This window comes from Macaca fascicularis, chromosome 17, assembly GCF_037993035.2.
Source record: "Macaca fascicularis isolate 582-1 chromosome 17, T2T-MFA8v1.1".
Lineage (NCBI taxonomy): Eukaryota > Metazoa > Chordata > Mammalia > Primates > Cercopithecidae > Macaca > Macaca fascicularis.
Genome location: NC_088391.1, coordinates 840,637 through 984,815, shown reverse-complemented (window position 1 = coordinate 984,815; position 144,179 = coordinate 840,637). Strand labels below are relative to the sequence as shown.

Below are 144,179 nucleotides of genomic sequence, written 5' to 3'. Positions count from 1 at the left end.
AAAAAAATAAAAATAAAAAAATTAGCCAAGTGTGATGGCGCATGCCTATGGTACCAGTGACTCAGGAGGCTGAGGTGGGAGGATCACTTGAGCCAGGGAGATAGAGGCTGCAGTGAGCTGTGATTGTGCCACTGCACTCCAGCCCTGACCACAAAGTGAGACCCTGTCTCTAAAATCAAAAAAAAACAAGCTGGGCGCAGTGGCTCACGCCTGTAATCCCGGCACTTTGGGAGGCCAAGGCGGGCATATCACTTAAGGTCAGGAGTTCAAGACCAGCCTGGCCAATGAAAGCCCCATCTCTATTAAACACAAAATTTAGCCAGGCATGGTGGTGCGTGCCTGTAATCCCAGCTACTCGGGAGGTTGAGGCAGGAGAATGGCGTAAACCCGGGAGGTGGAGCTTGCAGTGAGCTGAGATCCGGCCACTGCACTCTAGCCTGGGCGACAGAGCAAGACTCCATCTCAAAAAAAAAAAAAAAAAAAAAAATCATTCTCCAAAGTTCAGAAGTCTTCTAAATCTGGAAGGTAAATGGTACAAATTTCAAGTTTGATGGATGTAAATAATAATGACCTATAGAACATAACCGAATTAGATAATCCTATATGCTTTATACTATTGTTTATACTGTTATTCTACAAAAACGTGTGATCAATTTACGTAGAGACCGGGCCAGGCGTGGTGGCTCATACCTGTACTCCTTGCACTTTGGGAGGCCGAGGCGGGCGGATCACTAGGTCAGGAGATCAAGACCATCCTGGCTAACACGGTGAAATCCCATCTCTACTAAAAATACAAAAAATTAGCTGGGTGTGGTGGTGGGTGCCTGTAGTCCCAGCTACTCGGGAGGCTGAGGCAGTAGAATGGCGTGAACCTGGGAGGCGGAGTTTGCAGTGAGCCAGGATTGCACCACTGAACTCCAGCCTGGGCGACAGAGTGACACTCCGTCTCAAAAAAGAAAAAAAAAAAAGAAAAAAAATTTATGTAGAGACCCCTCGTGGAGTTTACTGACTTTTCAAGCTTCAGTTTCAAACATTTGATATGTGCAAAATAGTGTTCAATACATACATTGAACATAAGCCAGCTCAATATCTTTTTGTTGGTTTAACGTGGAATCAACAAATAGTAGGCGCTCATATGGTTCAAGAACAGAGTAAGCCATTCCATTCCAGGGTGTTTAGCTGTTTTGTTATATTTTGGAGAGTGGGAGACATAATGCATATTTGACTTCATAGAAATTTCTCAAATATTTCTTGTTTCTAAGTGACTGCGTAGGCTCAACAGCACCTTCCTGGAAAACATAGATATAAAAAGAAATCACTAAAAGAGCACATTGCAGTTTGCAGGTGGCTTGATTAAAACAAAACAAAAAAAAAGAAAAAGAAAAAAACACCTACTTTCCTCTCCATGGAAACAGCATGCCAAAAAATTTTATGGACCCTTGAAATGAGCACACATCTCACTTGCAAAAACACAGCACCAGCTCCCTCTGCTGTTTCCTGGTTTGATTTAGAACTCAGACAAGCTACAGTACTTTCTAGACTAAAATACCATGTAGTGTTCAGGATAATTATATTCTGGATTAGGCATAGGCAAGCACATCAATAATAGTACATTCTGTGGTATATTCCAGAGTGAAGGAAATAAAATCATCAAATACATTTGCATCAGAATATTTCTGCTGCTCTCTTATTGTTTTAGTATCTCTGTTTTTGTTTCAACTACGATCATGTAACCTGTTATTGCAAAGAAATGACTTGCAATAATGTTGAAAGTAAGCCTCATCATTGATTTAATAACAATGCTTTGAGTAAGAGAGAGGAAAAAAAAAAAAAAGAAACCAATATGGCATTCAGTGCATAAGGGATAAAATGAGGTGTTGAATAAAAAGTCTTGGGCCGGGCATGGTGGCTCATGCCTGTAAATCCCAACACTTTGGGAGGCCGAGGTGGGTGGATCACCTGAGGTCAGGGGTTTGAGACCAGCCTGGCCAACATGGTGAAACCGCATCTCTACTAAAATACAAAAATTAGCTGGGCATGGTGGTGTGCGCCTATAATCCTAGCTACCGGAGAGAGAAAGATTGCAATGAGCCGAGATCGCACCATTGCACTCCAGCCTGAGCGACGAGTGAAACTCCATCTCAAAAAATAAAAAAAGTCTTAGCACGGTTCCTGGCATACAGTAAGCACTCCATAAATGTAAGCTGTAATTTTTGTATTATTGTTTTGATTTATTATTGTTATCCCAGTAGCCAGCACCATCTCTGGCACATATTAGGAACTTGTAAGTAAGTGAAGTGATCAATACATGAGGGAAGGAAGAAAGTAAAACATAACACCATACAAAATCATCCCAATTCTGTTTTTTTTTTTTTTTTTTTTTTTTTTTTGAGACGGAGTCTCGCTGTGTCGCCCAGGCTGGAGTGCAGTGGCCGGATCTCAGCTCACTGCAAGCTCTGCCTCCCGGGTTTTTACGCCATTCTCCTGCCTCAGCCTCCCGAGTAGCCGGGACTACAGGCGCCCGCCACCTCGCCCGGCTAGTTTTTTGTATTTTTTAGTAGAGACGGGGTTTCACCGTGTTAGTCAGGATGGTCTCGAACTCCTGACCTCGTGATCCGCCCGTCTCGGCCTCCCAAAGTGCTGGGATTACAGGCTTGAGCCACCACGCCCGGCCCCCAATTCTGTTTTTTTAGTAGCCACAGAAAAACACTAGAAGACGGTTTTATATTTTTTCTGTATTTTCTGATACATTTTCTATTTTATTTTTTTTTTATTTTTTATTTATTTATTTATTTTTGAGACGGAGTCTCACTCTATCGCCCAGGCTGGAGTGCGGTGGCGCTATCTCAGCTCCCTGCAAGCTCCGCCTCCCGGGTTCACGCCATTCTCCTGCCTCAGCCTCCCGAGTAGCTGGGACTACAGGCGCCCGCCACCTCGCCCGGCTAGTTTTTTTGTATTTTTTAGTAGAGACGGGGTTTCACCGTGTTAGCCAGGATGGACATTTTCTATTTTAAAAATGTGTACTGCCTTTACAATCAGAAAAAGTTAACTTATTAAGTGTTTAAAAATCTGATTTTTGGGCCAGGCAAATCCTAGCACTTTGAGAGGCCAAGGCAAGCAGATTGCCTGAGCTCGGGAGTTCGAGAACAGCCTGGGCAACATGGCGAAACCACCTCTCTACTAAAAATACAAAAAATTAGCCGGGCGTGGTGGTGTGTGCCTGTAATCCCAGCTACTCAGGAGGCTGAGGCACAAGAATCACTTGAACCCAGGAGGTGGATGTTGCAGTGAGCCGAGATTGTGCCACTGCACTCCAGCCTGGGTGACAAAGTGAGACTCTGTCTAAAAAAAAAAAAAAAAAAAATCTAATTTTTAGCTGGGCACAGTGGCTCACGCCTGTAATCCCAACACTTTGGGAGGCTGAGACGGGTGGATCACAAGGTCAGGAGTTGGAGACCAGCCTCACCAATGTGGTGAAACCCTGTCTCTACTAAAAATACAAAAATTAGCCCGGCATGGTGGCGTGTGCCTGTAGTCCCAGCTACTCAGGAGGCTGAGAAAAGAGAATCGTTTGAACCCGCAAGGCGGAGGCTGCAGTGAGTCGAGATCGCCCCACTGTACTCACTCCAGCCTAGGCAACAGAGCGAGACTCTGTCTCAAAGAAAAAAAAATCTAATTTTTATACACATCCGTTAGGTACTTTTCACATCGTGTGCATTTCCATAAATCCACACAGTGTGTTTTTGCACAGACTTCTGTTTCTAGGTGTGTCTGGGGCTCCAGGATTCTCTTACAGGAGATGACTGTTCAACGTGTTTTTATATGAAAACACTAATGTTTTGTTTTATTATTTTCCCTGCATGAAAAGTAACAATCCACCGTAAACAAGGGGCATGCCTCCCGACCAAGCTGTCCTTGCTCAGGGGTAGAGAGGAACCCTTTGTGGGCAGTGGGTGATAGTGCCAAGATTGGGTTCTGGTTTTCAGGAGTTGTCTAAAGTTTAGTTCGGAAAGAAGAAGCAAATGGCACTTTCTCATGGATGAATGCAAGCCTATGGACAGAAGGCGACGAGTCAGGAATCATTGGACTGGGTCACCAAAAGCCTGGGTCCTGATCCAGGATGCTTGTCCCCAAAGGGACCCCACATCCTTGATTAAGAAGAAAGAGTGACACCACTGTGAGGCGCAACAGTCAAGGATGGGGGACAGAGGGGGTCTTTGAATCTGAAGCTCACCAGGGGCTGACTGTCCAGCTTTGATGTGAGCAAGAGCCCCTGTGAAGAGCTGCCCAGGCTAGTTCCTTCCACAGTGACTCAAAGACAGGAGTGCCTGATCTGCCACCGACTGGCTGGGAGACTGAGATCTATCGCAGGCCAACTAGTGCATGTGACCCAGGGCCAGGTAAATCCCCAAAAGATCCCTGGCAAGCTGGGGGATGATCTCCTACCCCTTTGCTTGAGCAGGCTGGAGGCCAGGAGCTGAGACTCCCCATTCCCCATTTCTGTTTACCTTCTCCCCAGCTGGAAACAAAGGACAAGAATTTGGGAGTGACAGGCATGTGGCCACACACTCAAATGCACTTGTTTATACCTGTTTGTTTACTGTTTGAGCAGATTCTTGCTTTGCAATAACTAAGCTTATCTCCTTGTCTTAAGGAAATTCTTAAGAATGTTATTATAATGTAGTAAAATTTAAATGTGTCTTGAATGATGAAGCACTAACTAATGTGTTATACTACTCTAAATGTAGAAATGCACATTTACAAGTAAGACTATTACCCTCTCCCGGCATTTTCATCTTAACATTCAGTCTGGTGGCAACACTCAAAAACTTCATAAAAGATCACAGTCTAGCACTTAAGTTCTACAGATAATGTTGAAATCTTGCACAAGATTTAGGAATCTCAGGCAATGACATGCCATAACATTGCTATTAGGAAACGTGTAATATACTCTTCTGTTACTATCAGTGGAAAGTCAAAAAAACAAACAAACCCTACTGATAAGTTAAGGAATTTTAGAGCTGCAAGTGACCTTCGAAATCCTACAGCCTCACCCATTTTTGCCTTCTTATAATCATGACGTAAAATATCACACTTTCACTGTAGAAAATTTGGAAATATATAGAAGATGTTTAAAATTAGGAAGAAAAGGCAGGGTGCGGTGGCTCACGCCTATAATCCCAACACTTTCGGAGGCTGAGGTGGGCGGATCATGAGGTCAAGAGATCGAGACCATCCTGGTCAACATGGTGAAACCCTGTCTCTACTAAAAATACAAAAAATTAGCTGGGCATGGTGGTGAATGCCACTGCACTCCAGCCTAGCGACAGAGTGAGACTCAGTCTCAAAACAAACAAACAAACAAACAAACAAAAATCAGGAAGGAAAAAGTCACCCAAAATTGTATCACCTAGAAGAGACCGCCATTTTTTAACACTTTGCCATATTTCCTTTCAGACATGTAAAATTTTTGATATATTTATTTTTTTCTTTTCCTTGCTACAAAAAATTGAGATCATACAGTTTGTATTCTTCACCTTTACTTAACATTATATAGTGATAATTTTGCTTTTTATTAAAAACTTTTTGAATATGGAATTTTTATTGATTACATTTAAATTGTTTCTGTAGAAATTGTTGCCAAATTATGTTCCAGCCAGGTGCAGTGGCTCACATCTGTAATCCCAGTACTTTGGGAGGCCGAGGTGGGTGGATCACTTGAAGTCAGGAGTTCAAGACCAGCCTGGCCAACATGGTGAAACCCTGTCTCTACTAAAAACACAAAAAATTAGCTGGGCATAGTGGCGCACGCCTGTAATCCCAGCTACTCAGGAGGCTGAGGCAGGAGAATCACTTGAACCTGGGAGGCAGAGGTTGCAGTAAGCAGAGCTCTCACCACTGCACTCTAGCCTAGGCAACAGAGGGAGACTCCATCTCAAAAAACAAAACCAAACAAAAAAAAACACAAAAAATTGTGTTCCAGAAAAGTTATAACCATTTTTATCAGCAACATGAGAGTGTCTATTTCAGTGTAACCTTTCTAGAATCAGAGTATTACTTTTCTTTTTTTTCTGAGACAGAATCTGGCTCTGTTGCCCAGGCTGGAATGCAGTGGCGCAATCTTGGCTCACTGCAAGCTCCACCTCCCAGGTTCAAGCAGTTCTCTGTCTCAGCGTCCTAAGTAGCTGGGATTACAGGCGCCCACCACCACGCCCAGCTAATTTTTTGTATTTTTAGTAGAGATAGGGCTTCACCATCTTGGCCAGGCCGGTCTTGAACTCCTGACCTCAGGATCCACCGGCCTCGGCCTCCCAAAGTGCTGGGATTACAGGTGTGAGCCATCACGCCTGGCCGAGTATTAATATTTTTAATAATGGTAATAGGTAAGAGAAAATAATATTATTTTAGGAAACAATTCTAAAGCTTCGTTTTCAGGAGACTGAGATTTTAGAAGCTACTACTTTAATTCTTATGACATAGAGCCCGATTAGGCACAAAATAAGTGTTAATGAAAATGCTACTACTATTCTTTGAAGGCTGTTTATAGTTCGTAGATGTTGAGAATACGGTGAAATGGTAAACTATGCATAGCCTTAACTTACAGAGTTCCAGAGTTTTGGGATGAGGAGCTGGTCACCACTGGGTATCTAGAGCAACTGATTGTTTGGGCTTCTGGGACTGTTTCTGGAGGGGCCTGGATCTCAGCACACTGTGTCAGGCAGGAGAGGAAAAAAACGTATCTGTTTGCTCCTAAGCTCATGGGTCGAAGATTTGCCCCACAGGCTTCAATTTCGCTGCACTTACTTTTCTCTGACTTACTTTGGGTTTCTCAAGTGTAGGGGTCAGGGGTCCTGTGAGGTGGGTGCCGTTTGGAATGCCACATGGAGCTGGCAAGGTCCACAGACAGCTGGTCTCTGCAGTGGCAGCAGGGTGGAACAAGCGTCCAAGGGTGTCCAAAGATTTGGAGTGGTACTTAAGAGGTAAGTAGAGATAACTGGGCCTTCAATACAGAAGTTGATGGAAACACATCTGCAAGTGCCCCCGATCCAAGTCACCGCACAGCAACCCCTCCAGGGGAATGTCAAATTCTGTACCATTTTGAATGTCTGGCTGACACACTGCTCTAGTCCGGTGGTTCTAGAACTTTTTGAGCTTAGGATCCCTGTACACTCTTAAAAATTATTGAGAACTTCAGACAAATTCATGTGTGTGAAATGAAGGGGCAGAAAGGAGGTATATCTATATATCTATATCTATATCTATCAGTATTCATCATATTAAAAATTAAAACGGAGAAAATTAAAGAATATTTATACATGGAAAAATGGCCATTATAAACCGATTACATGTTAACACAAATAATGTGTTTTGTGCAAAATAACTATATTTCCCAAAATAAAAGTTAGTGGCATCTGTGGCATTGGTTTACATTTTGCAAATCTCTTGAATATCTGGTTTAATAGCAGATACTGGAATTCTTTTTTTTTTTTTTTCTTTTTTTTTTTTAGACATTGTCTTGCTCTGTCGCCCAGGCTGGAGTGCAGTGGTGCGACCTCTGCTTCCCGGGTTCATGCGATTCTCATGCCTCAGCCTTCCGAGTAGCTGGGATTTATAGGCGGGCGCCACCACGCTCGGCTAATTTTTTGCATTTTTCATAGAGACAGGGTTTCACCATGTTGGTCAGGCTGCTCTTGAACTACTGACCTCCAGTGATCCGCCCACCTCAGCCTCCCAAAGTGCTGAGATTACAGGCATGAGCCATCGCATCCGGTCGCAGATGATGGAACTTTTATTTCTGCTTCCACATTTGACCTGTTACGATGTTTTGTTTGAAGTAGATGGAGAAAGTCCAGCGTCCCCCATTATACGATTGAAAAGGGAGACTTCGTGGTGCCCCTGAAGTCCACAAGACCACACTTGGAGAACCACTGCTCAAGTCTAAGTTGCAAGTTTCTCAATTATACGAACAATACTCTAGCAGAAACCAGTACTGTATGCGCTCAACAGACTAAATTGTTTGGAAAAGTGTTTCCTAGGAGTTGCTATAAACCAAATGACTCATTTAAACGTTTTTATTACTTTGACAAATACTTCAGCTCTGTAGCCTGTTCCTTTTTTAAACCAACTTGCCTCATTACACAGCTGTGGTCTGCACAGCTTTGGCCACCAGGTGGCTCCCACCCCCAGCCTTTTCTAGAAGGATCCATTCAGGACGCTTCATTCCTTGATGGAGCCCTAGCCGCTCAGGGAACTCAGGGAAACTTTATTTTGTTCAACATAAGAAAAGAGACAGTTGTGGGAGGCCAACGCAGGTGGATCACCTGAGGTCAGGAGTTCGAGACCAGCCTGGCCAATGTGCAAAACTCCATCTCTACCAAAAATACAAAAATTAGCCGGGCATAACGGTGGGCACCTGTAATCCCAGCTACTTGGGAGGCTGAGGCAGGAGAGTTGCTTGAACCCCGAAGGCAGAGGTTGCAGTGAGCCGAGATCATGCCACTGTACTCCAGCCTGGACGACAGAGCAAGTCTCCATCTTAAAAAAAATAAAAATAAAAAAAAGAGAGAAAAGTCAGTTGTCAGTTGGGTAAGGGGAGGATTATTTCGAGGAAAAGGGAAGTTAAGAAAGAATAGAACTGGCCCGGCGCGGTGGCTCTTGCCTGTAATCCCAGCACTTTGGGAGGCCGAGGCAGGTGGATCACAAGGTCAGGAGTTTGAGACCAGCACGGCCAAGATGGTGAAATCCCATCTTTACTAAAAATACAAAAATTAGCCGGGCATGGTGGCAGGAACATGTAATCCCAGATGCTCGGGAGGCTGAAGTAGCAGTGAGTCGAGATTGCTCCACTGCACTCCAGCCTGGGCAAAAGAGCGAGACTCCATCTCAAAAAAAAAAAAAAAAAAAAGTATATTTAACAGAGGAGGTTGTTAAAACCTAAAGGAGTTGGTCTGAATACTGGAAGAAATACTATTTGGCACCTTCACTCTCTTACCAGCTAATGTAGCTTTTTCCTTCTCTTACTGTTTTTAACTGACATGCTTAAATTGGGTATCATTATCTCTACTAAAATGATTCCCTCTCAAAGCGAGGAATTATACTAGAAGCCACGGGGGATAAACACAGAGGTGGTGGGAATGCGCCCGCCACCCCGCGAGACAGGAGGTTTGGGTGTTTTCACTCCAGCACATATTCACTGTGACACTGCTGGGTTACTTCTGTTTCCTAACCTGAGTGATCCACCCCACTTATAAGAGAGGACTGATAATCCTTAACTGCCCAGAGGCTGGTCTCCAAATCAGGTTGTCTCTGGAGTTCCTTGCCAGACTCAAAACATATGATTCTATGATTCCATTTCAGTCTGGTTGAGTTCTTTAGTTGCAAGCAACAGATACCAACTTTGGTTAATCTTGCCCAGTTTCTTTAATAAGACTTACAGGGCCCTTGGCTACCTGGGCCCTGCCTGTGTCTCCAGCCTCAAATCTCCTTCAGGCACTATGAAGCTCCAGCCATATGGCGACATACCCCACACCATGTGTGCCCCTTCTCTGGCCTCTCCTGCCTGATAGTAGGTCTCAGATAGGCATCACTTCCGCTGGGCTGCCTTCCATGACCTCCCCAGTCTGGATCGCGTCCTCTCCTGGGTGCTCCAGCAGCAGCTTCCTCCACTTCTCCATCATACCTTTGAGACTATTGTACTACAGTTTTCTAAATGCTTTCCTCTGCGGTGAGTCCCGGGCAGAAGGAAGCACGTCCGCCTTCTTCGCGGGTATCCCCAGTACACAGTACAGTGTCTGGCACTCAGCAGGTGTACAAAATATATTTAATGAAGGAGCAGAGGAAGGGAGAGAGGACATCTCTGCTTGGATAGTGCCAGTCCTATATTAGGTGTTCATTAAACATTTGCAGAACTGAACTGAGAATGCCGAGCCCTCTAACAGGATCCTCAAAACCTCGTAAAATAAACACTGATAATAATAGGATTTTGCCGAATAGAGAACTAAGTGGCAGATTCGAAATTTGAACCACAACATCCTGGATTTGACATCTTTTGTACTACTTTTGTTGAGAAAGGGGAAATACTTTCTTCACCCAGGCACCCACCGTGAGAACCAGCCTGGAGGATGCGGGCTCAGCACGTGCTAGTGGCTGGAGAGGAACCCCCGGGGGAAGGAGAAGCGGTGGAGAGACAGGGAGGACTCCGGAAAACTGCCTTCCCACAAGACCAAAGGGAGGGGAGGGAGGGGAGGGGAGGGAGGGGAGGGGAGGGAGGGGAGGGGAGGGGAGGGGGGAGGGGAGAGGAGGAGAGAGGGGGGAGGGGAGGGGGAGGGGGAGGGGAGGGAGGGGAGGGAGGGGAGGGGGAGGGGAGGGGGAGGGGAGGGGGAGGGGAGGGGGAGGGGAGGGGGAGGGGGGAGGGGAGGAGGGGAGAGGAGGGGAGGGAAGATCTGGCTGCAAGTGCAGTCGGAGAAGGTGCGAAGAGACCGGGAGTCCTCTGCGAGGCTCCGGCCCCCGGGAGGCTCGTGCACCCCGTGCTCTTGCGGTGGGACCTGGCGGTCTGCAGCTCCTGACGGGCCGGGCCGTGCCGGGGCAGCCGGGACCGGCGAAATGCCCCGGGGTTAGCGGTCCACAGAAAGGGCGACACCTGCCGGGGCTCCGGGCACCGAGCCCGCCGCACCGCAGGCTCCTGGTAACAGCGGCCCGGCCCGGGAGCGGGCGCTGTGACCGCACAGCCGGGGCCCCTGGGGAGCTCTTTGTTTTATTTCAGATTGTGGTGAAAAGGACATAACGTAAAATACCATCTCACCCATTGTTAAGTGCACAGTTCAGTGACACTGAAAGCATTCACATCGCTGTGTGGCCATGGCCACCGCCCACCTCTAGAACGCTCCATCTGCCTGCGCTGCCACTGCCACGTGTTCGACGCTAACGCCCGGTTCCCACCCGGCAGGCCGGACCACACTTCCGCTTCTGCGTCTGTGAATTCGCCTGCTCTACCTGCGGCATTGAGTGGAATCACACAGTGTTGGTACTTTTGTGACTGGCTTATTTCACTCAGCATCACGGCCTGGAGGTTCATCCACGCTGTAGCCTGTAATGGGATTTTTTTTTTTTTTTTTTTTTTTTTTTTTTTTTGAGACGGAGTCACTCTGTCGTCCAGGCTGGAGTGCAGTGACTCGATCTCGGCTCACTGCAACCTCCACCTCCCGAGTTCAAGCGATTCTCCTGCCTCAGCCTTTCAAGTAGCTGGGATTACAGACACCTGCCACCATGCCTGGCTAATTTTTGTATTTTCAGTAGAGATAGGGTTAGGCCTTGTAGGTCAGGCTAATCCTGACCTCAGGTGATCCACCCACCTCAGCCTCCCAAAGTGCTGGGATTACAGGTGTGAGCTACCATGCCCGACGATTTCCTTTTTTTTTTTTTTTTTAAACAGAGCCTCGCCCTATCACCCAGGCTGGAGTGTGCAATGGTGCGATCTTGGCTCACTGCAACATCCATGTCTTGGGTTCAAATTATTCACCTGCCTCAGCCTCCTCAGTAACTGGGATTACAGACACCTGCCACCACACCCAGCTAATTTTTGTATTTTTAGTAGAGATGGGGTTTCACCATGTTGGCCAGGCATGTCTCAAACTTCTGACCTAGTGATCCACCCACCTCAGCCTCCCAAAATCCTGGGATTACAGGGACGAGCCACTGCACGTGGCTGATTTCCTTCCTTTTTAAGGCTCTATAATATTCCACTGTGTGGATGCACCGCATTTTGTGTAATAATTCATTCCTTGGTGGACACGTGGGTTGCTTTCACCTTTTGGCTTTTGTGAATGATGCTGCAGTGAACAGGAATCTGAAGATTTGGGTTCAGAGCATAGAGGTGGCCTGTGAGTTTTATGAGGCAAATCTCTCAGCCCTGAGTTTTCTCAACTGTAAAATGAGATGTCAATATTTACTCTCTTTCAGGTTTGTGGCAGTATTTGTAAGCTGAAAAGTCTCACCTCATGTAAAACTATTACGATTTTTGTGACCAGCCATTATGACCAATGGAACATATGATTTGTGATGGTTAATTCATGGTAGAAGCAGATGTGGAGAAGTTCTCTGCAATAAAAACGAATGGCCAGTTATATCAGGTTAATACCTGAAAAGTTGAAAAGTTGTTTTCTATATTCTGTAGGCATTTAAGGAAATTTTTTATTTGCACATTAAAAAAAAGACATTTATTCAACATCGCAATCAGACTTACATTTAGCAATCAGCAGCATGGGTGCAAAAAAAAACAGCTACATTAAAACCCTTTGTTGGAACGCTTTACACTTTACACAGAACAGAAACTAAAATAACCTGTTATACAATTAGTCACAAACACAGTCCTCAAGTTTTTTGCCCATACACATGAGTATTTGTCTAAAACACGTCTTCTTTGTAGCAGCGAGGCCCTGCCACCACTGTGCTTGGCTGAGTTCACGAATCTGTTGTAACCTGTAGCTTCCCTGTCACTTCTCTCCTGCTAAGCTTTGTTTCCTTATTAAAATATTCTGCCACAGCCACAGCTAACTGCTGCTACTGGAACCGCCATAGCCACCTGAAGAGTACAATTTTTCTTGGTTTCATGGTTTGGCAAAGTATTGGCCTTCACCACAATAGGGGCCAGAGCTTCTGCCGCCCAAGTTTCCTCCCTTCATGGGTCCAAAATTTGAAGACTGATTGTTGTAATTGCCAAAATCATTGTAGCTCCCACCTCCTCCAAAATTGTTTCCATCATTACCAAAGCCATTATAACCATCCCCGCTGCCACCAGATCCACCACCACCACAGCTGCCACCAAATCCACCACAACCACTGAAGTTTCCTTCACCACCAAAGTTGTCATTCCCACCAAAACCACCTCCATGACCACCACCAAAGTTTCCAGAACTACTTCGACTTTTTGGCTGGATGAAGCACTCGCCGTCTTTTGCTTTGACAGGGCTTCCTAACTTCACAGTTGTGGACATTCACAGGATGGCATTTCTGAATGACAGTCTTATCCACGGAGTCATAGTCATCAAAGGTTATAAAGGTGAAGCCCCTTTTCCTTGCCACTGCCTCGGTCAGTCGTGATTTCGATCACTTCCAGTTCCCCACACTGTTCCAAATAATCTCTGAAGGGATGTTCCTCAGTGTCTTCTTCAATGCCACCAACAAACGTCTTTTTCACAGTTAAGTGGGCACCTGCTCTTTGAGAATCTTCTCTTGAGACAGCTCTCTTTGGTTCCACAGCTCTTCCGTCCACCTTGCATGGCCTCGCATTCGTGGCTGCATCCACCTCCTCCACAGTGGCCTATGTGACAAACCCAAAGGCCCTGGAGCGCTTGGTGTTTGGATCTCTCATGACCACGCAGTCCGGGAGCGTTCCCCGTTGCTCAAAACAGCTCCTCACGCTCTCACTGGTTGTTTCAAAGCTCAACCCTCCAAGGAGGAGCTCCCTCAGCTGTTCGGGCTCTTTAGGGGACTCTGACTTAGACATGACGGCAGGGAGAAGAGAGGCTTTAATGACGCTTCTTCGGCGGGGTCCACGGGCAGAAAGATAAAATTTTTTTGGTGGGGGGGCAGGGTTTCACTCTTATTGCCCAGGCTGGAGTGCAATGGCCATGATCTCGGCTCACCACAATCTCTGCCTCCTGTGTTCAAGCGATTCTCTTGCCTCAGCCTCCTGAGTAGCTGGGATTACAGGCATGCACCACCACGCCTGGCTAATTTTGTATTTTTAGTAGAGACGGGGTTTCTCCATATTGGTCAGCCTGGTCTTGAACTCCCAACCTCAGGTGATCCACCCGCCTTAGCCTCCCAAAGTGCTGGGATTACAGGCGTGAGCCACTGTGCCAGGCCAAATTTTTCTTTTTTAAGAGATGGTGACTTGCTATGCTGCCCAGACTGGAGTGCAGTGGTTATTCACAAGTGCAACCATAGCTTACTACAGACTTGAACTCCTGGGCTCAAGTCATCCTCCTGCCTCCGCCTCTCAACTAGCTACAGGTGCACGACACCTTACCTAGCTAAGGAACTTTTATTAAAATATTCCAGAAAAATCACTTCTCAGGTATATTCCGCTGAAGCTGCTTTACACCTTCCCCTATGTTCCCGTATTCTGAAATGTAGATCTCTTATTCTATATGACCCTTCAGAATTGTTTAAGTGAGTTAAACATTGACTTAAAAAGGATAATTGTCGTGGCTGGGTACGGTGGCTTATGCCTGTAATCCCAGTGCTTTGGGAGGCTCACTCCAGTGAGACCAGGAGTTCGAGAGCAGCCTGAGCAACTCAGTGAGATCCTGACTCTTCCAAAAAATAAAAGAGAGAAATTTGTGATGGAATTTTTTTTTTTTTTTTGAGACAGAATCTTCCTCTGTCACCAATGGTGGAGTGCAATGGCACGATCTCGGCTCACTGCAACCTCTGCCTCCTGGGTTCAAGAGATTCTCCTGCCTCAGCCTCCCAAGTAGCTGGGATTACAGGTGCACGCCACCACACCTGGCTATTTTTGTTGTTGTTGTTTGTATTTTTAGTAGAGATGAAGTTTCACCATGTTGGTCAGGCTGGTTTCGAACTCCTGACCTTGTGATCCGCCTGCCTCAGTCTCCCAAAGTGCTGGGATTACAGGCGTGAGCCACCGCGCCCGGACAGAATCTTTTTTATTGTGATAAAAAAAAAAACAACATAAAATTTACCATCTTAACCTTTTTGTTTGTTTGTTTTGTTTTGTTTTGTTTTGTTTTGTTTTGAGATGCAGTCTTGCTCTGTCGTCTAGGCTGCAGTGCAGTGGCGGGATCTCGGCTCACTGCAACCTCTGTCTCCCGGGTTCACGCCATTCTCCAGCCTCAGCCTCCAGAGTAGCAGGGACTACGGGCTCCCGCCACTACGCCCAGGCAACTTTTTATATTTTTAGTAGATAGTGGTTTCACCGTGTTAGCCAGGATGGTCTCAATCTCCTGACCTCGTGATCCACCCGCCTTGGCCTCCCAAAGTGCTGGGATTACAGGCGTGAGCCACTGCGCCCAGCCCATCTTAACCATTTTTAAGTGCACAGTTCAGTAGGCTTAGGTATATTTACATTGTTGTGCAACTAATCTCCAGAACTTTTTCATCTTGCAAAACTGAAGCTGAACCCCTTAAACAACTCCTCTTCCCCACCCTCTCCCCAGCCCCTGGTAAGCCGTCTTATTGGTTTGTTTGCTTTGAATGAAGACTGTCTGCTTTCTGTCTCTACATTTTGTCTTTTTGATTTTGACTAACTTAAGGACCTCGTATAAGTGGAATCATGTACTATTTGTGTTTTTGTGAGTGGTTTATTTCACTTAGCATAATGTCCTTCAGTTTCATCTATGTGTAGCATGAGACAGGATGTCTTTTTTTAAGTATTCCATTGCATGTATATACCACATTTTGTTTGTCCACTCATCTGTCAATGGAAATTTGGGTTGTTATCACTTCTTGGCTGTTATGAATAGTGCTGCTATAAACATAGGCATGCAAATGTGTCTTCAAGAGTATCATGGAATCCTATAACAAAAAACCTTGAGAGCTAGAATAGCCTTAGAGTCACAGTAATTTGGTCCTACTCTGTCCTTTTACAGATGAGCACACTGAGGTTGGACCAGTTATGTGACTTACCCATGGTAAAATGATTTGGTGATAAAAATCACTAACGCTTTTTCAAACATTAAAAAAAAAATTTTTTTTGAGACAGAGTTTCACACTGTCACCTGGGCTGGAGTGCAGGGGCGCAATCTCAGCCCACTGCAACCTATGCCTCCCAGGTTCAAGCGATTCTCCTTGCCTCAGCCTCCCAAGTAGCTGGGATTACAGGTGCCTGCCACCAAGCCTGGCTAATTTTTTTTGTATTTTTAGTAAAGACGGGGTTTCACCATGTTGGTCAGGCTGGTCTTGAACTCCTGACCTCGTGATCCACCCGCCTCGGCCTCCTATAGTGCTGGGATTACAGGTGTGAGCCACCGTGTCCAGTCATCACTAACACTTTAAAAGGATACAGTGAGCCAGACCCTTGGCTGAGTACATGACCTGTAGTATGTTAGTTAGCCCTCACCAATAAAACCTCTGAAATAGATACTAGTACCATCTCCATTTTAAAGATAACAAAACTGAAGTGCAAAGAGATTAAGATTATATATATATATATACACACACACACACACACATATATATATATTCGAGATAAGGTCTTGCTCTGTCGCCCGGGTTGGAGTGCAGTGGCGTGATCTTGGCTCACTGCAATCTCCGTCTCCTGGGTTCAAGTGATTCTCTGCCTCAGCCTCCCGAGTAGCTGGGATTACAGGCAAGCACCACCATGCCTGGCTAATTTTTGTATTTTTAGTAGAGACAAGGTTTCATCATGTTGGCCAGGCTGGTCTCGAACTTCTGACCTCGTGATCCACCCACCTTGGCCTCCCAAAGTGCTGGGATTACAGGAGTGAGCCACTGCACTCAGCCAACACTATATTTAATAAGGGCTGGGACCTCCTCTCTGACTCTAGGGTGGAGGAGCAATTAACATTGATTAATTCTCATTCATTTATTCAGATAACATTTCTCAAGTGCCTACCACTGCCACACTGTACTAAATCCTGGACATACATAAACAGAACTGCATGTTTGCCCCCAAAGAGCTGGCAGTGTAGGAGGAGCCACTGGCTTGTCCACAATTTCAAGGCAAGGTGATTAGTGCTGTACTAGTGTTTTGCAGGTGCTGCCACTGGGCACGCAGGAGGGGAGACTTCTGAGGGATGGATGGATGAGGAGGCTTCATCTCCAAGACAGCCCTTGAGCTGCATGTCTAAGTGCATGCAGGCGTTTTCAAGCTGAAAAGGTGGAGGGAACAGTATTTGAGGTAAAGGAAACGTATGCAAAACGTATGCAGAGAAATGGGAGTCTGAAGGATTGCTGAATTATTTTGGTAGGCTACAGCACAGGTGTGTGGGAGAGGGCAGGGGATGGAAGGGAGGGAAGCCAACTCCCTGTGGTGGGGCCTCTAAGATGTCTCAAGCACTTGGCCTATATTGTTCATTTAATTCTCACAATGCTTCTGTTATCTTCTCTCTCTCTGTCTCTTTCCCTCTCTCTCTGAGACAGGGTCTTGCTCTGTCACCTGGTGAGAGTGAAGTGGTGCGATCATAGCTCACTGCAGCCTTGAAATCCTGAGCTCAAGCAATCCTCCTGCTTCAGCCCCCTGGTAGCTGGGACCACAGGTGTGTGTCACCAGCCCAGCTAATTGTGTAATTTTTAGTATAGACAGTTATGAGGTGGGGAGGGGGTCCGGGGAGGGGGGTCTCGCCCAGGCTGGTCTTGAACTCCTGGGCTATGGCAAAAATCGTCCTGTCTCGGCCCCCCAAAGCACTGAGATTACAGGTGCCAGCTACCGAGCCTTGCCCGTTGTCTTCATTTTACATCAGGAACACCGAGCCTCCGGTTAAGAAAAACACCCAAGGTCACACAGCTTCAGACAGACTGGGAATTTGAGCTTCAGATGCCACCGAGGTGAGGCACTTGGAGCGGGATCGCTGGGCAGCAACGCGGGCCCGAGGAGTTGCGCCCTGACTTCTGAGGCACTGGAACCCCGTGGAAGGCGTCTATCAGGACTGATTTGCCCCAGTTGAGACTGTTTCCTGAAGGAATGCAAAGGAGTTCAGCTCAGGGCAACAGTCCCGAGAAAGGACACAGCTGGGCCTGCGGAGGAGGAGGCAGCTGTAGGCCCAGGAGCAAGTGCCCGCCGGCCCAGCACCCCTGCACCGTGGAGACCCCAGTGCTCCTTCCTGGGTTTCTCCTGTTGTGCCTTCTTGAAGGAGGTGAAAATAAGAGGCACCAAACAAGGACACATAGTGGTTTGCAAGCCTGCCTGAGTCCCCAGTTCCCAGTGTCCCAAGGACACCAGGGATGTGGCGGAGCTTGTGTCTGCCCCCGGGCTCCGCCTGGGTGTCCCTCCAGTTCCTGTCCTTGCTGAGCTGTGACCGGAGCCAAAGGATATATATATATTTTTTAACTCAGTGGGAAGCTGGTGGCTGCATCACATGACGGTAGTTGATTTTTTACCTGGTATTCGGGCAGATTGAAGACAAAATATGTTTATGTCCAACTAATTATTGACTTTGTGTGTCCTTCCCAAAGCAAGGTGGTGTTTATTTTGAAAAGACACTCCATGCTACTAAGAGATAAGATTTAAGATCAAAGGGTTCCCAGGGAGAAAATAAATGGCCTCAGCCTATAGGCTAAACTGCCTTTAAAATTCAGAGCCTGCTAAGCAAACACCAGCAATGAGCTTCTCTGGGCAACATGCGAGATCCCAGGAACACAGGACCAGAAGGCTGACCTTGGCCCGCGTCCCACGGCTCCCAGCGCGTGCGCTGGTTCAGGGCGAGGCCCTCCTCCTCATCTGCAGAAACCTGCCTCCGGGTCCGGAAACGCAGTCGTGGCATTTGCTCTCAGCCTCTCTGTTTTTTTGGTGGTGTGTGTGTGTGTTTTGTTTTTGTTTTTGTTTTGAGATGGAGACCTTGCTCTGTCACCCAGGCTGGAGTGCAGTGGTGCAATCTCAGCTCACTGCAAGCTCCGCCTCCCGGGTTCAAGAAATTCTCCTGCCTCAGCCTCCCAAGCAGCTGGGATTACAGGCAGCCGCCACCATGCCCGGCTAATTTTTGTTTTGTTTTTTTTTTTTTCAGTAGAAATGGGGTTTTGCCATGTTGGTCAGGCTGGTCTTGAACTCCTGACCTCAAGTGATCCACCTGCCTTTGCCTCCCAAAGTGCTGGGATTACAGGCATGATCCACCACACCTGGCCATCTTTGGACACCTGTTTACTGAGGATTGTTATTATGTATAACATAGCATTGGGCACTGTGTGATGGGAAGGGTGAGGAGAAAACAAACATCTGGAACATACAGGCCTGGCTCGAAGAGCATGGAGAGGAACCCTGAATTCAACAGAAACTATGGGTGCCTGCCATGCACTCAGCACTGGGGAGTTGATGAGAAGTAAGACACTTCAGTTAACAAAGATCACAAAACACAAACACTAGTTAGACATCAATCTTAGATCTAATATAAAAGCAAAAGCCAAAAATCTTCTAGAAGAAAACACAAGAGAATTTCTTCATCATCTTAGGGTAGGAAAAGATTTCTTAACAAGAACACAAAAGCATTCACTATAAAAGAGAAAAATGGGCCAGGTGCAGTGGCTTACGCCTGTAATCCCATCACTTTGGGAGGCCAAGGCGAGCGGATCACGTGGTCAGGAGATCCAGAGCATCCTGGCCAACATGGTGAAACCCCGTCTCTACTAAAATACAAAAAATTAGCCGAGTTTGGTGGCACACGCTTATAGTCCCAGCTACTCATGAGGTTGAGGCAGGGGAATCACTTGAACCCGGCGGGGCAGACGTTGCGGTGAGCCAAGATCGCACCATTGCACTCCAGCCTGGCGACAGAGCAAGACTCCGTCTCAAAAAAAAAATAAAAGATAAAAAAAGAGAAAAATAATAAATTGAGCTTCATCAAAATCAAAATCTTCTGCTCTTTAAAATATATCATTAAGCAAACTGGATAAAATAGTCTCAAAACATGCATCTAACGAAGAAGTTGTATTCAACTTGCATGCTGGTAATGCGACATGTTGAATGTTTCATCTTAGGCGTGATCTCATTACAGTGTCTCCCACTATACAAGGAAAGAATTTAACTTTTTTTTTTGTTTTTTTTTTGAGACAGGGAATCACCATCACCTAGGCTGGAGTGCAGTTATGTGATCACGGCTCACTGCAGCCTTGACCTCCCCAGTTCAAGCAATCCTCCCACCTTAGCCTCCCTAATAGCTGAAACCACAGGCACATCATGCCACCACACCCATTTATTTATTTATTTATTTTTTTGTAGAGACAGGGTCTCACTATGTTGCCTAGGCTGGTCTTGAATTCCTGGGCTCAAATCATCCTCCCGCTTCAGTCTCCCAAAGTGTTGGGATTAGAGGTATGAACCACCAAGCCTGGCCAACTTTAACTTTTAAAACCTCTGTCCCCAGTACTCTTGCTTGCTGTTCCCATCCTTCCATCTTCCTAATACAGTGCTGTCATAATTTGGGTGAAATCAAAAGCATTTGGTGAAGCATTCTCTCCTCTAGCCTTCATCACACCCTATGCGAATGGCTTGCCGTCTCCCAGAGGTGCACAGCTGTCATTCTGTATCACCCCCACAGCACCCCGGGATGCTTTCCTCTTCTCTTGGATACCATTTCTTGGACCTCATGTCTTCCTCCAGCTCGGTTTGTTTGCTGATTGTTATTTAGCTTTTATTTCTTTTTTGTTTTTCTTTTTTTGAGAAGGAGTTTTACTCTTGTTGCTCAGGCTGGAGTGCAATGGCGTGATCTCAGCTCACTGCAACCTCCACCTGCCGGGTTCAAGCAATTCTGCCTCAGCCTCGCGAGTAGCTAGGATTACAGGCATGCACCACCACACCTGGCTAATTTTGTATTTTTAGTAGAGACTGGGTTTCTCCACGTTGGTCAGGCTGGTCTCAAACTCCCCACCGCAGGTAATCCGCCTGCCTCAGGTGATCCGGGAGGTGGAGGTTGCAGTGAGCTGAGATCGTGCCACTGCACCCCAGCCAGGGAGACAGAGTGAGATTCTGTCTCAAAAAAAAAAAAAAAAAGCATTATCCCTGTACATGGACTTGTCACCAGTGTCATGATGGTATGTGAAATCATAAATCCTAGCACACAAACCCTGGAATAATTCTGTGAAAGCAGATCTTATAGCCAAATCCTTTCTCTTGAGTGCTCAGAGCACGAAAGTTTTCTGCTTATATCATTGGAACTGCTGTCTTTGGAGCTTTGTCTGCAAACAGCTCGGAGGAAATGAGGCCCAAGGGCTTGACAGCAATGCCTGGGAACATAGTGGGGTTGGCCAGGTGCACTTTCTCACACCTCTAATCCCAGTATTTTGGGAGGCCAAGGTGTGAGGATCACTTGAGCCTAGGAGTTCAAGACCAGCCTGGGCAACATAGTGAGACCCTGTCTTAAAAACACACACACACACACACACACACACACACACACACACACACACACAGAGTGGGGTTGACCGTGACTGCTGACAGGGGGCTCTGGGTGGTGTTGGCATCTGCAAAAGCCTCCATCGTGGTTTAGTCTCTTAGTTTGGTGGAGCACATCTCCCAATAGCTTCCTGAAAATGTTTTGAATTTCGGAATGTCTGAAAATGTCTTTATTTTACCTTCATACTTAATTAATAACTTGTCTGGATATAGAATTTTGAGTCAAAAACAATTAACTTTACACATTTTGAAGGACTTGTTTTATTGTTCTGTAGTGTCTAGAGTTGAGCTAAATATAAAGCCATTCTGATTATTGAACCCAGAAGGCTGGAGGTTGCAGTAAGCCCAGATCATGCCACTGCACTCCAGCCTGGGTGAAAGAGTGAGACTCTGTCTCAAAAAAAAAAAAAAAAAAAAAGCGAGAACATAATATGCCCCAAGAATGGTAGACAATATTTGCAAACTGTATTTCTGATAAGGCATTTATATCCAGAAAATATACAAAAACTTTTACAACTCAATAGCAAAAAACAAATAATCCAATTTTTTAAACGGGCAAAGTATTTGAAGAGACGTTTTTTTTAGAAGACATAAAAATGGCCAATAAGCACATGAAAACAGGCTCAACATCGTTAGTCTTTAGAGAAATGCAAATCAAAACCACAATGAAACATCACTTCACAACCACTAGGATGGCTATAATAAAAAAGACAGATAAGAACAAGTGTGATGGCCAGGAGCGGTGGCTCACGCCTGTAATCCCAGCACTCTGGAAGGCCAAGGCGGGCGAATCACTTGAGGTCAGGAGTTTGAGACCAGCCAGGCCAACATGGTGAAACCCCATCTCTACTAAAAATACAAAAAATTAGCTGGGCGTTGTGGTGGGTGCCTGTAATCCCAGCTATTCAGGAGGCTGAGGCAGGAGAATCACTTGAACCCGGGGGGATGGAGGTTGCAGTGAGCCGAGATCGAGCCACTACACTCCAGCCCGGGCAACAAGAGTGAAACTCTGTCTCAAAAAAAAAAGGCCAGGCGCGGTGGCTCACACCTGTAATCCCAGCACTTTGGGAGGCCGAGGTGGGTGGATCAGGAGGTCATGAGATCGAGTCCATCCTGCCTAACACGGTGAAAACCCGTCTCTACTAAAAATACAAAAAATTAGCCAGGCGTGGTGGCGGGTGCCTATAGTCCCAGCCACTCAGGAGGCTGAGGCAGGAGAATGGCATGAACCTGGGAAGTGGAGTTTGCAGTGAGCCGAGATCGCGCCACTGCACTCCAGCCTGGGTGACAGAGCAAAACTCCGTCTCAGAAAAAAAAAAAATTAGCCAGGCATGATGGCAGGCGCCTGTAATCCCAACGACTTGGAGGCTGAGGCAGGAGAATCTTTTGAACCCGGGAGGCAGAGGTTGCAATGAGCCGAGATTGTGCCACTGCACTCCAGCCTGGGCAACAGAGCGAGACTCCATCTAAAAAATAATAATAATATAAGTAAATAAACATGGTCGGAGTCACCTAAGGAAAGCCTGCAACATGAAAGAGAAAGTCTGAAACAAGCAGAAAAAACAAAGATAACAAAAAGCAATCCAGAGGAAGTACAACTTAGGAAGTAGAAGAAAAAAAAAAAAAACTTTTGAAGGAATAACTTCAGAGAAATAAAGACAAATATCGAAGACATAAAAGAAGAACAGATTGATTAGAGACCAAGAACGAGCTCTTGGGAACTAAAAAGATAATGCCTGCACCTAAAAGTTTAATATAAAACCTGAGTGAAAAAGTCAATGAAACTTTCCAAAAAGTGGAATGAAAAGAGACATGGATGATAGGATATCAACAATACCAGCGGGTCCATTGAGGAGATCAATATCCAACCTATAGGGATTGGAGAACAGCGTGGGGAAATGGTTAAAGAAGTAATGGAATAACACGTCCCAGAACTGAAGGCCACAAGTCTCTAGGTTGAAAGCTTTGAGAGTGATGAGTACGATAAATGAAAACAATCTATATCAAGGAACATCATCATGAAATGTACAATACTGGGTACACAGAAATGATCCTAACTGCTTCTAGAAAAAAAGAGTGGGGGGATCGCTCAGACAGGCTTGAGAGTCAGGACAGCATTAGACTCACACAGGAACACTGGAAGCAGGTAAGTAAAGCACTGATGACTTCAAAATGCACGGCTAGTTTTTATCCTAGAACTTTATGCCCTCTCATACTTTCAATCAAGTAGAAGAGGAACATTTTCATACAGCAAGAATTCAAAATGTTTCCAAGAGTAAATCACGAAAAAGGAAGATACAGCATTTGACAAAAATGCACTCCAATACAGAAAAGTGACAAAGAGAACTCCCAAGGTGACAGCTGTCTGTCAGGTTTGGAGAGCTGCCAGTCCAGACTGCAGGAGAAGGCGGACGGCATTTGCACCCCTGGAAAACAGCCTGCTGTTTGACAGATCCACTGTAGAAAATAGAAAGGAAAAAAACCCTGTAGTTTCAAAGAAATCAAAGCAAATGAAAGAAATAAGGTAAGCCGTGTGCGGTGGCTCACATCTGTGATCCCAGCACTTTGGGAGGCTGAGGCAGGTGGATTATCTGAGGTCAGGAGTTCGAGACCAGCCTGACGAACATGGAGAAACTCTGTCTCTACTAAAAATACAAAAAAATTAGCCAGGTGTGGTGGTGGGTGCCTGTAATCCCAGCTACTTGGGAGGCTGAGGCAGGAGGATCCCTTGAACCTGGGAAGCGGAGGTCGTGGTGAGCTGAGATCATGACATTGCACTCCAGCCTGGGCAACAGAGCAAGACATACTGTCTCAAAAAATAAATAAATAAATAAATAAATAAAAGATAAAAGAAATAAGGTAAAAAGTCCAAGAGGAAACAAATTTTGTACAAATAAGAAACAAGAAACTATAATCACAATCTATGATTTGGCTCAAAGACTACTTTAGCAGTCAATAATAATTACATTGACAATTGACTTAACTAAAAATTGTGATAGAACTACATAGGGAAATAGAACTTGGGGCAGAGAATGTAAGAGAATGACCACAATATGACCATATGGTCAGAACAGGTGGTTCCAGTAGGTACCATACGGTCAGAACAGGTGGTTCCAGTAAGTACCATACGGTCAGAACAGGTGGTTCCAGTAGGTACCATACGGTCAGAACAGGTGGTTCCAGTAGGTACCATACGGTCAGAAGCAGGTGGTTCCAGTAGGTACCATATGGTCAGAACAGGTGGTTCCAGTAGGTACCATATGGTCAGAACAGGTGGTTCCAGTAGGTACCATATGGTCAGAACAGGTGGTTCCAGTAGGTACCATATGGTCAGAACAGGTGGTTCCAGTAGGTACCATATGGTCAGAACAGGTGGTTCCAGTAGGTACCATATGGTCAGAACAGTGAGGCAGGGGACTACAGCAGTGAGGCGGCTGAGCCATGGGCAGTGCTGGACACACCTTAGGTATTGCCGACTCCGATCCCTAAGGAATGCCGTGTTCTCTCCATTGCCCAAGCGTCACATGACACAGAAAGGAGAGATGAAGACTACTTGCATGAGTCCTAGAATTCAGCAAGATGCTTGTCAGTGCAAAGGTTCATGCCAAACTTGATGACTACCCTCCCATGCCTGTGCCTGTAGCCATTACCACATGTAGCTACTGAGCATGTAAAATGTGGCAGGTGTGACTGAAGAACTGAATTTTTAATTCAATTAAGTAATTAATATTTTTGAGACGGAGTCTCACTCTGTCATCCAGGCTGGAGTGCCGTGGTGTGATCTCGGCTCACTGCAACCTTTGCCTCCCGCGTTCCAGCGATGCTCCTGCCTCAGCCTCCGGAGTAGCTGGGACTACAGACTGGAGTGCCATCACACCTGGCTAATTTTTGTATTTTTTAGTAGAGACAGGGTTTCACCATATTGGCCAGGGAGGTCTCTAACTCCTGACCTCGTGATCCACCTGCCTCGGCCTCCCAAAGTGCTGGGATTACAGGTGTGAGCCACCACGCCTGGCCTTTGTTTGTTTATTTTGAGATGGAGTCTGGCTCCGTCAGTCACCCAGGCTGGAGCGCAATCTTGGCTCACTGCAACCTCTGCCTCCCGGGTTCAAGTGATTCTCCTACCTCAGCCTCCTGAGTAGCTGGGATCACAGGCGCGTGCCACCACGCCAGGCTAATTTTTGTATTTTTAGTAGAGACGGGGCTTCACCATGTTGACCAGGCTGTTCTTAAAGTCCTGACTACAAAAGGTCCACCCACCTTGGCCTCCCAAAGTGCTGGAATTACAGACGTGAGCCACCGTGCCTGGCTTGAATTTTGAATTTTAACTTTTAATAGTTGCCATTGAAATTGAAATTGAAACCCACTTCCACTTCTAGGAAGATAGAGTGCGTGTACTGCTCCTATTTCTCCCGCTAAGTACCTAAAACTCCCGGATATTACAGAGTGCGTGTACTGCTCCTATTTCTCCCGCTAAGTACCTAAAACTCCTGGATATTACACGTAAAACTCCCGGATATTACAGAGTGCGTGTACTGCTCCTTATTTCTCCCGCTAAGTACCTAAAACTCCCGGATATTACAGAGTGCGTGTACTGCTCCTATTTCTCCCGCTAAGTACCTAAAACTCCTGGATATTACACGTAAAACTCCCGGATATTACACGTAAAACTCCCGGATATTACACGTAAAACTCCCGGATATTTCACGTAAAACTCCAGGATATTACACGTAGAACTCCTGGATATTACACGTAAAACTCCTGGATATTTCACGTAAAACTCCAGGATATTACACGTAAAACTCCAGGATATTACACCTAAAACTCCTGGATATTACACCTAAAACTCCCGGATATTACAGATAAAACTCCCGGATATTACACGTAGAACTCCCGGATATTACACCTAAAACTCCCGCATATTACACCTAAAACTCCCGGATAGTACAGATAAAACTCCCGGATATTACAGATAAAACTCCCGGATATTACACGTAAAACTCCTGGATATTTCACGTAAAACTCCAGGATATTACACGTAGAACTCCTGGATATTACACGTAAAACTCCTGGATATTTCACGTAAAACTCCAGGATATTACACGTAAAACTCCAGGATATTACACCTAAAACTCCTGGATATTACACCTAAAACTCCCGGATATTACAGATAAAACTCCCGGATATTACACCTAAAACTCCCGCATATTACACCTAAAACTCCCGCATATTACACCTAAAACTCCCGGATAGTACAGATAAAACTCCCGGATATTACAGATAAAACTCCCGGATATTACACGTAAAACTCCCGGATATTACAGATAAAACTCCCGGATATTACACGTAAAACTCCCGGATATTACACCTAAAACTCCCGGATATTACACGTAGAACTCCCGGATATTACACGTAGAACTCCCGGATATTACACGTAGAACTCCTGGATATTACAGATAAAACTCCTGGATATTACACATAACACTCCTGGATATTACACATAACACTCCTGGATATTACACATAACACTCCTGGATATTACACATAAAACTCCTGGATATTACACACAAAACGAAGGTCTCGCTGAAAGGTGGAGAGAAGGCAGACCCTTTAGGAACCTCAGTAGCTAAGGAATTACACGGTAGAGAGTTTTCCCTCTAGAACACTCTCCACCGTGTAATTTCTTTTTGCCTCAGTATCCCAGACTTGGAATAGAGAAACTGGAAAATCAGAGATAGCAACAAGCAGACAAAAAAAAAAAAAAAGTCCCCATGAAAGACTGCTTTCTCGGCCGGGCGCGGTGGCTCAAGCCTGTAATCCCAGCACTTTGGGAGGCCGAGACGGGTGGATCACGAGGTCAGGAGATCGAGACCATGCTGGCTAACACAGTGAAACCCCGTCTCTACTAAAAAATACAAAAAAACTAGCCGGGCGAGGTGGCGGGCGCCTGTAGTCCCAGCTACTCGGGAGGCTGAGGCAGGAGAATGGCCTGAACCCGGGAGGCGGAGCTTGCAGTGAGCTGAGATCCGGCCACTGCACTCCAGCAAGGGAGACAGAGTGAGACTCCGTCTCAAAAAAAAAAAAAAAAAAAGAAAGACTGCTTTCTCTAGCCAAAGGATGAGGAAAAACGTAGACTAGCCAGGCAGCTCTTGGACAATTACTACTGTACTCCAGGCAATCACCACAGAGAAAACTGTGGCTCCACCCAACCTGTGCCAGCAATGACTGAGTGAGGAGCCTAGGATTCCATCCTTGTAAGGCTGCAATAAAGCACCCCGATGTTCCTGCCTAAGTGAAGTCAGAGAACTCCCGGTAGGGAGCTGGGATTTTCCTCCCCGTTGGCTGGTGATACCTTTCCTGCCCCGTGGGGAGCCTGGACTTCTAGTCTACCAGGCAGTTATGAGATGCCCCTCCCACTCCCGGGTAGGGCAGCAGCAGAGGAGGCCTGGGAGAGTCAGGACTTCACTGACCATTGCCCAGTGGCAATGAGGCCACCCCGTGGGGTGAACACAGCACGGAAAGCAGGCACTCCCACCCTGGCTTAGCAGGAACAAGCAGCCTCCCCTGGCCCTGAACGTCCAAAGAGGCTGAGTGGGGACTTTACCTTCCTAGGGAATAATGAGGCAGCATGTCCACCTTCCCTGCCAAAGCCATGTCAACAAAAGTCAGCTACAACAAAAGATCAAAAATATCCAGGTTTCCATCAAGGATCATTCATCACACCAAGAACTAGGAAGATCTCAAAACTAAGTTAAAAAAAAAATACCCAGTAGAAGCCAACACTGAGATGACAGAGATGTTAGAATTATCTAAAATCTAAAATCAGCCATAACAGAAAGGCTTTGATAAGCAATTACAAACACTCCTGAAACAGAAGATAAAAAGCATCAGCAAAGAAACAGAAACTAGAAGGAGGAAGAAATGGAAATTTTACTTTACTTTTTTTTTTTTTTTTTTTTTGAGAAAGGGTCTCACTCTGTTGCCCAGTCTGGAGTACAGTGTTGCAATCACAGCTCATTGCAGCCTTGAACTCCTGGGCTCAAGCAATCCCTCTGTAACCGAGTACCTCAGTTTAAAAAATGTATTTTAATCACTCACTTTCTTTGTCTTCCTTCCTTCCCCTCTCACCACTTCATTCCTTCCCTCTCTACACTCCCCTCTGGCAGTGCATGCTTATCTAATTACATTCTTGCTTAAGAAGCCCCAGAGGCTAATCTCAAACAAACCAGGCATGAAGCCCCCACTGCAGAATCCTCCCAGTTAGGGGGAGTCATGACAATTAGTCCACCACCACCAGGCTGAAGTCAAGATAACGCCAATCAGACCTTTGGACAGGTGATTACCCAAGATAGCCACCAGAACAAGACACACAGGACCCCTGCACCCTGCACCATTCCCACATGTTTCCCATACCAAGTTTCCCTTTGAAAACCCAGTGGTAAATTTTAAAATGTAAGCCGGTACTTTAGAATGCTATTGCCATCTTCTTTGTTTGCTGGCTCTCCAGTTAAAACTGCTTTTCCTCCCACCTATCCCGACTCTTGTATTCTGGCTTTTTTTTTTTTTTTTTTTTTTTTTTTTTTTGGAGAGTCTTACTCTGTCGCCTAGGCTGGACTGCCGTGGTGCCATCTTGGCTCACTGCAACCTCTGCCTCCTGGGTCAAGCAATTCTCGTGCCTCAGCCTCCCAGGTAACTGGGATTACAGGTGCGCACCACCACGCCTAGCTGTTTTGTATTTTTAGTAGAGATGGGGTTTCATCATGTTGGCCAGGCTGGTCTTGAATTCTTGACCTCAAGTAATCTGCTCGCCACAGCCTCCCAAAGTACCGGGATTACTGGCATGTGCCACCACACTTGGCTTCAAAAATGGAAACTTTAGAACTAAAAGATGGCCAGGCATGGTGGCTCATGCCTGTAATTCCAGAACTTTGGGAGACTGAGGTGGGCGGATCACCTGAGGTCAGGAGTTTGAGATCAGTCTGACGAATGTGATGAAAGCCCAACTCTACTAAAAATAAAGAAATTAGCCAGTGTGGTGGCATGTGCCTGTAGTCCCAGCTACTCAGGAGGCTGATACGGGAGAATCACTTGAACCCGGGAGGTGGAGGTTGTGGTCCCAGCTACTCGGGAGGCTGAGACGGGAGAATTGCTTGAACCCGGGAGGTGGAGGTTGCGGTGAGCTGAGATCGCGCCACTGCATTGCAGCCTGGGCACCAAGAACGAAACTCCATCTCAAAAAATAAAAACAAGAAACAAAACAAAACAAAAACTAAAAAACTGAAATGAAAAGCTCAGTGAATGGGTTTAAGAGCAGAATAAAAGGGTCCGAGGAAAGAATTAGTGAACTGGAAGCTAGAACAATAGAAATTATCCAATGTAAACAACTGAGAAAAATGGAGGGGGATGTGGAGGTGGGAGAGCCCGAGCCTTAAGAATTATAACAAAAGACCTAGTATTTGTATCAGTAGAGTTGTGGAAGTAGAGTTCGAAAGGAAAGATGTGAATGAAAAAGTTCTGGATGAAATAATGCCTGAAAACTCCCCAGATTCCAAATTTGGCCATAAAAATAAACCTACAGATTCAAGAAGCTGAGTGAACCAAAAACAGTAAAAACCCAAATAAATCTAAGCCAAGAATCTCCTAATTAAACTTCTGAAAAGTAAGCAAAGAGAAAAGCTTGAAAGCAGCCAGAGAAGACACCGTATCTATCCACAGGGGAAAATCATTAGAATGGCTACAGATTCGCTTGAGAAACCACGGAGAGCAGGAGGAAGCAGCACAGCATTTTTCAAGTGCTGAAAGAAAACTATCAACCTAGAATCCTGTAGCCAGTGGAAATACCTTTCAGGAAGGGAGGGGACATGAAGACATTTTCAGGTGAAGGAAACCTAAGGGAACATCACCAATAGACCTCCCCTAAAAGAACGGCTAAAGGAGGGTCTCTAAAAAGAAAGAAAAAGACAAAAAGAAAAAGCCTTAGCACATCAGGAAGAAAAGAAAGAACATGGTAAGCAAAAATATCAGTAAATATGACAGACTTTCCTTCTCTTGAGTTTTCTGAAACGTTTGATAGTCAAAACAAAAAAATTTTAAGTGTCTGATGTGAACTGAAAAGAACAACACTGACATTTGAGTGGTTTTCACTCTGTAACAACAGCCTCCAATCACTTTGTACTTTTTAAGCATGATGATTGGGTTTTCACACTCATGTGGGATGTGTCTCCCTCAAACTGTTACATTGGCACATTACTCATCTGATGTGAACTTAGGAAAAAACTCACAATAACCCGTATGCTTTTCATCCCAGTGTCCAATAAGATTTTTCTTTTCTAAGGTGAATAAGCTCATTTTGTCCACTCAATGTAGGCTTCTGTTGGAAATGGAAAATGCTCTTGTAAAGGAAAAGCTTTTTTACTGATGGAATAAGATGTAATGGGATTAATAATACCAGCATAAGGATCACTTGAGCCCAGGAGTTCAAGACCAGCCTGGGCCACATAGGGAGACCCTGTCTCTACAAAAAATAAAAAATAAAAAAATTAGCCAGGCATGGTGGTGTGCACCTGTGTCCCAGCTACCCAGCTACTTGAGAGGCTGAGGTGGGAGGATCACTTGAGTCCAGGAGGTCAAGGCTGCAGTAAGCCATGTTCACGCTACTGCACTGCAGCCTGGGCGACAGAACAAGAACCTGTCCCAAAAAAACCCCAAAAAAATCAAAAAACCAAAAAACAAAACCACAAAAACCTAGCATAGTACTGCTTACAAATATTGACTTAATATCAAAGATCTTTTTGATTATGCTTTTTTTTTTTTCCCGAGACAGAGTCTCGCTCTGTAGCCCAGGTTGGAGTGCAATGGCACAATCTCGGCTCACTGCACCCTCTGCCTCCCAGGTTCAAGCACTTCTCCTGCCTCAGCCTCTCGAGGAGCTGGGATTACAGGCATGAGCCACCATGCCCCAGCTAATTTTTGTATTTTAATAGAGATGGGGTTTCACCATATTGGCCAGGCTGGTCTTGAACACCTGGGTTCAGGCGATCTGCCTGCGTCAGCCTCCCAAAGTGCTGCGATTAGAGGCATGAGCTGTGGCCTTCCCTACTTTTACAAGGCAATAAATTAGCCTGTTCTTTAGTGGAGTGGTCCCCAACCTTTTTGGCACCAGGGACCAGTTTCGTGGAAGACAGTTTTTCCATGGACGGGGGAGAGATGGTTTCAGGATGAAACTCTTCCACTTCAGATCATGTGTCAGACTCTCATGAGTGCACAACCTGATCCCTCATATGTGCAGTTCACAATAGGGTTCAGCTTCTATGACAACCTAATGCCACTGCTGATCTGGCAGGAGGTGGAACTCAGGCAGTAATGCTCACTCGCCCACCACTCTCCTCTTGCTGTGCAGACCCGTTCCTAACAGGCCATGGACTGGTACCAGTCAGCAGCCCAGGCGCTGGGGACCCCTGCTTTAATGGATGCTGGACTAAGACAAAGATTCCTGGATCAGAGACAAAGGACTTTATTTTTCATAGCACAGCAAGCATCATAACGCATGTTTGCATCAGTTTCCCCTTGTTCCCAAGTCCCACTGGGGCAAGGGGGAAGACCCAGATGGTTCTGCTGAGGTGTACCAAGCTTGGGGAATCTGTCTTTTTTATATCAAGCAGCAAGCAAACTTGCTCTTTGTCTTGGAGAGAGACATCATCTTACCCCTTAAAGTTGCTCCCTACAAATCCAATCCTGAGAAATGGCTCAGATAAAGAGCAGTCAGGCCTTGCCTTCTTGGCACATTCAGCAAAGTGTGCAGGAGGGAGCCGGGGAGAAACTGTTCACATCTGCACAGGGCAATGTGGCAATCAACCTTGCAAATACACCTTACTTTTCACCCAAGAGTTGCACCTCTAGGAATCTGTCCACATAATTACTTTCACATACACAAATGATGGTTATGAGGTTATTTATTCTAACATTGTTTATAATCGGAAAAGGTCAGAAACAACTATACGTCTATCCATATGGGACCGGTTGGATTATAATACCCTCACAATGGAATACTATGCAGTAAGAATAAAAAAATAAATTTCTTTCTGTGCTGCTATATAGAGTGCCAAGACATACTGCCAAGTGAAGAAAGCAAATGCAGCCGGGCGCGGTGGCTCAAGCCTGTAATCCCAGCACTTTGGGAGGCTGAGACGGGCGGATCACGAGGTCGGGAGATCAAGACCATCCTGGCTAACATGGTGAAACCCCATCTCTACTAAAAAATACAAAAAACTAGCCGGGCGAGGTGGCGGGCGCCTGTAGTCCCAGCTACTGGGGAGGCTGAGGCAGGAGAATGGCGTAAACCCAGGAGGCGGAGCTTGCAGTGAGCTGAGATCCGGCCACTGCACTCCAGCCTGGGCGGCAGAGCGAGACTCCGTCTCAAAAAAAAAAAAAAAAAAAAAAAAAAAGAAAGCAAATGCAGAAAAATATGCCTAGTATTCTCTCATTTCTGTAAGAGGCAAAAAGTATATATACATTTTTCTTGTACTGTGTACACATAAACTTTCATTCCTCTAAGAATGCTCAGTAAATTATTAATAATATCATTTGTTGTCTGTGGGGAGGTGAATTGAATGATTGGAAATGAAGGAGAGTTTTTTTGTATGTCACTTTTATATGTTTTTTTTTTTTTTGAGACAGAGTCTTGCTGTCGCCCGGGCTGGAGTGCAGTGGTGCAATCTCAGCTCACTGCAACCTCTGCCTCCCAGGTTCAAATGATTCTCCTGCCTCAGCCTCCTGCGTAGCTGGGATTACAGGTGCACACCACCATGCCCAGCTAATTTTTGTATTTTTAGTAGACATGAGGTTTCATCATGCTGGCCAGGCTGATCTTGAACTCCTGACTTCAGGTGATCTACCCACCTTGGCCTCCCAAAGTGCTGGGATTACAGGTGTGAGCCACCGTGCCTGGCCAGTATGTTTTGATTTCTAAACCATGTAACTGTACCTATTTAAAGTATACAAACTCTTTTATTTTCCAGATTTCTTAATATCATCACTCTTTATCATCTACCTATCTTCTTTGAGACAGTTTGTCTCCTTTTGCACAGGCTGGAGTGCAGCGGAACGATCTCAGCTCACTGTAACCTCTGCCTCCTGGGTTCAAGCGATTCTCCTGCCTCAGCCTCCCAAGTAGCTGGGATTACAGGCGTACACCACCCACGACCAGCTAATTTTTTTGTGTTTTTAGCAGAGACAGTTTCACCATGTTGGTCAGGCTGGTCTTGAACTCCTGACCTCAGATGACCCACCCGCCTTGGCCTCTGAAAGTGCTGGGATTACAGGCATGAGCCACTGCACCCAGTCTAATTTTTTAAGACAGAGTTTTGCTCTGTCACCCAGGCTGGAGTGCAGTGGTACAATCTCAGCTCACTGTAACCTCTGCCTCCCAAGTTCAAGCAATTCTCCCTGCCTCGGCCTCCCAAGTAGCTGGGATTACAGGTACCCACCACCCCACCCAGCTAATTTTTGTATATTTAGTTATTTAGTAGAGACAGGGTTTCACCATGTTGGCCAGGTTGGTCCTGAACTCCTGACCTCAGGTGATCTGCCAGTCTCAGCTTCCCAAAGTGCTGGGATTAGAGGCATGAGCCACCGCACCCGGCCTCATCAACCATTTAAAATGAAAGGTCAGGAGCTATAACTGTCCCCTCAGTTTAACATATTATGCTGGTGAATTAGCTCTAATTCATGATTTATTTGATCACTCACCATATTTATTTGATATCCCACTTAAGCCACTCAATAATCCTAATGAGGCATATTTTGTTCCCTTTTTACCTAAGTTGGTCACAGAACCACAGCCTGATTTGGACTCTGTGTGTCTACCCGGAAAGCCTGCTTTTCCACACCCCCAGCCATTCCTGAGACAGCCCTGTCTGTGCTGTGCAACCCTGGCTCATGTGTGTCACAGGGGAAACGTGCGGGAGTTAGAACATGCTGAGAGAGGCAAGGACTTACAAACTCCAGTAAGACATGACACCAACTACGGGATCTGGATTCAAAATTTTAATAATAAATTGTGCCAGTAGAAGCTTTTCAAAGGCAATGATATATCAATAAATAATAGTTAAACTGAGTTCCTGAGAAAGAACCTACCACATGAAAGTATGTCAGAGTGCTGTGAGTAACAACATGGCACGACTATAAAATAGCGAGAATACTGACAGTCACGACGACAGGCACAGCAGACTTCAGAGTATGCCACTCACGCAAATGTAAACCAATACACAGGAATCTTTATTTTTTTAGTTTAGACACTGATAAACTTCTAAGTGTTGTTGCCTAGATAGATACTAAGTAATGGATACATTATGCTAAGAACTTCAAGGAAAAAATGTGGAATAATATAATGAAAATTATGAAGCATCAGATTTTTTAAAAAGCAAAAAAGAATCGAACTTTTTACTCAAATATAAATCACTTTAAATAGGAATCATACTAATTTGAAATAAGGAATATTGTGTTTATGTGTGTGTGTGTGTGTGTACACACACACATACATCTATACTTCTAAGAAAATATGTATGGCTTATTTTTTTATTCCAATGTCATTTTGAAGAATCTTTGCCTTTTTACAAAGGATAGAAATATGTATTGTTTAAACCAAGTTAAGATTTGACACTTCAAAGCACACTAAAACAAACAAACAAGCAAAAACAGTGAGAGGACCGTTAGATCGCTCAGTTTCCTGATGGTAACAGAAGAAAACAGGAGTAAGAATGTTCACTGAAGCTTTCAGTGTGGGCAGTCTGTCAGTAAAAAGGTAAGTAGTAGGGTCAGAGGTATGGCATTCCACATACCAGCTCTACCAAGAATGAAAGAGCATATGGACTAGAGAAATGGACGTGTGTCCATGATTAATTAAAAATTTTTTGGCATAGCTGTATTAATCCCTTTTGATGTATATAAGTTCAGTATATGACAAATGTTTCAGTTTCCCACCCCACAAAAGAATCCAATCACACCCAAGACACACACACACACGTCACTTCTCAGTTACACATCTGCATTTCTTTAACAAAACACTAAGAGATACAATCATAGCGAAGAGGTCACCCGCACAATACGTTATCAGCACACTGTCTAGAACACCTCATTTAAAGACACTCGGTAAAAACGTATTCACAGGACCTGCTGTGAATGGCAAGATACGGTAATTTTATAATAGACAAACTCTGCTCATGCAGTACTCTCCACACACCAGACGTCGGAAATCACAGCCACGTCACCTTGCTCACACTTCCTATTATACTAGAATATGCAAAAAGCCAAAAAAAGCAGCTTTTAACATTATATCACAATGTTGAAATGTGGGAAAAAATAAAAAACAAAAACCACCGTGTGGATAAAATGGTCTCCGTGACACTGAGCAGTGTTACCTTTTTTTTTTTTTTTTTTACATTATTGCACAGAGATTTCTTATCAAACGTTCTTCAGTTTTTATGTCTTTTCCTAAATGTGAATAAGTGCTATGGATAAAATACAAATGTAGAAAATAACAGCAGCATGATTTGTCAAAGTTAATCCCTATAATTTAGTAAGAAAAAATGGATATAAACAAAATAAGTGCTCTTTCTAAACTGTACTAAATTTTCAAAAATATTGTTTTAATGCAGTGAAGGTCCTGAAAAGCCTATTGAAAGCAATGCTGAGTCCTGTTTTCAAAAGCGTCTTGTTGTTTGGGTTTTCTTGGTGAAGACCAAAATTTCAAGTGAAGTAATCGACGGACTAATTTAAAACAAAACAGCCCTCGGCTTCCTTCTTGGCTTGTTAGGGCACCGGCTCTGGGACCCTGACCTGGGAGGCAGTGAGTGGTGGGGGTGCCTGGCCCCCATCTACACGTACACAGGCTGGCAGCCTTCGGTCTGATCCACCAGATCTGAGGTTTCTAAATCTGAGTTCTCAGACTGTGAAGCTTCTGCTCCTGAAGGCTTTGGGCATCGAAAGGGGTAGCCATTGTCATCAAAGAACCGCCGGAAGGTGAATTCGTAAAATGCGTGCTCAGGGTGCTTGTTACTGGGGGAGGTGAGCGTGTCCCAGGCCTTGGCGCTACCTTCGCTGGCATCGTTCCAAGGGCTTTCTTCATCGACGGGGTCGAAATTCGAGGTGTCCATGGGGTGGCTGATGGTGGGAACGTAGGGGGCCGGCTGCTTCCGGATGTCACTGGAGAAGTCAATAGCGCTGAAGAAGGGGTGGGCCTTCAGGTCGTCGGCCCCATTCCGCCCCAGGCGGTGGTCTGCAGAGCAGCACAGCTTCGTGATGAGGTCCCTGGACTCGGGGCTCAGCTTCACCTGGGCTGGAATGTGGAGCGTGTTCTCCCAGTTTATCACCTGAGGAACAACAGAACCAACGTGTTAGGTTCTCCTCACATCTTGGGCAGTTCTGGGACAGCATGTGATGACATGACTTTCAAATAAGTGTAATTTCACAACAGGAGAGGAGTTAGAATAGACACAGAAGCAGCAGTTGTTGATCTCAGCGGCCATAAAAAGTCAGTGTCCGCCGGGCGCGGTGGCTCAAGCCTGTAATCCCAGCACTTTGGGAGGCCGAGACGGGCGGATCACGAGGTCAGGAGATCGAGACCATCCTGGCTAACACCGTGAAACCCCGTCTCTACTAAAAAATACAAAAAACCAGCCGGGCGAGGTGGCGGGCGCCTGTAGTCCCAGCTACTCGGGAGGCTGAGGCAGGAGAATGGCGTAAACCCGGGAGGTGGAGCTTGCAGTGAGCTGAGATCCGGCCACTGCACTCCAGTCCGGGCTACAGAGCAAGACTCCGTCTCAAAAAAAAAAAAAAAAAAAAGTCAGTGTCATTTCAGTTGATGGCTCACAGCCTGAGGCCAGAATGACCAGTCAAATGCAGACAAAAAGATACAGATTTTCTTCTATCACAAATACTGTTTAGCCAAAGAATGTTGTGCTTTCCATAAAAATGAAGAGAATGATGGTCTACGAGTTATTTTATTTATTTTTTTATTTTTATTTTTTTGAGATGGCGTCTCGCTCTGTCACCCAGGCTGGAGTGCAGCGGTGCGCTCTTGGCTCACCACAACCTCCGCCTCCTGGGTTCAAGCGATTCTCCTGCCTCAGCCTCCCGAGTAGCTGGGATTACAGGAGCCCGTCACCGTGCCCGGCTGACTTTTGTATTTTTAGTAGAGACAGGGTTTCACCATGTTGGCCCGGCTGGTCTCGAACTCCTGACCTCAGGTGATCAGCTAAAGTTATTTCTTTAGCTATGGCAATGGATTTCTGTCAAACCATCATGGCACTCATTCAAATACTTACTGTGGTCAAAAAACAGCCAACTAGGGTTTTGAAAAACAAAAAGGGCCGGGCGCAGTGACTCACCTGTAATCCCAGCACTTTGGGAGGCCGAGACGGGCAGATCACAAGGTCAGGAGATCGAGACCATCCTGGCTAACATGGTGAAACCCCGTCTCTACTAAAAATACAAAAAAACTAGCCGGGCGTGGTGGCGGCGCCTGTAGCCTGTAGTCCCAGCTACTCGTGAGGCTGAGGCAGGAGAATGGCGGGAACCCGGGAGGCGGAGCTTGCAGTGAGCCGAGATCATGCCATAGCACTCCAGCCTGGGTGACAGAGCAAGACTCCATCTCAGGGAAAAAAAAAAAAAAAAAAAGGAAAAAGAAACCTCATAGAGAAGAATAAAGCTGGCTGACCCCATGTGACCTTACGTGCTCCACTGCACAGACCAGCCATCTGGACGTTCAGTAAATGCGCTTGTTGTAGAGATGTGTCTACTGTGAAGACGAAACCTAGGGCACTTCTTTATTGTTTACACTTAGCGTCAGGAGGAAACAAGGCCAGCATGACTGGCTACCAGCTGGGGTGACAGGACAGTGGATAAAGCATGGAAGTTAGTGGGTGTATGGGTGGGAGGCTTGGTTTGAACCTAAGTAGTGTTTTCATAGAGCTAAAACTGTAGAGCTCCTAGAAGAAAACATAGCATGAAATCTTCGTGATGTTGAGTTTGGCAGTGATTTCTTAGACATGCCACCAAAAGCACAGGGAATAAAAGAAAAAATAAATTGGACTTCATAAAAATTTAAAACTTTTGTGCATCAAAGGACATTACTGATAGTGAAAAGGCAACAAAATGGGAGAACAGATTTCAAAGCACATATTTGAAAAGGGGTTAGTATCCAGAGAATATACAGAACTCCTACAACTCAACAACAATAACAGAACCAAATAACTTGATTTATAAAGAGTAATGGACTTGAAGAGATATTTCCAAAGATATACAAATGACCAATAAGGACATGAAAATGAATTCAATATAATTAATCACTAGGGAGATCCAACTCAAAACCACAATGAGATACCACCTTACATCCCCTAGAGTGGCTACTACTTAAAAAAAACAAAAACAGGAAAATACTTACTGAGGATGTAGGGAAACTGGAACACTCAGCCACTGCTGGTGGGAATGTAAAATGGTGCAGCCACTATGGCAAACGGTTTGGGAGTTCCTCAAAAAGTTAAACACGGAATGACCATATAATCCAGCAATCCCACTTTCTGGTTTATATCCAAAAGAACCAGAAGCAGGGACTCATACAGTGGAATATTATTCCACCTTAAAAAGGAAGCTGCAACATGGATGAACCCTGAGGACATTACACTAAGTGAAATAAACTAGACACAAAAAGACAAATACTGCATGATTCCACTTGCAAGAAGTCCCGAGGCCAGGCATGTGGCTCGCACCTGTAATCCCAACACTTTGGGAGGCTGAGGTGGGTGGATAACTTGAGGTCTGGAGTTTGAAACCAGCCTGACCAACATGATGAAACCCATCTCTACCAAAAATACAAAACTTAGCTGGTGTTGTGGCAGGCACCTGTAATCCCAGCTGCTTGAGAGGCTGAGGCGTGAGAACCCGGAAGGCAGACGTTGCAATGAGCCAAGATCGTGCCACTGCACTGCAGCCTGGGATACAGAGCAAAACTCTGTTTCAAAAAAAAAAAATAAATCGGCCGGGCGTGGTGGCTCAAGCCTGTAATCCCAGCACTCTGGGAGGCCGAGGCGGGCGGATCACGAGGTCAGGAGATCGAGACCATCCTGGCTAACACGGTGAAACCCCGTCTCTACTAAAAAAAAAATACAAAAAACTAGCCGGGCGAGGTGGCGGGCGCCTGTAGTCCCAGCTATTCGGGAGGCTGAGGCAGGAGAATGGTGTAAACCCGGGAGGCGGAGCTTGCAGTGAGCTGAGATCCGGCCACTGCACTCCAGCCCGGGCGACAGAGCGAGACTCCGTCTCAAAAAAAAAAAAAATCAGTCAGTCCTGAGCAGAGCCAAACTCACAGAGAAGCAGAAGACAGGCGAGCAGGCGCTGGAAGGGAGAGTGGGGAGTTTCTGTTTAATGGGTTTTTGGATGATTAAAACATTTGAAAATAGAGGGTGGTGATGGTTGCACAATATTGTGAAGGTACTTAATGTCACTGAATTATACACTAAAAAATAATTAAAATGGTAAATTTTATGTTATGTATATTTTACCAGAATAAAAAAATCTGAATTATCATGTGGACAATTTAGTGAGTAGCTCAGCAATTCAGTCAGGGCGTGGATAATGACAGATTCCAATTTTACTGTTCCTAGAGTGAAACTAGGCCTTACTTTAGGGTTTTTCTACTTTTCTTTTCTTTTTTTTTTGAGACAGAGTCTCGCTCTGTCGCCTGGGTTGGAGTGCAGTGGCGTGATCTTGGCTCACTGCAACCTCTGCCCCCAGGGTTCAAGTGATTCTCCTGCCTCAGCCTCCCAAGTAGCTGGGATTACAGGTGCCCGCCACCATGCCAGGCTAATTTTTTGTATTTTCAGTAGAGACGGGGTTTCACTATGTTGGCCAGGATGGTCTCGATCTCCTGACCTCATGATCTGCCTGCCTCTGCCTCCCAAAGTGCTGGGATTACAGGCGTGAGCCACCGTGCCTGGCCTTACTAGATGGTTTTTTCTAATTAAGGTTATTAATTTAGGCTCCTTGGTGATCATGGCCACTAGGACATGTGAAAACTCCTAGGACTGTGTGTCAGTTGGTATATCCACTGAAGACTGCAGATTCTCAATTCTAATTCTCAATTCAATCCTTAGTAACTCAATTCAGAAAGCAAATGGCTGTCATTTTAACACTAATAATTTAGTATCAAGTGAATGACAGATTTAACTACTTTGAATATTACGAATATGCACAACTAGCCTGACCACACAGCTGACAGTTTGCAAACAATGATATCATATCCAAATAAAGAAACGGATTTCTTTAGATGTACAGTTGACCCTTGAACAACAGTTTGAGGGTCACTCACACTAGCATTTTCTTCCACCTCTGCCACCCCTGAGACAGCAAGGCCAATGCCTCCCCTTCCTCAGCCCATTCCACATGAAGATGACAAAGATGGAGACCTTTATGATGATCCACTTTCAATTATTAAAATAGTAAACCTATTTTCTCTTCTTTACGATTTTTTTTCTTTAGAAAGAGTCTCACTCTGTCACCCAGGATGGACTACAGTGGTGTGATCTCGGCTCACTGCAACCTCCGCCTCCCAGGTTCAAGCGATTCTCCTGCCTCAGCCTCCGGAGTAGCTGGGATGACAGGTGCACACCACCATGCTGGACTAATTTTTATTATTTTTAGTAGAGGTCAGTTTTGCCATGTTGCCCAGGCTGGTCTTGAACTCCTGACCTCAGGTAATCTGCCCACCTTGGTCTTCCAAAGTGGTGGGATTATAGGCATGAGCCACTGTGCCCAGCCTATGTTCCTCCCAAAGTAGTGGGATTACAGGCACGAGCCACTGTGCCCGGCCAGCATTTTCTTTTCTCTAGCTTGCTGTATTGTAAGAATACAGGATCTAATACATATAACATACAAAATGTGTGTTCATTGACTCTATGTTACTGGTAAGGCTTCCAGTCAACAAACTATTAGTAAAGTTTTTGGGGAGTCGAAGGTTCTATGCTGATTTTTGACTGTGCAGGGGGCTGGCACCCCAACCCTCCACTGCTGAGGGGTCAACCATAGTTCCTGGAGTTCCGTGTGTTCTCTGCAGGGCAGGCGTGGGGCAGGGAGACGGTGGGTCTGCAGCACACCTTTGCTGACCCTCACTGTTCTTGCCTGGAAATATAAGGTGGCAGATGGCCAAGGATTTAACAGAATTTCAGATATTAAAATGGGCCCAATTCCACGGCTTTGCTTAACAAAATAGAAAATTTAAAAATAGATAATAATTTAAAAAGTAATGAGATTACTTTTAAAAATCCCATCATATACAACTGCCATTCCTACCCTACTCAGAATAAGAGGGCGAATGCTGACCAAAGGTTCACGGGTACATGAGAAAATCAGATGTCTGCAGCAAGCAGATGCGTGGTTCCTCTCATATTACCTTCAGCTGGGTTTCTGTGGGAGTTGGTGCCAAAAAGGGCGGCTGTCCCACCAGCATCTCGAAGAGAATCACTCCAACACTCCACCAGTCACAGAGCTGAGTGTACCCTGCAAGACAAAGTTCACTCAGTCCCTACGCAGGCACGAATTCTCCTCCGAGGCGAGTTTCGGCAGATGGACCTTTGTAAGTACCTGGATGCTAATGGGTGGGGGTGGCAGCCGTGGCCGCTTAGGTTTTCGTAATTTTAATCATTGTAATAAGAAAATACTTTTTAATTTAAAAAGATTATTTTTAGTGTTAGCAACTAGTTACTAGCCAGAATTTTATGTTCTTAAAGATCACAGACAGAGGCACCAATTAAAATAACGGAAACTGAAAACCATAAAGTACTATAACCCGTGAACAGTCAGGGGAGGGTCTGGGCAGCTTGCTGGGAGGCTTCTACATCAGTTTTGGATGAAGCTGAAGCCTATGGAGATGAGGAGGGCGTGGGCAAAACCCACCAGACAATTCACGGTAAGCCGAACGCTCCTTGTGTGAGGCCCCCACGGAGCTGGGCCTTCCTCACGGGCTCCCCGTGCTGGGTCAGGGCTGGCCTCTGGGAGGCTGTAGGCTGGGCTCCTTTACCTTTCATTTTCTCCCACTTTTCCTTCAGGGCCTCATGGCCCATCAAGCCAGGCTCGTCTTGATGTCACCTAATCCTTGCTAAGTATAAACTGGGATGTTAAGAGGTCAGCCCGGGGGTGCCTGCAGCTGCATATGCCAGGGTAGCCCCCTCAGGCCCCTCTGTTATCTCCCTGTCCCACCTCTTTCTGCCCAAGTTTGGCACCAGACGCTGCAGAAAAACCCCAAGCAATGGCTCCTTGGGAATACTGCACGCGGCAGAGGGAAGCAGACCTTCACTGGGCACCAAGGTTATTCACAACCTCTCAAGGTCATTATTGCTATGTCTGTGGTCCGAGCAGTTAAGTAACTTGCGCTGGATTACCACAGCTAGCAAAGAAAACCCAGACTTGAACTGGGTCTGGCTGGCTCCAAAGACTTTAAACAACGTGTGGCGGCAGGAGCTGCCTGTCTCTGGATTAATTACACAGAATCAGATGAACACCCACCGTCACTGTGGACCATGCAGGATCACTGAAGGAATCCTCGTCTACTGAGCCAGATGTATCTGACAGAATGGAGCATCCACCCAGGAGACAAATTTTATGAGCACTGGTCATTTGACACAACTGGCACCTGCCACTTTTGCTATGGTCTAGCAGGGAGAATGAGAGAGAAAGGACCTTCCAATGCTGTCACATAAGCACCAGCTGCGCACAGCACAACTCAGCCAGGAGCCTGGGACAGAAGTGAAAGCTAGAGCCCGGAAATGTGTGGTCTAGGCACACTGAGCAGAGGTCCCGTGGCCCTCAGAGTGGTTTCCATCATTTGACTGTGAAAATGAGGCCTGGAGTCATTTCCTTGGGTCTAGGTAGAGACTGAGGGCCAGCAGACACTGTCTAATGGTGCATGTCTTCCAACCCCCTGAAGCAAGAGCATTTCCAAGGCAGAAGGGAGGCCTGTTATGTTGCGGAAATAAGTAGTTTTCAGGCTTCCATGAGGACAAAAATATGACTGGAAGCATCAGGTCCTTGGAAAGCTAGAGCCAAGGAGACTCAGCTCACAGGTCTGAAGAGACGGAGACCTCCCGTGGGGTGGCTGGCTGTGGCGCACGTACCTTTGCGAAGGAGAACCTCGGGCGCGATGTAGTTTGGAGTCCCCACCAGTGAATGTGCCAGGCACCTCTGGTGCTGCTTCCGCGCCCTCTGCTCCAGGGTCTTCAGCCTGTCCCCACACCGACAGTTAGACACGTCGTCCCAGAGGTCGCTGGGCTCCATGCTGTCCTGCCTGACATGGCTCCCTTCACCCAGGAATCGGGGGTGGTGAAAGAAGAGAACAAAACACAAAGTGAATTTTCACTCTTCAACAACTCAACGGATCCACAGCTTAAAACAGCAAAGTCATTCCAATCAGCTCCTGCCATATCAGGATAGAGAATCCCCGCTGAGCTGCTCCATACGGGCAGCCTGCTGTCCCTAGTTCGGAGACACGTGGTGAGGTTGGCGCTAGCACCAAGGTGGAAACGACGGTGAGGAATCATGGGAAACCACGCACCGTGCTGAGCTGGCAGGAAGGCACTGCAGGCAGGAGAGGCTGGAAGAACGGTGGGGACAGCTTGTAGCCTATTGTCTTAAAAATATAGTAGGCCAGGTGCGGTGGCTCACTGCACCTGTAATCCCAGCACTTTGGGAGGCTGAGGCAGGTGGATCACCTGAGGTCGGGAGTTTGAGACCAGCCTGACAAAAATGGAGAAACCCCGTCTCTACTGAAAATACAAAATTATCCAGAGGTGGTTTTGTATTACAGTGCGTGACTGTAATCCCAGCTACTCAGGAGGCTGGAGACAGGAGAACCACTTGAACCCGGGGGGTAGAGGTTGTGGTGAGCCGAGATCATGCCATTGCGCTCCAGCCTGGGCAACAAGAGCAGAACTCTGTCTCAAAAAAAAAAAAAAAAGTAAACCTGAAATCCACTAACTTTAAAAAAAAAAATTCATATATCATTCTATTCCTTTTGGAAGGGAAGGCTGTCACACCGATTTATAAAAGAATGGAGTGACGGATAATTTCGAAATGATTAGGAGCCACTAGGATGGGATACTGAGCTGCTTGCCACGGGGTGAGTGATGTCTACACAGAGAAAATGCATGCGGCACACTCAAGACAATACCTTTCTGGTAATATTTGGAATTGTGAGTCCACCTGAACCCAGTGCAGAGGCCGAAATCTGTGAGTTTAATGTGACCATCCAGATCTATCAAAATGTTATCAGGCTTGATGTCTCGGTGGATGAAGCCCATCTTGTGGACGCTCTCAATGGCCAAAGTCAGCTCTGCGATGTAGAACCGGGCCAGGTACTCGGGAAAGACCTCCATCCGAATCAGCAGGCTCATCATGTCCCCACCAGGGATGTAGTCCATCACAAAGTACAGGCTGTCTTTGTCTTGGAAGGAGTAGTAGAGTTTGACCACCCACTCATTGTCTGCCTCGGCCAGGATGTCCCTCTCGGCCTTGACGTGGGCCACCTGATTCCGGTTCAGGACATCCTTTTTCCTTAGGGTCTTCATGGCGTACAAGGCATGAGTGTCCACCTTACAAGCAAGGCACACTTCTCCAAAGGCACCGATCCCCAGGGTTTTGATTTTGACAAACATAGACTTGTCCATCTTGGCCCTCTTAAGCCTGTTGTAATTAGACTCTTTCTGGTAGAGGATCTTCCGCATCTGTTCCTGCTCAGCTTCACAGAGTCCAGCCTGTGCAGACGGAAAGGAAGGAGGAAGAATCACATTAGAGAAGTCCCATGATAACATATGACTGGGATGGGGAAGCCCTGGAACCTAACTCGTTTTACAGAAAGGAGAACAGAGAAGAACGGGTCTCATATACTACAAAGCAAGGTGACAACTGGTTTTGTTTTGTTTTTGAGACAGTCTTGCTCTGTCACTAGGCTGGAGTGCAGTGGCACAATCTCAGCTCACTGCAGCCTCGGCCTCCCGAGTAGCTGGGACTACACGCGCCCACCATCACGCCTGGCTAATTTTTGTATTTTTAGTAGAGACAGGGTTTCATCATGCTGGCCAGGCTGGTCTTGAACTCCTGACCTCAGGTGATCTGTCCACCTCGGCCTCCCACAGTGCAGGGATTACAAGTGTGAGCCACCGTGCCTGGCCAGTTTTGTTTTTTTATATCAATATATAGACATGAATTTGGAATGAAAAATTAAGACAGGCCAGGTGTGGTGGCTCAAGTCTGTAATCCCAGCACTTTGGGAGGCCGAGACGGGCGGATCATGAGGTCAGGAGATCGAGATCACCTTGGCTAACACGGTGAAAACCCGTCCCTACTAAAAAATACAAAAAACTAGCCGGGTGAGGTGGCGGGCGCCTGTAGTCCCAGCTACTCGGGAGGCTGAGGCAGGAGAATGGCGTAGACCCGGGAGGCGGAGGTTGCAGTGAGCTGAGATCGGGCCACTGCACTCCAGCCTGGGCGACAGAGCGAGACTGTCTTTAAAAAAAAAAAAAAAAAAAAAGTTAAGACAAAAAAGAGTGTTCTTTCTCAAGGAGACTTTTGCTCTAAAAACTAAGGGAAACTTCTATTAACAAAAATCTGTGGGAAAGGGGACCACAGCAGTCCTAGAACTCCAAGAGCCATCTAATCTTTCAGCAACTTAGGGAAAATGGAAAAGCAGGAAGAAAAGTCAATGATCAGCATACAAAAATCAGTAGCACACATTAGACAGACTTGTATATGGTGAGAGACAGGGTCTAGTTTCATTCTTCTGCACGTGGATATCTGGATTTCTGTACACCAGTAACGAATACCATTTACAACAGCTATAAAAAAAATCTAGAAGCAAATTTAACCAAAAGTGAAAGAGCTCTACAAAGAAAACTACGAAACCCTGATGAAAGAAACTGAGGACACAGACAAATGAAAAAAGATCCCATGTTCACCGACAGAAAGATTTAATATTGTTAAAATGACTATACTACCCAAAGCAATCTACCAATTAAATGCAATCCCTATCAAAATACCAATGACATTTTTCACATTAATAAAAAAACAACACTAAAATTCATAGGGAGCCCAAATAGTCAAAACGATCCTGGGCAAAAAGAACAAAGTTGTTACCCGACTTCAAAATATATTACAAGCCTAGAGTAACTGAAACTGCATGGTACTGGTATACAAACAGACACATAGACCAACGGAACAGAATAGAGAACCCAGAAGTAAGTCCATGTATTTACAGCCACCTGATTTTTGACAAAGGTGCCAAGAATGTACACGGAAGAAAAGACATGCTGGGAAAACCAGACATCCATATGCAGAAAAATGAAACTAGACCCCAATCTCTCACCATATAGGAAAGTCAACTTAAAACAGATGGAAGACCTAGAAACAAGACCAGAGGCTACGAAAATATACGCCAGGACACTGGTTTGAGCAAAGATTTTTATGGATAAAATCTCAAAAGCACAGGCAAAAAACCTCAAAATAGACAAATGGGACTATATTAAGCTAAAAAGCTTCTGCATAGCAAAGGAAACAACAGAGTAAAGAGGATACCTGTGTTGAACAGGAGAAAATATTCACAAACTATTCATCTGACAAAAGACTATTATTCAGAATATACAAGGAACTCAAACAACTCAACAGCCAAAAAAAAAAAAAAATCAAATAATCCTATTAAAAAGTGAGTCAAAAGGCCGGGCGCGGTGGCTCATGCTTGTAATCCCAGCACTTTGGGAGGCTGAGGCGGGCGGATTACTTGAGGTCAGGAGTTTGAAACCAGCCTGATGAACACGGTGAAACCCCGTTTCTACTGAACATACAAAAATTAGCTGAGCATGGGGTCGCACCCCTGTAGTCCCAGCTCTCAGGAGGTTGAGGCAGGAGAACAGCTTGAACCCAGAAGGCAGAGGTTGCAGTGAGCCGAGATTTCATCACTGCACTCCAGCCTGGGTGACAGAGCGAGACTCCGTCTAAGTAAATAAATAAATAAAAAGGTCGGGCGATGTGGCTCACGCCTGTAATCCCAGCACTTTGGGAGGCCAAGGCGGGTGGATCATCTGAGGTCGGGAGTTCGAGACCAGCCTGACCTACATGGTGAAACCCTGTCTCCACTAAGAATACAAAATTAGCTGGACATGGTGGCTAATGCTAGTAATCCCAGCTGCTTGGGAGGCTGAGGCAGGAGAATCACTGGAACCTGGGAGGCAGAGGTTTCGAGATCGCGCCATTGCACTCCAGCCTGGGCAACAAAAGTGAAACTCTGTCTCAAAAAAAATAAATAAATAAACTAATTAGAAAAAAAAAAAAAAGTGAGCTAATGACCTGAATAGACACTTGTTAAAGGAAGACACACAAATGGCTAAGAGGTGCATGGAAGGGTTCTCCATTAACCATCAGGGAAATGCAAATCAAAACCACAATGAAATATAATCTCTTCCCAGTTAGAACAACTATTAACAAAAAGAAAAAAAAAGAAACTAAAAACAGAACTACCATACAATGTACCAATTCCACTACTGGGTATTTATCTAAAGTAAAGGAAATCAGTATATCAAAGGGATACCTGCACCCCATGTTTACTGCAGCACTCTGCACAATAGCAAAATATGGAATCAACTTAAGTGTCCATCAACTGATGAATGGATAAAGAAAATGTGGTCTGTGTACACCATGGGATACTATTCAGCCATAAAAAAAGAATGAAATCCTGTCATCTGGAGCAACATGAATGGAACTGGAGGTCATCATGTTAAGTGAAATAAACCAGGAACAGAAAGTTCAGTACACACGTTGTTACTGATATGTGGGAGCTAAAAGAATTAATCTCATAGAGGCAGAGAGTAGAATGATAGTTAGCAGAGGTGGGAAAGGGTGTGTGTGTGTTGAGGGGAGATGAGAGGTTAATTGATGGAAACATATAGCTGGACAGAAGGAACAAACTCTAGGGTGACTACAGTTAGTAAAAATGTATTCTGTATTTCAAAATAGCTAGAAGACAGGACTTGAAATGTTTCCAACACAGAAATGATAAGTACACCAGGCATACCTTGACTTGATCATTACATATCCTATGCATGTAACAAAATATCACATGTACCCCACAAATACACAAATACTACGTATAAATAAAAAATGAACGGCTGGGTGTGGTGGCTCATGCCTGTAATCCCAGCACTTTGGGAGGCTGAGGTGGGCAGATCACCTGAGGTCAAGAGTTTGAGACCAGCCTAACCAACATGGTGAAACCCCATCTCTACTAAAAACACAAAAAAATAGCTGGATGTGGTGGTGGGCACCTGCAATCCCAACTACTTGGGAGGCTGAGGCAGGAGAATCGCTTGAACCCAGGAGGAGGAGGTTGCAGTGAGCCAAGATTGCACCACTGCACTCCAGCCTGGGCGATAGAGCAAGGCTCAGTCTCAAAAATAAATAAAAATAAATAAATAAGCACATATAAATGAAAGGTAAATATTTAAAAAGTCAATGAATATGGGACACTGGAAAGAACACAAATCTGGTTTCTACGCTTTGGAATTACTGGCTTTGTGTGATTTAAATCTGTTACATTTTAATTTAAATAATTTCACCAATAATTACCTTCTTCAGCACTTTAGTGTCAACTAAGGTATACTTAAATCATTAGTTACTAATTAAACACTTAAAAAGAATAAATGGAATCACTACTATATTTTTCTTCCAAAATCTCACAATATCAATTTACAAAACCTTAAACTTTGTTTCTACTCATTCAAAATGTTCTATTATTAATCCGTGATGAATTTTGTTAAGTGAGTACATACCCTAAAACTCAATTTGCTAATTTACCTACAATGTAAATTGTAGATTACCTACATTACGCTGGCTACATTATGCACAGCTACCTCTGATTCTTCAGAAGAGTCAAGGGGAAAGGAGAAAGGGAGGTCACACCATTTGCAACCTCTCCAAGTTGTTGGCCCCAGAACCAGACTGCCGCCCGTTAGCCGTGTTGATGACAAGGGGTGTGCGGCCGCAACAGAAAAGGGATCGTGCGCGCTTCCTATTACCAGTGTAGGGAAGAGCCGGGAACAAACAGGAAAAACGAAGTGGGAAATTACTTTGGCCATTTCTTGCTCCAGCTGCAGCCTCCGGTTAACCTTCTGCTGGTAGGTTTTGATGACGTTCTCCACGTGCTGCTCCATGAAGAACTTAAAGGCGTATGGCGAGTAGCTCTTGATGCGTGACTCTCTCTTCTCCTCGTCTCTGCTGTTTTTGCGGACGGGGACGGGAGAAGTCTGGATCTGCTTTTTATCCTTCCCGCCTTTGTCCCCCTTGGCGCTTTTGCGGCTCTTCTCACCGCCCTCGGGCTCGCTGGGGCCCGCACGGAGGCTCTGCTCCACGCCCGCGCACAGGCTGTCCAGGTCGTACTGCTCGGACTTGCTGCGCAGCAGCAGGTGCTTCGGGTAGGGCGGAGGCGGGCACCTCCGGTCTGGGCCTCCGTACTCCACGTCCAGCGGGTAGGCGCCTGCGCCGCCCAGTGCCAGGGCGTGCTCCTCCTTGGCGTCCAGGCCCTCCGTGGCCGGGGCGGGGGCTGGGGCAGGCGCGGGCACCCAGGCGGGGTGCGAGGGCCCCACAGCCGTCTGCGGCTCCGGCCTCAGCACTCGCACGCTCTTCACCGGGTGCAGGATGTGCGCGGCCGTGACAGCCGTCACGGTGTTGGGGGCGGGCAGGGAGGGCTCGGCCTTGCCGGGTGCGCCCGGCCGCGGCTGGTGGCTGTTGAAGGAGTTGGTCCTGCTGGGCACCGGGCAGTCAGGCCGGAAGGCCACGTGCGCGCGCGGCGGCGCCTCCAGGCCCGGCTTCTGCAGGGAGTCCCGGCGGGCCAGGGTGGCAGCCGGCCACTGCTGGACGGAGGTGCTGCCCAGGTCATACAGGTCCACGTTGAGGCTGTTCCGCGAGGGAGTGAGCAGGCTCTGCGGGGGGCTGTCGCCGGCGAACACCTGGCTGCGGGAGCCCAGCACATGCAGCTGGTGGGCCGTGGGGCCGGCCTGCTTGTGGTGTGGGTGCGGCACGTAGAGCCCGGCGGTGGGGGGCGGGAAAGCGAGGCCGGCGCCTGGTGGGCCCCCCTGGCCCTTGGTGGGCAGGCTGGCGTAGCCCCCGGTCTCCGGCGGCGTCTTGCCCTGGAAGGAGGGGCTGCGCTGCACCCCGTAGCCCAGGGGCTCCCCGTGCACCAGCAGGTGCGGCCGGCCGTAGTGCGTGCCCTGCAGCGGGAAGTGTGCGCCTGCTGCCTCCACGCCGGCGCCGTAGCCCTTGGGTGGGTGCTGGTGTTGGTGCTGGTGGCCGGGCCCGTGGGGGCCGACTCCGGGGAAGAGGTAGTCCACGTACGGCCGCGGCACCTCCTCCAGCGCAGCGGGGCCGTCGGCGCCGAAGCTCGGGCCCTCGTAGGGGGCACCGCTCAGCTGGTGGTAGGACGCGAACGAATCGCTGGTTCCTTCGAAGCTGGGCCTCCGCGTCACAGGGGCTGGCATGAGCCCCTTTCCTGCCGTGGAAAACACAGGAAGACAGCATCAGAGTGGGTGTGAGCAGTGGGTTCCGGCACTTCCAGGCTGGTCCCCACTCGAGCGCTGCCCCTGGGGCTGAGGGTCTTGAACCCTGGGCCCTGAGGTGCTGCATTCTGCCCAGCACAGGGTCAGCGGACTCCCCTCTGCCCTGCCAGCAGGACCAGTCGCCCTAATGTGTTAAGAGAGTGGAGACAAGCTGGAGGCCAAAGGGCACATGGGAGGGCCAAGGGCAGAAGAGAAGACCGCGTCCGCATGCTGAGTTGCATCCTTGGCCCCTGGGGACAGCACTGGGGTCACTCTCCTGTCAGGCTAGGGAGCCATCTGCATAGCCAGCTTTGTTTTCTTTTTTTTTTTTTTTTTTTTTTTTGAGACGGATTCTCGCTGTGTCACCCAGGCTGGAGTGCAGTGGCCGGATCTCAGCTCACTGCAAGCTCCGCCTCCCGGGTTTACGCCATTCTCCTGCCTCAGCCTCCCGAGTAGCTGGGACTACAGGCGCCCGCCACCACGCCCGGCTAGTTTTTTTTTGTATTTTTAGTAGAGACGGGGTTTCACCATGTTAGCCAGGATGGTCTCGATCTCCTGACCTCGTGATCCACCCGCCTCGGCCTCCCAAAGTGCTGGGATTACAGGGTTGAGCCACCGCACCCGGCCGCCAGCTTTGTTTTCAAAACCCTATCATGCCAAATTGTGGGAAGCTGGGTTTACCCCGCACGGTTCCCCAGGCGCGGCTCCCTCACAGAAAGGGCGGACCTGTTTCCACTGTGCAGCAGCTGCTCCACTTTCTTTCACCTCTTTTCCAAATTAAAAGATTTTCTAGTTTTTTTGGTCTGTATCAAAACAAAGCAACATATGCACAACAAAAACCACACAAAACTCCTCTACAAATATCCAGACTGATTTCATCTGCTGCTACCTTAATCCTGACCTCCATTTTGAACATCTCATCTGGAACAGACACCGGAAGGAAGGACAAAGGCTCCTTTCATTTCTTTAGACCAACTGCTCCACTTGGCTGGACTTAGCAGAGGGTGCCGAAGGGTGTGCCTTGCCCACAGGAAGACCACCTCTGATACGTGGCAGTGAAGGCCCTGACAGCCTGGCACTGAGCAAGTCACAGGCAAACCAAGGCTTCACTTTCCCTGGGCTCAGAACACATCAATGAACAGACCCGCCAAAGGCAAGTGCAGAGGGAAATCAGCATGGAACATGGGCCAGGCCTCCCTTTGAGCTGTGCTCTAAGACCTCAAAACTGGAAGAGCCCTGACATGGAAGGCCAGCTGGGGACTATTTAAGGAAGTTCCTTCTCTTAAGAAGAAGATAAAAATGTGTGTCCTCTTAACAAGGGAGATACAAGTTACAAAGGTGAGATTTTCTCACCCACGACATGAAGTAGGTTTTATCCAAGGTCTTCTACAAAATCGGGAAAACTCTTGATAATTACTATGATTGTTTTTTTTTAATTTTTTTTTTTTTTTAAATAGAGACGAGGTCTCCCTCTGTTGCCCAGGCTGGTCTCCAACTCCTGCCTCCTGCCTCTGGCCTCAGCCTCTCAAAGAGTTGGGATTACACAAAACAAAACAAAACAAAAAACAAAACCAGACCAGACAGTGTTGGGATTACAGGCTTGAGCCACTGCACCTGGCCATGAATCCTTTATCACACCCCAGGGGCCTCAGGTACCATCACGGGGCCCATGTGCTCCATCTTGGGAAATTAACATTCCCCCATAGCCAGTAAAAAGCAGGGGTTTGGTGCGGTGCCTCAGGCCTTCACAGGGGATGCTGAGGGGGGCCCAGCGCTCTGCCCACACTGCCTGCCACTGAGCAGCCACTCTCGGAGGCTACAGTGTGAGAAAGCTGTGTTTTAGAATTGAGGAAAGAAGCCATCCTTGTCAAAGATCCCTCCACAGGCCCAAGAGAAAGTGAAAAGACTATTTTTATGCCCACTTTGCTGACTTTTTTGATCTTTCATAAAACAAGCACACACCTTTCCCTAGGTAGGAAGTACCAAGGTAATCTCAGACAAGGCTGGACGGGGCAAGCGCCAGGCATGTCCCATGGTTTACTACTTGGGGCTGCTCCCACCAGGGCAGGCTCTGGCCAGGCCAGGCTGGACCCCTCTGCACATGGTTTTGTGTCCTTAAGCCACAAACCATCTTTGTCCACCACGCTGCGGGCCTGGGCTCACCTGGGGAGGTCTGCTTAATGACCCGCACGATCTGCTCATTCCTCGGGTCCAGGTAGCCCATCTTGCTGATGTACTCCAGGGCAGCCTCGATGCTCCTGCTGCCCGTCTGCTTGAGAGCTCGGCCAGCCATCTCCTGGGAGGGAAGTAAGGGAGAGGTAAGTGCACGTCATCCTAAAACAAAGCCCCCAGGGACTCCCGTCCCCACTGTGCTGGGACACTTTGCCTCTGTAGCTGCTGAGAACCTGCAACGCGCTGCAGGAAACCCTCAGAATGAGTGTGGGTGGCTGTGTGCCCTGCAGGTGCCTGATGACAAAAGCCTAGCACAAGCCACACCATGGACTACTTAGCCTTACGTCAAGGACATGGGGATTTTGATGGGCCTGAAAGAGACTTAAATTCTGCTTCTCCTCAGAAAACTTTTGTGGTTGGACTGGTGAGGTCAGGATGAACCTAAAACTAGAAACGTTTAAGGGGAAGAACTGTGGGATTCAGGGAACCTGGCTTTAACCTCGGCTCACATCCAAGCTAACTCTGGGACTAGGAAACCTGTCCCCAGGGAGAGGGTGCAGCTGCGCAGGAGTCATATATTACATGCCTACTGTTTACAATGCCCTGTGGTGGCTAGAGCAGCAGAAGACTGGCCCTCAGAGGTATGGCTTGTAGAAGAAAAGACAGACACACTGGCCCAGGACAAGTCCCTCAAACTGCTTGTGGGAAGAACACAGAGACTGGTGGCCACCACAGGAGAGGGCAGGTAAAATGGGAGAGGGCCAGAGGAGAAAGCCTCCTTCCACTCAGAAGATGAGGTGGTGGCATGGCTAGCTGTTCCAGACTTTGGGCAGGTGGAGAGCCCTGGGAGAGAAAAGGCATTCCTGGCAGATGGGACAGCCAGAGCAGAAGCCTGGGGAAAGATGGGCCCATGGCAGCAGCACGCAAGGGTAGGTGGAGACGGGGGGATGGACCCACAGATGGGGGCCAGGCTCTCAGGGTTTTGCTCCTGTCTGCAGGCAGCCGAGGAAGCTTTCAAACTGGGACATGTGGCATCAGCAGGTCAGGCTGGGGGCGGCTGTGGGTGCAGAGCTGGAGGCACTCAGGTTGGGGGAGACAGAATAGGCAGGAGGGTGCAGAAGAGATGCAGCCCAGTGGGGCAGGGCAGTGAGGCTCTGATGACAGCGCCCCCTTCACCTTCAAGGACAGCTCCGCAGAGCTGTAGGCAAACAGGGAGGGTAAGCAGAGAGAAAAGAACACCATTGAGACTGGCTCTGGGACAAGGGTGAAACAGGCAAAGGCCACAAAAAGGGCTTTGGCAGGAGAAGGGAGGGCTGAGCCCTTTGAAGGTCGACGGGGAGGGTGGCCAGGCAGGAGGAAACTGAAAATGCAGAACCGGGAGCTCCGGAAAGGAGTCCATAGCTACCTAGACAGCAGAGAAGAAAGGGGTGGAGATGGCTGGGTGTGGTGGCTCACACCTGTAATTCCAGCACTTTGGGAGACCAAGGCGGGTGGATCAGGAGGTCAAGAGATGGAGACCATCCTGGCCAACATGGTGAAATTCCATCCCTACTAAAAATACAAAAATTAGCTGGGTGTGATGGTTTGCGCCTGTAGTTCCAGCTACTCGGGAGGCTGAGGCAGGAGAATCGCTTGAAACCTGGGAGGTGGAGGTTGCAGTGAGCTGAGATCACACCACTGCACTCCAGCCTGGCAACAGAGTGTGACTCCATCTACAAAAAAAAGAAAGGGGTGGAGATGCAGAAAGACCCCGGGACAGTGGGGGAGGCCGCGCAGGGCTGTTCTGCAGCAGGAAGCCTGGCCGTGGTCACAGAGCCGCTCTGCAGAGAGAGACGCAGCACTGAGTGTCCCCCACCTCTGGACAGGGCATTGTGGTGCCCATGACCTGAATCACACTCAGCTGTGTGTCTGTGGTTCCCTTAGGACAAGAAGAACCTGGCAGGACCTGAAACCATGTTACTCATGGCTGCATCTGCCCACTTAATACAGTGCCTAGAACAAATTCAGCACTTATTATCCATATATGATGGTCTAATACGGAATCAAGCTTTCCAGTCCTGGCCATACGCCAGCAGATTGGCAGGACAGAAAACACGGGCTGTAAACTGCCTGGGTTCTTAGTGATGCAGGCGTGGGATGGCAAGATGGCAGGGACAGGGACGGGGCTGCAGAGGAGCACGAGGTGGAAGGCCTGGGGAGGTGCCGCCACATGGGCAGGCCATGCTGCAGTTGAGGGACGTGAAGTGACAGATTGGAACATGGAAATAAGAACAGACCTGTCTGTGAAAGTGGTGCCTGGACTCCCAGAAAGGGCAAGTGTTTACAACCTGGCAGAGCCGCAGAGAGAAGGCAGCAGTGGTCAGAAGGGAAGCACTTCCTGGCCTCACCTGGGAAGGGAGATAAGACTCCCGCCGCCTACTTCACAGCTGTGCTATGCGATGAGATCACGTCTGTAAAGACTCAACAGCTTGGAGGAAGACACGATATAAGACCACATCTTTGTGGGATCACCCTGGAGCTTTCGGCGCCCATTAAAAAAAATGTGCCAATTGGGGCCGACTCTAACCGCAAGCCTTTCCATCAGCACTAACCGTTCAATTGCTTCGTCTGAAACGTGACCAACGCTCTGTCTCCTGCGGGGTGAATCACCAGCCTGTGCTCATTAACCCAGTACCTGCCGACTGCCAAGGAAGCGCAGCTCCAGGACAGACTAGGTCAAGCTCTCTCCCTGTTTATGGAGCACCCACTACTCAAGACGTGTGTGTCTACTGTGCATCAAATCTAGGAACTCAGAAAAATCGGCAAGGAGACCACAAGTGAAGACTCGTGTTCAACGGGAGTTTCAAGTCCTAAAAGTGAACCGCGCTCCTGAGCAGCTTGTTTATAAATAAATACCCCATGTCAGTTGAGGCTCGCCCTTGTCATCTGCCCACCAACCCTTCTTTAGCGAGTAAGTAGTTCCTATCTACACATTAACTCTCGGAAGATGCTACTGTACGTATACATACAGCTCTGTTTTAAACATTGAAGGAAATGGGAATCTACTTCCGAATCCATCAGAAATACATGACCTTGGGCCGGGCGCGGTAGCTCAAGCCTGTAATCCCAGCACTTTGGGAGGCCGAGACGGGCGGATCACAAGGTCAGGAGATCGAGACCATCCTGGCTAACACGGTGAAACCCCGTCTCTACTAAAAAATACAAAAACCTAGCCAGGCGAGGTGGCGGGCGTCTGTAGTCCCAGCTACTCGGGAGGCTGAGGCAGGAGAATGGCGTGAACCCGGGAGGCGGAGCTTGCAGTGAGCTGAGATCCGGCCACTGCACTCCAGTCTGGGCAACAAAGCGAGACTCTGTCTCAACAACAACAACAACAACAACAACAACAACAAAAAAAAAAGAAATACATGACCTCTAGGCAGAAAGCACATTGAAGGCAAGCGCACAGTCTGGGGAATGGCAAGAGGTCGGAGCCAGGACGTGGGAGAAGCGCGTCAGAGAGACGCAGCTGAAGCCCGGCCGAGGAGCTTGGCCACTCACCTTCCTTTCTTAAGAACATATGGAGACCAAGCTGGATGTGGTGGCTCACGCCTATAATCCCAGCACTTTGGGAGACTGAGGCGGGAAGACTGCTTGAGCCCAGGAGTTTGAGGCCAGACAGGGCAACACAGTAAGATCCCGTCTCTAAAAAAAAAAAAAAATAGCTGGGTGTTGGTGGCGCATGCCTGTAATCCCAGCTACTCAAGAGATTGAGGCAGGATTGCTTGAGCCCAGGAAGTAGGGCAGGCTGGGCAACAAAGTAAGAATGTGTCTCAAAAAAGAAAAAAAAAAAAAAAGAGTATTTTTAAAAAGAAGAATGTACAAAAATCATCATTTAAGGGTCCTTATCTAGAATCGTAGGTGGCTATACCCACACCCCTGAGTTCACCACTCCCCTCTGCTGCTTAGCAGCTGTGTAACCTTCAGCAAATCATTTCCTTACTTTGAGTGCCCTTTTCCTCATCTGGGAAATAAGGCTAATAGGTTGCTCTAGGGATGAAAGGAGATGTCATGTTTTGGCGTCAGCATCATTTAAAGGTTAGCTGTTACCGTTCACAAAGGTATCTTATGTGTTTCTGGGAGAAAACATAAAAACTGCAATTGTAGATTTTATGCGTGTTTGATATTTAATGGCTCTAATGTTTTACTATGTATTCTTCTTAAAATAATTATAGAAAGAAATGTAATGAGTTCTTTTCACCAAGCCTCAATAGACACCTCCAATCTCTTCCAGCTTACCTCAGGCTGCTGTGTAAACATTATCCACGTCTTACCTCAGGCTGCTGTGTAAACATTATCCACGTCTATGCATGCCAACATGTGGAAAGGCTGAGCAGCCCTGCCCCAAAGCAAGAGTGAAGCTGCAAGCCAACTGAAGGCAAGGACAGTTCAGGTATGTGCTCCAGTGTCTAGCGTGTAGAAAGAGAGCAGCAGATATTTGTTCAATGAATGAGTGACTGAATTAGACTGTGACATAGGATAGATGAAAGGAAGAAAGAGCTACAAGCAGGGAGTGAGAAGATACTGCCTGTTCCACTGGGCAGGTTGCCCTGGTGTGTAGAAGATGGAGATAAGGTACACAGCAGAGATGCACCAAGCACAGACTAAAGGGAATTTCAAATCAACATTAACAACAGCAGCAACTTCCAAGTTTTACTCCATTATCTAGTTTGCACACGTGCCATTCTTCAGGACAGAAGTTCACAAAATCTTAATGCTCTTTGAATGTGTGTGTCATGCACTTACTAATTATTTACAGAGTAATGTGGTAGGCTAACAAGACTTTGATGACTTTGTGTCACCTAGCCACGTGCAACAAGAAAATCCTACACACATTAAATTTTTCTCCTAAAACACTCAAGAAAGCTTAATTTAGGATTGCTTAATGTCTCACAGAAAAAGGATGCTAATCCTTTGAACTTGGTTACCACACCCATAAATTAAGCCTTCTCTTCTAGACAGATATCAATGCTGGAGTTGAAGCCATCATACGAGCACCAGATTTGGCACAAGATACCTGCGGTGTTCAACACTTGCTTCATCAGTGACCACTCCATGCCACCGGCTGCAAGAGTAAGATGACTCAACATGGGCAAAACCCAATCTCCTGCCTCTTAACTCACCTGTCCTCTCAGGGCTCCCAACCTTGGAAGCACCTTGACTTTGAGATTTCATTCACATCTCACATCCAGTCCAGAAGCATTTTTTTTTCTACTTACATTAGAGTGGTAGAAGATTCTTTTTTCTTTTTTTTTTTCTTTTCTTTTTTTTTTTTTTTGAGACGGAGTCTCGCTCTGTCGCCCAGCCCAGGCTGGAGTGCAGTGGCGCGATCTCGGCTCACTGCAAGCTCCGCCTCCCGGGTTCACGCCATTCTCCTGCCTCAGCCTCCCGAGTAGCTGGGACTACAGGCGCCCACAACCGCGCCCGGCTAATTTTTTTTGTATTTTTAGTAGAGACGGGGTTTCACCGTGGTCTCAATCTCCTGACCTTGTGATCCGCCCGCCTCGGCCTCCCAAAGTGCTGGGATTACAGGCGTGAGCCACCGCGCCCGGCCGAAGATTCTTTTTCTTTCCTTCTTTTTTTTTTTTTTTGAGACAGAGTCTCATTCTGTCCCCCAGGCTGGAGTGCAGTGGCTCACTGATGAAATATTGGCTCACTGAAATTTCATCTCCCAGGTTCAAGCAGTTCTCCTGCCTCAGCTTCCCTGGGATTACATGCATGCACCACCATACCTGGCTAATTTTTGTATTTTTAGTAGAGATGGGGTTTCGCCATGTTGGCCAGGCTGGTCTCGAACTCCTGACCTCAGGTGATCCGCCTGCCTCAGCTTCCCAAGGTGCTGAGATTATAGGTATGAGCCACTGCGCCTGGGCTGATAGAAGATTCTGGATACTTTGAAGGCAGAACTGCTACTATTATTCACACTCCATATCAAATTCAGCAAAACCTAACATGGCATAAACTTTATGCCTCACAGTCTGGGGAGTCACAATGGTTACAAAATAAGACTCTGACGGGCTCTTACCTGGAGCCTTTATCTGCTACCCTGTGGGCTATTCTTTTTTTTTTTTTTTTTTTTTTTTTGAGACGGAGTCTCGCTCTGTTGCCCAGGCTGGAGTGCAGTGGCACGATCTCGGCTCACTGCAAGCTCCGCCTCCCGGGTTCACGCCATTCTCCTGCCTCAGCCTCCCGAGTAGCTGGGACTACAGGCGCCCACAACCGCGCCCGGCTAATTTTTTGTATTTTTAGTAGAGACGGGGTTTCACCGTGGTCTCGATCTCCTGACCTTGTGATCCACCCGCCTTGGCCTCCCAAAGTGCTGGGATTACAGGCGTGAGCCACCGCGCCCGGCCCCTGTGGGCTATTCTTGCAGATTCCTAAATATTCAATGAAAAATTATTTTGTCAGACTTGCTGTAGAACAGAAGCTAGTAGGGCTAAATACTGTGGCACAAAGGGCGCTCCGAGGGGCCTGGCAGCCTCACCGCTTCTGGAAAGCAGTGACATGCACTGCAGTGGGCTATTTTCAGCTTGGGGTGGTGGCCCTGGACCAGACAGAAGGAATTCTTCCCACTCCATTAAAGCCGGGCTCCTCCAGAGGTTTTCTGCCTCATGGCTAAAACAAAGAGACTGGGGAGGGACTGAGAAGGGCAAGACAAACTGAGGTTTCACTGCTGCTACTGACAGCTCTTGTAAAACTCCACTTTGGGTGTGTGGATTACATGTGAATAAAGCAGTTTTGAACATCTATACCTTAGGTATCTTTCCCAAGAGATTTCTCCTCTTATATTTTGTCAACAAATTGGTGTTCACTTAAAACTGGACCTAACCACTATGAAGCCTGGAAAATGTGAGATTTGCCCATATGCTATCTGATATAGAAGGGACTGCAAAAGAGGCACTTTAACAAAATGGCGAGGTGGTTGAGGTGTGGGACACCTCACGCCCTGCCAGTATCTTGAGGCTGGTCCTCTCAATTGCAAGGACCACACCCCAGCTCCAACGCTCCCCATGGGATGATCCAGGCCTCTGTTGCAGATACATCACCATTTAATAGTCTTCTCTGCTGTCCCTCAGGGAAGCTGCCCTCACCCAGCTCTCCAGCTGCTGACCAGCTGCCAGGCAGCCCAGCATGGGCTCCTGACACACCCTCTGCTCTCCGGGCTTGGTCCCCCTCTAGCAGGCACAGGGCTTACGAGGACGAGTGGGTACTGGAAGACGTTCCTTCAATCTACCACTCAGCTCTTAGCAAGGCAGGAGCTGGGCTCACAATGTCTAAGCAGCAGAAGTATTTCACGTGCATTGCCATGTGAATGCAAGTAATTTAAATACAGTGACAATTATTATGTATGAGGGAAGGAATTTCCTATGGAGATCCTCCCCCACTTAGCCCTTCCTGGTAAGGAAGCATTTTTCAGGCCTTAACAAAACCATATCCTAAAGTTTTAACATTCCAACTATGAGGTTTGGCTGAAAAAGTAGAAACAAGCGCTCTGGCCCTATCGTGTCTGCGTGGGCCTCTGTGTCTGCCTGTCTCTGGGGCTTCCTCAGGTCACTTCCACTTCCGTCGTAGCTGACGCCTGCAATCCCAGCGCTTCGGGAGGCCGAGGCAGGATCGCTTGAGGCCAGGAATTGAAGACCAGCCTGGGCAAGACCCTCATCTTTGTAAAAAGTAAGAAAATTAGCTGGGCATGGTGGTGGGTGCCTGTAGCTCCAGCTACATGGGAGGCTGAGGCAGGAATCACTTGAACCTGGGAGGTGGAGGTTGCAGTGAACTGAGCTCATGCCACTGCACTCCAGCCTGGGAGACAGGCAAGAGAGCGTCTCAAAAATAAATTAATTAACTAATTAAGAAAAAACGAGGACTGAGGGGAGAAGAGGAAGAGGTGCCAGCTGGCTGGCAGAGGAGACTGCGCCGTCTCTGGCGGGATCCTGTGCTTCCTTGGAGGATTGCCAGCGGGCTGGTCTTCAGAAGAATCTCTGACCCAAAGGCCTAGATTTTTTGACGAGAACATAGGAGCCGAGAGGCTGGAATTTCCAAAGGGTGTTCCAACTCCACCCCCACGGACAGGCGCCTGGAAGAATGAGGCCCCTCCGGGCCCAGGGCTCCTCTACCGGCCCCACTGCGAGCCCCTCCCGCGAGCGCGGTGCTCCCGGCCCCACGACCTTGTCCACGCGGGCGAGGCGGGGCGGGGTCGACAGCCCTGGGCTGGTGGGGTAGAGGCCCATGACCTTGTCCACGCGGGGCGAGGACCGCAGCGACACTGTGCACGCGGGGTGGGGGTCCTGGCGACCTTGTCCACGCGGGGCAGGGGCCCTGGCGACCTTGCGCACGTGGAGCAGGGGCCCCGCGACATTGTCCACGACCTCGTCCACGCGAGTCAGGGGCCCGGGCGACCTTGGGCCGGCGCAGCACGTGCCATGTGCGAGCCAACTGTGACTGGAAAACAGGTGCAGGACAAATGGAAGCAGCGGCCTTTGGAGTTTAAACGTCTGTGCGCTTGAGGAAAACGAGTCGCCACCTTGCAGGGATGCAGCACAGGCTCCCGCCCCCGCAGTGGCGGCGCCGCAGCCCCCGAACCTTGGTACACCAGACCCGCGCCCGGGGGACAGCTGCTGGGCACATACAGGTATAAACACATGTCTTTTTGAAAGGAATGAATAAGTTTGGCATGTTTTGTGTTTGTTTTGTGTGTTTTTTTTTTTTTTTTTTTTGAGGCGGAGTCTCGCTCTGTGGCCCAGGCTGGAGTGAGCGGCGCCATCTTGGTTCACTGCAAGTTCCACCTCCCGGGTTCCCGCCATTCTCCTGCCTCAGCCTCCCGAGTAGCTGGGACCACAGGCGCCGCCACCACGCCCGGCTAGTTTTCTGTATTTTTTAGTAGAGACGGGGTTTCACCGTGTTAACCAGGAGGGTCTCGATCTCCTGACCTCATGATCTGCCCGTCTTGGCCTCCCAAAGTGCTGGGATTACAGGCTTGAGCCACCGCGCCCGGCCTGTTTTGTGTATTTTTAAGGGCCATGCTAATCTCTGTATCGTTCCGATTTTCCTATCTGTGCTGTGCAAGCCAGCACCTTTTTTTTTTTTTTTTTTTTTTTGACTTTTGCTCTGTCACCCAGGCTGAAGTAGAGAGGCTCGATCAGCGCTCACTGCAGCCTGGCACTGCCGGGCTTAAGCATCCTCCCATCTCAGCCCCCTGTAGTCAGCAGCCAGTACGTTCGGCTAATTTAAAAAAAATTTTTTGCCGGGCGCGGTGGCTCACGCCTGTAATCCCAGCACTTTGGGAGACCGAGGCAGGCGGATCACGAGGTCAGGAGATCGAGACCATCCTGGCTAACACAGTGAAACCCCGTCTCTACTAAAAATACAAAAAATTAGCCGGGTGCTGTGGCGGGTGCCTGTAGTCCCAGCTACTCGGGAGGCTGAGGCAGGAGAATGGCGGGAACCCGGGAGGCGGAGCTTGCAGTGAGCCGAGATCGCGCCACTGCACTCCAGCCTGGGCGACAGAGCGAGACTCCGTCTCAAAAAAAAAAAAAAAAAAAAAAAAATTTTTTTTTGTAGAGATGGGCTCTCACTGTAACCAGGCTGGTCTCAAACTCTGGAGGACAAGCCATCCTCCCACCTCAGCCTCCTAAAATGCTAGGATTACAGACATGAGCCAGGGCGCCTGGCCTTAAAATTTGTCCTAAAATGAAATGAACATGAAAAATCCTTGGCCTTGCCAATGATCACGAGACCAGCCTGGACAATGTGGCGAAACCTCATCTCTACTAAAAATACAAAAAAAAAAAAAAAAAAAAAATTAGCCAGGCGTGGCGGCACACACCTTTATAGTCCCAACTACTAGGGAGGCTGGGGCAGGAGAATGACTTGATCCTGGGAGGCAGAGGTTGCAGTAAGTCAAGATCATGCCACTGCACTACAGTGTGGGCAACAGAGCAAGTCTCCATCAAAAACAAAACAAAACAAAAAAAGAAACACTGATAAAGAGCATTTTATAACTATTGTTAGCACCAAAATAAGGTCAATAATGATAAAGATAGGCTGGGTGTGGTGGCTCATGCCTGTAATCCCAACACTTTGGGAGGCCGAGGCAGGCAGATCACAAGGTTACGAGATAGAGATCATCCTGGCTAACATAGTGAAACCCTATCTCTACTAAAAATACAAAAAATTAGCTGGGAGTGGTAGCATGCGCCTGTAGTCCCAGCTACGGGAGGCTGAGGCAGGAGAATCACTTGAACCTGGGAGGCGGAGGTTGCAATTGAGCCGAGATTGTGCCACTGTACTCCAGCCTAGGTGACAGAGCAAGACTCTGTCTCAAAAATAATAAAGTAATAATAAAGATAAATGGGCTGGTAAAACTATTCTTGGTCATGTGTAAACCAAAAATATTCAGGGGTGAATATTTATTATCAAAAGTTATTGGCCGGGCGCGGTGGCTCAAGCCTGTAATCCCAGCACTTTGGGAGGCCGAGGCGGGTGGATCACGAGGTCAGGAGATCGAGACCATCCTGGCTAACATGATGAAACCCCGTCTCTACTAAAAATACAAAAAACTAGCCGGGCGTGGTGGCGGGCGCCTGTACTCCCAGCTACTCGGAGGCTGAGGCGGGAGAATGGCGTGAACCCGGGAGGTGGAGCTTGCAGTGAGCCGATATCGTGCCACTGCACTCCAGCCTGGGCGACAGAGCGAGACTCCGTCTCAAAAAAAAAAAAAGTTATTAAATTTTTTGTATCCTGATTTAACAATTTTACTTCTTGAAATTTATCCTCAGGCTAAAATAATTCAGTTTTTAAAAAATGATTTCCATAATCATGTCTGTCAGATTTAGCTATATCGGCCCCTGAAATAGTAAAGTGTGGGATGGGAGTTAGAGGCCATGTGGCCACCACTAAACAATAATTATAATTAATATATTCCTCAGAATATACTTACCACAGCCAGAAATAATACTTCCTATAAGTAAAACTCTAACAAATCTACCACTGTTCTAGATACTGAGTATGTAGCAAAAATAGGCAAAAACAAAATAGGCAACTTTCAATAGTGTAAACAACATGAAAAAATGTTGACTGTATAAAATGTTATGTCTCTTAGTAACTATGTACACAAATCAGTTATGCCTATGAACAAGAGTTTGATTAGAACATGAAAAATTGAAGTATGACTTAATTTTACGACGAAAGAACAATAATTTCTTTTTGTTAAAGAGAGCATGACAATAAGATGCTTACACATATATCAGATTCCATTATAACAAAACTGCCTATACTATCTAGCTACATAATTGTGGACAGATCACAAAAATTCTCCAGATCAGTTGTGTCCAATAAAATGGCAAGATAAGAATATACAAGCTAATCCCAAAGTTCCTTTTATCTGTAAAATTCCAGGATTTTGAGGGATGTTTGCTAACACAAGACTTAATTTTTGTCACAGTTGAGATAGGTGAACAGAGGTGAGCACATTCCACAGAAACCTAACCAAAAATTCCCTATTAGTTTACACACACACACACACACACACACGCACACACAAGGCATGGTTTCAGGGGTCCTGGATCCTATATTTCTATTCATGTGTAACAGTGCTACCAAAAAATAGGCACTAATAATTTCTCCCATCCCTGTATGTACAGGCTGCAGCTCCCAGTACGAAGCGGAATCTACTTCCCCTCGCCTTGAATATTGGCTGGCCTGTGATTTGCTCTATCAATGGAATGAAGCACAAGCGCTTCTGTGCAAGTTCTGAGCCTCACCCTTAAGAAACCTGGCTGCTTCCACTTTCACTCCTCAGATTCCACCGTGGCTGGAGACAGATCCAGTTAACTGTGTTGCAGTTCCAACCCATGAGTGAAGCCCTCTTGGGTATTCAGCCCCAGCTAAGTTCCCAGTGGAATGAGCTACATGGAACCCCAGCAGATACCACATGGAGCAGAAGAACTGCCCAGCTGAGCACAGCCAACTCACAGAGCCATAAGAAATAATAAGCCATTATTTTGCTGGCACACACCTGTAGTCCCAGTTACTCAGGAGGCTAAAGCAGAAGAATTGCTTGAACCTGGCAGACGGAGGCTGCAGTGAGCTGAGATCGCGCCACTGCACTCCAGCCTGGGTGGCAGAGTGAGACTCTGTCTCAAAAAATAGTAATTAATAAAATAATAACAAATGTAAAAAGTCATTATTTTTAAGACACTAAAAATTCTGGGATGGTCAGTTACACAACAGGAGATAATTGATAACTGGCTCTACTTTGCTCTCTGCTAAGTATAATCTGGACAAATGCCCATCTTCTAAAACATTAATTAATTAACTTTTTTTTTTTTTTTTGAGAGAGGGTCTCACTCTTGTTGCACAAGCCGGAGTACAGTGGTGTGAAAAACAACTCACTGCAGCCTTGACTTCGCAGGCTCAGGTGATTCTCCCACTTCAGCCTCCAGAGTAGCTGGGACTACAGGTGCGCACCACCACACCCAGCTAATTTTCTGTATTTTTAAGTAGAGATGGGGTTTCGCCATGTTGCCCAGGATGGTCTGGAACTCCTGAGCTCAAGCCGTCTGCCTGTCTCAGCCTCCCAAACTGCAGGGATTAAAGGTGTGAGCCATGGTGCCTGGCTATTTTTGTTTAATTTATAATATATTTTTTAGAGACAGGGTCTTGCTCTGCCAGTCAAAGCTCACTCCAGCCTCTAACTCCTGGGCTCAAACTTCCTGCCTTAGCCTCCCAATTAGCTAGGATTACAGGTGCAGGCAATCACACCTGGCTAACTTTATTCTTTAATTTCTTTTTCATTTTTAAAGACAGAGTCCCACTATATTGCCCAGGCTGGTCTCAAACTCCTGGCCTCAAGCAAACTTCCCCACCTCAGCCTCCCAAAGTGTTGGGATTATAGGCATGAGCCACTGCAACCAGCCTATTTTATCTTAAATTCTGAATGGTTTGGTCTCCTCAGCTTTTGTCCAAATAAACTCAATTGCTGTTAAGATCATAAAGTTTTCTGAAAAGTTAAATTTTCAAATAGGTAAGATGACAACTATTAACAAAGATTTAACAAAATGCTTAGAAATAATATTTCTTCAAAAAATGAGATTGTTCCATTATTGATTGCTGGTGTGATAGTGAATTTTGAGAACCTAAATAAATACATTTTTAAAATTTTATTATCACTATTTTTGAGAGGGGTCTTGCTCTGTCACTCAGAGTTCGGGCTGGAGTGCAGTGGCCCAATCTCTGGTCACTGCAAACCCTGCCTCTTAGGTCCAAGCGATCATCCTACCTCAGCCTCCTGAGTAGCTGGGACTACAGGTACACCACCACATACAACTAATTTTTGTCTGTCTTTCTTTTTTTTTTTATTTTTTTCTTCTTTTTGAAAGACAGAGTCTTGCTCTGTTGCCAGGCTGGAGTGCAGTGGCACGATCTTGGCTCAATGCAACTTCCACCTCCTGGGCTCAAGCAGTCCTCCCACCTCAGCCTCTCAAGTAGCTGGGACTACAGGCGCCCGCCACCACGCCCGGCTAATTTTTGTATTTTTAGTAGAGATGGGGTTTCACCATGTTGGCCAGGCTGGTCTTGGATCTCCTGATTTCAAGTGATCCAGCCACCTCGGCCTCCCAAAGTGCTGGGATTACATGCGTAAGCCACTGTACCTGGCCTAATTTTTGTCTTTTTGGTAGAGACAGGGTTTCACCATGTTGCCCAAGCTGGTCTCGAACTCCTGGGCTCAAGCGATCTGTCCATCTCAGCCTCCCAAAATGCTGGGATTACAGGCATGAGCCACTACGCCTGGCCAGGAATGTCTTTTTAAATAATCATATCTTTTAAGGCTCTAAAGTAAATAATTGTTTGGGTTAATATTTGACTACAAAATTACTTTTATTAATGCTTAATGTTTAAATGCTTTTGTTCTTAAAGGGTGCTAAACTCTTAGCTATGGCTATTATTACTAGGTCAAATCTCCCTTGAGAAAAACATACTCCAACTTTAAAAAGTAGCACACAAAGACACTTTAAAATGAATATAACATACAAAAGAATATAACATTCAAAAGCACTTTAAAATGCTTCTGTAATGGTGGCCGGGCGTGGTGGCTCACACCTCACCAACCCAGCACTTTGGGAGGCTGAGGCAGGTGAATCACCTGACGTCAGGAGTTTGAGACCAGACTGACCAACATGGTGAAACCCTGTCACTAATAAAAATACAAAATTAGCCAGGCATGGTGGTGCATGCCTGTAATCCCAGCTACTTGGGAGGCTGAGGCAGGAGAATCACTTGAACCCGAGAGGCGGAGGCTGCAGTGAGCTGACATCACGCCATTGCACGCTAGCCTGGGCAACAAGAGTGAAACACTGTCTCAAATTAAAAAAAAAAAAAAGCTTCTATAATGGAAGGGAGAATCAAACTTTAACAGTATACATCCTGTTCAGTGCTAGTGTTTTGTACAGCATTGCTGGGCACTGACCAGCACACGTGTGTGTCGGCATGAACTTGCATGTGCACACAGCATGCTGTTCTGGGCGTAGGAAACCAGCACTGCAGTGGGCTTCCTGGCCCCCTGCCTCCAACCTGGCAGGCACACGTCTGCTTCAGCAGGAAGCGCTCTGCTCTAACAGCACCATGGGGCTGTTCAACAGTATCCCAAATCCAAGGGGTCTGTGAGCCAAGCCCAATATGAGATTGCACAAGAGCTTCATGAGGAAAGATTTTCTGTCTCCTTCCAAAACCTATACCAACAAGGACATTGCTGTTTTTAAGGACAACCGGTACACTAAAATTTGGTTTGTACAAGTCACCAGGAAAATAAGTAATTACGTAAAATCCACGGGAGGAGTCGTCATGCGCCAGGCCATGAGCACGACTCCAAGGGACAGAGACCAGCCCCAGCATTCTACACGCTTGGGGAAAGCAGCATAGCCAGGAAGCCTTAGCACAGAGCACAGGAATGGGATACTCCACGGGAAGGACCATGGTGGTCCCACAGAAGATGCAATTCTAGGAAAATTCTGGGAACCATCAGTCAAGAGGGCTTGGCGTCATGACTGGGTAGAGGCCCATGTTTTCCCAACACAAAAGGCAGCCCAACACTAAGTCAGAGAGACGCCCACTTTAGAAGAATGAGCTGAAGGTGGTCAGACGGAGGGCAGGGCTGGCGCTGGCGTAGGACTCAAAAGGAGGCTCAACAAACTGCCTGGTGAACAGAGAAGACTGCGCATAGAGAAACTGGAGAAAGAAGATCACCTGACCTTGACAGGGTGTAGTGTAAGCCAGAGGGATGCTGGGACCCAGAGCCGGCCTCTGGCACTCCTCCTGGGCAGGGCTCATGCTGGCCAGGGCTACACTGACCCCGGAAGAAGTGGGGCTTTCTCTGCCTTCCAAGGTAGGTTCAGGTCCAGGGTCATAAAAGGCCTTGCCAAGTTCATCTGCAAGCTTCATTGTGAACTTCCAGTGTTTTTTCTGACAGGAAGAGTGGTAAGATATGGATAAGGGCCGGGCGCGGTGGCTCACGCCTGTAATCCCAGCACTTTGGGAGGCCGAGGCGGGCGGATCACAAGGTCAGGAGATCGAGACCACGGTGAAACCCCGTCTCTACTAAAAATACAAAAAATTAGCCGGGCGCGGTTGTGGGCGCCTGTAGTCCCAGCTACTCGGGAGGCTGAGGCAGGAGAATGGCGTGAACCCGGGAGGCGGAGCTTACAGTGAGCCGAGATCGTGCCACTGCACTCCAGCCTGGGCGACAGAGCGAGACTCCGTCTCAAAAAAAAAAAAAAAAAAGATATGGATAAGACAAAGCCCTGTCTGCTGGAGCTCTAGCAGCAGAATTAAGAAAGGAAAGAGTTGGGGTTTTCATTCACACTCTTGCTGGGAACACTACCTTAGGAGGAAAAAGGTCTTCATAAAGGAAAGGAAAACCTGTAATCCCAGCGCTTTGGGAGGCCAAGGCAGGAGGATCACATGAGGCCAGGAGTTGGAGGCTGCAGTGAACTATGTGCCACTGCACTCCAGCCCCAGAATGAGACCCCTACTCTATTTAAAAAAAATAAAATAAAAAGGAGGCCAGGCCCGGTGGCTCATGCCTGTAATCCCAGTACTTTGGGAGGCCAAGGCAGGTAGATCACCTGAGGTCAGGAGTTCGAGACCAGCCTGACCAACATGGAGAAACCCCGTCTCTACTAAAAATACAAAATTAGCCAGGCGTGGTGGCGCATGTCTATAATCCCAGCTACTTGGGAGGCTGAGGCAGGAGAATTGCTTGAACCCGGGAGGCAGAGGTTGTAGTGAGCCAAGATCATACCAGTGCACTCCAGCCTGGGCAACAAGAGTGAAACTGCATTTCAAAAAAAAAAAAAAAAAAGGAAAAAGGAAAGGATTCAGTTTCTGCCTCAGCTTATAATGTGTGAGGAGGGAGGAAAAAAAAAAATCACAGCAAGCAAGGTGGTGGGCCAGAGCCTGCGAGAGGCTGGAAAAGCTGTCATTAGTGAGCAGAGAAGACGACCAGGCCCAAGACACACAGGCAGCTCTCACAGGTGGCCGCCCTCCGGCCCTGGTCTCCAGCGCCCACCGTGTACATCCCTGAAAAAAGTGAGTGGACAGCCAGCTTAGCCCTACAGAGACCTGTTGTGCCACCTAAGTTACATGCTATGATGAGACTGAGTTTATAAAGGACTAACTTGGACCATAATTGAGCATTAAAAGTTAGCCAAAAAATAAGTCAGAATCATCAGAGCTGAAGCATGAACAGCTTAAATGTGACTCTGGAAAAGCAGACGTTTTCTGTTTGGGCTCCAAGCCACTCCTGGCTCCTGAAATTAAGTAGGCTGAATATGTGTGAAGATGCTGCTCTTCACTTCCAGACGAAGGCTGCCTGGAAAATTCTGCCATTGTCTCCATCAAAAAGATCCACTTACTCGACAATGGCACATAGGCCTGCCTCACTGCACACAGCTGTCTCCGACTGTGGGACTTCAGGAGAGCAGCTGTGCATGTTTTGGGACTTTTTGAGAGTGGCTGTGCATGTTTGGGGGCTCTGGGGCTGTCCGTGCCTCCCACAGCTCGCTCTGCTGGGGACAGGCAGCCCGTGAGTGCCCAGGGAAGGGGGCATTCGGATGCAGACTGAACAGAGCTTGCTTCCCTGTGGTTATTTTTAAAATGCTGTCAAGTAGGTTGGAAGATCTGGCAAATTACAGGTTCACCCAGGAAAGAAGACAGTAATCTGCTACTTTCACAAAGTGCCCAAAAGAGTCACTGACAAGGTAATTTGGTAAAGTATACAAATATTTTAGTTATGAAGTATGGTAGCAAAAAGTGAAATTTCCTGGCTATGCAGTTTTTAGGTATTTTTCTGAAAAAGCTACAGTGTAACTTTGAAATAGATACATATTATGGGTTTAATTTTTAAGTTGTATTTCCAAAGGCTCAGAATCTCTGTAACAAGTTTCCATTTTCCAACAATGCTTTAAAATCCAACCGTTTTGTTTAAAACTTGGCTGTTACCCCACCAGTTAGAATTTCTTCTTTTAGTCTATGTTTCTGACAGTGGAATGTCAGGACATGCATCCTCCAAACTGATTATAAACCAGCAGGCTTTTTTTTTCTAAAAGCCAAAAATTGTGTCTACAGACCACAGCCTGTTTTCCAGGCACTGAGATATAAGGAGGCTGAGCCAATAATCAGGTTTCTTCCAATCAGAGCCAAAGATAAGGGAAGGAGTAGTTAGTTGTAGGGGATATATACACACATTTTGAGATGGAGTCTTGCTCTGTGGCCCCAGGATGGAGTGCAGTGGCTCAATCTTGGCTCACTGCAGCCTCCACCTCCCCGGTTCAAGCGATCCTCCTGCCTTAGCCTCCTGAGTAGCTGGAATTACAGATGCGCGTCATCACACCCAACTAATTTTTGTACTTTTAGTAGAGACAGGGTTTGCCATGTTGGCCAGGCTGGTCTCAAACTCCTGACCTCAAGTGATCCACCAGTCTCAGCCTCCCAAAGTATTGGGATTACAGGCACGAGCCACCGTGCCCTGACTTCTGTTTTAAGAGGCCCACTCTGGCTCCACCGCGGGGAGCCGGGTACAAGGGGAGAGGTGGGCGAGGAGCTGACAGGCCAGCAGGATGCCGCAGAGGTACAGTGGTACTTGCTGCTGCATCGCCAGCTACTGTGGGACAGATACTCGGGCGGGCGCTGCATCCAGGGGTGGGCGGCTCTCCCAGGACTCCTGCTGGCGTTCTCAAGAGGTGCCCCCTGCTCTCACTGGACCTCTTTGGCTCCTGCTGCTCCAGACTACAGCCTTGGGCGGGGCGGGGGGGTCTCCTCAGTGGGGAGGGGCAGCCCGCTGGGTGGTGTTGGTAGAATGACTTCAGACTGAGACACTAACAGCCAGGAGCCATGCGTGTGGTCCTTCCTTCTCACAATAACTCGATGTAGGTATTTATGTTTCACCACACCAGAAGACTGGGGCTCAGAGACGTAATCATTCCCCAAGTTCATAAAGGCAGTGGTAAAGTCTGAATTCAAAACTTAAATAGTCACAAGAAGTCCAATGTCACCAGCAATCATAGAACTTCACTGAAAAAAATAAGGGAGCATTTCACACCCATTAGATTGACAAATACTTTAAATGTCTGACAACAGCAAGTATTGGCAAAGTTAGAGAGACACTGCATTTTGATAAAACTGAGGGAAAGTGTGTAAATTGGTACAATCACACAGGAGAATATTTTGACCATATCTAGTAAAGTTAAAGATGCTGAAATCCTACAACCAAGATTCCACTTCCACCCCGTAGGTAAGTTCCCCAACTATGCAAGAGGAGACATGAAGAAGAATACTCATTGTACTTATGTCTGTAGTGGAAAACCGGAAACTATCTAAATGTCCATCACCAGGAAATCGCAAAACCCATAATGAATGAAAAAACACGTTGCCAAATCACGTTGTATAGAGTTTTAACAGTACAACAAAGGCCCAGGTTGCTCGTCCCACTGCCCAGGCTCTTTCTTCACAGTCTTGCCCCCTTGTCCTGCCAGCGATTTGGGCCAGAAACTGAGTGCATAGTCACTGTGTCTGGCAAACAGGAACTGCTCAGTCTCGTGTGGTGAGTGATGAATGAACGAACGAACAAATGAACGAATGAATGAAGAAGCAAACGTGCAAAGGCACAGCTCTTTCCTGCCTTTGCTCCCCCACGTGGTCAGCTCTTGGAAGGCAGGAGCAAGCATGCTGCCCGTCTGACTTGGAGCACTTTGCAAAGAGCTGAACAGCCATCTCTCCTGGACACCTGCTCCTCTCCTCTCCTCTCAGAAGCTTTGCAGAAACTGTTCCTGCACATTGACTCCAATTTGCTGCTGGACCATTGGTCCCAAACGATTCCTACTCTTGGGGCCCAGCAGTCATGTCTGGGAATTTATACTTATCCTAAGGGTAAGCTAAAACAATTAACAGACTGTTAAGTAAAAACACAACAACAAAAATGTAGGTAACAAACACATGTATGTGGGATTTCCAGGTCTATGTGGTGCATCAGCCACACCAAATCACTCTTATTATTTTTAATTTTTCATCATAGCTGTTATGTAACAATCACAGTATAAGAAGAAAATTCAATACCTCTTAAAATACAGAAACCAGCTGGAGGAACAGCTGCTACCTCCACATAACAGACAACAATACACCAAGTGCATGCTGTGAGCCCACAGGGCAGTGAGGATGAGGTATGGGTGGAAAAAGAGGCCTCCCTGGAGGTCTATATGAGATCACCTGGGTCCTCAGGTGTCTCCAGGCCCCCACCCCAACACCAAATCAGACTATGACACAGTGAGGGCAGACAGCACAGAAATAACACAAAAGGGCCGGGCGTGGTGGCTCATGCCTGTAATCCCTGCACTTTGGGAGGGCGAGGCGGACAGACCACCTAAGGTCAGGTGTTCAAGACCAGCCTGGCCAACATGGTGAAACCCTGTCTCTATTGAAAATACAAAAATGAGCCGAGCGTGGTGGTGTGTGCCTGTAATCCCAGCCACTCAGGAGGCTGAGGCACGAGAATCAGTTGTATCCGGGAGGCGGAGGTCGCAGTGAGCCAAGATCATACCGCTGCACTCCAGCGTAAGCCATGGAGTGAGACTCCATCAAAAAAACAAAACCTCACAAAGGAATAACACAGAGAGTTAAGTGAGCAAGGAAGTACTAAATCAACCACACTGGCTTCAACCCTCCTCCCGTGCCAACCTCCCACACACCCTGCAGATCTGAAGATCTCCTCTGGTAAAACCGAAGGGCCCCAGGGACAAGCCTCCAGACCCAGACACTGGTGGGTGCTCAGTGAAGCCTCCGGCCCTCCACCTGGTCACCCTACAGCAAAGCCCCCACTCTACAGGCCCCACCCGACAGTCCTTCCAATCAGCTTTTAGTACATCACTTCCAAACATGAACAGCCAAGAGTGCTGAACATTCAAGGAAGTTTTCCAAACAAAGCCGGAACAAACAAAAAATCAAACAGTGCATATAACATGACTGTGTTTTCATAAAATTACAGCATTAAAAAAAGCACTGTCAGAGACACTGTGAACTCTGGAAGAGCCAATCCCTCAAGGTTAATCCTGAGCAGCTAACTGGGCCTTAGTTCAAATTAGAACCAAGTGGCCATTTGCTGACTAGCAGTCACACAGGTACTTTGAATTCCTGGAAAACCCACACCTCTGCCTAACTTTGGGACTTTCACAGCTGCCTCTTCCTGTTTACCCTGCCTGAACCAATCAATACGGTGTGACCAAGCAGAGCTCAGCAAACAACCAATCAGAACTAAGCAAGTTTGACTCCTTCATTTGCATAAGTGGACCTGAGTGAGAACACGGACAGAAACTTTTTTTTTTTTTTTTTTTGAGACGGAGTCTCGCTGTGTCTCCCAGGCTGGAGTGCAGTGGCGTGATCTCGGCTCACTGCAAGCTCCGCCTCCCGAGTTCACGCCATTCTCCTGCCTCAGCCTCCCAAGTAGCTGAGACTACAGGCGCCCGCCACCACGCCCGGCTAGTTTTTTGTATTTTTAGTAGAGACGGGGTTTCACCATGTTAGCCAGGATAGTCTCGATCTCCTGACCTCGTGATCCACCCGCCTCGGCCTCCCAAAGTGCTGGGATTACAGGCTTGAGCCACCGCGCCCGGCCAGAAACTTTATAAAACACAAACACTCCTTAGATTCTCTGGCATGTACCTTCAGTTTACATTGAAGGCTGCAGCTCCCTAGTTTGCAAACTGCTCACTGGAGTAAAGTCTTTTTAAATTCCTTTCCAGAAAACTTTTGTTCACACATGTATCAACATGGTAATGGTAGCTTCCTCATAGTGGTGGTGGCATGATGATTTTTGCAGAAATGCATGCCAATTAACCATCAAATCACCTTATATCAGGACCCTTCCTACCTCCTCCCATCTCTTTCTTGGCTGCTATTTTGAAATACTTGCTTTTCCTCACTTGTCTTGAATCAAAAACTGAAACTAGCTTCTAAAGACAGTGAGTATGTATCAACTTCTAGATGAAAGTTGGGATCCATAGATCCCCTCCACCCAATCCACATGCCTTAGACCTCCGTGAAATCTGGACTCCGATACTTTGCTACAAATGACCTAGAGGTATATTTCTCATGGTAGGAAACTCTTGTCTTTAAACTGGTCGCTGTACCCACAAGTGGCAGAGCCAGTAAACTAAAAAGCAGAAAATACACTTTACAGCTCCTCAGGGCCAGCAACACTCTCTGAGAAAATGGTCATTTTGCATGGCTGAGTGACACCCTGTGACGGATGACTGAACAGTGTTCTCATCACGTGCTACTTACTGGTGGAGACTTTGCCTTGGCCTAGGAATTAAAAAAATCTATTCTGCTTCTTTCCTGACTCTGGAAAATATAGGGGCAAAACACCAGCTGGCTGTTGTAGACTTAACAGTTTCAAAACTGATGGAATGTATTAATACAGTCATGCGTTCCTTAAATATGGGGATATGTTTTGAGAAGTTCATCCTTAGGTGAATTCGTCGTTGTGTGAACACCATAGAGTGTACTCACACAAACCTAGATGCTACAGCCTACTACACACTTAGGCTAGATGGTACAGCCTATTGTTCCTGGCTACAAACCCCGTACAGTCCTCACTCAACATCGTCATTATGTTCTTGGAAACCTGCACCTTTAAGCTAAGTGATGTCTAAGAAAACCAATTTTACCACACAGAGGGAGAATGTGCAAACTCCACACAGTGGCCCTGGCCAGGAACCATTTTTTTTTTCTCATCACCGCTATAACAAAATGATCTTAAATGAAGCCACATCATTCAAACACCTGTTGCACAGCCTGAGACTGTAGTGAATACTGTAGGCAACTGCAACAGAATAGTGTTTGTGTATCTAAACATCTCTAAACATAGAAAAGATAATGTAAAAATATCATATAAAAGATTTAAAAAATGCATGTTTATACAGGACACTTAACATGAATGGAGCCTGTAGGGACTGGAGGTTGTGGTGGGTGAGTGAGTGAGTGAGTGGTGAGGGAATGCCAAGGCCTAGGACATTACTGGACACTCTACAAGGCTGGCAGCGCCCAGGGCTGTAGGTTTGTTTACACCAACATAAACCACACATGCATGTATGAGTTGGGCTATGATGTTACAGCTACAAAGTCATTAGTTAACAGGAATTTTCCAGCTCCATCACAATCTCATGGGACCATCACATACATGTGGCCCGTGGTTGCCTGAAACATCGTTATGCAGCGCACCTGACTGTATCTACCAGCTGCTTCATTCAACTGGGACCTTTTCTAGTCAAATTTTCTACCTAGTAGTGTTCCTATCTTACGATTCTTTTCTCCTAGAAAATGCTATTCATGGCTGTGTTGGATGGTAAACAAGTATAGTATAAGCTCTTTGTAGATTTTTTAAGGGAACGAGCAGAATGAGTGGAAGATGGAATGAACAGCACCAGCACAGGGCAGGAGCTGTGCGAGGAGCTGCGTGACTTGGTGAATCACGGCCCCACCACCTCCTAGGAAATAAGGGTTTCTAACCACATTTCAAAGATGAACAAACTGAGACTGAAATAGATTAGCTTTTTACCCAAAGTTACAAAGATAACATGGATGGAAGAGGAGAGGTAAGGAAGTGGGAAGAGAAAATGCTCGAAGTACTTGTTTCTATTGCAAAGCAACTAGTTAAGGTATCGAGACCTTTCCCAACTCAGTAAACTTCATGGTCTCTGCTGTAATATTTCCGTCATTCAGAGCTGGGGCTGAGGAACACCAAGCCGTGTAAGGCTCTGTTCCCAGCACTGGGATGCAGCGCTGACACAGCAGACGAACACGCCGTGCTCGCGGGCACGCCACCCTGGTGCCGGGTGTGTTCCCATAGGAAAGTTCTCGTGCGCTCGCCCATCCGCCGCGGGGACCGTGAAGCAGGCTGCCTCCCGGGTTCCCAACAGCTGCTCACCAGAGTTACAGCCTTGCATGTTCTGCCCAGTCGGACCTGACAGCTGTCCTGGCTCAGTACTTGTCCTGGCTGGATGCCTAATAAGAATCTCATTTCTTGGACTACTGTGCAGGAGGGATACTAATGATCATACCTTATAAAAGTAAAAATGAGTGTGTGCTGATTCCAAAGTCTGTGGGAAAAGTCCAGTTTTCTGCAGACAAGATCCAAATGGCCAGGAAAGGCAATGGTAGGGTCACTTGGAAGGCTGCACCCAGCAAGGTAGACAGTCCTGGCCTTTGTTTAAAGGGCTTGACAGAGTTCCATGTTATCTGCATCCCTTTCCCGTTTGTGTTGGAACGTTCTCTTTATTTACTCTCTGAAATGTCCTTTCTCTTGTCCTCCCATTACATTTGTACAGATCATTTAAAAATAAAATAAGGGCCGGGTGCAGTGGCTTGAGCCTGCAATCCCAGCACTTAAGGAGCCTGAGGCAGGAGGATCTCTTGACGCCTGGAGTCTGAGGCCATCCTGGGCAACACAGCAAGACCCCGTCTCTACAAAACAACTTGAAAAGGAATTAGCCACGTGTGACCACACATGCCTGTGGTCCCAGCTACTCAAGAGGCTAAGGTGGGAGAATCGCTTGAGCCCAGGAGGTTGAGGCTGCAGTGAGCTATGACTGCACCACTGCACTCCAGCCTGGGCAACAGAGCAAGACCCCCAACTCTGAAACAAAAGAAGAAGAAAGAGAAAGAAAGAAAGGGAAGGAAGGAAGGAGGAAAGGAAGGGAGGGAGAAAAGGAGGGAGGAAGATTAAAATGCCAAAGAATGCAGGAAAAACAGATAAAAATATTTTTAAAAAGAACAAGAACATGGTAATATGAGTCGGGGCAGGGGGAAAGGTGTGCAGGTCACTCCTAGGTCACTCCAGATGGAAGACGGGGTTCTCCCAAACCCAAGGCCTTTCCTTCTTGTTCTCCCACAGATGACAGCAAACCAGGGAGGAAAATTAGCAATGCAGCCGGCCACTCTCTCAGGCTAAGCCACATCTCAATACAGAGACACATGAGCCAAAGACAGCCCTGACAATCAGGGTCAACAAACCAAAGGACCCACTCCTCACTGCCACCGGGGTTTGGCTTAGCCGATCCTGAAGTATGAATAAAGCACAGCCTTGGCTAAGGAACTGCCACAAAGGAAGTATTTCTGAGTGAAATGCATATGCTAGGTAATATTCTTTTTAGAAAACTATGCACCAGGCAGGTTTTATGGCAATGCTGAGGATGGATGCTAGGAGAACGTGAGAAGGAACGACGCTGATCATCCATGCGGCAACTGAAACGAGCTCTGCTGATTTCACTGAAGTGGAAAGTCTGTTTATGCAGCCAGCACTGCTGCCATCAGCCTTAACGTCCAATGTGAGCAACAAAAATAAACATCACAGGGTCAAGGAAAGAAGAAATATGATACCTTTTTAAAAAAGAATGTTTGTGGAGTGGTTTAAGTTTACAGATTCAACCAAATGGAAACTCCTTTCTCAAAATTCACAAATACCATGCAACATTCTTTTTCCAGCTGCGATGATTTAAACTATTTGAAGATCTTGTTTTATGACAAGTTAGTTTTGAAAGGAGGTACTGACAGCATGTTTGCTGGCAGGTTGATGAGCCTCAACTGTGAACTCCGGGAGGGCAGGCCAGGCCTAGTGCACTCACTGCCGTATCCCTGGGCTCCAACACAGGGCCTGGCACTGCTGGCACTCACATGTGGGCTGAGGCAATGACTAACACTGGTTCAGAATTCCTCTTCAGTGTCACATGTACAGTGTTCCAGGGAAACTGTATAACTCTCTTGGTCCAGTAATATTTAGACTCCTATTGAAATGAGCTATCCTGTACTTTGTCATGAATGGTTAGATACACATTTTCTTACTCTTCTTCCATCATCGAATGTTTTGTTCTGAAGGGTTCTGCCATCAGCCTCTGGTGTGAGTGGGATTTGGGCTGTTTAGTCGTGAATGTCAGGATCCCGCCCTGGGAGAAGGCCCGCACTGCAGACACAGGAAGGACCAGGACCCTGGTGGGGACATCGTACTCCCTTGTGGCACAGTTTCTGCAGTGTATTCAAAGACATGTCCAATACATAGTTAAAGCAGCTAACAGTATAATTATCCATACTACACACATGGATTCACCACAAAACCCAAGGAAAACCTACTTATAAACTTGTCATAAGAAGATAAGCAATATAATTTGGTTTCACTAATGTCCAACTTTTAAAAGTTTCCTAGGTAGTTGTTTTAAATAGGATTTTGGGAATTGTCAAAAATTAATTTGATTTTTTACAACCAGCAGTTTGCAAAAACCTCCATTTACCTCTTTATATCAGTTCATCCCTTATTTATTTATTTATTTTATTTATTTTTGAGACGGAGTCTCACTCTGTTGCCCAGGCTGGAATGCAATGGCGTGACCTTGGATAACTGCAACCTCCACCTCCCGGGTTCAAGGGATTCTCTCGTCTCAGCCTCCCGAGTAGCTGGGATTACAGACACCCAGCATCATGCCTGGCTAACTTTTATATTTTTGTAGACACGGGGTTTCACCATGTTGGTCGGCTGGTCTTGAACTCCTGACCTCAGGTGATTTGCATGGCGTGAGCCACCACACTTGGCCTATTTTTATTTTTTTGAGGCGGACCCTCGCTCTGTCGCCCAGGCTGGAGTGCAGTGGTGTGATCTCAGCTCACTGCAACCTCTGCCTTCTGGGTTCAAGCAATTCTCTCGCCTCAGTCTCCCGAGTAACTGGGATTACAGGCACTTGCCATCATGCCCAGGTAATTTTTATATTTTTGTAGAGACGGGGTTTTACCATGTTGGCCAGGCTGGTCTTGAACTCCTGACTTGAGGTGATTCGACCACCTTGGCCTCCCAAAGTGCTGGGATTACAGGTGTGAGACAGCATACCCGGCCTATTTTTATTTTTATTTTTGAGATGGAGTCTTGCTCTGCCACTCAGGCTCAGTACAGTGGCGCGATCTCGGCTCACTGCAGCCTCAGCCTCCTGGGTTCAAGCAATTATCCTGTCTCAGGCTCCCGAGTAACTGGGCTTATAGGCACAAACCACCATGCCTAATTTTTGTATTTTTAGTAGAGACAGGGTTTCACCATGTTGGCCAAGCTGGTTTCAAACTCCTGACCTCAAGTGATCCGCCCACCTCGGCCTCCCAAAGTGCTGGGATTACAGGTACGAGCCACTGTGCTCAACCAGTTCATCCCTTTAAAAATGGCCAGAAAGCTCTCTAAGAGATTTGATATGAAATTTCTTACACTTCAGCCTAGCCAATCCCCAGGAAACAGCACCACTCGGCCGCAAATACCGAGGCACCAAGAGCAGCCTCTCAGGCAACCCAGAGCAAAAACCAAGTGTTTCTCCAAACCAGGGGCAGGTGACTGATTTGTTAATTTCCAACTGTGAAATTCATCTGAAAACCTCTCACTTATAAAACTCCACAGAACATCCGATTCTTTATCATGGGCAGAGTCCTTAACTGCCTACCTTGTTCCCATTGTTCAGTTCAGTTCCCTAAAGATAAGGAAAAGCAACTTGCCCGATCCATGGCCATGTATCTGTTCTCAGACAAGAGGGATTACAGCATCAATCACTTATGAGAAAAAAAATTCACAACAACTCCCGCAGAGGAAAATATGGCAGAGTCGGAAACAAATTCATCTTCATTAGTGCTTCTTCCCCAGATTTCTAAGGACTGGGAAGCATCCCACGGTGGTTACTGGAGGTGACCAGCCATGAACAAAGCGCCTGGCACTTGAATGGCAGCCAGCACAGTGAAATAAAACGGAGGATGGCCATTATCACCCAACTGTGCAGAAACAGTTAGTATTCTATCTAGAGCTGTGTTTTACGGATGTTTGGTAGTTTTTTTTTCTACTATGACTCTCAATTTCACAAAAACTCTTCCCTTACATACAGGCGATACGATCCTTTTTCTTCTTTTTGTTTTTAATTTTCATAGAAATGGGGTCTAGATATGTTACCCAGGCTGGTCTCAAACTCCTGGCCTCAAGCGATCCACCAGCCTCAGCCTCTCAAGGTACAGGGATTACAGGCATGAGCCACCACGCCCAGATGATTCTTTACATTGTTACGTGCAACCCACAAAACTGATTATTTGATCTACTCAAGGAGCTCACTCTGTAGTCGGAAAACCGCTTCACTAAAAAATGCTTGGGTGTCGTCAGCAACCAGCACCTTCCCTTCAAAAGATGACTCATTCCCTCATTCATTCCCTCTCCCTTTCCTCTCTCTTCCCTCTCCCTTCCTTCAATGGAGTCTCACTCTGTCGCCTAGGCTGGAGTTAGTAGCACTATCTCGGCTCACTGCAACCTCGGTCTCCCAGCGATTCTCCTGCTTCAGCCTCCCAAATACCTGGATTTACAGGCGCCCACCACCACACCCGGCTAATTTTTATATTTTTAGTAGAGACGGGGTTTCATCATGGTGGCCAGACTGGTCTTGAACTCCTGACCTCAGGTGATCTGCCTGCCTTGGCCTCCCAACGTGCTGGGATTACAGGCATGAGCCAGCAGGCCCAGCCTGATTCATTTCTTCATACTAATCATGTGAGACTATCCCTTCAATGAGCTGCCATGGTTTTCTTTATATCCTCTAAATTTAAAGCTATCATGTGGAAGTAGGAAATGTTAGGCCAATTTAGTTTCATTCTTCTGAATCAATGTCACTCAACTTCAGTAACACATAGGATCAATGGCTAGTTTTGATCTGAGACTTTTAGGTAGAATATTTGTAAAGTGACAGTTCAAGGTCTCTAAAACCTAAGGCATTCCTTCAGGCAGGTATAAAATAGAATTCACTTAGAAAGTAAACACTTATTTAAAAAATACTCTATGAAAATAAGTGAAGGCAAGTTTCCTTCAGACTTGGAACAGACCACACTACCCTACACAGGACATTTGTGACATGTGGATGCTGGGCGAGGTATGTGGCAACACTGAGGGGCGTGCTACTGTCCATCTGGCGAGATGAGGAGACAAGGCGTTGACATGGAAAAACAAAACGCTGCCCTGGGGCAGATGAAAAGTACTGCATGAGGCAGCTAGAGTTCAGAAAGGGAAAGGCTGGCTCCAGCTGGGGCCACCTGGCCTTTGATGAAAGGACAAGCAGGACCACACTGGCCGACCACACCCTGCTTGCACAGCAGGGCCAGGAAGACTGGTCACTTCCCTGATGTCCTTCACCCAGGTGCCTGAGAGTGACATGCTGTTTCACACCAGGACTCTCAGAGCCTTCTTTTCTGAGTCCGTCTTTTTTTTTTTTTTTGACACGTTGTCTTGCTTTGTCGCCCTGGCTGGAGTGCAGTGGCTCAATCATGGCTCACTGCAGCCTCTGCCTCCCAGGTTCAAGTGATTCTCCTGCCTCAGTCTCCTGAGTAGCTGGGATTACAGGCGTGCAGCACCATGCCCAGCGAATTTTTGTATGTTTAGTAGAGAAAGGGTTTCACCATGTTGGCCAGGCTGGTTTTGAACTCCTGACCTCAAATAATCCGCCTGCCTTGGCCTCCCCAAGTGCTGGGATTACAGGTGTGAGCCACTGCGCCTGGACCCAAGTCCCTCTTTATGACTAATTTTCCTTTCTAGTCTTCTGCAGCCACCGTCTTATGCCCTTGTCCTGTAAGTCACCCAGTAGCTCTGTGCGTGGGCACCAGACATCCTAAGTTTGAATCCTGGACCGGCTGCCGTCTCCCTATGTGGTCTAAGGGAGTTCCCTAATTACTCTGTGTCTCCATTTCCTCCTGTGTACCTAATTTTTAGTACATCTTAAGCACTTAAGACAGTGCTTGTTACCTGGTAGGCACCCAGTAAATGTTAGCTATTATAGTCACAATGTACGGCTGAAAGGTTTTAAAAAATGAATTGTACATATTAAATCACTTTGTATTCTCACTTGATTTTTTATTATCATTAGAGACGGAGTTTCACTCTTGTAGCCCAGGCTGGAGTACAGCGGTATAATCTCAGCTCACTGCAACCTCTGCCTCCCAGGTTCAAGCGAATCTCCTGCCTCAGCCTCCCATCCTGCCTCAGCCTCCCAAGTAGCTGGAACTACAGGTGCGTGCCACCACGCCCAGCTAATTTTTTTTTTTTAGTATTTTTGTATTTTTAGTAGAGACGGGGTTTCACCATGTTGGCCAGGCTAGTCTCAAACTGCTGACCTCAGGTGATCTGCCTGCCTCAGCCTCCCAAAATGCTGGGATTATAGGTGTGAGCCACCGCGCCCAGCTGGGTTTGTTATTATTTTTAATTTCTCAAAAAAAGGTGGCTGGGCGTGGTGGCTCATGGCTGTAATCCTAGCATTTTGGGAGGCCGAAGTGGGTGGATCACCTGAGGTCAGGAGTTTGAGACCAGCCTGGCCAATGTGGCAAAACCCCATCTCTACTAAAAATACAAAAATTAGCCGGGGGTGGTGGCGCACGCCTGTAATCCCAGCTACTACAGAGGCTAAGGAAGGAGAATCGCTTGAACCCAGGAGGTGGAGGTTGCAGTGAGCTGAGATCGTGCCACTGCACTCCAACCTGCATGGCAGGAGCGAAACTCCATATTTTAAAAAAAAAAAAAAAGCCCTAACTCATTTGTCTTCTCGTTGGCATACTTTTCTAGAGAACAGGGAACACAGAGTTTCATGCAAATGGCTCCCCGCTTTACGAAAGTGGTTGGAGGGAGAGTGGATGTACATCCTTTCCTTTCTAGACAGCTCCTAAAGTCAGTCGGTCCACATAAAATATACCTGAAAACACAACACCAATTTCCACTGCGACACAGGGAAGCCTGGCAAGATTCTTCATTAAAGCAAGGAGCTTCTGACGTGAGCAAGTCTAGCTCTCCACTACATCAGCCAGGTGAAGATCTGAAAGTACACGCCCCCTTTCAGAGCTTGAACAATTCTATTACTATTCTATTATTTCCCATTAAAAGTAATGACAAAAACCTCAGTTGCTTTTGCACCAACCTAATACAACCAGAAAGAAAGCCAAAGCCTCACTGCACTGCCTGTAGGCCCAGGGCAATTGACCCAGGAAGTACCCAAGGGAAGTCATGCCAGGAAGTAAACCTTTGTAACCAAAATAGCATTTTTACTTTACGAGACCTTACTTCTACTTATTAAGGTATGTTAAGGGGGAAAAAAATCACATTAATTCCTCTCAAGTACAGCTAGATGGCCACAAATGTTGTCCTGCTTAAAATGCAAGACTTCAGACTGCCTGCATGTAGTCAGAATTCCTGCCATCCATCAAAACAGCCAGGCCAGGTCTGCCTCTCTCCAGGTAGGGACGCTGTCTGTCCAGGGGCTAAAAGGTCGAAAATGGCTTTTTTTCCACTAGGAAGGCTGTGGGGACATGAGCTGCCATCTACCCTACCTGGAACAGGCAACCCTGTCACGCAAGCTGGCCTCTCCCAAAGGCACCGCCATCCCTGCTGTCACGTGGCACAGACGAGCACACCTGCCACGGCACAATGCAGTGCAGCCAGGCCAGACTGGACCAAGGACAAGCTCTTCGCCTTCTCTTCTCTCCAAATTCACTTTATTATCTTTAAGCCAAACATCCATGGTTGGGAAGGTATCCTTGATTCTTCAAAAATTAAAAGGCATCTCCTGACATGCTGTCTGGAATTTATTTTAAGAGTCTGGGAGGAAGAGAGGTGGGAGCGGTGAAGATGAAACAAGACAGGCCGTGTCTGGGTCACTGTCAAAGCTGGTCAGTGAATATCTAGGAGTTCATTATTTCATTGTTTACTTGTGAATATGTTGAATATTTTCCATAATTAAAAGCTTTCTTGGTCAGATGCAGTGGCTCACACCTGTAATTCTAGCACTTTAGGAAGCTGATGCACGTGGATCACTTGAGGTCAGGAGTTCAAGACCAGCCTGGCTAACATGGCGAAACCCCGTCTCTACTAAAAACAGAAAAATTAGCCGGGTGTGGTGGTGCGTGCCTGTAATCCCAATTGTTCAGGAGGCTCAGGCAGGAGAGTTGCCTGAACCCGGGAAGCAGAGGTTGCAATGAACTGGGACTGCGCGCCACTGCACTCCAGCCTGGGCAGCAGAGTAAGACTCCATCTCAAAAAAAAAAAAAAAAAGCTTTGTAAAAGGCATTTCTGATATGCACATTTAAGTTTCCAGAGAAAACAAAACCCTTTGCCAAGTTCTTACCCCAGTGTGTTTAAATTTCACATTGTTACGACGTTCGGGTTTCTTGTCAGCCATCGATCAAAGCTGCCCGTGGTCAGCAGCTTAGTTTCTGAAGAACTGAGGACACCTTCCCAACCACTGATGTGTGGCTTAAAGATAATGAAGTGAATCTGCGGAGAACAGCGAGGCTAAGCGCCTGCCCTTGGCCCAGTCTGTTATGGACAGTGCTGCTCCTGGGTCCACGCTGCAGTTACGCACCGTAGCCCTCACAGAGCCCCAGGGCACCTTTCACAGTGCCACAGGGACCAGTTCTGTCACCAAGCAGCACAGGATGAAAGCTCCTCAGACTTGTCGGCTCTACAAACTGTTCTGACAGAGAAAAAACAAAAATCTTTACTTGGACTATCTGTTTCCACACTTTCCTCCTTAGAGGAGCTGATCTTTTTGTGACTGAACTGAAAGTATAGTGGGCCCTGGGTGACACAGAAAGATGAAACAGGAGAGAAGACTATTTTCCCGGGTTCTCAAACTTGTGGAGGAGCTTTGAAAAATACCCAGAATCCACCCTGGACCAACTGAATCAGAACTTCTAACAGATGTGTATGTGTGCCTATGTGTGCATACATGTATACACGTGTGCAACTATGTAAGTGCCTGAATATGTGCATGCATGTGTGCCTATGTGTGTGGATGTACATATATGTGTGCATGCATGTATTTGTATGTGCATATGTGTGTGTGAGTGTGCATGTGTGTGAATATTGTCTATGCCTAAGTGCGTGTACTGAGTCAGGATTGAGAACCATTGCTCAAGGCCATGCATCTACCTTGATAGTCTCAAATTACTCAAACACAACCCCCACTAGCCCCAAAAGCCTAAAATCCCTGACATCTCAGTTTTGGCTGCACGGTTAGAAGGTTCTTCTTGTATCCTGCAAAGATTGGTCTAGGTGGACCTTGTACCCACTGGCCCTTGTTCTAACCACACAAAACACATCTTGTCCCTCATTCAAAATGTTTGAAAGATCAAATGAACTGTACCAAAGTCAGAGGAAAGCTTTCTGTTTACTGTCAGGGTGCTTTTAGGAATCCCGCGTTTACTGCCTGAGCCACGGAAACGGAATACTGAAGAGGGACAGAGATGAGGGCTATGAAGCAAACACACACAAGGCCAATGTAGATATGAGAGTGGGGATTTGTGTGTTTTCACAATACCGGAGTGGGTATAAACAGAGCTATCCACCCTGAGAGAGAATAAAAGATCCTCATTATGTTCATGAGGGGATTTTGCAGATGCTTTTGTGGGGGGTTGTCCTGCTTTAAAGGAAGTAATCATGTTTCCTGGAACACATCTCTAATCTTGATCGTATACAAACAAGCAATGAAGATTCCCCTCTTCACTCTCCGGCCGGACGCCTGGGCAACGGCATTTTGCTTTTCTCTGATTAGCCAGGAGAGGGGGTGCGGGGGAAGGTGCCCTCGCCCCCTGGTCCAGCCCGGCAATCGCACTGCATCACCCGCAGAGCCCCAGGGGGACAGTGTCCCTCAACCCGGGACTCCTTTCCACAGATCGCTCCCTGCATCTACACAGCGCTGCACCAGGGGCTCCGAAGGCCGGGGAGTGGGACCAGCTCCCACACAGGAGAGGCAGCTCAGCTCGTTCTACCTTTCCAGGAATGCTAAAAACCCAATTTCCTTAATTCCTTTTTTTTTTCTTTTTAGAGATAGGGTCTCACTATGTCCCATCCTCCTGCCTCAGACTCCCGACGCACTGGGACCACAGGCGCTCGCCCCCTCACCAGGCCCAATTTTCAGTGTGAAAGCTTTTGGTTCTTAAAAGTTGGAAACGCATTTTTTTAAAGACTTGTAAGACACTGTGTGGGGAGAACAGAACCCAACTGCAAGTACACGGACCCCCACACTTCCCGTCCTCGGCCTGTGTTCTCGAGGCGGGGCCAGGACTCTCCACACTGCCCGAGAGCCTGGACAGCGTCTGAGACTGAGGGTCAACAACACAGCAAGGTCTTAGGATTTGAAAAGGATGGGAGGAGGTCCACTGAATGACACGTTTTCTATGATTGGCTTAAAAAAAGAAAAGAAAAAATAAGCTCGGCTGGGCACAGTGGCTCACACCTGTAATCCCAGCACTTTGGCAGGCCGAGCTGGGTGGATCACCCGAGGTTGGGAGTTCAAGACCAGCCTGACCAACCTGGAGAAACCCCGTCTCTACTAAAAATACAAAATTAACCAGGCGTGGTGGCGCATGCCTGTAATCCCAGCTACTCAGGAGGCTGAGGCAGAAGAATCGCTTGAACCCGGGAGGCAGAGGTTGCAGGGAGCCGAGATCGCACCACTGCACTCCAGCCTGGGCAACAAGAGCGAAACTCCGTCTCAAGGAAAAAAAAACAACTCAGGGGCCTTTGGAAAACAAGCATGCGTCCTCGGGAAGGGATGTTTACAGACTTTCCCCAGAAAGCTTAAAGTGTCTTGCTGTGAAAAAAAAAAAAAAAAATCAGCTTGAAAAATAACAGGAATGGGCCGGGCATAGTGGCTCACACTTGTAATCCAAACAGTTTGGGAGTCTGAGGCGGAGGGATCACTTGAGGTCAGGAGTTCAATACCAGCCTGGCCAACATGGTGAAACTCATCTCTACCAAAAAAAAAAAAAAATATTAGCCAGGCGTGGTAGCGCGTGCTGTAATCCCAACCACTGAGGAGGCAGAGGCAGGAGAATCCTTTGAACCCGGGAGGCGGAGGTTGCAGTGAGCCAAGATCACGCCACTGTACCCCAGCCTGGGTGACAGAGTGAGACTCTGAATGATAATAATAATAAATGATAATAAATAATATAAAAGTTAACCCTTGGCCGGGCGCGGTGGCTCAAGCCTGTAATCCCAGCACTTTTGGGAGGCCGAGACGGGCGGATCACGAGGTCAGGAGATCGAGACCATCCTGGCTAACACGGTGAAACCCCGTCTCTACTAAAAAATACAAAAAAAACTAGCCGGGCGAGGTGGCGGGCGCCTGTAGTCCCAGCTACTGGGGAGGCTGAGGCAGGAGAATTGCGTGAACCCGGGAGGCGGAGCCTGCAGTGAGCTGAGATCCGGCCACTGCACTCCAGCCTGGGCGACAGAGCGAGACTCCGCCTCAAAAAAAAAAAAAAAAAAAAAGTTAACCCTTTTTAGGTCGGCTGAACTTTCAGTGGGGTTCAGTGGAGGTTCTGGCCAGGGCATATCTGAACGTTGAGGACGGCCCTGTGGGGGCTCTTCCTGCATAGGGGCCTCACTGATGACATCTCACCTTGACGGTCACCACTGACCAGCACCGAGCCGTTCCACAGAAATACAACTCGAGCCACATGTGGATTTTCCATTGTCTTATACCCACATTTAAAAAAAAAAAAAAAACAAGAGTACTGATGTTAAAAGATGTGTATTTCAACCCGATACATCCAAATATTAACATTTCAACAAGTAAGCGATGTTAGAAACACTGACATTTATTCTCTTTTTGGCACTATGTCTTCCAAACTGGGTGTGTGTCCTATACTGCGGCCGCCCCCACAGGCTCAGCCAGGCCCAGACACATCCACATCTATGTACAGCCCTGCAGACCAGGCTTCCCCCGTAACTTTTTGCCTGGTTTTGTTTTTTGATTCATGGATTTTTATATATTTAACAGGTTGCTATCAATTATAATCAGTATTCCTTTATGGCTGATGTACTACTTGCTACTCCCATGAAGTCTGTAAGACCCTTTAATGAGGTATAATTTATGGTCATGGGGCCAGGTGTGGTGGCTCACACCTGTAATCCTAGCGCTTTGGGAGGCCAAGGTGGGTGGATCACCTGAGGTCAGGAGCTCAAGACCAGCTTGGCCAACATGGCAAAACCCTGTCTCTACTAAAAAAAAAAAAAAAAAAAAAATACAAAAATTAGCTGGGTGTGGTGGCGAGCACCTGTAATCCCAGCTCGGGAGGCCGAGGCAGGAGAATCGCTTGAACCCAGGAGGCAGAGGTTGCAATGAACTGAGATCACGCCACTGTACTCCAGCCTGGGCAACAAGAGTGAAACTCCGTCTCAAAAAAAAAAAAAAAAGTATCGTCATGAGTGAGGAAGTTTCCGGTTGGCATCTGAGGGGGTTGGACATGGGATCATTTTCAGGAAGACCTGTGGAGGGTTTCTTAAAAGGAACAGTACCAGCTTGTTCAATAACTCTACCTTTTGGTGTCATGTAGGATGGATCACTTCGGTTTTATCCCTATTCATGACATGTGAGGTAATATGCCATGAAATTCTGATTGCCATTAGGTCTGCACTCATTGACCCAGACAGGTTCAGATCTCGACTGACACTGCTCACAACATTATCTGGACATACTAAATTTATGCTGGTCAGCTGGTTCACACGTGGTGAGGTCTCCCGTCCTCAACACAGAGGAGGAAGTGAAATTATTGCTGTGACCCCTTAGTGTTCCAGGCTACACAAAAGTAGAGCTGTGGAGATGCTACTGATGGCCATGCGGCCCTGTAGGTCTGGGCTGATTTTTTCACCAACTGTGACTTTCTGACTAGGACTAGATTAGGGACCCCTGCTGTAAGGTTTGTTTAAAGTACAGCCTGGTTTTGCCTGATGTTTTGGAAGAGGCTCTCCACCCAAGACCTAGCCTGACCATCCTTAAGCCACCTCTGAAAGCACTGGCCATAAACAGGGCTGCCCATGAAATCAACACTAATCCCTGGAATACCCATCAGATGCCCCACCCTCCTCTAGGCATAAGAAAGAAGAGAAGGAAACGAATTATTCGCATCCACTGTAACTGGACCGTTCAAGTATGAAAGATGTATACACCAGTAAAATCACCATCACAGGCCGGGCACGGTGGCTCAAGCCTGTAATCCCAGCACTTTGGGAGGCCGAGATGGGCGGATCACAAGGTCAGGAGATCAAGACCATCCTGGCTAACACAGTGAAACCCCATCTCTACTAAAAAATACAAAAAACTAGCTGAGCGAGGTGGCAGGCGCCTGTAGTCCCAGCTACTCTGGAGGCTGAGGCAGGAGAATGGCGTAAACCCAGGAGGCGGAGCTTGCAGTGAGCTGAGATCCGGCCACTGCACTCCAGCCTGGGCAACAGAGCGAGACTCCATCTCAAAAAAAAAAAAAAAAAAAAAAGAAAAAAGAAAAAATCACCATCACAACGAATATACAGAATATTTCCATCAATCCCCAAATTTTCTTAGTGCCCCTTTTTATACTCCCTCCCTCCTCCCCACCCTAAGTAACTAATTATCCACTTTTTGTCACTACGAATGAGTTACCATTCTCTAAACTACTAAATAAATAAGACTGTGCAGTATGCGCTTTCTGTGTCCGGCATCTGTCATGCGGCATGATTCTGAAGCCCACTGATGCTGTTGTATAAGCAGCCCCTTGGGTTTCTTTGTTTGGGTTGGTAGTATTCTGTTGCAGGGATGTGCCAAAATTCATTCATCCAACTACTGATGGACACTGGGCTCGTTTAATTTTTTGCTATTACAAATAAAACTACTACAAATATATATATGTACAAGTCTTTTTGTAGACATGTTTTCATTGCTCTGAAGTAGATACATAGGAGAGGAATGACTGAGACATATGGTAGGTATGTTTGACTTCAATTGTTTTGGCCTGGCACCATAGCTCATGCCTATAATCCCAGCAATTTGGAAGACAGAGCAAATTGTTTGAGTCCAGGAGATGGAGACCAGCCTAGGCAACACAGCAAAACCTCATTTCAATTTTTAATTTAAAAAACATTAATAAACTGCTTTACATTTCTATGTGAATTTTAAGAAAATTCCAATTGCTGCACATTCTCACCAATACTTAGTATTATCAGACCTTTATACTTTAGCCTTTCTAATGAATATATAATATCTCATTGTGGTTTTCATTTGCATTTCTCTGATGAATGATGTTGCGTATCTTTTCATGTGCTTATTTGACATTACAGCATATTTTTTGTGAAGTGTCTACTCAAATCTTATGCCCATTTTTAAAAGTTTGCCTTTTTATTATTGTAGTTCTTTATATATTCCAAATGTGAGTCCCTTGTCAGATATATGTATCAGTAATACTTTTTCTCATTCTGTGGATTGAGTTTTGGTGTTTTAATGTCCTCTGAAGAGCAAAGATTTTTCATTTTGTAAACATCCAGTCTACCAGTTTTCCTTTTATGTCCCATGAATTTTGTGGTGGATCTAAGAGATCTTTGCCTTTCTCAAGGTTGCAAGATTTTATCCTATGCTTTTTTCCCCAAAGTTTTTAGCTGTAAGTTCTATATTTAGTTCTACAACCTATTTTGACTTATTTTTGTGAATGGTGTGAGGTCAGAGTAAACATTAATTTTGACTCATCAGGCTATCCAGTTGTCTTAGCACTATTTGCTGAAAGAAACAAACAAAAAAACTCAACTTCTGCCATTTTCCTCATTGAATTTTCATGGTACTCGTGTTGAAAATCAATTGTAGTAAGTCCCATATCAGTGTGGGTCTATTTTTATACTCTGTTCTGCTTACCTGTCTTTCTAGTCTTATGCCAGTGCAACACTGTTTTGCTTAGCTTTAGAGACTACCCACAATAGTCTAGCCCAAAGCCAGGACTAGCGGTTATGAAAGTAGGTAGTTCAAGGACTCCACGTGTGCTCTGTTTTAAAACATTGCTTTTCCTATTCTAGGTACTTTGCAGTGCCATATGAATTTAGAATCAGCTTATCAATTTCAACTTTTTTTAAAAAATAAACCTGCTGAGATTTTATTTGGATTCTGCTGGATCCATAGATAACGGTGAGAACTGCCGTCTTAACAGTATTGAGTCTTCTGATCTGTGAACATGCTCTCTCCACTGATTTTGATCTTTAATTTGATCAGCAATGCTTTGCAGTTTTAAGTGTACAGATCTTGTACATATTTTGTTAAATTTATCCCTAAGTATTTTGTATTTCTAAATACTACTGTCAATGAAACTGCATCTTAAATTTCAACCTTCTGTAGTCTCGTTCTGTCGCCAGGTTGGAGTGCAGTCGCATGATCTTGGCTCACTGCAACCTCCACCTCCCAGGTTCAAGCGATTCTCCTGCCTCAACTTCCCGAGTAGCTGGGACTACAGGCATGCGCCACCACGCCCGCTAACTTTTGTATTTTAGTAGAGACAGGGTTTCACCATGTTGGCCAGGATGGTCTTGATCTCTTTACCTTGTGATCCACCTACCTTGGCCTCCCAAAGCACTGGGATTACAGGCGTGAGCCACCGCGCCCAGCCAAATTTCAACTTTCAAGTGTTCACTGCTAGTTCCCAAAAAACCCTACTGATTTTTGCATACTGACCTTGTATCCTGTGACCATGCTAAATTACTAGAGGAAATTATAGTTCTGGTAACTTTTTTTTTTTTTTGAGACGGAGTCTTGCTCTGTCGCCCAGGCTGGAGTGCAGTGGCCAGATCTCAGCTCACTGCAAGCTCCGCCTCCCAAGTTTACGCAATTCTCCTGCCTCAGCCTCCTGAGTAGCTGGGACTATAGGCGCCCGCCACCTCGCCCGGCTAGATTTTTGTATTTTTTAGTAGAGACGGGGTTTCACCGTGTTAGCCAGGATGGTCTCGATCTCCTGACCTCGTGGTCCGCCCGTCTCGGCCTCCCAAAATGCTGGGATTACACTTGAGCCACCGCGCCCGGCCATCTTTTTAAAATAGATTCCTTAAGGTTTTCTATGAAAAGGATCATGTCAAATGCAAATTGTTTTTCTTCTTTTCCAATCTGTGTACTTTTGTTTCTTTTTCCTTTCCTTACTGCACCAGCTAGGACCTCCAACGGAAGATGAAAGAGGACATCACACTTTATTACTAATCTCAGAGGCAAGTTATTTGGTTTTCCACCATTACATGTTGATGTTACCTGTAGATTTTACACAGATGCCCCGCAGCAAGTTGAGGAAGTTGCCTTTTATTCCTAGTTTGGTGATAGTTTTTGGTACAAATGGTTGGTGGATTTTTCTGAAATGCTTACTGTATCTATTGAGATGATGAAATGGTTTTTATTCTTTATTTTGTGATATGATGAATTACATTGATTTTCTTTTTTTTTTTTTTTTTTTTGAGACGGAGTCTAGCTCTGTCGGCCAGGCTGGAGTGCAGTGGCCGGATCTCAGCTCACTGCAAGCTCCACCTCCCGGGTTTACGCCATTCTCCTGCCTCAGCCTCCCGCGCATCTGGGACTACAGGCGCCCGCCACCTCGCCCGGCTAGTTTTTTATGTATTTTTTAGTAGAGACGGGGTTTCACTGGGTTAGCCAGGATGGTCTCGATCTCCTGACCTCGTGATCTGCCCGTCTTGGCCTCCCAAAGTGCTGGGATTACAGGCTTGAGCCACCGCGCCCGGCCGAATTACATTGATTTTCTAATGGTAAATTAACCTTGTATATCTGGGATATATTCCAGTTGATCCTGATGTATCATCTTCTTACCAAATGCCATTTACTAATATTTTGATAAGGATGTTTAGATTTATATTGCATTTATAAAAGATATTGGAATGCCGAGTGTGGTAGCTCATGTCTGTAATCCCAGCACTTTGGGGGGCCAAGGCAGGCAGGCATATCACAAGGTCAGGAGTTCGAGACCAGCCTGGCCAATATGGTGAAACCCCATCGCTACTAAAAATACAAAAATTAGCCAGGTGTGGTGGGGCACACCTGTAGTCCCAGCTACTTGGGAGGCTGAGGCAGGAGAATCACTTGAACCCAGGAGGCAGAGTTTGCAGTGAGCCAAGATTACATCACTGCACTGCAGCCTGGGTAACAGAGCGAGATTCTGTCTCAAAAAAAAAAAAAAAAAAAAAAAAGGTTTTGGGGCTGGGCGTGGTGGCTCATGCCTGTAATCCCAGCATCTTGGGAGGTCAATGTGGGCGGATCATGAGGTCAGGAGATCAAGACCATCCTGGCTAATGTGGTGAAACCCCATCTCTACTAAAAATACAAAAAATGAGTCAGGCGTGGTGGCAGGCGCCTGTAGTTCTAGCTGCTCGGGAGGCTGAGGCAGGAGAATGGTGTGAACCCAGGAGGTGGAGCTTGCAGTGAGCCAAGATTGTACCACTGCACTCCAGCCTGGGCAACAGAGCGAGACTCTGTCTCAAAAAAAAAAAGATATTGGAATATTAGTCTGTATTTTTTTTTATGGTGGCTTTGGCAAGTCAATTTCAGAGTAATACCAGTCTCACAGAGTTTGGCTAGGATTATTATTACTTCTTCCTTAATTGTTTGATACAATTCACCAATGAAACCGTCTGAGCCTATTATTTTCTTTGTAGGAGGATTTTGATTATGAATTTCACATGAATTTCGTATCTTTAGTAGATATTGGGCTATTCAGACTTTTTTATTTCTTCTGGTGTCAGTTTCAGTAATATTCATCTTTCAAGAAATTTGTCTATTTCAAAGTAGTCAAATTCATTGGCCAACAAATGTGTTGTTTGTATCCTCCCTTATATTCTTTTAAATGTCTCTAGAATTCATAGTGGTGTCCCTCCATTCACTCCTGAAATTGGTTATTTGTTTCCACTGTGGGTTTGGGGTTTTTTTCTTCCTTCTTTCCTTTGTCTCCCTTTCACAAGTTTAGCTAGAAGTTTATTAATCTTATTGATCTTTTCAAAGAACCTAATTGACTTTCTCTATTGTTTGTTCTCTTTATTACTTCTTTTCTTTAGCCAAATCACTTTAAAGTGCCCACCAATTTACCCAAATCCCAGAAGTTTTAATGTATAGTTTAATTATTCAAATCAAAATATTTTATAATTTCTTTTGTGATTCCTTCTTTGATTCATGAGTTACTTGGAAGTGAGTTAATACCCAAATATTTAGGGCTTTTGAAAATTCTTTCTCTGGCTGGGAGTGGTGGCTCACATCTGTAATCCCAGCACTCTGCGAAGCCAAGGTGGGAGGACTGCTCGAGCTAAGGAGTTTGAGACCTGCCTGGGCAACACCGCAAGACCTCTTCTCTGCTAAAATAAAAAAAAAAAAAATTAGCCACACATGGTGGTGCATACCTATAGTCCCAGCTACTTGTGGTGCTGAGGTGGGAGAATCGCTTGAGCCCAGGAGGTCAAGGCTGCAGTGAGCCATGTTTGCACCACCGCACTCCAGCCTGGGTGACAGAGCAAGATCCGGTCTAAAAATAAACAAAATTATTTTTTATAATTTCTTTGTGGACAAAGAACATATTCTGCAAGATTCCAATCTTTGAAAATCTATTGAAACTTGTTCTATGTCTTTTTTTTTTTTTTTTTTTTTTGAGACGGAGTCTTGCTCCGTCGCCCAGGCTGGAGTGCAGTGGCACGATCTTGGCTCACTGCAAGCTCTGCCTCCTGGGTTCCCGCCATTCTCCTGCCTCAGCCTCCCGAGTAGCTGGGACCACAGGCGCCGTCACCATGCCCAGCTAATTATTTTTTTATATGTTTAGTAGAGACGGGGTTTCACTGTGTTAGCCAGGATGGTCTCGATCTCCTGACCTCGTGATCCACCCACCTCGGCCTCCCAAAGTGCTGGGACACAGGCGTGAGCCACCGCGCCCGGCCAGTTTTTGTATTTTTACTAGAGACGGGGTTTTCCCGTGTTGGTCAGGCTGGTCTCAAACTCCCGACCTCAGGTGATCCACCCGTCTCGGCCTCCCAAAGTGCTGGGATTACAAGCGTGAGCCACTGCGCCTGGCCCACTTGTTCTATATCTTATAGTCTGTCTTTCTGAACATTCTATGTGCATTTGAAAATAATGTGGGGTGGGAGGAGTGCGAAGATCAGAAAAAGTAACTATGGAGTACTATATGGGTGACGAAATGGTCTGTACACCAAACCCCCCAAACAGGTGTTTTCCTGTACTAATGAACCTGCATGTGTACCCCTTAATCCAAAATAAAAGAGAGAGTGATGGAGAAGGGGAGGGAAGAGGAAAGAAGGAAGGAAGGAGAGGGAGGGAACGAGGGAGGGAGGGACAGACTGTATTCTTCACATATTGAGTGTGGCCTTTTATGGATGCCAATTAAATAAAGTGGCTCATAATGTTGTTCAAGTCTCCTATATCCTTACCGATATTTTTGTCTACTTTTCTATCAACCATTGAGGGGGGTATTAAAATTGCCAAGTATGACTGTGTATCTACCCATATCTCCTTTAGCTCCTGCTGCATATACTTTGCTTCATATAGTTTGAAGCTTTGCTTTTAGGCATACTCACTACTACATTTTCCGGATCTACTGACCCTTCTGTTTATGAAGTGTCCCTCTTTGCCTTGAGTAATACAGTTGTTCCTAAGCATCTATGAGGAATTGGTCTCAGGATCCCCGCCAAATACCAAAATCCCAGAATTATCAAGTCTCATATAAAATGAAGTAGTATCTGCATATAACCTACATATATCCTCCCATATATTTTCAATCATGTCTGGATTAGTTATAATACTGAATACAATGTAAATACTATGTAAATAGTTACACTATACTGTTTTTAAATTTTTTTTTATTGTTGTACTGTTATCTTTTCTTGGTGGTGGGGTATTTTGTGTGTGTGCTTTTTTAAGTTTTCTATCTGCAATTGGTTGAATCTGCAGATGCAAAACTCACAGATATGGACCAACCATATTCCTCATCTTGAAGGGTACTGTCTGATATTAATATTGCCACTGCATGGCATATTGTTTTCCAGCTTTTTACTTTCAGTCTATTTGTGTCCTCGTATTTAGAATATGTCTCATGTGGACAGCATATACTTGCACTTAGCTTTTTTATTCACTCCCATATTCTTTGCCTTTTGATTAAGGTGCTGAATCCCTTTGCAGTGAATGTTATTATTGAGGCCTGCTATTCCTATTTGTCTCATATTATTATTATTATTTTAGTATTCCATTTTAACTCCTCTATTGGCTCTCTAGCTCTGTCTCTTTGAATTATATTTTAGTGGTTGCTCTAAAGATGGTAATATAATTTTTTCTGAGATAGGATCTGGCTCTATGGCCCAGGCTGGAGTGTATTGGCACCACCATGGCTCACCGCAACCTCCACCTCCCAGGCTCAAGCCATCCTCCCACTTCAGCCTCCCAAGTAGCTGGGACTACAGATGTGCACCACCATGCCTAGCTAGTTTTTTTTTAATTTTTTGTGGAGATGGGGTTTCACCATGTTGCCCAGGCTGGTCTCAGACTCCTGAGCTCAAGTGATCTGCCCACTTCAGCCTTCCAAATACTGAGTGTGGTAATAAACACTTTTAACTTACTACAATTGTATTACAATTGTACTACAATTGTATTAGGCCATTCTTGCATTGCTATAAAGAAATACCCGAGGCTGGGTAATTTATACAGAAAAGAGGTTTAACTGGTTCATGGTTCTGCAGGCTGTACAAGCATGGTACCAGCATTTGCAGGGGTTCTGGGAAGGCCTCAGGGAGCTTTTACTCATGGAGGCAAAGTAGGAGCAGACACATCATATGATTAAGCAGGAGCAAGAGGGCAGGGGGAGGTGCCACACACTTTTAAACAACCAGACCTCATGAGAATTCACTATCTTGAGGACAGCAGCAAGAGGGTGGTGCTAAACTACTCATAAGAAATCTATCCCCAAGGCTGGGCATGGTGGTTCATGCCTGTAATCTCAGCACTTTGGGAGGTCGAGGCAGGCAGATCACCTGAGGTCAGCGGTTCGAGACCAGCCTGGCCAACATGGTGAAACCCCGTCTCTACCAAATATACAAAACTTAGCAGGGCATGGTGGCACACACCTGTAATCCCAGCTACTCAAAAGGCCGAGGCAGGAGAATCGCTTGAACCTGGGACGGTGAGGTTGGACTGAGCTGAGATCGAGCCAATGCACTCCAGCCTGGGCGAAAGAGCTAGACTCTGCTTCAGAAAAAAAAAAAAAGAAAAAGAAAGAAATCCACTCCCATGATCTAGTCCCACCACGCCTATCTCCAACACTGGGGATTACATTTCAACATGAAATTTGGGTGGGGACAAATATCCAAACTATATCAACAATCTACTTAAATGTTAATTTTGAGTTACACTAGAAAAGGAACTCGGCAATAATATATTTCCACTTAACTTTCCCAACTCATAGTGTTGTATATTAGATCTATAGATATGATAAACCTATCAATAAAGTGTTTTTACTTTAAATATTGATGTGTCTTTTAAAGAGATTACAAGAAAGAAAATGAAAAATAAATTAGTATTTTATACTTATTGATATCTACTATTTTTAGTGCTCTTCATTCCTTCCTATATATCCTTTAGCATTTTCCCCCCCATACCCCTACCCCTTTAGTATTTCTTTTAATACAGGTCCCCTGGTAACAAATTTTCTCAGATTCTTGTTCCCCTGGAAATGTCTTTACAACACTTTCGTTTCTGAAGGACAGTTTTGCTAGATATAAAATACTTGGTGTACTTTTTTCTTCAGCACTTTGAATGTGTCATTTCAATATATTCAGCTTTTATACTGTCTGATGAGAAGTCAGCTTTTAATCTTATCATTTTTCTGTATGTAACATCATTTTTCTCTGGGTGCTTTCAAGATTTTGTCTTTATCTTTGGCTTTCATTAGGAGTTGTTTCCTCTGTGTTCATCCTGCTCTTGGTTTATTAAGCTTCTTAGATCTGCACATGAATGCTTTTCACCACATCTGGGAAGCTTTTAACTATTACTGTGTCAAATGTTTAGGTATTTCCTTTCTATTCGTCTTCTTGGATTCCAATTTCACATATACTGGACAATCTCATATTATCCCACAAGTCACTGAGAGTTCTGTTCATTTCTGTTCAAATTTTTTCTATGATTTTTGGATTGGGTAATTTCTACTAATTTATATTTCAGTTTACTGGTTCTTTCTATTGCCATACCTACTGTTATGTTGATACCATGTAGCCAATAAAATTTTTTTCACTTATTTTACTTTTCAGCTTAGAGTTTCCATTTTTGTAGTTTCCATTTCTCTGTAAAGATTTCCTGTCTAGGGCTGGGTGTGGTGGCTCATGCCTGTAATTCCAGCACTTTGGGAACCAGGCGGTCGGGGGGAGCAGGGGATCACTTGAGCCTAGGAGTTTGAGACCAGCCTGGGCAAAACAGTGAGACCCTATCTCTACAAGAAAGTTAAACAGTGAGCTGAGTATGGCAGAGTGTGCCTGTAGTCACGGCTGCTTCAGAAGCTGAGAGGGAGGATTGCTTGAGCCCAGGAAGGCTGCAGTGAGCTGTTATGGCACCCACTGCACTGTGGTCTGGGTGACAGAGCAAGACCCTGACTAATAAAAGATTTTCTGTCTGTGCATTCACTAACCCTGTATTTTCTCTTAATTCTGATACATTTCCCTTTCATTCTCTGAACATATTTTTAATAGCTTTTTAAAAAAAATTGTTTCAAAAACTAACAAAATTTGTCGTTTTAACCATTTCATGATAGCTGTTTAAATTTGCTGTCGGCTAAAGCCAGCATCTGGTTCCTCCCGGTGCTACTGACTGCCTTAGTTCCTAAGGTCTCACTTTCCCTGTTCTCTCCATGTGCAGTAATGATGGCTAAAAACAATACTGCTGATAATACGTTGCGGCAACACTGCATTCTAATGGGTTAGGTGCTCTGTTTTACAGGAGAGAGCTATGTGCTGCAGTTTGACTAGATTCACACACAAACTGATCTCTGCTCTGTTCTTATGGCTTATCATTTTTTATTTATTTTTTTGAGACAGAGTCTCGCTCTGTCTCCCAGGCTGGAGTGCAATGGCACGATCTCGGCTCATTGCAACCTCCGCATCCCAGGTTCAAGCAATTCTCCTGCCTCAGCCTCCTGAGTAGCTGGGATTACAGCGCCCGCCACCACGCCTGACGAATTTTTGTATTTTTAGTAGAGGTGGGGTTTAGCCACGTTGGCCAGGCTGGTCTGGAACTCCTGGCCTCAAATAATTGCCTGCCTCAGCCTCCCCAAGTGTTGGGATTACAGGTGTGAGCCACCACGCCCGGCCTTTTTTTTTTTTTTTTAAGCTCATCAGCTATCGTTAGTATTAGTGTATTTTATGTGTGGTCCATGACAATTCTTCTTCCATTGTGGCCCAGGGAAAAGACTGGACACCCCTAAATAATCCCTAAGATGCTGAGAGACCTACCACAGTTCCTTGGATGATACTGACACAAATGGGAATTCAGAAAAGAAAGAACTTAGCAGGCACTCGGATGAACAGCTGTACAAGGCCACAGGATGGGTCGCGGAAGTGGGACTCGAAGGGTGGAGCACGGCTGGCTAGGGAGTGCACTCTGGGGGGCGACAGCATGAGCGAATCCAGTGTGGGAGATAATCTCACAGCCTGGTGGCAGGGGAGGTGCAGAGGGCAGACCCAATGAGAACAGGGAGGCTGGGCTGGTACAAGAAATAAGTGGAGATCAGATTGGAAGAGGACGGTGAGGACAGTGGTTACCAAGGGACTTGCCATTCAGGAAAAGTTCACCGGGGGAATTACTGGGTCAGGGAGAATCCAGGTATAGCAGAGCAGGGTGTTAGCAGCAAAGACACGAGAAAAAAAAAAAATAGGCCACTGAAGAAAGGACTCATTAACAGAAAGACTGGGAGTGGAGCCTAGCGCCAGAGACAATGTAAGCTAGGAACCTCTTGTTAGAAACGACTCCCAGACCGGGTTGAGAAAGAGAAGTGGGGAGGATGGGAGAGAACAAGGGACGGGGGGAGAGAAATACCTTCCTGGTGTAGAGAAAGAATTTGGAAACTACCAAGGAATCCTGAAAAGAGGGGTCAGCTGAGTCCCTGCTGACTTGATTTCTCTTTCTACGGTGACCTCAGAGAGGTAGAGACGTGATGGGAAGACGGGAAGCAAATAAGACGAGTTCAGTGCAGAAAGACCCAGCCACAGGGTGGGGCTTCTTATAACATTTCCAGCCTCCAACTCCAGAAAAACCGTGGAAACACCAAAGCGGCAGAGCTGAGTTAAGCCATGTGGCATGGAGAAGAAACAGAAGGTGACAGAGACACACACGGTATCACTGAAGGCTCTTCTAGGCGTCTCCAAGGTTGACAGCCGGCACAGAGGACAATTTGTTCCACTACACTTGGCCACATTCTTGGGCCTCCTAGATGCCAAATGCCACTAGCTTTACAACAGCTCTCTGCTGACTAAAAGCTTTTATAAGCCAAATGAAGTTACTTCCAGTTTACATTAAATGTGTACTTCTTGGCTGGAGAAATTTGTCACTGTTAATCATTTACTTTTGTACAAAACAACCTTTATTTCTATGACATGATTAATAATTCTTCTAATGTCATAACTACCCAAATATATATCAAAACCACAAGGACACACACATTCCACAAGTTTGAGCAAATCTTCTCCATGTGATTTCTGTGGGACAGGGGACCCGTCGCACCCAGGCTGGTTGGACAATGATCTTATTATTTCAGTAAAGCACGTCACAGCACCAGGAAGCCCAGCTCTCCAGCATCCTCACAAGTTTCTGAGCACTAATGACACATGGCACTGTGGTTAGACTGCCACCTCTGCATACCAACCACGGGCCAGTCACTTTACATTCTTTCTGGTCAGCGGGACAACTCAGAACATGGAGCAATTATCATCCCAAGTGTGTGGATGAGGAATCCTGAGGCTCAGAAGGTGCATGGTATGCCCTGGTGACACAGCCAAGGTGACACATGGCTACACTATGGCTTTCTAACCAAGGTTCAGCCTCCCTTTCTTCCTTACTAACAGTGCTCAGTTGCATTAGGGGTGGCCATATGCCCAGCTGAAGAACACATTTCCAAAGCTGCTTAAACCCCCGTGACCAAGTAACTGGGTCCTGACCGGGGAGGTGCTGGGGAAGCTCCCTGACAAAGAGCCAGAGCCAGCGCATCCTTCCCTGGTTCAGACCTGGAACACCATCACAGAGGTGCCACCTGGTGCACGCCAAGACGGAGTCACTTGCTAAGGGTGGCAGAGAGAGAGAGAAGGTGCCTATTCCTGATGAAACTGTGAACTGCCGTGCCACCACAGCCCGCTCATCTCCAGCATCCTTCTCATTCTACCACTGGGGGTTAGGCCTCTGCGGTGGGATCTGCTACCGGCAGCTCGATTTAGTGCTTCTGACACCTGGGGCCGCTGCGGAGCCTACACAGCCAGGCTCGTTGCTGGGAGAGGGTACAGAGGGGAGAAGAATTTCCTGCCGTTTCCCACAGTACAGGAAAGTCATCAAGAACTCTTACGAAAAAAAAAAGGCATCCACTAACAAATAAGTCAATTACAGAAGATTACAAATTGTAAAAATTTAACTATGAAAATAATCTCCCTTCTAAATACAATACTACAAAATAACTATATCTAAGATGGGGCGGAGCACAGAGCTCACGCCTGTAATCCCAACACTTCGGTAGGCCAGGGCGGGAGGATCACTTGAGGCCAGAAGTTTCAGACCAGGCCGAGAAACACAGCAAGACTCCATCTCTACTGACAAGAACAAACTAAAACAAAACCAAAAAAATAAGCAAGAAAAGAAATCTAAAATGAGTAAAACCTAATATATAAAAAATTGCATGATGAATGCAGTTTCAATTCAAGAGCTATGAATTTCTGGCCAGTAAATTTTAAGGCCAAAATAAAGAGACGCTGGGTAGTGACTATGATAATGGATGTGGCATTTTTTTGTTGTTGTTAATTTTGAAATTCATCATAACCCTATTAAAAGTAATTCTAAAAGAGAACATTGTTAAATGTCATAAAACATTCAATTTCCTTGTTGGTTTTTCCCCTATTTAGATCCTTGTTGGTTTTCTCTATTTACATCCACAAATGGTTTGGCAATGACAGAAACAGTTTAAATGAAGCCCCCACAGAGAACTGCATGCAGACTGGAGACCCAGAACTCACAGACCCAGAACTCTCCCAGGACCCCAACCATCAAGCCAGGCAAAGCTGGGGTTCCAGGCAACAAAAACCACCAATCCTGACTGTACACAAGTTCCCGCCTAGATCTCTACAACCACTTGACAGCAAATAATCTCAGCAGTAAATCGTTTGGTGTGACACAACAAGCATTAAGTGAACAATATTTATGATCTCCAATATTTTTCATGTTACAGCCCACATAAAAAATGCTAAGATTGCCGGGCGCGGTGGCTCAAGCCTGTAATCCCAGCACTTTGGGAGGCCGAGACGGGCGGATCACGAGGTCAGGAGATCGAAACCATCCTGGCTAACACGGTGAAACCCCATCTCTACTAAAAATACAAAAAAACTAGCCGGGTGAGGTGGCGGCGCCTGTAGTCCCAGCTACTCGGGAGGCTGAGGCAGGAGAATGGCATGAACCCGGGAGGCGGAGCTTACAGTGAGCTGAGATCTGGCCACTGCACTCCAGCCCGGGCCACACAGCGAGACTCCATCTCAAAAAAAAAAAAAAAATGCTAAGATCTATACTGCACACTGGGATAGAAGAGAAGGTTGCTGGCAGTGGAGGGCAAAGAGCTGCAGGGACCAACACCACAGCACATGAGTAGCCAGTAATTCCTAGAGTCCACCTAGGGCCTGCGCCACTCACAGAGGTAAGTCATTCAGGGAGCAGAGAAAAGGTATTTCCTCAACAGCTCCCCCTCCCCCTTTTTTGGGGGAACAGAGTCTAGCTCTGTCGCCCAGGCTGGAGTGCAGTGGCGCGATCTTGGCTCACTGCAACCTCTGCCTCCCGAGTTCAAGTGATTCTTGTGCCTCAGCCTCCTGAGTAGCTGGGACTACAAGCGTGTGCCACCACACCTAGCTAATTTTTAATAGAGACGGGTTTCACCACATTGGCCAGAGTGGTCTTGAACACCTGACCTCAGATGATCCACCCCCCTCAGCCTCCCAAAGTGGGCTTTGTATTCTTAATTGCAGCAATGGATGTGTGTGATAATAGAAAGTGGTAATGGTTCTCCAGTTTTAAGTACCAGAAAGCTCTCATTTTGGCGGTGAGTGGGGAGGCTCTTATTAAGTGCCTGAGGCTGGACCCGCTTTCCTGTTAAAACGGGCTTTTGGCCTGGCGTGGTGGCTCACGCCTGTAATTCCAGCACTTTGGAAGGCTGAGGCAGGTGGATCTTGTGAGGTCAGGAGTTCGATAACAACCTGGCCAACATGATGAAACCCGTCTGTACTAAAAATACAAAAATTAAGCCAGGCGTGGTGGCTCATGCTTTTAATCCCAGCACTTTGGAAGGCCGAGGCAGGTGGATCACGAGGTCAGGAGTGCAAGACCAGACTGGCCAAGATGGTGAAACCCTGTCTCTACTAAAAATACAAAAATTAGCCCAGCATGGTGGCAGGCGCCTGTAACCCCAGCTACTCAGGAGGCTGAAGCAGGAGAACTGCTTGAACCCGGGACACGGAGGTTGCGGTGAGTCCAGATGGTGCCACTGCACTCCAGCCTGGCCGACAGAGCAAAACTCTGTCTCAAAAACAAAAACAAAGCCAACTATTAAACTGACAGCTGCTTCTAGTTTTTAGTAGTAGTAGTGATAATATTCTTTGTTGGCAGGTTGGAAGTATAAATTCAATTGAATGATTTTTAAAAACCCACTTGGCAATACAAGAACGGTAAAAATGCTCTCAACATTTACCCTAGTAATTCCATTCCTAAAATGTATTCTGAGGAAATCAGTGATATCCATAAGAATGTATGTAGAAGAATGTTCATGACCAGCTCTTTACAATAAATTATGGGACATCTATCTGAACAATGGAATACAATGCAGATGTTAAAAATCATATTTCAGGGCCGGGTGTGTTGGCTCAGGCCTGTAATCTCAGCACTTTGGGAGGCCAAGGCAGGTGAATCACCTGAGAGGTCAGGAGTTCAAGACCAGCCTGGCCAACATGGTGAAACCCCATCTCTACAAAAATACAAAAATTAGCCACACATGATGGCAGGTGTCTGTAATTCCAGCTACTCAGGAGGCTGATGGGGGAGAATCGCTTGAACCCAAGAGGGGGAGGTTGCAGTGAGCCAGATCGTGCCACTGCACTCCAGCCTGGGCAACACAGCGCGACTCCATCTCAAAAAAAAAAAAAAATTTAAAAAGACTATATAATGGAATGAAAATGTTTATGACGTAATGCTTGTCTCTGTGCTTGTCTGTCAGGAGTTTTTGAGAGCTTGCACAGTTCTGGGTCTCAGAAAGTGGCGACTAGAACAAAGTCACTGTCTCATAGGCCTTAAAATCTACACAGGGAGACACACAACTACTTAACAGCAGATTCTGATAAACACTGGGGGAGAAAATTATGGTGTCATGGGAGAGAACAGAGGGACCTAATTTTGACTGGGGGCTCAGAAAAGGCTTTTCTGAATCACAGACCCAAAGATGAGCCCTGAGGGAGAAGTGGGCCTGGTCCTGCAGAGGGGCCAGCACTGGGCAGCCTGAGAGACAGGCAGAGTGGGCAGGGCCAGGGCAGGCAGGGCCAGGGTGGTCAGCACCAGGGTGGGTCGGGCCAGGGTGGGCCTGCCAGGAGGTGGGATCCTGCGGCTACAGGTGGGCCCTGCCTGCCAGCTCCCGGGCGCCATCCCGAGGCCAGAGAAAAGGTTTCCAGAAGGGAAATGACAGAATCTTCCCGTTTCAGAATGAGGGGGGCCAGCCATGGTGGCCCACGTTTGTAGTCCCAGCTACTTGGGTGGATTGCTTGAGCCCAGGAGTTCGAGGCTGCAGTAAGCCATGATCATGCCACTGCACTCCAGCCTGGGCGACAAAGCAAGACCCTGTCTCAAAAAACAAAACAAAACAAATCAGACTGAGGAGGGCACCGTGCAGGGAAAGTCGGAGAAAGACGCAGGAGGGGCAGCCAGGAGCCACCAAGATCCCAGGAGCAAAGGTGGAGACTGGACGGGGGGGCAGGAGAGGCCAGTGCATGAGGTGCTTCGGAGGAGAACTGACTGGGGTGATCTGATGGGCCACAAGGCCTCAATTCTGTTACACAAAATGTATGTGTGTGGTCCATTATATAGTTTAATATATAATTCCATCCTTTTTTTTTTAATTAAAAAAATAGACAGGGTCTTGCTATGTTGCCCAGGCTGGCCTTGAACTTACAAACTCAAGTAATCCTCCTGCCTCAGCCTACCAGAGTGTTGAGGTTACGGGTGTGAGTCACTGCAACCCACCTATTACATCTCTCTCTTTTTTTTCAGTCTCTGTAGAGACTGTCAAAAATTGCCAGTGCTGACTACATTTCAAGTTGTCATGGTGGGGTATTGGAAAGTTTCCAATTAGCAGTAATTGCACCTTGGATAAACCTCATTGACTGTGACACTGCCACTGTGCAAAGCTTTTTATCTATTTTTGTAATTAGACAAAAGTTGTCCAGTTTTATACCAGCACGTTAACAGCAGTCTTACTGGGATGCCGAGGCGGGCGGATCACCTGAGGTTGGAGTTCTAGACCAGCCTGACCATCATGGAGAAACCCCGTATCTACTAAAAACAGCCGGCCACGGTGGCGCATGCCTGTAATCCCAGCTCCTCGGGAGACTGAGGCACGGCGGATCGCTTGAACCCGGGAGGCGGAGGTTGCAATGAGCTGAGATCGCCCCACTGTACTCCAGCCTAAGAACAGAGCGAGATTCCATCTCAAGAAAACAAAAACAAAAACAAACAAAAACTAGGAGCTTAAGGTTGGGGGGAGGGATTATGACACAGAGGGGTATGCTTTGCTTGTAGGGGGGTTTATGACACAGAGGGGTATGCTTTGCTTGTGTTTTGTGAAAGTAATTTAAAACCCTACATTAAAAAGGTATGTGGTGTGCCTTATGGAAGAGCCAAAACTAACGTGAAAGTCACTAAGAAAAAGAAAAGGGAAAAAGGCAAGGACCTGCTACACCCAAAAGCCATTGTAATACAATTTCCTGTTACATGACCGACATTCCTAAACTTAAGTGTTTCTTTCTTCCTTCTCCTCTTATTAATATGTTCAGTAACACCAAAGGTGGTTCCCTTTCAAGAGGAAGGGAGAAAGAGGAAATGTACATGTTATCTAAATTCCTTTTATCTTTTTCATTAGCAAATATCTTTATTACAATGAAGCAATCCTGTGGCAGGACCTTGCCACCAAGACAAAGGGCTGGGAGATTAGTGTTAACCATTTCTCTATAGCTTTCTTGGTGATGCGTGTTGTGAGAATTAAGTCAAATAAAATCCCGAGGAGATCTGCATTTCTGGTTAGCATCTTTTCCAGGGTCTGACAACTGGGGTGAGGGTTTTGGCTGGACTAGTACACAGAACCTTCACTGGTCAGCAAGCACTGAGGAGCACATGCCCTGCAGTGTGGGAGGCCTTGTGGGCACAGAGGGATAAACTCCAAGATCCAGGCCCCCAGAGACACTGCCTCAGACAGGGAAAGCAAGACTGGGGCACGACAATCTGACAACACAATGCCCAATGCATAGAGCATCCTTGGGGTTAGAAATAAATTTCTGAGGCCGGGCGAGGCGGCTCACACCTGTAATCCCAGCACTTCAGGAGGCTGAGGTGAGTGGATCCCCTGAGGTCAGGAGTTCAAGACCAGCCTGACCAACATAGTGAAACCCCATCTCTACTAAAAATACAAAATTAGCTGGGCGTGGTGCCGCATGCCTGTAATCCCAACTACTTGGGAGGCTGAGGCAGGAGAATCGCTTGAATCTGGAAGGCGGAGGTTGCAGTGAGCGCAACCTCAGATAGCGCCAATGCATTCCAGCCTGGGCAATAAGAACGAAACTCCATCTCAAAAAAAAAAAAAAAATAAGAAAGAAAGAAATTTCTGGCCGGGCATGGTGGCCCATGCCTGTAATCCCAGTACTTTGGGAGGTTGAGGCGGGTGTATCACTTCTGACTAGGAGTTCGAGACCACCCTGGGCAACATGGTGAAACCCCATCTCTACAAAAAATAGAAAAATTAGCTTGTGGTCTCAGTTACTTGGGAGGTTGAGGCAGAGAATTGCTTGAGCCCAGGAGGCCAAGGCTACAGTGAGCCAGGCTACTGCACTAGCCTGGGCGACAGACGTTGTCTCAAAAAAAAGAAAAGAAAAAGAAAAAGAAATGTCTTTGCTATGGAAGTTTGAATAGGAGCAGCTCGTATCCAGGTGGAAGAGCCTGTGTAAAAAGGCATCTGAGTGGAATCACAGCAGACGCTAGAATCCAGATAGCTGGTGACACTTCCAGGCAACAAAATCATGCGTCAGAGAGCCCCAAAGCAAGCAGGCGGGAAGAGCTGTCTGGAGGCCATGCCGTGTGGCTGAGACATTGCAGAGAGCTCCTCTGTAGAGGGGAGCATGTGGGGAGGATAAGACCAGGGCCTGGGAGGCCCTGGAAGCTGCAGCAGAGCCAAGGCGGGAGTCAGGCTGGCCAGCTGCCAGGGATGTGGCAGGCAGCCATGTATGGATGCCCGGGGAATGAGAGGAGAGGAGAGGGACCCTGAGAAACCCCATGCCCCACAGACATGAGGGAAAAGAGAAGCAACCCCTATGAGGATGGAAATGAGAAAAGAATTCTTATCTGAGGAATCTGGAGTCCTTTTAAATTACTGGGCCCAGAGAAACATTAAACTGAGAGAACAATCACATTCTACTTCCCCCTTGAGGCATGTATTCACTTTTTTTTTTTTTTTTTGGGTGGAGTCTCACTCTGTTGCCCAGGCTGGAGTGCAGTGGCGAGATCTCGGCTCACTGCAAGCTCCACCTCCTGGGTTCACACCATTTTCCTGCCTCAGCCTCCCGAGTAGCTGGGACTACAGGCACCTGCCACCACGCCCAATTTTTTTGGCTAATTTTTCTGTATTTTTAGTAGAGATGGGGTTTCACGGTGTTAGCGAGGATGGTCTTGATCTCCTGACCTCACGATCTGCCCGTCTCGGGCTCCCAAAGTGCTGGGATTACAGGCGTGAGCCAGCGCGCCTGGCCACGTGTTCACTTTTTGAAACTGCCTGCTGTTGCCACAAGTGGCTATAAATTAACCTAATAATGCCACACTGGACACTATAACCCACACCCTACAGCTTGACGATGTATAGCCAATCACTAAATCAATGTTATTTGTGTAAGCCAATGAGAATTCCTCACAAACAACTTTGTTTCAGCCCACTCCCTGCCCCCTTTTTGCCTTTATTTATATTTATTTGTTTGTTTTTTGAGATGAGACCTCACTCTGTCACCCAGGCTGGAGTAAAAATTCACCTGTAACTGCGGCTCATCACAGTGTGTGTCCAAGGCAACCTGAATCTATGCTCCAGGGTTGCAGTCCTCAACTTGGCCCAAATAAACTCTCTACTTCTATTAATTTTGCCTCAGCCTCTTCCGTTTAGGTTGAAATATCCACAGAACTTAAAAAGGCAGCAGCAGCTATCCAGCGATGAGCTAGCAATGCATACACTGGACACCAAAGATGGAGAGCGAAATGGCCACTCTGCGGGAGTGCTGAACTCCTTCCTCAGACCTGCCGCTCGTTCTGGATGTGTGAAGGGTACATCTGACAAGGACCCTGCACGCAGGTCAGGAAAGGCACCGGTAGGCAGGGGAGAGCTTGAGTCACCTGCCTGACACATTTTCATGCCCTCAGCCAGTTTCTTCTAAAACACTGGGCCAACTAGAACCCATCTCCCCCTGCTGTGCTGTTCTGAGCAGATGACACATGGCAAACGCTTAGGACAGTGTCACACACAGGGCCTCCGCCAACACCAGTCCTCATTCCTGTGAGACCCCACGTGCCCCAGAGGGTCTCACCCCTTTGCAGTGCTATCTAGGTTGGCAAAGGCCTGGGTCTGCACTTGTGTGGTGAGTGGAGAAGGCTTGCTTTTTCTGCACGTTTTGGCTTGAGAATGTGAAGAATTCAATCCCTTTTCTTATTAAGCAGATCGCCCCTGATTCACTGAGAGGCTGGCGTGGCCGCTGTTCTCAGGAAGCCTGCCTCTCAGTGCACATCCTCACCACTGGCTGTCTTCTTTACGCCTTTCCTTATTTGGTCTAATATAATCAGTTTATCCGTTTGTTTGTTTATTTACATTTCTTCCCTACCCTCATTCCATTGAAGTTTTAAATCACTTAAACATGATAAAGTGGGGGAAAGAACTGGATTAATCAGGATTAGGAAATTACAGCCGACACAATATTCAGGACCAGGACAATGAATCAACGCTGAGCCACAGACTGGGCACCCCTCAGCAGATCAGAGGAAGGGTGGACAGGCAGGATACAGGCCGGCCACGAGAAAAAGCACATGCCAGTTTCTCAAGGAAAGCAGAACCCTTTCCTAGTCCTCGCATCCAAAGAAAGTCCTCCCAGAGGGCACCACGTGGCAAAGTGCTTTGCTATTCTGAGGGGTCCAGGGGCCATGGGCCTCCCCTGGGAGTTACTGAATTGGAACCTCATTCTCACAGGACTCAGAGGCACCATCCTGAGTGCCATAATTAAGAGCAGGGAGTGCAGTGAGCTGATGACACCCCCCTACCCACACCATGCAGATGCTCCACTGCAATTGGACAGAGAAAGCAAGTCCCAGGCTTTCGTGGAACAGAAATGTTTTGCATACTTAAATGCAAATTTAAATGGTCACTTATGCCAATAACTATCCGACGCTCAAAATATGATACCCATAACGAAAAGACTTACCTTTCCGATTCCTTAAATCTATATTTAAAGAGCAGCTCCTCCCATAAGAAATATTAATCTAGTGGCCTAGTTTTTATTCTACAGGAATTTTCTTAAGTCTTCAGTAATTTATGTGCAAAAGATTAATAAACATATCATTTGACATACACGTTATAACCTTACACAGAAAATACCCTAAAGTTTTTTACTTTTTCCAGAAATTTCCATGTTAAAGTATTTTAATTAAAAATATACTCAAACATGCTAGTTACATGGGTGGGTTTAATACGTGAAAATTCACTATGCTGTGTGCTTAGAAATTGTGTACTTTTTTTAAAGTAAATTTTACTTTAATAAAAAGTTAAGGCTGGGTGTGGTGGCTTGAACTTATAATCCTAGCACTGTGGGAGGTTAAGGCAGGCAGATTGCTTGAGTCCAGAAGTTCCAGACCAGCCTGGGTAACATAGCGAGATACCATCTCCAGAAAAAAATTTGAAAACTGGCCAGACGTGGTGGCACGTCTGTAGTCCCAGCTACTTGGGAGGCTGAGGTAGGAGGATCGCTTGAGCCCAGAAGGTCGAGGCTTCAGTGAGCAGTGACCTCACCACTGCACTTCAACCTGGGCAACAGAGCAAAACCCTCTTAAACAAAACAGTAGGAGTGGCTGGGCGTGCGCGGTAACTCATGCCTGTAATCCCAGCACTTTGGGAGGCCAAGGCGGGCAGATCACGAGGTCAGGAGATTGAGATCATCCTGGCTAACACGGTGAAACCCCATCTCTACTAAAAATACAAAAAATTAGCCGGGCATGGTGGCGGGCGCCTGTAGTCCCAGCTACTCGGGAGGCTGAGGCAGGATAATCGCTTGAACCCCGGAGGCAGAAGTTGCAGTGAGCCCATACCGTGCCACTGCACTCCAGCCTGGGTGACAGAGTGAGACTCCACCTCAAAAACCAAAACCAAAAACAAAAACAAAAAACAGTAGGAGTGAAAGGGAGAAAAGCTGCAACAATAGGAACTCTCAGACAGACATGGTGATACACGCCTGTAATCCCAGCACCTTGGGAGGCTGAAGCAGGCAGATCACTTGAGGTCAGGAGTTTGAGACCAGCCTAGCCAACATGATGAAACCCCATCTCTGCTAAAAATACAAAAATTAGCCAGGCGTGGTGTCGTGTGCCTGTAACCCAGCTACATGGAGGCTGAGGCAGGAGAATTGCTTGAACCCAGGAGCCGAGGCTGCAGTGAGCCAAGATGACGCCACTGCACTCCAGCCTGGGCGACAGAGCAAGACACCATCTTAAAAAAAAAGAACTCTATTATACTGAATTCAGATCATCTTTTTAACAAACAGACACATACAACTCCAAAGGTACTGTTATCTTTTTCTCTCTTATTATTTGGGTTCACATGATGACTTTCCTACCTGAATTTTCTGAAAGCAAATGCATTTTTTATCCAGACCAAGAAATGGGAGTTGGAGGGGAAAGGTGGAGGCACAGCTGTTTTAAGTTATAAAGTAACACCACACACCAAACTGACTGAATTATTTCAAGGGCATTAAATATGGTAAATGGAGGCCTTTCTGCTAGCAATTAACATAAATTAAATGCTGATGGAAACTTCATCGGTGTCATGATCCTTACTTTTATTGTATTTGTGTGTTTCTGTATTGCAAACAGCCCTGGCTTTATTACTTCTTGCACTATAATTATCACTAATGGATTTTACCTAATAAGATCCCACCTGCATTTGGGATTATTTGCTTGACTTGTTTCTTTTTCTCACAGCTGAAACACAACTGCAAAGAACACAGGGGCTCCGCTTGCCTCCTTTGTCTGCAAGTGATTTACAGGAGATTTTAAGCTCTGCTGTTGGCCCGAAAGTTTCTCTGCAATCTTACTCCAGATTTCCCCAGGACTGCTGCTTTCCTACTTTCAAAACTGCTGGGTTCTGTACATCAAGGGATGGTGCTTGGCAGCATATTTAACTTCATGCTTTCACAATGAGAATGGCTGTGGCTTTGCTGTCAGCTTCACTGCTGAAACACTCTGCACCACATTACTCACAACCCTGTGCTTTATCAAAGCAGCTCAACGTAACAACGCTCACTATATACAAGTTAATCCCAGTATGGCCCAAAGTATCGAGGAAGCCCCCTACAAAACAGCAGGATTCATTTCACAAACATCTCCTCTGAGAAATGTAAGGTCTACGGTAATAAACTACAAGAGGATGGAGATTGGTTTTGGAAATAACAAATAACACTGTTAGCCTTTTCCTGCGACTGCAACGCCAGGAGTATGTAATTAGGTTATTTCTAAGAAACCAGCAGTGCTTGGGCCATTCTAACATGCTTTGAGCATGAAATCTTACTACTCTTCCAAGGCACCAAAAATACTTAGCTTATTTCTGCTTCATGCAACTATAATTTTTAAGATGACAGATTGTAATAAAGCACTAGCTTTCATGAATCATTTCATAATGCAATTATGTTTTTACCTGTTACATTTCACTAATTACATTTTTACCTGGTTGGACACTAGTTCCATTTTATATGGTCCTGTCCCTGAACTTGGATTTTATTCAGGTGTATGAACGGCTAAGAGATCATAAATGTATGGCTATGAGGTGTAGGGGTGTGTGTGTGTGTGTGTGTGTGTGTGTGTGTGTTTGTGTGTTTTAAATAGAGATAGGGTCTCGCTCCGTTAACCAGGCTTGGAGTGCAGTGGCTATCACAGCTCACCGCAGCCTCAAACTCCTAGGCTCAAGCGATCCCGCCTGCCTCAGCATCCCAAGTAGTTGGGACTACAGGTGCACACCACCACGTCCAGCGTTTTATTTTTTGTAGAGACAGGGAGTCTCGCTATATTGTCCAGGCTGGTCTCAAACTCCTGGCCTCAAGTGATCTTCTTGTCTGGCCTCCCAAAGTGCTGGGATTACAGGTGTGAGTCACCACACTCATTGCTGTAAGTTGTGTATTAACGTACAAACTGGTGCCACCTCCACTAATGTATCCTTTAATCCTAAACAACTAAAACGTGAGACTGTGTTGCCACAATTCTGACGATTTCTCAAGCTTTTTCTTTCTAGTTTTTTCTCATTTCCTGAACATGTTAATACTTACACCCCCTGTAACAGCACATACACTATTTTTTTAAATAGGAGAAAACTGAGTCAGAGAATACCCAATGCATGTTGCTCAACCCTCCCATTTCTAGAAGAAAAAAAAAATGCACAAACCAAAACAAGAAAAGGGAAGCCAGTCTCTTTACACGACAGCTCAGAATAACCCGAATAAACACCAAAAAAAAGGGGCTAAGCATGAAAGCCCTTTTCATCTCCACAAGAACGGAACAGAAAAATACACGTTACAATTTCAGGAGACCTCAGCAACTTCTGGATCTCGCCTGAAAAGGAAAAGCAGCTCAAAAGACCCTTTCAGAGAGAGAAGGTAGAGAACCTTCCATTGTGAGTTCAATTATGTGTTAAAAGGGCCTTGGATTTTTAACCTAGAAACACTTGTATAAGTAGTAACCAATTCAAAGCCTTCAAGTAGTTGCCAGACCATTCTGACTGCCCCAGCTGTCCCACAGCTGCCTCTGCACACGGCCTTGTGGAGGCCTGTACCCACCTGGTCGCATCCTGCGTTCACCAGTTCCTGCAGCATTTGCCGGTTCACTTCTGCAGCTGCAGAGGTGCCTGATTCATTAGCAAAAGGCAACAAGGAATATCTGATTTCCCTCAAGGCTTTCTGATAAGGTCCGAACTTTGGGGTGGCTCTCATCTGCTGCTGCTGTCTGGAGGCATCTTTGCTCCCCAGGACTTTGGCATCCAGGGAAGTGTCACTGTTTGGGCCCACGGGTAGCCCCTGAGCCGAAGACTTGGATGGCTGCTTTAACCCCTCACGGATCTCCTGCAGTCGCTGCCGGCTATTTCCAGAATAAGTTGTGGCAGGAAAAGTCTTTGGCCTCATTGTTAGTCCAGTTTCCTTTTACCATAAATACAATCTTCTTAAAGTGTTTTATTATTTTTTTAAAAAAAACTGTCAATAGTATCAGTTTGTTGTAAACATACTTTCAAAATAATTTCCTTTTGAAAATGTTCTTTCCTTCAATTTTTGTAGTTCCTATGGAGAACCTAAAATTTTCCAAAGTCTTCATTTTGAAGATCATCACTCTCTGAAAAAGAAAATAAATGGGAGAGAAATGTTCATTTGTCGTTTTCACACAATGTTAATGCTATTTTTCAGAAACGAACAGTGATCGCGGAAATATACCACTTGGAAAGAAAAGAAAGAACGCATCACCTCTCAGAAATGACAAAAATACTGTTCAACCATGGTTAGAGCACATGACATCTAGGGCTGTCCCAAAATGTTTCCTGTAATACGTAATCTGCAACAAAGTAAATCGCTATAAATATTCAACTCAGGGCAAGAACAGTAGTATCAACAACTGACAGCTCATTTAAAACATTTCATTATAATAAAATTTTATTTTGAAACCCACAGCTTGAGGAGTATTTAGAGTTAAATGTTCTACATGGGATCTTGGATTTCTGGCTTGTTCCTAATAACCAATCAACTCCTTGTCCTTCATCCCATGGCTTTACTAACCTCTCCCTTCACATGAGATGTGGTCCTTCCATATCTTTTTAGAAAACTTTCTGAACTTCTCCTTATAAAACCCTCCCAATTTCCTAAAAGACACCCCAAAGTCTGTCACGTTCAAAGAGTCCTATGTTGCAAATGTTTCAACTGCAGTTTTCACACACACATCATGAGACTTTGAAGGTAACTACTTCCTTGATTTTTTACAAGGTGGCCACTTACCAGCATTTGGACCTAAATAGTAAAATTAAAATTTCTTTCTTGTAGCAACTGATACTGACATGGAAGGGGACTGGTAACAGCATGTAGGAAACTTCTCAGAGTGCACTATGGCCACACGAACGTCCAATGATCATGTGGATAAGAGTTATGAGTCCAGAACTACGACTTCAGCATGGAAATGGCCTTGTTATGCGGAATGTGATGTCACAAAGGCACTTTCCAAGAGTAAATTCTACCTACTCCAGGCCTAGTGCACGGCCTACTCTGCTGTTCTTTGATTCAGAAAGCAAAATCCAGCCCAAGTTGATCTGAGTTGACCTCAGCAGCCAGCACAGGTCACTTGTCACAAGGCTGCGTGACCCTGGACCAGTCCCTTGGCCTCCCTCAGCCCCACACTCCCTGCTATGTAATAGGGACGGATGCTTAGGACAGTGGTGAGCACCGGGTCAGATGACAAGGGTACCAGCTCCTGCGGTACTTGGGACACACAACACCCTCCCTATTCTTCACCCCGTGGCGACTGTTTATCTAACCAGCTGCCCTAGCTCAGGCAAGGTGCCCGCTGGTGGGAAAGGCAGAGCCAGCACCCCACACCGTGCCAAAGCCCTTAGTGGCTGCCCCTTCCCTCACCCAATCCCCTTACTCCATAGAACTCAATAAGCAGATTTCGAAGGATAATCATTTTGAGTTCTAATAAAATGAAGAACAACTGATCCAAAAAGAATACCCTTTAAACGGGGATGGGCAGAGGGATCTGGATGCTCAGCTTACGTAAGGAACTTTGTAACTGTAAACCGTGACCCAGCTTCACAGACTTTTTCAAGCGGATAAAAAAAAAAGGATAGCTAACATTCACCCACCCTTACTACGTGTCAGGTGCAGCTCAAAGAGTTAATCTACATAGATCTATCACACAACCATACGCAATAGCAAACACTAAGAGATGACATTTGAATTACTAGTCCTTGCTTAGATGGGAAGGGGATTGTAAGCATTTTAACTATCCCCTTTCTCAATGTAATTGTGAGAAGATTCCATTTAGAAGGTAAAAGAGAGACTAAACAAATTTCTCAACATGAAATCTCTATTTTAATACACAATATAATATGGTAAAGTCACTAAAATGACTGTGTTAAGACTGTGCAGATATCGAGCTATTAGATCCAGGTACAGCCCAGATCCCCTGGGGCCTGTACTGGCCACATACCAGAAGCCTAGAGCTCTGCTTAATTGGTGTAAAATGGGGCATATTGCAGCCACACTCATTTCAGTGACTTTGTGCTCTAAGCATCTGTTTTGAAATACCTAACTTTGTAAAACCATAGCTTCACATTCCAACAAAAACGGAGAGGTTCTCAACGTGATGCCAAGCAGTATGCAGGATGCTAGGAGTGACTCGGTATGGCCGGGAAGAGGCAGAAGAGTTCTTTCTTTTCCTATAGGAATTCACACAAATCACTTTGTTTCCAATCTTTAGTTTTCTTCCCTTTCTTTGAAAACTAAAATAGAGAAAACACAGCCATACTATCTTCACAAGAACGATCAATGCAAGAGAGGGCCTGACAATATGCGGAGAGTTTCTTCACGTCCAGAACATTCACTCGGCCATCTACTCATCTAGCCCATCCACTCTCTTATCTACCCTACAAACATTTATTAAATACCTACTCAAGGCCGGGCGCAGTGGCTCACGCCTGTAACCCCAGCCACTTGGGGAGGCCAAGGCGGGCGGATCACCTGAGGTCAGGAGTTTGAGACCAGCCTGGCCCACATATAGTGAAACCCTGTCTCTACTAACTAAAAATAAAAAAATTAGCCAGGCATGGTGGCAGATGCATCACTTGAACCAGGGAGGCAGGGGTTGCAGTGAGCCGAGATCGCACCATTGCACTCCAGCCTGGGCAACAAGAGCGAAACTCCGTCTCAAAAAAAATAAATAAATAAACAAAAACAAAAAAAACTTACTGAATCTCAGGCACTGATAGGATAAATGAAAACAAAATCTCGGCTTCAGCAAGTTTACTGTCAAGTGAATGCTGGGGTGAGGCAGGCAAATAAACAGCTTCAAAAAAAGAGAGATACCTGGAGAATAAAAAAGAAAGAGCTCTAAGGTAGAAATAATTAGACCTGAGTGTCAGGAGGAATGGAAATCCAGCTAGAGGGAACAGCATATGCAAAGAAGCCTTTAGGCTCCACCTACCACGTTCAGGTCTGTGCAGTTCAGGCTCTTCCTGGAGATACAGGAGGTCAAAGGACTGGGGGGTAGGGGGAGGCGGGAAGGGTTGGGGGGGCCTGTGGGATGAAACCACAGAAGTCCCCAGAGGCTCAATTCGCGGCCATGTTGAGTCTGGACTCAGTGCAGAGGATGGGCAGCCACTGTCTATGGTTCAGCTAACAAGTGACACGGCCTGAGTGGAAGGTGGGCTAGAACGGACAAGTGCAGCACTTCCTGGGTGAGGAGCAGCAGCCCCGGGGAACAAGGGGAAGGGGTTTCAGGTCTGGAATGAAAGGCACAGATGCGGGGTGGTGGGGAGGGGATGCTGGCATCTGCGTATGGGGCATTTGCCCAGCCAATGGCCTGCCTGCTCAGCCATGAAATGGAGCTACCAGGTGAGTGGATGGCTGAAGGCCCTCCCGGCTCACTCACATTCCTTAGAGGAGCAGCCATCTGTGATATGTCTCTTTTTACCAGCAGTGATATTAGCACGGCACAGAAGGGGCAAGCTGCTTTCCACTCAGCTATGAAAGGGCAAGAGCCACAAGAGACAATCCAGACTGAAGAAAAAGAACCATGAGAAAGTTCCATGTTAAAGCCAGGATGCAGGGATGTCCTCTCCCCCATCACACGAGCAGACAGAAGGGAGCTGGGGGTGGCTGAAGGAGGTCCTGGTTGACTCTGAGGCTGGAAAGCTCTCTCTGAAATCTGCTCTAAAGAAGGGAAGCTGGCCGGGCGCTGTGGCTCACGCCTATAATCCCAGCTCTTTCGGACGCCGAGGTGGGCAGATCACTTCAGGTCAGGAGTTTGAGACCAGCCTGGCCAACATAGTGAAACCCTGTCTCTACTAAAAATACGGCCGGGCGCGGTGGCTCAAGCCTGTAATCCCAGCACTTTGGGAGGCCGAGACGGGCGGATCACAAGGTCAGGAGATCGAGACCATCCTGGCTAATTTGGTGAAACCCCGTCTCTACTAAAAAAATACAAAAAACTAGCCGGGTGTGGTGGAGGCGCCTGTAGTCCCAGCTACTCGGGAGGCTGAGGCAGGAGAATGGCGTGAACCTGGGAGGCGGAGCTTGCAGTGACTGAGATCCGGCCACTGCACTCTAGCCTGGGCGACAGAGCGAGACTCTGTCTCAAAAAAAAAAAATACAAAAATTAGCCAGGTGTGGCGGCACACCCCTGTAGTCCAGCTACTCGGGAGGCTGAGGCAGGCGCATCCCTTGAACCCAAGAGGCGGAGTTTGCAGTGAGCTGAGATTGCGCCACTGCACTCCAGTCTGGGTGACAGACGGAGACTCTGTCAAAGAAACAAACAAACAAATAAATAGAATGGAAGCCGCTGAAAGCCAGGAGGAACAGTAAGGCTCTTGGGGGTGGAGGAGGCAGGGGCAATCCACTTATTTAACATATATTTTTTAACAAATGTTCACCGAGAGAACACACTCTTGTAAACAGCGTCCAGATCAAGAAGTGTATCATCACAACCCCACAAGCCCTGGCCCCCACAGACCAAGGGGAACACTCGAGGGGAGACACCTTCGTGACATCTAACACCAAGGATTAGTCTGACCAGTTTTTGAACCGTATACCCAAGGAATTATGCAATCTCTACTCTGCAGTTCAGCACATTTCGTTCAACACATATTCATACACGTGGTGTATAGCAGAAGCCTGTCAGTTGTCACTGCTGAGTAATATCCCCTTGTACAAATACACCATAACTTATGCATCCATTCTACCTAATGGACGTTTAGGGTGCTCCTGGTCTGGGCTATTATAAATGGCGCCGCTGCCACTCAGGCTGCCATGGCTCCAGGCCCAGAGCTGTGAGGAGCTGCAGCATGGGTGCCCAGCTCAAGGCCTTGCTTCCACCGCCGTGCCAAATACTTTCCAGTAAAAATACTTGCTGAAGAGTGACTGGCAGAGCCCCTGAAGAGACTGTAAAAAGGCACCCCCTCCCCAAGAAGTTTTTTGTTACTATATTATTGTACAGTACCAACAATTTTCCCTGGGGAGCTTTCCGGAGCCTGGTGGGCAGAGGCCCTGGCCCACGCATAGACACGCCTTGATACCACAGCCACATGAGGGGGGCGGGAAAAGGCTGAGTCAAATGGGGGGCGGGAACAGGACCCCTGAGGCATAGGAGAGAAAGAAACAGTCTTAGTACAAGGGTGATCATGTGTGCGCTCTAGAAGATGTGTGACACATATGCTGTGTCAGGGAGGTGAGTCTCTACTATCACCCAGGTCTTCTGTGAGTGGCTAAAAGTCTCCAAGTAGATTGCACACGCCCTCATATAAATCTGTATACATGTGACATGAGACAAGCCCTCTTATATGTAGGGCCCTTGAGCAGTGCACCACCTGAACACCCACACAAGGTGTTCCTGTTACTTGGTCCTGAGGATGCAGAAAGACTGATTCGCCTCTGACTTTAAGGAGCTCATAGCTCAAGATGAGAAGGCAGGAGAAAATCAATTATATAAATACGCTATACCATGTGTCATAATGGAAGTTTGCCCAAAGAATTATGGGGATCTGAAACAGAGAGTAGTTACAGGACAGAGAAAAGTGGGTGCATTTGGCCGGGTGCGGTGGCTCACGCCTGTAATCCCAGCACTTTGGGAGGCCGAGGTGGGCAGATCACGAGGTCAGGAGATCGAGACCATCCTGGCTAACACGGTGAAACCCTGTCTCTACTAAAAATACAAAAAATTAGCGGGGCTTGGTGGTGGGTGCCTGTAGCCCCAGCTACTTGGGAGGCTGAGGCAGGAGAATAGTGTGAACCTGGGAGGCGGAGCTTGCAGTGAGCCAAGATTGCGCCACTGCACTCCAGCCTGGGTGACAGAGCGAGACTCCTTCTCAAATAAAAAAAAAAAAAAAAAAGAAAGAAAAGTGGGTGCATTCAATAGCACTAAGAGGTAGAACTCACAGGAGTAAGTGATGCTCACTGGAAAGGACTGATATGAAAGACGAGCCCAAGTTGCTGGTTTGAAAACTGGGGCCAGTGGTGGTGCCATTCTCTGAGCCAGGAAACCTCACCTGTCTGGACAATGCGGCCCACCAGGAGAGCAGCATCAGTGGTGGAGGAGGAGGGCAGTGACCAAAGGTGAAAAAGCACAGGGCAGGCTGGGTTCAGTGGCTCACACATGTAATCCTAGCACTTTGGGAGGCCAAGGCGGGAGGACTGCTTGAGCCAAGGAACTGGAGACCAACCTGGGCAACACAGGGAGATGGCGTTTCTAAAAGTAATTAAATAATTAGCCGGTGTAGAGGCACACCTATGGTCCCAGCTCCTCAGGAGGTTGAGATGGGAGAATCACTTAAACCCAGGAGGTAGAGGCTGCAATGAGTCAAGGTCGCACTATTGCACTCCAGCCTGGGAGTCAGAGTGAGACCCTGTTTAAAAAGCATAGGGTGGGGAAGCTCACTAAGAACTGGGTGTGCAGTGTTAAAGAAGTGGCTGGAGGTGGGAGGCCCAGGTCCTTCCCCAGCTCTGGCACTGATGGTGTGGTCTGAGCCTGTCACTTAACCTTGCTGAGTTTCAAGCTCCAGCACGGTACCAAGGGTCTAACACCCGCTACTGTCTACCTGACAGGCTTGCCCTGAGGATCACAGTGTGCTGTGCGTGACAGCAGGCTCAATCTGTAATGCATGACACGCTGATCAATTATCACCATTACTAATTAAGGATTTATGATAAGTTAGACAAAAAAGGTTTAATAAGGCCAGGAGCTAAGAGCACGGAAAAATTACCAAACTGAACACAGAAACAGGTATTCCATGCTTGCTCCAAGTGACTCCTTTTTATATATATATATATATATATATTTTTTTTTTTTTTTTTTTTTTTGAGACGGAGTCTTGCTCTGTGGCCCAGGCTGGAGTGCAGTGGCCGGATCTCAGCTCACTGCAAGCTCCGCCTCCCGGGTTTACGCCATTCTCCTGCCTCAGCCTCCTGAGTAGCTGGGACTACAGGCGCCCGCCACCTTGCCCGGCTAGTTTTTTGTATTTTTTAGTAGAGATGGGGTTTCACCGTGTTAGCCAGGATGGTCTCGATCTCCTGACCTCGTGATCCGCCCGTCTCGGCCTCCCAAAGTGCTGGGATTACAGGCTTGAGCCACCGCGCCCGGCCTCCTTTTTATATTTTAATTTATTTTTTTGAGAGAGTCTCACTCTGTCGCCTAGACTGGAGTGCAGTGGCTCAATCTCAGCTCATTGCAACCTCCACCTCCCAGGTTCAAGCGATTCTTGTGCCTCAGCCATCTGAGTAACTGAGATTAGAGGCGTGCACCACCACACCCGGTTAATGTTTGTATTTTTAGCAGAGACGAGGTTTCACCCTGTTGCCCAGGCTGGTCTCGAACTCCTAATCTCAAGTGATCCACCTGGTTCAGCCTCCCAAAGTGCTGGGATAACAGGCGCAGGCTACCGCGCCCAGCCAAGTGACTCCTCTTTAAATCAGTGTTTGAGAATGATGCTTAGAAAGTTAAAGGAGCAGGGGAAGAGGAAAATAAGGCAAGAATATAGAACATAGAATGTAGATCAGGGGGTGATAACTCTTCCTTTTAAGACAAAAATTATCAGTCATTGTCTTAATGAAGGACTGAGAGAGAGAGAGAGTGTGTGTGTCTGTCTGTCTACATACTGGAAAAATAGAGACAGTGTTAAACTGAACATTTTTTAATTTAATGAGTTGCTTGTACTTAAGAAAATAAAATTACATGAAAATTAATGTGAAGCAGTAAATAGAGGTCAGTTCAATAATGTCTGCGTTGGCTAAAAAAAAAAAAAAAAGAAAGTTAAAGTAGCTTTCTTTTAACTGTAAAGATAGAAAAGCACAGAGAAGAAAAGCTTAAGTCATTCCTCTCCGAAATGTGCCTGCAGCCAGGCGCCAGGTTGCTCAGTTCTGAGTAGCGTCTGAGCCTCAAGATGCTGACCGCAGCTCAAACGCCAGGTCTGGGTTGACTCTGTGATCCTGTGCATGTCAAACGCACCAACGCATCCTGTCCTCCCCACCTTGCAAAACCTTTCTCTCAACTAGAAAACTCTAACCCTGGGCCAGGCACGATGGCTCATGCCTGTAATCCCAGCACTTTGGGAGGCTGAGGCGGGCAGATCACAAGGTCAGGAGATGGAGACAATCCTGGCCAACATGGTGAAACCCCGTCTCTACTAAATATACAAAAATTAGCTGGGCGTGGTAGCACACGACTGTAGTCCCAGCTACTCAGGAGGCTGAGTCAGGAGAATTGCTTGAACCCAGGAGGCGGAGAATGCAGTGAGCCGAGATCATGCCACTGCACTCCAGTCTGGCAACAGAGTGAGACTCTGCCTCCAAAAAAAAAAAAGCAAAGCAAAGCAAAGCAAAGCCCAACCCAACCCCACCTGCCTGGCTCACTCCTACTCCTAGAACCTCAGCCTAGGACCCTCCCGCAGAAGGACCTTCCTGACCTCCCCAATCTAAGGGCCCACACATGTTCACTCCCAGCCCTTCCCACAGCACCATCACTGGCTGGTGTCTTCCTCTTGAAGAAACTGATAGCACCATGAGGGCAGGAGCATCCTGTTTGGTTTACCCCCATCTACTCCTGGGCATGTGCACACAGGCCCATGCAACATCTGTTGAAAGACACAGGCAGTCACTTCGCACCGAGTCTGCATCCTCAGTTCCACAATGAGGACAAAGCCTGCCAGTGTCACCCCAAAGGTCTAAGGTGATGAGGAGAACGAAGCCTCAATCAACAGCAGTGCCTTCTCTGAAGTTTAACATGCAGGTCTAAATGAAATGTGCCCGAGGGAGCTTCATAGAACAAAAGTCGCAGGACTATGGTATATTATTCAGCTATAAAAAGGAAGGAAATCCTGTCATATGCAACAATAAAGATGAACTTCAAGAACATTTTGCTAAGTGAAATATGCCAAACACAAAAAGGAAATATTGTATGATTCCAGTTATGTGAGTTACCTCCAGTATGCAAATTCATAGAGACAGAAAGAAGAGAGATTACCAGAAGCAAGGTGAACAGGGAATTTTTATTTAAGGGGTACAGTTTTTGTTTGGGATGATGAAAAAGTCTTATATATAGACAGTGGTGATGTTTGCAGTAATGATGCATTTAATGCCACTTAACTAAACTGTATACTTATGAATGGTTAAAAGGATAAATAGTATGTATATTTTTCCTCAATTTTAAAAATGGGGAAAAAAGTCTCCTAACTACTCCTGTTTAGCAAACTCGTTTGAACAACAGCTCCCTTTTTAAACATAGCTACATGGCTGGGCATAGTGGCTCACGCCTATAATCCTAGCACTTTGGGACCCAGAGACAGGCAGATCACTTGAGGTCAGGAGTTCAAGACCAGCCTGCCCAACATGGCAAAATCCCCCTCTACTAAAAATGCAAAACTTAGCTGGAAATCGCTCGAACCGCGGAGGTGGGGGTTGCAGTGAGCCAAGGTCATTCCACTGCACTCCAGCCTGGGCAACAGAGCGGGTCTCCATCTCAAAAACAAACAAACAAATAAATAAATAAACATAGCTACACAATGAGAAGACTGGACCTAGGGACTGGGTAGGACATAGCAGGGCAAAGTCTCCACACGAAGTCCAAACCCCAGGGCAGCTGCACCTCCCCACCCCACTGGCCCTCCACCACACAGACACTGACTCACAGCAGAGCTGCGCTCCTAGAGGCACTTGGGGTGTTAAGCATCTGTGGGTGCCCCAAACATTCAAATAATAAAATCAACCAGGGTGGTCAAGTCTGGACACTTCTATGTCGATGTCTATTTATACCTGAGCTAAGAAATACTAAGTGGCTGTGTCCTTAAACAGAAGCCAGATCAGGAGTCCTGGTTTTTCTTTCCTTTTCCATTCCCCCCTCAACATCTGCTTATGAAAAATTTCAATCATACAAAAAGGTTGAGAGGATTATTCAGTGACATCCCTAAACCTACCACCTGGTTTTGTTTGGTACGGAGGTAGGGGGAGGGCCCCACACCCTGTTCTGATTTTTTCTCCATCTCCCACCACAGTGAGGCACTAGTCCAGGAATACCACAGGGGCTGTCCTTGTCTTCGTGAACACGCAAAATAGTACCTACGGATAAACTGTGTTCTTGCCTCAGTACTTTAGAAACGATGAAAAAAGAATGAAAGTATTTTTTTCAGCTTGAGACTGTGTATTTTAAGCTTTAGTTTGAAGACAGTTGATTTCATGACCAAATTATGAACTTTTGAAAGAATTTTCATGAGAATACTCATCAGTCAAGACTGCAGCTGGAAATGAACAACTCTGACATACTACTATACCATTTTAATGAGACTTCACATATGGGAAATTTTTCTTTCACCAAGAGTTTTATAAATATGATCCTCATGGATGTGGACTTTAAAAAATGGGGATATCAAGCAAAGTAAATCTAACTTTGGAAATTTCTTTGGCATCACCAATTGATTTAAACATACTTTAAATAAGAAACCACAAACACGAATTTTAAAACTGTTAACAACTCACAAAACAAAAACACCTCATTCTCTAAATCCAAAGCTGAGACAACTACTAAATCCCATGCTTAATATAGGTGACCTGTGTAAACAATGTGAGAGCAAAATTTTAAGCATGCCTTTAATTTGGTCCTTCCAAACTCAATTCCAACCCGCAATCCAATCCTGGAAAACGCTATCAGATGTTCAAGAATTTTTATTCTAATTTATCCTAGTGCTTCACAAACCCACACTGGCTGCCAAACACACATCAAGCACCAACCAAGGAACCAACCAAACCAACGCCTCATGGGACCGGCACTAATGACACACGTTGGCATTTTCTGAAGCAGGATTTCTTGGACCTAAAATTCCAGCTATTATTTAAATCATATCCCTACTATAATTAACTAGCAAAGCTGAAACTAAATCAGGCAGATGGGCCAGGCCTCCAGCCAGATGCTAAATGTCAGAATCATAAACCACTATGTGGATGTACCACTCCAGCACTGTCCAGGCCAGGAAGCCACAGGCCAAGGGCTACCTCTCATAATGAGGGTCTTTGAAGAAGGCAGTGATTGCATTCCTTTGGGGATCTAGGAAAACACACTTTAGAAGAATTCCCACTCTCCAATAGCAGCGTCATCACAAGGCCTCAGAGGGTTTGGCATTGCCATATGTGCCCTGAGCATTGTGCTGGACACTATGAGGTCTCACCCAGGTAGAATAGGGTCTATTTTTTTTGGAGGGGCAGTGGGGGCAGGGTCTTACTCTGGTTGCCCAGGCTGGAGTGCAGTGACAAGATCTGAGGGGAAGTTTTACCATGAGATGGGGTTTTGCCATGTTGCCCAAGCTCATCTAGAATTCCTGGACTCAAGCGATCCACCTGGCTCGGCCTCCCAAAGTGCTGGAATTACGGGCATGAGCCACCATGCCCAGCCAGGGTCTCACTTCTACATAAGCTTACAGTCTAGGGGAAAAAGACACCATCACATTCTCTATTAGACAGCTTTGTACATGATATTTTTATGATATTCATTATGCAAATACAAATGGCATAAAAAAACTGAGCTATATAAGTCTGTACTGAAGCTATCTCAACGGAGTGACCAAGTTGCAGATACATTATTAGTTCTTTGCAGCATTCCTAATAGCAAGCGACCCAACAGGATGGGCCATCTTACATTCAAGTTCATAGCCCAGCAGGGGTTCTCAATCATTAAGAAAGCCTTGCCTCCTCTGTCCCCCTCCAAGTTTTGGATATGCTCCAGCAGGGAGTTAGAACACCCCTCCCATTTGAAAATCACGGCTATGGACTTAAGTAATAAATACTGTGACTGCCCAAAGAATCCCTGCCTACTTCCATGGAGGGGCACAATTCTTCAGGAAGGGGTTGAGATTCTTTGGAGAAGGTATCTTACAGAAAGGGATATTTCACCAAAATCAGAAAGGCTGAAGGGCTAGGATGTGATGGAGAAAGTGTGAAGCTATTCTTGGAGATGGAACTTCCCATGAAAAGGTTCAAATGTGGGAGAGAAAGATGAACACAAGAGCCAAAAAATGTTGGGGAGGGGGCAGGTGTCGTGCCGGTACATTTAATGAGAAAATAGGAGTGAGACTCCCGAGGAAGAATGGAGTTAACTAGTAATGAACCATGTTGGCCTTTAGCATTCCTGCTCAAGATAACTGCCTAGAGGCAGCCAGGCTCACTATTCCAGAGGCCCACTCCTTTCAAAATCCAGCTTACATTCTTAAGATCCTTACCATCCTAACTGATCAAGGGTCTCTAGGATCTAAACTACGCCACAAGATTCTAACAATCACTGTTAATAAGAAATACAAACCATGGCTACAAAATACGGGATTTTTTCATTTTCCTCCCAGAAAAATTCCCATGTATGTCACATATTGTCACACAAACAAAAAGGATTTGTGAATTAACTTAAAACACTTGCCACAATTAACTTGACATGGTCTAGATGATAACTAACAAAGTCTTCCCAGGGTGAATGGCAAACATTAAACAATGCCAAATTTCCATTCTAATTTTAACATCATAACCAATGTCTTTATTTCCAATATTACCTTGCTTTCTTCATACTTTCAAAATATAACTAATAACCACATAACATCAGCCTTAAAAATACTGAGCGAGGCCGGGCACGGTGGCTCAAGCCTGTAATCCCAGCACTTTGGGAGGCCGAGACGGGCGGATCACGAGGTCAGGAGATCGAGACCAGCCTGGCTAACACGGTGAAACCCCGTCTCTACTAAAAATACAAAAAACTAGCCGGGCGAGGTGGCGGGCGCCTGTAGTCCCAGCTATTTGGGAGGCTGAGGCAGGAGAATGGCGTAAACCTGGGAGGCAGAGCTTGTAGTGAGCTGAGATCCGGCCACTGCACTCCAGCCTGGGTGACAGAGCGAGACTCTGTCTCAAAAAAAAAAAAAAAAAAAAAAATACTGAGCGAACAGCTGACTAACAGTGAAACGAATAGCCCAAGCAGGGCTGCCCTCACACTGGGGCCATCACAGGGCACTCTGCGTAATAAAGCCCATTACAGAGAGCAGCAGTGACCTAGTGTACAATGGGAACAATGCCCCGGACTTGTGTAATTTGAAGGCCAATTCCTTCTAGAGGAATTACTAAGCAATAGACTTTTTAAAAGAAGATTCAGAGAATGTTTAGAGCTAGAGGTCAGTCACTTCAATCAAGCCTTACCCGTCTTTCTGTTCATCAGAATATTTCGGTACTTTTTAGAACAGAGTTAGTCAAGACAGAGTCAATGCATTTGAATTTATCTTCTGTATTTCTTCACGCCGTTTTTAAAAAGTCAGTAAGAAATACTGTTTAGAAGTTTCACATGATTTTAAAAAAATATAAAAGCAGCTTTTCAAAACTGGTGTTGGTATGGTTTTTCAAATACAAAGAACACCTCTCCCCTAAACCCAGCTTCCCAAAATCCTTCCTCTGTTTATGGTCAATTTATCAGCTTCAACTCCCATCCTACCCCGCCCCTCGGTGGAGTTTAGGAGCCCAGGGCTGGCTATTTACAACACAGCATTTAAAATAACAAGGAATCTTATTGTAAAAGCATTCCCCTCCCACCAAAAGAAAGCGCCTCCCACCAACCCTGTGATTTGCTAAGGAACATGTACGGCTCCAATTTACAGTATGTAAACTATTTCAAACTCGATGAAGAAGCCAGAAGAATCCCTTCCAGTTCTATAATTCATTGATTCTAGTAATTCACCTTGGTAATTTTGCAAGACAGGATAGCCTCTGCTCAGATACCTTAAACTGCCTGCCTGGGATTTGGAAAGTTATTAAATGCTCACCAACTTATTTTCAAAGGAATGCCGGTATATTCATTATTCTATTATTATTATTACATTCAGTGCCTTCTATACCTGCATGAGACAAAATTTTGTAAGACACTGAATAACACATCTTGCTAATTACAATTAAATAGACGTCATAAACAGTTTATACATTCTCATTTTGGAATTTTTTTTCTGTTACTACCTTATTACAACGGTTATTTCAGAAAAAAAAAACTTAAAACATACAAAGCAGCTTACCAAAAATATACAAGATTTAGTACAAATTTCCCAATAATCAGCCATGAGTTACTTTTTCCATGATTAAGGGAAGGCCCCTCATCTTCTAAGTTAAAATTTTAAGCAGAACAGTTGTGTAAGATCACACACATTTTGTGATTTCGCATTCAAATTTCAGTATATTTGTTATTAAAATATGGGCAAACTTTCCTCTAAAAGTGTACATATTTGTGGAATACTTTGTGAAAAGAGCTGTTCAGCTATTAATCTGAATTATTTACCGGCCAAACGTATACTCTTATGGCTTAGTAGTTAAGGTGAAATAATTTTTTTAATGCTATTACATTAAAAACACTCTTGGCCGGGCGCGGTGGCTCTCGCCTATAATCCCAGCATTTTGAGAGGTCGGCGGATCACGAGGTCAGGAGATCGAGACCATCCTGGCTCACACGGTGAAACCCCGACTCTACTAAAAATACAAAAAACTAGCCGGGCGAGGTGGCGGCGCCTGTGGTCCCAGCTCCTCGGGAGGCTGAGGCAGGAGAATGGCGGGAACCCGGGAGGCGGAGCTTGCAGTGAGCTGAGATCGCACCACTATACTCCAGCCTGGGCGACAGAGCGAGACTCCGTCTCAAAAACAAAAACAAAAAACAACAACAACAAAACACTCATATCCATCCTAGAGAAGCGTGAAAATGTGAAAGTTCTTGTTCAAAATTCTTGTCAGGTGGGGCGCGGGTGGCTCACGCCTGTAATCCCAACACTCTGGGAGAACGAGGCAGGTGGATCACCTGAGGTCAGGAGTTCGAGGGCCAGCCTGGCCAACACGGCGAAACACGTCTCTACTAAAAGTACAAAATTATCTGGGCTGGCGGCGGCGCCTGTAGTCCCAGCTACTTGGGAGGCTGAGGCAGGAGAATCGCTTGAACCTGGGAGACGAAGGTTGCAGTGAGCTGAGATCGCGCCACTGCCCTCCAGCCTGGGAGGCAGAGCGAGATCCTGTCTCAAAACAACAACAACAAAATTTTTGTCAACAAAATCTGAAAGTTAAGTTCTTTCATAGTTATCCTCGCAAAATAGCATTTCTCATCCAAAGGCCTCAGAACAGCCGCCAGCCGCCGAGCTCACTGGGGACCCTGCTACCGGCTGCTTGGCGCCCCGGTCGGGTGGGTTTTACCTTCTTCAGGGTCCATTCCTCGCCTCGCCCCCCGCTCCCACCCCTGGGGACACTGGAAACTCGGACTTTACAAACGGGTTTGCTCCAGGCCGCACTCCATGCCCGAGGGAAAGCTCCCCAGAACTTCTGGAGTTGGGCAGCGATGGCAAGATGTGAACGATGTCAGAATCCCCATCTCCGGAGTCCGGCTGCGAGCTAAGCGCAGGTGAGCTTGCATCAGAGGAGAAAGCCAAGCCCCCGACACGTCGCTAAACTAGGGCACGGGAATGGCGTGTTATGCAACGGCCGCCGCTCGCGTGGCCACGAAAGCGCTCCCGCGGCTCGGGCCGCGTCCCGCCAAGACCGTGAGCAAACTCGCAGAGTCGGCGCGGCAGCCGGCCGGGAGACGCCGAGCAGGGCCTGGCCGCCCGCGGCCGGGACGAACGGCGCCCCCAAGGTCCGGAGGTCTCCGAGGGGCTGACTGGCCCGCGGGCTGGCGGCGCGGCCGCGAGGAACGGGGTTGGGAACGTGTGGCCGGGGCTGAGGCGGCGCAGCCACGGGGGCTGAGGGGCGGCGCGGCCTCGGCTGCCGCACGGCCGTGGGTCTGTCGGCTCGCGGGACGACGGGGCGGCCGGCGGGGGCGAACGGGGCGGGCTCCGAACGACTGATTGGCCCGTGGGACGATGGCGCGGCCGAGAGGACGGCCCCGGCTCCGTGGGACCGCTGCGCGGCCGGACGCGGGGGTCCCGAGGCTGTCAAGGGCGCCCGGCCCGGCGTCTAGTGGAAAGCCGAGCCCCCGGGGACAGCGGAAGCAGAGGCGCGCCCGGCGCTACGGCCTTTCGGATCTGGGACACCGCCCCCGGCCCGCACCGCCCCTGCCCCGCCGTGATCCCGGCCGCCCCCGCCGCCGCACAACAAAGCGGCGCAGCCCCGCTGCCCCCGCCCGACGCCGGCCTCCAACTTCCCCGGCTCCTCCGGAACCGGCTCCGCGGGCTCCGCACGGCCTGGACGACGCGCCGCCGGGCGGGGGCGGCTCCGGGCGGGCGCGGACCGTGGGGGCAGGGCGCAGGGCTCCGTCCGGACAAACTTCCTCGGCCGCCCCGCCGGGCGCCCTTCCCGGAGCCTCGGCCCCGTGGTGGGTGCGCGGAGCCGCAGGGCTCGACCGCCTCGCGGAAACTCTCGCCACCCTCCCGGCGGCCGCCCCGACCCCAGCCCCCAGCCCCCTCACCTCCAGGGGCGCGGTCTACACCCTCGGGGGCGTCCTGGCCCGCGGCTCCCGGGCCTCGCGCGCCGGGAGACCGGGCACTGGTGGCTGGAGCTGCTGCTGGCCCCGCAGGGACGGGGGAGCCCCGGGCGGCGGCGGTGGCGTGGACGGCGACTGCTCCATCTTCCCGGGGCGCTCACGCCGCGGTTCCAAAGCGCAGACCCAAGTGGGACATTCGCTACATTGTTGGCATTCCACGGGCGTCACGTGACCCCGCCTCCCGCGTCACTCTCGGCCGCATACCAGCCCGGGCGGGGCGCCTGCGGCCCCTGCTCCTCCGCGGCCGCTCCGCCCAGCCCCGCCCGGCCGCGCTTCCTGCCTCCGGCCTCGACCGCCACCTGCCCGCGGCCTCCCTGCTGGCCTGCGGTAGCTCGCCGGGGCCTCTCGGACCTATTTGACTCTCTGCTAGCCGCCCCCAAACTTGAGTATTTGCCCTCTCGACTGCACTTGTATTAAAAGTTGGTAACTGTTGTTAAAGTCACTATTCTTAAGTATCTCATACCAGTCTTGGTGGGGGGAAAAAAAAGCAGGCCTGAAGGATCCACCAAGTTACCAACTAGGGGCGGGACAGTAAAAATAGGGGCAGGAAAGGACAGACGGCTATTGGGACAGTGGAATCAAACAATTAAGAACGTCTGCCAGGAGCGGTGGCTCGCGCCTGTAATCCCAGCACTTGGAGAGGTTTAGGCGGGCGGATCACCTGAGGTCGGGAGTTCGAGACCAGCCTGACCAACATGGAGAAACCCCGTCTCTACTAAAAATACAAAATTAGCCAGGCGTGGTGGCGCATGCCTATAATCCCAGCTCTTCGGGAGACTGAGGCAGGAGAGTCGCTGGAACCCAGGAGGCAGAGGTTGCAGTGAGCTGAGATCGCATCACTGCACTCCAGCCTGGGCAACGAGCGAAACTCCGTCTCAAAAAACAAAAAAGAACGTCTGATGCACACCCAAATTTAATCTGATTTAATGTAATCAACCTCCCCTCCCCGTGTATATTTTGTTTCTGATAAGTGTTTTCTGGTGTAGGAAATAGTGTAGTACTATATATACTAGCAAGTGAGGTCGTGAGTTTTGAACAGCTCCAGTATCCATTTGAGGACTTTGGATCTGGTACAGGGACAGAAGCAGGGATTGTGCAAAGATTCAGAGTAGAAATAATAGACTGGAAGCCAAATACTCAATCTACTTCTGGCTCTCCTAACATCGTACTTCTTACCACCTACATCTGTGGCAAGTGATGCTGAGGGTCAATATAGTTTTTAAAGTCAACTCAATTTCCTCTTTAATTGACAAACTCTTGTGAAATTTTTAAATTTTACTCTCATGGGAAACAGTAATAAAGGTCATTATCTGTGCACTATTTTGACAGTCTCACCCAGCCTTCAGTCCCTGGTCCATCCTCCTCCCCTCCTTCCTCTCTTTCAGTCTCTTAAGGCCTCTGCTCTTCCAGGGAATCTTCTCAGATCTCTGTTTTCTCTCTTCTTTGGGCTCTGATAATCAAACTGTAATCCCTTCCTGCCAGCAGAATTGTGCAAAAAAAAAGAAAAAGAAAAAAAGAAACCATTGTGCAGCTTAGAATTCAATTTCATTTTTTGATAGTATCTTTTTTTTTTTTTTTCCCGATAGTATCTTGTATGCTACCCAGATATCTTGCACAGTACTAGGAGCAAAATAAGTCTCCAGCCAATATTCTGCAATTGAGCTCTACTGGCATTACCTATGTACCTTTCCACATTTTTTCCTTTTTTTCTTACAGACGTTGCCCAGGCTGGAGTGCAGTGGCACAATCATAACTTACTGCAGCCCACATCAGCCTTGAACTCCTGGGCGCAAGCCATCCTCCTGCCTCAGCCTCTAGGGTAGCTGGGAATACAGGCACGCACCACCATGCTTGGCCTTGTTTCCACTCTTAAGCTGACTATACTTCCTCCACCCCAACCCCAAGTCACATGGCTGCTAATCTTTTTTTGTTGTATGTTTAAAGATCCTGCCCCTGCTCTGCCTCCAAAGATGTAAACATAATGTTAAAAACACATGTGGAATGAAAAATATTATAAAATAGATTTAATGGACTTTAAAATTTGTGCATAAAATACCTAATAAAAATGTTGCAGTTACAATGATCATTTGAACATTGTTTACAGTAGTGAAAAATTGAGAAAAACCCCAAACGTCCCGTCGAGGGGTAGGAAAATAAAAGGTAGATATCCAAATGATGGAATATACATAGTAGTTAATTTAATGAACTAGCTCTGTAGTTGTAAAGGATAAATGACGGTAGAAAGAATTCAAAAGCAGTGTGGAGTGAAAAAAAACAAGTTGCAGAACTATATATACATTGTGATACCATATTTATAAATAATCAAAATCCCACAGAACCTAAAATGATCACATACTTTATATAAGTATAGACATAGAATGCAATATCACACACCAAATTCATGACAGCTGTTGCTTATATTAGAGGGAAGGAGGGAACTTGAGCGGCGAAAAGAAATGAAGACTTCAACTTTACAATGCTTTCTTTTATTTAAAAAATGGAAACAAAGCTGTCAAAATCTTAAAAGTTGTTGGTTCTGGGTGGTTGGGTTCAATGATGTGTGCTATATTATTCTTTGTGCCTTTTTTAAAAAAAATTAAAAATTTTAAATCTTATATGTATATTTATATATATATATGAGAATAGAGACAAATTGGAAACAAGTAAGTTTCCAAGATAGGGGCTTCGTTGGCAAAGCTGACACGCTCACATGAAAGAATGTTGTGATTAACGATTTGTGTTTATTAACATGGAGTCATTCGTTCCTTCTCATTTTTGTTGTTGTACATTTGAGTTTCTGTTTTGTTTTGCTTTGCTTTTTTCTGTTTTGTCATAGGTACCTGCTATGAGCCATGTGCTAAAATAACTCATACATGGGATAACATGGTAAGCAAAATCACAAGATTTATCCCCTGGTGGAGTTTATAGTTTGGTAGAGGTATTCAAGGAAAATAACATGCTGGGCATGGTGGCTCCTGCCTGTAATCCCAGTGCTTGGGGAAGCTGAGATGGGTGGATCACTTGAGACCAGGAGTTGGAGACCAGCCTGGCCAACAGACTAAGCTCCCAACTCTACTAAAAACAAAAAAAAGGGGCCGGGCGCGGTGGCTCAAGCCTGTAATCCCAGCACTTTGGGAGGCCGAGACGGGTGGATCATGAAGTCAGGAGATCGAGACCATCCTGGCTAACACGGTGAAACCCCGTCTCTACTAAAAAATACAAAAAAAAAAAAACTAGCCGGGTGAGGTGGCGGGCGCCTGTAGTCCCAGCTACTCAGGAGGCTGAGGTAGGAGAATGGCGTAAACCCGGGAGGCGGAGCTTGCAGTGAGCTGAGATCCGGCCACTGCACTCCAGCCTGGAAGACAGAGCGAGACTCCGTCTCAAAAAAAAAAAAAAAAAAAAAAGAAAGGAAGAACAGCAACAATATAAGTTTATTTTATATGTATATACAATAAACTATATACACATATATATTTTTAAAACTATTTTTAAAGCCCAGAAAATTGCACAGCCAAATGTTAACAGTGGTAGTCTCTGGATGTAGTGTAGTGATTCTGGGTGATTTTGTCTTATAATTCCTGCTACTTCTATAGTAGGATAGTTAACAGAATTTTTTTTTTTTTTTTTTTTTTTTTTTTTTTTGAAATGGAGTCTTGCTCTGTCGCCTGGTCTGGAATGCAGTGGTGTGATCTCAGCTCACTGCAACCTTGCAACCTCCATCTCCCGGGTTCAAGCAATTCCCCTGCCTCATCCTCTGGAGTAGCTGAGACTGCAGGCATGCTCCACCACACCTGGCTAATTTTTGTATTTTTATTAGAGATGGGGTTTCATCATGTTGGCCAGACTGGTCTCGAACTCCTGACCTCAGGTGATCCACCTGCCTTGGTCTTCCAAAGTGCTGGGATTACAGGCTTCAGCCACCATGCCTGGTCCAGAAAATGTTTTAAAGTTAATCAGTTAAATAAGCACATCTACATAATGTATCTAGCTGAGAAGACAAGAAAAAGAGACAACACAAGACCAGCTGAGCATAGTGACAAAATTGGAGTATATAAATTAACTGGCCGGGCGCGATGGCTCAAGCCTGTAATCCCAGCACTTTGGGAGGCCGAGACCGGCGGATCACGAGGTCAGGAGATCGAGACCATCCTGGCTAACCCAGTGAAACCCCGTCTCTACTAAAAAATACAAAAAACTAGCCGAGCGAGGCGGCGGGCGCCTGTAGTCCCAGCTACTCGGGAGGCTGAGGCAGGAGAATGGCGTGAACCCGGGAGGCGGAGCTTGCAGTGAGCTGAGATCCGGCCACTGCACTCCAGCCTGGGCGACAGACCGAGACTCCGTCTCAAAAAAAATAAATAAATAAAAAATAAAAAAAAAAAATAAATTAACTAACATAGTTTATACATATGTGTATGTATGTGTCCTTATTCTATACCAAGTATTGCTCTAAATTTGTATATTATCTCATTTAATTCTCAAAATGACCATGTTATTCAACCCATTTTATGAAAGAGGATCCTGAAATGCAGACACCTCAAGTAACTTGCCCAAGATCAAAGAGCGGAGATTCAGACCTTCATAGATCTAACTCCAGAGCTTTGAGTTATAATGACTTGTTATAGTTATAATGAATTATAATGCCCTCTCCAGGTAATCTCAAGAAGTAATGAGACTGGGCATGGTGGCTCACGCCTGTAATCCCAGCACTTTGGGAGGCCAAGGCAGGTGGATCACGAGGTCAGGAGTTCGAGACTAGCCTGGCCAAGATGGGGAAACGCTGTCTCTACTAAAAATACAAAAATTAGCTGGGCGTGGTGGCAGGCGCCTGTAATCCCAGCTACTCGGCAGGCTGAGGCAGGAGAATCGCTTGAACCCAGGAGGTGGAGGTTGCAGTGAGTGGAGACCACACCACTGCACTCTAGCCTGAACAACAGAGCAAGACTTCGTCTCAAAAAAAAAAAAAAGTCATAATTACAACATACTCATAAGTAAGGAAACTGAAAACAAATTAACTCCCTTATGCTTCCTCTGAAAGAGGAATGGACTTTGTGGAGTGAGGAAGAGGGGAACTCAAAGACTTGTGTCTCCAGCTTCAACCAAAGCAGAGAACGATTCCAGGCCTAGCAGACACAGAGAATCCACTTGCTCGTGAGGCCTCTGCAGTTGTGAAGCCAGTGAAGGGGTTCTCTTCCTGAGGCTCCTATAGAATATCACCTATGGCCGGGTACGGTGGCTCACACCTGTAATCCCAGCACTTTGGGAGGCCGAGGCGGGCGGATCACTTGAGGCCAGGAGTTCTAGACCAGCCTGGCCAACATGGCAGAACCCTTTCTCTACTAAAAATACAAAAATTAGCTGGGCATAGTGGTACATGCCTGTAATCCCAGCTACTCGGGAGACTGAGGCATGAGAATCGCTTGAGCCCAGGAGGTGGAGGTTGCAGTGAGCCGAAATGGCGCCACTGCGCAGCCTGGGCGACAGAGCCAGACTCTATCTCAAGAAAAATAAAATAAAATCTGCCTAACTACAGAAGAATGTTCTCTATGGGCAGTAGCATAAAAATAGAGTAGGATCAGACCATGCAAGACCCAGACAACCGAGAAGAAGGTATGCTTCATTGACTTGTTTCATTTGTTTTAGAGTCGTTTTATATCCATATACAGTCCTTTATGTCCTTAACTAAATTATACATTCCTTAAGAACAGAGAAGATATTCACCCCCAAAAACCATATGTAAAGAACATTTTAATGGTAAAATTCAAGGCCAGGTGTGGTGGCGCACACCTGTAATCCCAGCACTTTGAGAGGCTGAGGTGGGAGGATCACTCGAGCCCAGGAGTTCCAGGCCAGCCTGGGCAACATGGCAAAACACTGTCTCTACAAAAATTACCAAAAAAATTAGCTGGGTGTAGTGACACATGCCTGAGGTCCCAGCTATTCAGGAGGCTGAGGCTGCAGTGAGCCATGATTGCTCCCACCGCACTCCAGTCTAGGTGACAGAGGCCCTGTCTCAAAAAAAAAAAAAAAAAACCAACAAAAAAAGTGCACTTAATACATTCAATATAACAGTTTCAGGTTTTTCTTTTTTTTTGGTCTGTTTGTTTTTTTTGTTTTTGTTTTTGTTGGGTGGGGGAGAACATAGGTGTATGCTATCACACCAGGCTAATTTTTTTGTATTTTTTGTAGAGATGGGGTTCTGCCATGTTGCCCAGGCTGGTCTTGAGTGTCGGGATTACAGGCATGAGCCACTGCACCAGGCTTTGTGTTTTGAGGAATTGTTGTTGTTGCTGTTGTTAGTTATTATGAAATGTATATCTATCAGTTTGTGCCTCCAGTTCCTGAAACAGAGCTCTTAATACTCTTGTATGTAGGGGCGCTAGGAGAATCTTCTGTTCTAATATTTGGTCTTTGACACCAATTCCTGACACAGAGCTCCTGAATCCCTCAGAATTTCCTGGGCGATAGGAGCAGCTTTGTTCCAATCGGGTGACTGTTGGTGGCTCCTGGATAGGGACTGGTTGCCAGAAACACCAAGTCATGATTAGACTCTTGGAACTTTCAGCCCCATCTCACATCCTCTAGGAAGGGGAGAGGGGCTGGCGATTGAGTTAATAATCAATCATGAAAATATCATAAGGCCTCCATAAGCTGCAATGTTCAGGAGCCTCCTGAACTGCAGTGTTCGGGAGCTTCTGGGTTGATGAATATATCTGCATGCTGGAAGGGTGGGGGGCAGACTCCAGCTCCATGGGGACAGAAAGTCCAGCACTCAGGACTCTTCCAGACCTCAACCTATGTATCTCTTCTGTTCATCTGCATCCTTATAGTATCTGTTACTAACCTGTAAATGCAGGTGTTTTCCATGAGTTTTATTATTTTTATTATTTTTATTTTTTTTGAGACAGAGTCTCGCTCTGTCGCCCAGGCTGGAGAGCAATAAGCATGATCTCAGCTCACTGCAACCTCTGCCTCCCGGGTTCAAGTGATTCTCCTGCCTCAGCCTCCTGAGTAGCTGGGATTACAAGTGTGCGGCACCACGCCTGGGCAATTTTTGTTGTTTTTAATTTTTTTCAGTAGAGACGGGGTTTCACCATGTTGGCCAGGCTGGTCTCAAACTCCTGACCTCAAATGATCTGCTGGCCTCAGCCTCCCAAAGGTGTGAGCCACTGCACCCGGCCTCCATGAGTTTTATAAGCCATCCCAGCAAACTAATAAAACCTGAGAAGGGGTAGTGAAAAGTGATTTACAGCCAGTTGATCACCAGTATAGGTGACAACCTACTATTGACATCCCAAATGGAGGCAATTTTCTAGGACTGAGCCCTTAACGTATGAGGTCTGCAGTAACTCCAGGTAGATAGTGTTAGAATTGAACTGAATTATTCTAGGACATCCAGTTGGTGTGTGAGGGGAAAAACCCACACATTTTGGTGACCAGAGTGTGTTGAGTGTTGAATGTGAATGTAGAAGGAAAAACTTTTTACTTAGTTGGTTTTTCCTTTAGAGTTATTTTGTCTCTGTTAGGTAATCAGCTATTTTTTTTCTCTGCTATTAAGAGTCTTTAGTAGTATATCACACCTTATTAATTTTCAACTTTTAATCTGCTATTAGCAAAGAAATGTTGCTTAGCTTATTAAAATTATATGTAAAGTAAAACTAATAGAACTTCTTATCCCTAAAACCTTTTTTTCTATGCAGAGAACTAGAACTTTCTGACAGCTATTTCAAATATCAAAAGACCTTTTGCTCCCTCAGTTCCTAGACATTTTCCACAGAGCTTATAATATTGGAAGTCAGATTTAGGGAAAGTGGAGTATTACTGTTCTGTTTGTTTTTGCTTTTTTGAGACAGGGTCTGGGTCTGTCACCCAGGCTGGAGTGCAGTGGCAGGATCACGGCTCACTGCAGCCTTAACCTCCCAGGCTCAAGGGATCCTCCTACCTCAGTCTCCCCAGTAGCTGGGACTACAGATGCATGCCACCAGGCCTGGCTAATTTTTGTATTTTTTGTAGACACTGTGTTTCGCTATGTTGTCCAGGCTTGTCCCGAACTTCTGGGCTCAGGTGATTTCCGCCTCTCAAGGTGTTAGGATTACAGGCATGAGCCACCTCGCCCAGCGAATATTATTATTATTGTTTGTTTAAGACAGAGTCTCACTCTATCACCCAGGCTGGAGTACAGTGGTGCAATCTCAGCTCACTGCAACCTCTGTCTCCCAGGTTCAAGTGATTCTCCTGCCTCAGCCTACAGAGTGGCTGGGACCACAGGCCCGCACCATTACGTGCGGCTAATTTTTGTATTTTTAGTAGAGACAGGGTTATGCCATGTTGGCCAGGTTGGTCTCGAACTTCTGAGCTCAAAGTGATCCGCCTGCCTCGGCTTCCCAAAGTACTGGTATTACAGGCGTTAAACACCACACCTGGCCTATCTTGTATTTTTAAAAAGCCTTTATTTAATTGGTTTTGCCACTAGTTTTCTTTCTTAATTTAAACTGTATTTTAAAATTTGTGGTAAAATATACATTATATAAAATTTACCATCTTAACCATTGTAACCATTACAAATTCTCATTTCGTACAGTTATGAAAATAATTTGTTTACCAGGGGAGAAAATCTTCAGTATTAAATTTCAATTCTTATGCATGTTTTCCAGTATTAAAATCATGAGACTGTACATTTTCCTCTGATTTTAATTTATTTCTAATTGCTTTGCTTTTAGCTGTTTTGGAAAACTGAATCTCCAGGAAAATACAGCAGCAGCCTCTAATGCATAGTTAGGGAAGGCCCAGGGTTCCAGCAACTTTCCAGGGCAACCACCTGACCAGTCCCCGCAGACCTCCCTTTCCAGCCACCTCCGGAGACTCCAAGTGTAGCTTCATTCTCCAAATAGCCACTCTGCTTCTCAGATGAGTAATGAAGTATGTGGTTGCGTAAGTCAGAATTGCTCAATAATTTGAGAAGATTCATTCCCAGAAAAGCTCAAAGATATACTATGAAGATACAAATCACATTCTGCATTTAAAGAATTCTTGTGTTGACACTTACGTTAGTAAGAGAAGAATTGCTAAAACAATTTTTTTTCTTACCACATCCCCCGAAAGCTTACTCTTTCTGCTGAGTGAGCTATGACAGCAACACCAACTATTTACTTATTTCTCATTACGTTTAGAGTTGGCTGCAGCTTCCATTTCATTTGCAGACATGAGCAGAATGCTGCTTTGTCTATAATTAAAAGAAACATTCCATTGAAAAGGTGAAGTTTTAATTCTATATGCTCCAAAACCTTCCATTTAAATTTTTTATCAAACGTTTGCAGTAAACATTGGTAAAACTTGCTTTAGGAGCAACAGGGTAAGGCCCAAACTTTCATCTCAACAAAAATCCATTTCCATAACAAAATCAGTATTTTCAGAGTTAGCTGAGCTAATCTAAATTGACAATACATATTTAATTGTGTAACTGTAAAGGAATCATTTTCATGACCTGTTTTTAAACTTTGAATTTAAAATTAACTACTAAATGTTGTTTTGGTTGTTATTTTACAGTTCCTTTTAAGATCAGTATTTTGCTTTATCAGCCGGGCGCGGCGGCTCACACCTATAATCCTAGCACTTTGGGAGGCCGAGGCGGGCGAATTGCCTGAGCTCAGGAGTTCAAAACCACCCTGGGCAACACGGTGAAACCCGTCTCTACTAAAATACAACAACAACAACAACAACAAACATTAGCTGGATGTGGTGGCATGCGCCTGTAGTCCCAGCTACTTGGGAGGCTGAGGCAGGAGAATTGCTGAACTTGGGAGGCGGAGGTTGCAGTGAGCCAAGATCATGCCACTGCACTCCACTCCAGCCTGGGCGACAAGTCAGCCTCCCAAATAGCTGGGACTACAGGCGCCCGCCACCTCGCCCGGCTAGTTTTTTGTATTTTTAGTAGAGACGGGGTTTCACCGTGTTAGCCAGGCTGGTCTCGATCTCCTGACCTTGTGATCTGCCCGTCTCGGCCTCCCAAAGTGCTGGGATTACAGGCTTGAGCCACCGTGCCTGGCCAAAAAAAACCTCAGTATTTTGCTTTATCAACCAGAGCAGCTGATATATACAGTTATCACAGAGTGAGTTATCTTCGCCTGCTTGATCAATGGGTTTTGATAATGAAAACCATGATGAGATTATGATAAGGTGATTCACCTGCAGAAGTGGAAGCCAGCCAGTAACCAAGAGGCTGCCAAATTTCAGAGAGCAAAGGGAAATCTACACAAATCAGGACGCAGTCTCTGCAGATTGTATTTGATAGTTAGTAACCCCAGGCCAAAAAGAGTTCCTGGGTTTGAGATTGGAACTCGAAAAATGTCCTAGAGCTAATAGCCTTCAGAAAGACAGAGGTGGGAGGAAGAACTAATGTTTGAGGTAAAGACACTTGGAAGGAGAAAAGGGCAGAACAAAGTCACAGAGAAAGCCGGTATTTGAGGCATGCAGATAATGGACTTCTGAGAGAGTAGGGAGGATGCTAGAGAAATAGAGAAGTGAAGTAAACAAATAAGTAGACAGATGAGATGGCACAGCTCTGTGATTCTGTACGGTCAAACTAATACTTGGGGAGTAAGCTGTAAAAATTATTTTGGAGATCCCGGCGTGGTGGCACATGCCTGTAGTCCCAGCTACTTGGGAGGCTGAGACAGGAGGATCACTTGAACCCAGGTCCAGTGAAATGGCTATTTCTGCATAGGATCTGTCCCCATAACCTGCTTGCGCCTTTCCAGGCCTGGATGTCCCCTACCCAGTTCCTCTTTTGGTTGAAATCCTTCTCATTTGCAGTAGGCAAAATAATAGCCCCCCACACAGATGTCCGTGCCTTACTGACTGGAACCTGTGACTACGTTACCTGACTTGTCAGAGCGGGAGCAGTAGATGCGGTTGTGGTTACAAACCTTGAACTGCAGAGACTATGCTGGATTATTTAGGTGGGGCACAGCATAGTTAAACGGGTCCTTAAATGCAGTAGAAGGCAGAAGGGGAGGCCAGAAACATGCGACAGCAAAAGAAGGCCTTGACCCTGCTGCCAGTTTTGAAGATGGAAGCCACAAGCCAAAGGATGCAGCAGCCTCCAGAGGCTGAGAACAGACAGCAGGAAACACTCCCCAGTCCTGTAACCACAAAGAGCTGAATTAGGCTAAAAGCCCAACTAGCAGGAACAGCCCCTTCGCTAGAGCTACATCCCCTCCAGGAAGGGATGTAGCTCTCCAACTCCTTGGTTTTAGTTCAACAAGATCTGCATTGGGCTTCTGACCTCCATGACTATAAGATAATTAAGTTATGTTGCTTTAAGCCACTAAGTTTGTGATTCAGTAGTCCCCCCTTACCTGTGGCTTTGTTTTTCACAGGTTCAGTTACCTACTGTCAACCAAGGTCAGAAAATAGGTGAGTACAATACAGTAAGATATTTTGAGAGAGAGAGAGACCAAATTCACGTAACTTTCATTACAGTATACTGTTATAATGGTTTAATGGTTCTATTTTATTTTATTTTTTTCTGAGATGGAGTCTCACTCTGTCACCCAGGCCAGAGTCCAGTGGCACGATCTCAGCTCACTGCAGCCTCCACCTCCTGTATTCTAACGATTCTCCTGCCTCAGCCTCCCGAGTAGCTGGGACTACAGGTGCATGCCACCATGCTCAGCTAATTTTTGTATTTTTTGTAGAGATGGGGCTTCACCATGTCGGCCAGGCCGGTCTCAAACTCCTGACCTTAAGTGATCTGCCCATCTTGGCCTCCCAAAGTGCTGGGATTACAGGCGTGAGCCACTATGCCTGGCTAGTTATTGTTGTTAATCTTTTACTGTGCCTAATTTATAAATTATCATACGTATGTATGTATAGGAAAAACATAGTATATACAGTGCTCAGGGCTCTCTGCAGTTTCAGGTATGCACAGGGGGATGAATGTATCCCCTGCAGATAAGGAAGGAAAACTGTATTTGTTATGGCATCGACATGAAACAACTACACCATCCTTCATGGCCTGCTTCTCGCTCCATGTCTCTGAGAAGTTGTCCTTGATCTTAGCTAGGAACAGCCCCCTTTGCTTTTTCCTGAATTCCCAGGAGCTCTGTGGGACTTCTGCCCCCTGAGAAATGGTCTGGTGTCATGATTCTTTGTAGACCTGTCTACTACTATTAGAGTACACTCTTTCTCTTCTCTTTTCCCACAAGCTCTTTGAGGTAAGAGGTTAGGATGTAGGCAGGTATGATAGCTGCCACAGTATCCAACCCCTTGCTTAGTATGTAGAAGCCACTCAACAAATTGTGTTTTACATAAAAAAGTGGACAAATGGAAGCCTCCATAAACACGGCAGAAACACTCTTTCTCTTCTCTTTTCCCACAAGTTAGTTATTATTTTACCTCTGAAATTAGAAGCCATTTCTTTACTATCGATTGTCTGTGGCTTCAAAATTATTTGAATACTTCCTGTTAATAAGAAATATTATTCTTTTCACATAATTAATTAGTTATATTTCATGTGTTTCCAAAGAAGAGGACCTTAGAACTTTAGGGAATTAATAATAAATAAGAATGTCTGCTTGACCTGGCACAGTGGCTCACACCTGTAATCCCAGCACTTTAGGAGGCCGAGGTAGGTGGATCACCTGAGGTCAGGAGTTCGAGACCAGCCTGGCCAAAATGGTGAAACCCCGTCTCTACTAAAAATACAAAAATTAGCTGGGCGTGGTGGCGCAAACCTGTAATCCCAGCTACTCGGGAGGCTAAGGCAGGAGAATTGCTTGAACCTGGGAGGCAGAAGTTGCAGTGAGCCAAGATGGAGCCATTGCACTCCAGCCTGGGTGACAGAGCAAGACTGTCTCAAAAAAAAAAAAAAAAGTCTGTGGCTGGGCATGGCGGCTCACGCCTGTAATCCCAGCACTTTGGAAGGCCGAGGTGGGCAGATCACTTGAGGTCAGGAGTTCGAGACCAGCCTGGCCAACATGGTGAAACCCCATCTCTAATACAAATAGAAAAATTAGCCAGCTGTGGTGGCAGGTGCCTGTAATCCCAGCTACTCAGGAGGCTGAAGCACAAGAATCACTTGAAGCTGAGAGGCGGCGATTGCAGTGAGCCAAGATGGCACCACTGCACTCCAGTCTGGGAACAGAGTGAGACCCCATCTCAGAAAATAAAATAAAATAATATAATGGCAGGGTGCGTGTTTCACGCCTGTCATCCCAGCACTTTGGGAGGCAGACGTGGGCAGATCACTTGAGGCAGGAAGTCAAGACCAGCATGGCCAACATGGTGAAACCCCATTTCTACTAAAAAAACCCCAAAACCAAAAAACCAAACCAAAACAAAACTGGGCATGGCGGCCTACATCTGCAGTACCAGCTACTGGAGGGGATGGGGTGCGGGGAGGGC

At 46.5% G+C, this 144,179-nt stretch overlaps 1 protein-coding gene, 1 non-coding gene and 2 pseudogenes across 6 annotated transcripts; 1 reads left to right on the top strand and 3 right to left on the bottom strand.

Annotated features, from left to right (window-relative positions):
* Positions 1-12,284: 12,284 nt before the first annotated feature.
* LOC102122376 (heterogeneous nuclear ribonucleoprotein A1-like) lies at positions 12,285-15,071 on the bottom strand (annotated as a pseudogene).
* Positions 15,072-30,248: 15,177 nt separating this feature from the next.
* On the top strand, positions 30,249-30,345 carry LOC123569917 (small nucleolar RNA U13; annotated as a pseudogene).
* Positions 30,346-34,114: 3,769 nt separating this feature from the next.
* Positions 34,115-130,944, bottom strand: LATS2 (large tumor suppressor kinase 2). 5 transcript variants are annotated; one of them, XM_065533047.1, is made up of 9 exons: positions 130,704-130,944; positions 114,533-114,620; positions 113,858-114,404; positions 52,870-53,002; positions 49,243-50,660; positions 44,301-44,883; positions 43,249-43,431; positions 41,529-41,635; positions 34,115-36,453 (listed from the first exon to the last, which is right to left on the bottom strand). In XM_065533047.1, the coding sequence occupies exons 3-9, from the start codon at positions 114,197-114,199 to the stop codon at positions 35,959-35,961; spliced, it is 3,261 nt and encodes a 1,086-aa protein (XP_065389119.1). In that variant the 5' UTR covers positions 114,200-114,404; positions 114,533-114,620; positions 130,704-130,944; the 3' UTR covers positions 34,115-35,958. The 5 variants fall into 5 exon arrangements, with proteins under 5 accessions (XP_065389119.1, XP_073877726.1, XP_045233352.2 ...); XM_074021625.1 differs by lacking the exon at positions 114,533-114,620 and adding an exon at positions 94,664-94,785; XM_045377417.2 differs by lacking the exon at positions 114,533-114,620.
* On the bottom strand, positions 105,798-105,936 carry LOC123569932 (U4 spliceosomal RNA). The gene has a single exon (XR_006693804.1). It is a non-coding gene; the product is annotated as a U4 spliceosomal RNA (small nuclear RNA).
* Positions 130,945-144,179: the final 13,235 nt, after the last annotated feature.

Excerpts from the sequence above, each read along its gene's own strand:
- LATS2 (XM_065533047.1), bottom strand. The coding sequence starts at position 114,199 with ATGAGGCCAAAGACTTTTCCTGCCACAACTTATTCTGGAAATAGCCGG. Across the intron at positions 50,661-52,869 it reads CATTAAGCAGACCTCCCCAG|GAAAGGGGCTCATGCCAGCC; the intron begins GTGAGCCCAGGC and ends TTTCCACGGCAG. Across the intron at positions 41,636-43,248 it reads CGAGGTTCTCCTTCGCAAAG|GGTACACTCAGCTCTGTGAC; the intron begins GTACGTGCGCCA and ends TTTGTCTTGCAG.